Source organism: Pteronotus mesoamericanus, unplaced genomic scaffold (assembly GCF_021234165.1).
Source record: "Pteronotus mesoamericanus isolate MK-2021 breed Mesoamerican mustached bat unplaced genomic scaffold, CSHL_Meso_final contig_214, whole genome shotgun sequence".
NCBI lineage: Eukaryota > Metazoa > Chordata > Mammalia > Chiroptera > Mormoopidae > Pteronotus > Pteronotus mesoamericanus.
The window spans coordinates 4,703,233-4,823,692 of record NW_026555089.1 but is presented as its reverse complement, the minus strand read 5'-3'; the positions used below and the strand labels follow the sequence as shown (position 1 = coordinate 4,823,692).

The following is a 120,460-nucleotide window of genomic DNA, read 5'->3' as shown; positions in this document are numbered from 1 at the left end:
ATCCACTCAGCAGTGGTTTAGATCCTGAGGACACAGGGGAAGAGGACAGACACAGGTCCCTTGCTCCCTGGTGTTCACACAAGAAACATGTTAGCAAGGAAACACGACATGTTCACATTGCCGTCCGCTCCCTGAGGGAAACTCTTGGGTAATGGCAGAGCCTGCGGGAGGGGGAGCTCCCTGGGAAGCCTCCGGCACAAGTGACATGTCAGCTGGGGGGCAGAAGACACCAGTCAAGGTGGGACAGAGCTTGGCTGTGAGAGGAACAGAGGGCCTCGAGGACGAGGGTGTCCCAGGGACCCTACAGAGTGCTACTGCAGGCATCCAAGGTGGAAGGTGGCAGCTGCGTGGGAGAGGAATGTGGGGCTTGGGATGGGCCTAGCGGGGACAGGGCAGGCGAAGGAAGTTGAAGACGTGTGGAGCGCCCCAGACACTTGCCGCCCTCAGGTCTCCCTGCCAAGTCCTTCCTGATAGCCTTCTGTGCCCCGCCCTCCTCCTGAACCCTGGAGACGCAGTGAGTCTGACACCCCTGGAGCACGAAGGGGCGGCGAGCCCAGACTGCAACTCCTATAACCCGCAGAGCCCCGCGGAGGTGAGGAGAGCTGAGTGGAGCCAGGCGCCGGGTGGGTCACTCCTCCTGTGCCTACACCCTGGAACAGACACACACCCAGGGCAAACCCCCAAAAGGCTGCCCAGAGGGCTATGGATTCAAGTTCAGCAAGCTACCCAGGCTTTGCAGCTCCAGCCTAGGAAGGAGTTCCAGCATCACACCAGCCCCCAAGGATAAGCAGGGGCCTTGCGGCAGCGGACTAATCCAGGTGGTCACTCACAATGGTGGGAAAGGCCTAGCAAGGGTGGGGAGGTGGGTGAGGCCAGTTTGCGTGGGTGCCAGGGAGGCTGACCAGGGCCTTCAATGCCTGGCTACAGCCAGTGGACTTGATCCCAGGGGTGGGGTACGGTGCAAGGCACCAGCCTCGGCCCAGGCCGACTGCTGGGAGCATGAAGTCACCATGGTCGTGTGACAGGCTGGTTCCCTGGTCACTTCCAAGAAAGGCAACAGGCTATGCCTGGGGAGACAGCTTGGGGAGTTTATTTGGCTTCATTGGATCCTGAGGCCGAGGCCCCAGACCTGGCCGGGGCAGCAGGAAGGCACCCAGAGAACCCCGGCCCCAGATGACCCCCAGGGCGGGGGGGCGGGGTCCAGGCACTAAGCCCTGGAGCAGGGGCCACAGTAGCAGGACTTGGTCAAAAGTGCTGGTGACAGCTGAGGCCGGCCCCTCTCCCTTGCACCTCCCCTCCTCCCTGCACTACCCTTGGGGGCAATTCCCTGAGACAGGCTATGGTCCTCCCAACCAGCTGGATACAGTGTCAGGCCCGGTGGGGCAGGTAAGTTGGGGGACCCACAGGTTGCAGGTGTGTGGGGGGTGCAGTCCCCCCCATCCAGTGTGAAGGCTTCCTGTGCAGTGTAGTGTTCCTGACCCCCAGAGGGGGTGGGGTCCCTGGGGGAAACCGAGGCAGCCACAGGGGCTCGCCCGGCTCCTGTTCCAGTGTATGTGGCGGCTCCTCTGGGCAGCTGGCGTGTGGGGCAGCAGCCGGCCCCTCAAGGCCCCGCCTCCGGCATCCATGGGGCCTGGGCACCCATGTCTTTGGTCTGTGCCCTGCAGTCCTGAGGCCCCCCCCGGAAGGGGTTGGCAGGTGGAGAGTCCCAGAAGGGGTCTGAGTCTGGGAACAAGGTCCAGGGTGCCCGGCGGGGCGCGGGCTGTGGCGAGGGCAGGGGCGAAGGCCGTGGCCCCGCTGACACGAAGCTCCACGGGTCGATGCGGCTGCGAAGGGGCGAGGGCCGCGGTCGGCTGATGAGGCCCAGCGGCGGTGAGCGTGGGGTGCCCGGGGTGCCGGGAGCAGAGCGCGATATCCCCGGTGGGGGTGACACAGTGCTTCCTGTGAAGGGGGCCAGAGGGGCACAGGCTCAGGCAGCCACCTACTCCTGGGTGTCCCCAGGAGTCACTGCCCTGCTCTGGGCCTGTTTCCCCATCTGGACAGCGGGACACCCAGACGCTAGGGAAGTGCTAGGAACGCTGGCAGCCCCAGGTTGATGCGTCACTTCCACGGCCCCTTGGGTTCCACGGTGCGGCTGTTTATAATGCAGCGTGTAACCGGCAGGCCTCTGGGACGGACGGGCCTAGGCCTGGGCCTGGATCCCAGCTCTGCCCCTTACTAGTGGGAGCCGGGAGTCCCTCGCTCTCTCTGTGCCTTAAAGTTCCTTATTTAAGACACGAGTCTAATAACAGTAGCTAGTTTACAGGGTTCTTACGATGACTGAGACAATCTCTGTAAAGAACCAGAAACTGTACCTGACAATAAGCAACAAGTAGGAATCTGCCATCGTCACTGTTGTCATCCTTACTTCTATTATTTCACAACCAGCCGGGCTGCGCTCCACTCTGCCCCTGACCACTGTGGTGACTGCCCTTAGTATCAGTTCCTTTCACGCATGCCCCCCGGCCTGGTGTGTGGTCCAGCAGAGCACGTGGCCTGCCGCTGGGCCTGACTGCCCACCAGTCCTCCCACTCCCTTCCGTCACCAGGCACAGGGTCTTGCAAAGGGCCACTCACCGAGCCTCTCCTCCTCGCGCCGGCGGCTCTTGGCTGACGGCTGGCCGGCGGAGACACCCAGGTCCAGCAGCAGAGGTGCGGGGGTGGATGGGCCCGGGCTCAACCGGGAGGTGGGGGAGTCTGGCGTCTTGGAGGAAAAGCGGAGGAGCCGCGAGGGGAGCGGAGAGGGGGGCTGGACGGGAGGTGGTGTGGGCTGCGGCGTCGAGGGCGTTTGTTGGGGCTCCCCACGATCGCGGCTCGGGCCCCCGGGTGGCTGCAGGTCACGGCCGAGGCCCAGGGAGGCGAGCAGGGCGGTGCCGCGCAGTAGCGCGCGCTGGATCAGCTTGGGCGTCCCGGAACTGCTGCCGCGTTCCGCCGGGGCTGGGGCCGGCCGCCGTGGGTCCTCCGGCTCCGGGCTCGGCCGAGGCGGGTTACCTGGTGGTGAGGGCAGGGCACAGGTTAGGCTGTCTTCAGGAGGGGCCCCGGGACCTCTCAGTGGTCCTGGCACAAGGATTGAGTTCTGCTCACCACATCTTCACCAGCCCCGCCCACTGTGCCTCCCCGCTTTCTCGCACACACATTCTGGCCTTTCAGAAGAGGGTGAGGGGTGGCAGGGAAGGGCAGTGCAGGCCAAGGAACTGGCAGAGGCAAAGCCTGGGAAACAGCCAGGTGCCCTGGAGCCCAGAGATGGGGGATATGGGTCCGCCAGGAGGCAAGCCAAGGCCAGATCACGGCGGGCCTCAGTAGTCTCAATGGCCAGCCAGGGGCACGTGGAGGGTCCCAGGGACAGAACTAGGACCCGTGCCCTGTGCCCACCTCCTTCTTGACTGGGCAGAACCTGGTCCTTCTGCTTCCCTATCCCCCACTCCAGCGGTAGCTTATTTGAGGTGCACAGGCCAACTCCAACGTGCACATCAGTATCCCTATTTCAGAAAGGAGGAAACTGAGGCTCGGAGACGTCAGTTGTTTGCGTCTGGCCCCAGCTGAACGATTTAGGGGCATTATGTTGCCTGCTCCGCATCACCCCAGGTTCAGAGAGGTTAAAAGCTCGTCTAAGGTGGCACAGCCAGTACGGGGTGGAGCCGGCCTCACTCCAGGCAGGTGCCACGGAGCCTTTGCTCTCCACCACTCTCCAACCAGGCTCCACTCTGGATTTCCGGACATCTGGGTCCTACCTGTGGGCCTAGGGGTCTGTCATTGAGGTGTGGGGGGGCTAAGATGGTCTCCCACAAACCCCAATTTTGTCTGGTCCTCAGCTCTAGGCCCTACTGTGGCTTTCCACTACCACTAGAATAAAGGCCAAGTTCCTTGGCTGGGCCTTCGAAGCCCCAGCACTGTCCCCTCTGCCACCCCCTTCCCTTGGGGCAAGCACAGAGTGGGCCTGCCTGGAGCGGAGCACTGGGATGGGTGCTGAGAGAAAGAAATGCAAGACTGGGGAGAAATGAGTCGCAACTGCGGACCAGGACTTGGCACGGGTGGCGGTGGGGGGGGGGGAGGGTGGGGGCGGCGATGCTGCAGGGGAGCTCCCTGTTCTCAGTCACAACCCTGACCCCGTCTCTCTGACTCTTCAGACAGGTCTCTGCATAAAACTCATCATTTCCAGGCCCTTCCTGAACTGGCTCCTGCTTATTTTTCCAGCTTCGCTCACTCACTCATTCAACAAACTTCTGCTGACAGAGGCACTGTGGGGCTATACCGCTTCACAGACCCAGGGGATGCAGGCCTGGCCCCCTCCGGCCACTCCCTGGCTCTCAGCTCCCCTCTGGGTCCCAGCCAGGCTTCCTCTTGCCTCCCAGCACACCCTCTCCACCCAGCTCAGATGTCACCTCCTCTGTGAGGCTGGTGGTGTGATTTATAATAAAAACATATATATTTGGTCTTCCTCTCACCCCTGGCACAGAGCTCCTAAAACCCTGGGAATTTTCTAAGTGGTAGAATGATAAAGGTAAAAGGAGCACTTTTATTTATTTAAAGAAGCAGTGTTTAAATTCATAACAAACCCTTTGAAGTCACCCGCGCTGGGTCACTTTTGGTAAGCGGTGACTTTTGGTTACTAGGGACATGGGTCTGGTTGCCAGAAAAACCAACTTTGTCATCAGAGGGTTGAAACTTCCAGCCCCGGCCCCTCCAGGGAAGGGAGGGGCTAGACACCGAGTTCAGCCACCAATGATCCCGACAATCAATCATGCCCACTTAATGAAGCCTCTGTAAGAACCCCAGCTGGAGGGGTTGGAGGACTTTTTGGGAGGGCGCTGATGCCCCTGCCCCGTCCCACATGCCCTGCCCTGCACATCTCTTCGACCTGGTTCTTCTTGATCTGTATCCTTTGTAATTAACTGGTAATCTAGTAAGTAAACTTTTTCTGAGTTCTGTGAGATGCTCTGGCAGACCATCAAACCTGAGAGGGGCTCGGGGGACCTCTGAGTTACAGTCAGCTGGTCAGAGGCACAGACGGCACCTGAAGTGGGGGCAGTCGTGGGGGACTGAGCCCTTAACCTATGGGGTCCAAGTAATTAACTCCAGGCAGATAGTGTTGGAATTGAACTGAATAGTGGGACACCCAGCTGGTATTGGAGAACTCATCAGCGTGGGGAATGACCTCACATGTTTGGTGTCAGGAGTGGAGTGAGTTGAGTGTAGAGAAAAACCAGTGTTTTCCTCCTTTAGAAGTCTTCCCAGAATGCCCCCAACCTGTGCAGTGATTGCTCCTGTTAGCCGTTTGCAGCCCTGCCCTCGCACTCACTGCTTCCGCTGGACTCGTTTATTTGCGAGTCTGCCTCCTCCTCCACACTAGGCCCTCTCCGCGATCCGAGCAGTGTGGACCTCCAACATGATGCCTGGCTCATAAAAATGCATCAATACGTGTTTGATGGGAGAATCCGTTCTTATCAGTCTGGCAACAACCACGTAAGGTGATTGCTATGACCCCATTTTCAAGCTAAAGAAAGTGACCATTTATAGTGAGTTTAAACAGAAGAGGGGAAAAATATATTTCAAATAAGCAAGAAAAATGGGACAAAGCTAAGTTAAGATGGAGTCAGTGCACAATATTTGAGTGGATGGAAGTTCTTGCAGCAAAGGTTGCTGGTTTGATTCCTGGTCAGGGGACATGCCTGGGTTGCAGGCCAGGTTCCCCGCTGGGAGGCGTGCAAGAGGCAACCAACTGATCTCTTGCATACTGATTTTTCTTTCCCTCTCTCTAAAAATAAATAAATAAAACCTTTAAAGAGTGGAAGTTATTAGCTCCAGGGCAACAAGCATCACAGGGCAATTTCTGTCGCCAAGCAAGTGCCAAGCAGCCCTCCCGGCCTGCCAGGTGTCAGTTCAGTCCCTGCAGCACAGCCAGCTCGGGCCCAGCCGAAAATGGTGTGCCAGGCAGGGGCGCAGGGCCCTGCCTCTGCAGGCAGACCTGGCTGAAATCGCTGTTCTGCAGTGTGCGTGCCCTGTATCAAACCACTTAACTGCTCCTCTGTAAGATAGAGCTAATAATAATACCCACCGGACGGCACTGCCTGGCACATAGGAGGGACTCAGTAGCGTTAGCTGTTGTGGTTACTGTGAACAGTAGCTTAGGTGATGGTGGAGGTGCTGTGCAGGTGGGGTGAGAGAAGAGAGCCTAAGCTGTCTGCCGAAGAGGACGCTGCTCTGACAGCGCTAAGCCAGGTCCTGTGCGCTGGCTGTGGGCGGCTGACGGCTACGAAGAGACCCACGGGCAAAGGAGGCTGCACCTTTCTCGCCCCTGCTAGTGCTGGGCAGTGTGGAGCTGAGCCCTAATGCCTTTCACATGGGAGCTCTGCTCTCTGCCTGACCCCCTAGCTTCCCAAGCAGCTTGTACGTGAGAAACCCTATCTTCGTGTGAAAGCTTCCGAGGAAGCACGCCGTGAGCATGGGAACCAAAATCTCCCTGGGTTCAAATCCCTAGCTGGGGGCTTTACTAGGTTACCCCACCCGTTGGAGCCTCAGTTTTCTCACCTCTAAAATGGGGATAATAATAGTACCTCCCTCACAGGGCTACTGCTTGGATGGAATGCCTGGCACATAATAAGTGCTGTTATCATCTTGGAGAAAACAAAAGCCCAGAGCTGCCCCAGACGCAGTGAGAAGGGGCTCTGGACCCCCACCTGCTCAGCTCTGTTATCCCCCCTCCACCTACAAGCTCCCCAGAAGGGACTCTGAGAAGCACAGTGTGGCAGTCACTTGTCTGTCTCCATCCCACCTGGGGAGCTTCCTTCCGCTTTCTGAGCTTAGCTTCCTTTGGGTCCCAAGTTGGGGAGTACCATTCCATCTTCCTTTCCTCCCTAGAGCCTGCTGAGGGCAAGTGACTGTTGTGGGGCCAGCAAAGAGCCCTCTTTCAGGCCAGGCCTGAATAAGGGATCAGGTTCTGGGCTCCCTGAGGCTTGGGCTGTATCCAGCACAGCTGTGGGCCTGTAGGTCAGAACTGGGTTCTGGGGCTGCCTTTGCTGTGCCTGCTGGCTTCTGGTCGTCTCCCCACAGCACCTACAGGAAGAGCGCAGCAAGAGTCTGCCGGGGGCAACAAGGACACTCACCATTGAGTGTTGGGGGCGTGGAAGGAGATCCTAAGGGGGATGAATCATCTGAATCCAGGTACCAGGTGGCTTCGTCCATGCGGGACCTTCTCCTGGTTACAGGAGGGGAGGGGAGTAGTGCTTCGTGAACCTCAGGACTGGTGAGAGGCAGACGATACTGGAGTTGGGGCACTCAGGCACTCACCTCCCATTCTGGGCTTCCCCAGGCTTAGGGGAACTGGGACCCCAGGCCCAGCATGCTCGACGCTCTCCATTGCTCGAGTCCTCCTGACGTCGGGGGGACTGGCGGCCCCATGCCTGGCCCGGTTCTGCAGGCTCCACTGTCGGGGGAAAAACCGATGGGGTCTGAGAGCCCTCGTCCTTGTTCTCCCCCATCATGAGTCATGCTCCAGGTGTGATGCCAGAGGACGGGAGTCCCAATCCACCCCCAGGGCGGGCTCTGAGCCATGGAGAACTGAGCAGAATTGGGGCTGGCTGCGTGGGACTGGGTCCTGGGGCAGGCTGTCGGGTGGGGTATCTTATCTAGTCAGTCCTTCACCAGGCATCTGCTGCTTACTAGTCTGTATAAACACAGCAGAATACTGCCTAGGCTTTAATTCTGACTCTTATTAGCTGTGTAATGTTAAGAAGGTTTTTTGTTTTTTTTTTCACTTTTCTTACGTATGAAAATAATAAGGACAGTTACCTCACAAAGTTATTGTGAGAAATTAAGTTAATATTAACAAAACACTTAGATAAATGAGGAGTCATAAAATTAGAAAATACTGATATCACACATCGTCTGACTTTTAAAAAATTAGTAAAATACATGCCAGTTGGGGATCTCAGGGATTGCAGGTTAGACTGGTAGGGGAGGGAGACTGGGGCAGGGAGGAAAAGGAGACCGGGTGGGATCCACCACCAAAGGTAAGTTTTGACAGGATAAGGGGTGGGGACAAGGACACAGAGAAGAGAGGTTTCTTACACTGGATGGCCCGAAACCGGGGAAAGGTGGGCGAGTCGCCAGCTCCGACCTCGAAGACGTTCCTCCTCCGGTCCAGGCCAGGAGAGGCCTGCACAGTGATGCGGTGTTTGAAGTCTGGGTTTGGGAAGGAAGCAGGGTGCGGGTTTGTGGTGAAGGAGAGTCCAAATCCCAACGGGTAGGGTCTCTGGGCCGGCTCGTAGCCAGTGCAGGGACAGGGCCTGGTACGGCGGCTGTGTGACTGTGGCCAGCCTTGTTGCCTTCCTGGACCCCCAGCTGTCGGTAAGGGAAGGCAACCGCCCAGATTCCGCCACCAGAGCAGCGCCGCGGAGTCGGAGCCTCCCGGGAGCCTGCCCGCCCCGCCCCTCGGCCTTCCCAGAACTTCCTTGATCCCCGCCCCTTCCCGGCTGCAGCCACTCCCAGGCCGACATGCAAATATTCCCGCCGGAACCCGCCCACAAACACGCCGAATCCCAATCCCAACCAGCCTTCAGCTGAAGGACCCAATCCATCACGAACGCCCAGCCCCACCCCTCCATCCACGCAGCCAATGGCGGAAGCCATGCTGGGGCCTGCCCCTTACCGAGTGGCATGCTGATGCGCTCGCCGCCGTCGCGCGCGCGGAGCTTGCTGCGCTTGAAGGTGCCGCGGCGGCGGCGCACGTGCGGCCGCTCGCGGTCCACCTGCTGCAACAGTAGCGTCAGCTCTCGCTCGAACACCTCCAGCTCCCACTGAGCCAGCAGGTGCTCGCGCCGCCGCAGCTGCTCTGCCTGTGATCGCTGCTCGCGCGCCGCGCGGGTCAGCTCCTCCTCGCGGCTCAGTAGTTCCTGTGTCCCGGACAGTGAAGGCGGTGGGGTCAGTCCCAGACAGATCCTGGCTCCCGCCCCGACTCCCTGCTCAACGCGGACTGGGGAGGCACTCCTTCCGGGCGTCTCCTTACTACCCCCGGGCCCTGACTCCTCCCACCTTTTCCTTGGCCCGCAGCTCGTCGAAAAGGCCTTGGATCTCACGCTTCCAGCCTTCCTGCATGGAATGGAAGGAGTCCCGCGGCATTTCCCGCAGAACCTGCGCCTCCAGTGCCTCCAACTGCTGCAGGATGGAGGCGAAGTCGGGCCTGCGATGGGGGTCCTGCGCCCAGCAGTCTGGGGACACAGCGTGGAGGGGGGACAATAAGAAGAGGTCTGTGGGTGGATTTGCCTTGGGCCAAGGAGCTCTGTCCCTCACCCTCGCGCGCCATCCCCTTACCGGCCATGAGCTGTGCAAAGGGCTCGGGGCAGGTGGATGGGATGGGTAGTGTGAGCTTGTTAACAGCCACTCCGTAGGCCACAGCAAGGCAGTCGATGCCACGGTAGGGCACCTCCCCAGTCAACAATTCCCACAGCAGCACCCCAAAGCTGTAGGGGAGACAAAGGATCTGTGTACCCTCCTCTACTCACTGCCATTTCACCCCAAAGCAACCAGGAACTAAATGGTTTGGGTCCCCCTGCTCCCGCAACCTCCACCTGTCTGCCCAGCCCTATGCTTTGGCGGCCACCACTGCCCTCTGCAGCCCCACTGCTGGCCCTGTCCAGCCTCCAACCAGGCTGTACCTCCAGACATCGCTGCCCTTCGAGAAGGTGGAGGCCTTGATAACCTCAGGAGCCATCCAGGCATAGGTGCCCGCAGCACTCATTTGTGTGGTTTTGTGCCACTCGCGGGCCAGGCCGAAGTCAGTAATCTTCAGGGTCTTGTGCTCCATGTCGTCACCCTCAATGGGCTGCAGCAGCAGAACTAGGGAAGAGGGGCAGGACTGGTTGTTCCAGGCTCAGGTGGTGGGAAAAGGGAGGAGCTGGGAGCAAACTGTCACCTGACAGACATATGGCTAGGTACTGGGGGCACGGAGGTGACCTTGCCCTGGAGAGCTTGCTGCTGGGGTTGGGGTAGAATCCAGACAAAAATAACAATGCTGGGCAACGTTTACAAAGGGGCTACTATAAGCCAGGCATGTTACACTCCGCCCTAGAAGTCACACAGAAAAACCTGTCGGGTACACATTATTATCCCCATTTTATAGATGAAGAAACTGAGCAAGGAAATGACTTGGCTAAGGTCATAAGCAAATTAAACACATTCCAACCTAGTCTGAGTGGTTCCAGATCCAGTCCTGTAACTTTCTCCCAAGACTGCTTTGGATAGAAACCAGCAACATAGCAGCCTCCTAGCACTTACGGCTTTCACTTCAACCCATGTCTTGTCATTTTGCTAAGGCAGAAGTGTGAATCAGACCCTCCCTTGGGGTGGGGAGCAGGAGGGAGCCCTCTGGTGAGAAAGGACGCCCAACAGGCACCACAGGCCCCTGGTGCCCATATCGCAGTATGGCTAGTGCAGCCACTCCCAGGGGAGAGAGACTCCAACAGATAACTACTAATGCAGTTGGATGTGGAGAGAAAGGGAGGGGTCTGAGAAAATGATGGTTCTTGGCCAGAAAGGAGGAGCTTGGGATAAATGTAGGAGTGGATGGTTAGACTTGGCAGGGGCTCATGGCTTGGACCCAAATGGGGCCACCATACTCTGTACAGAGAGAAGCAGCAACTTGCAAACCTCTCATCAGGAAAAAACATGGCTCAGATGAGAGAAGTTTGAGAGGAATGGAAAGAGGACAAAGCCACAGAATCATCAAGGTTCTAAAAGGGCCTCTCCACTTTTCGGGTTATAGACACTACACTGTAGAGAAGTGACATCCAAGCCAACCGTGTTTCTGAACGTGCCATTTCAGGGCACATCTCTCAGCTCTCCTGCCCAGGCAACAGCCCCGTAATGGGGGCAGCACGGGGTACTTGGGGTGGAGTACCGGCATGCCACTCGGTAAGGGGCGGGCCCAGCACCTGATACAGCCCAGTGAGTCAGAGAAGACTTCTCAGAAGAGGTGGCAGAACCAGGGTATTCACTTTTCCAGGCCTAAAGCCACAACTCCCGATCTGCTTCTGGTCAAGCTCTCTGGGCCTTGTAGGGGCATCTGGCGCTTCCCAGCCCTGCCCTGATGCCTTTCGCTCCCGGGGCCTCTGGCTGCTTGTGCCGTTTCCTTCAGGGGCTCCCCTACCCTCAGCCTGTTCAGGGCCGGTGTACCTGAGAGCCTGGCCTCTCATCAACCTCTGCCTGCAGGCCCCAGATTGCCTTGGTCTCTCCCAGGTGCCAGCCACCCATGGCATCTCCCATACTTGGAGATCTAGGCCAGCAGTCAGCTCAGCTGCCCATCAGCTGTCCGACCTGATCTTCGTATGCCCTCAACAACCACCTTCATCACCGCCCCATGGCCAGTAAATCTTCCTGCCATTTCCCGACTCTCTGCAATCCACCCTCCCCTCTGAGCCAGACTGGGGCTGAGTCCTGAACAGTTAATAAGGCTGAGGATGACAACAAAAGCCACCTCAGAGGGTTGTCCCGAGATCCCCTTTCTGAAGCCTCAGCACAGGGTCTGACACCCAGCATGAGCGTGCTAAATGCCAGCTGTCCTAAAGGTTCTGTCGCTTACTACCATCTCTCTGCAGACTCTCTCCTTCGTCCTCTATCACAACTTACTCCCAGCTTCGCAACAGCCTCTGTCCGGCCTGGCTGCTGGAGGCTCAGACCCGGCCCATTCAGTAAACCCTACGCAAGCTCATTCCCAAGAACAACAACAGGCTGGGGGCAGGCAGCTGGAAAGGACACAGGCAAAGGGGTCTATGTGCCAGGGTTGGGGAGGGGCTCCTGCCACCTCTGGTGCCAGGAACCCAGCCATCCTCTGGAAGACCAACCCTTGCTGCTTCCTGGCTGGGTCTCCAGGCACATGCGGTACCTCACACCATACCTCAGGCTGGGAGGCCAGCCTCTTCTTTTTAGTCAGCTGATCTGAGGCCCAGGTAAGTCACCCAAAGTCTCAGCACTTCTTCGTACTGATAGCCTTTCTGCCACCTCCCACCCTCAGCCTGACCTTACACCTTCAGAGCCTCCTCCTCTCCTCTGCGTCTCCTATTTTTCTCCAAGTGCCTCGAATTTGTCCCAACCCAAGTTGCTCTTCTGGTGTTTGATGTATACCTTGGGGATGGGGTGGTCAGGGGCTACCAGAAGAGAGGGGGCTGGAGATCGCCCTGTCAGTGCCCCCTTAGGGCTCCCTGGCCCCCAGCCCCCTCCCACGCTGGCCTCTTGTGGGGCTTGGGAGTGGCCTAGGCAGCTCACACCTCTTCCGCTTCCCTCCCATGGTCCCTACTTCTCCTTTCTGGGGGCCTGGCCCAGGTCTACAATTGGGCGGGGGGTTCTCTGGGGGGGAATTGGGGGAGGTCAGGCCCAGGCCGGGCTGGCTGGTCAGTCCTGTGACTCGTGGGCCTGGAGAATTCCCCCTCCACTCCCCGCCAGGCTTCCTCACAAGGCCCCCATTGTCCAGGAAAATCACGCCATTGTTTCCTGCCTGCGCCCCCCCAGTCCAGGGACTCCCCCGCCCCAATCCCGCAGACAGCACCCCAGGCCTAGGACTGGGGTCTGCAAGGTGGGAGGCCAGGCTCAGGGAGGCTGCGGGCGCCCTGCCTGCCCTTCGCCACCACCCAGGCTCTGGGAGTGAAGCAAGGAAACGAGGGGAGTGGGGGTGCAATCCCTGGCTCCTTCCTCTCCCACAAACCCCCCACCCCCAGCGCTTTCCTCCCCTGCAGGCAGCTGGGTTGGGGAGGGAGCAGAGGCTGGAGCAAGGGCAGGAAGCCGGCTCAGGGGCAGCAGGAAACGCAGGAAGCGGTGGGGAGGGTGGGGAGCAGAGGACTGGGCTATTGTTCCATTTTTTCTGGAAAGAAAACTGGAGGAAAAACAGAAGACGGAGTCCCCTCCCCCTGGGGCCTTCGGGGAATCCCCCTCAGGCTGTGGCAGGGAGTGGGGGGTCCCTAGATGGCTAGGGCACAGAAGTGAGGTGGAGAGGTGGAAACTGCCCCCTACTACAGACTAGAGGAGTGGGTGGGGTGGCTCACAGACATCCCCTGGCCCCTCTGCCCTGGCAAGGACTTGGGTATCACCAAGTCCTGGCGTTTGCTCTCCCCAGGTCCCTTGTCCATGGTCAGCCCAGGCCAGGAGGCTCCAAATAGCCATGCTCACCCCTCCATGCCTCTCCAGTAACCTCACTGGCCCTTCCTATACTTCCTTTTGCTCTATAGCCTGTACCCTAGGCCCCAGCAGGCCCAGCCCTGGGTCCTCACTAGTGTGCTGGATCCTGCCCCCTGAGCTTTGCTCCCGTCGGGCCCTGCCTGGACACCCAGCTGGGTGCCTCTGTGAATGCTGCCTGCTTCTGGCCTGGTGTGAAGCCTGCCTGCTTGAGGAGGCCCTCTGAACCTGTCACTCCTTGTTCTGGTCCCCCGCCGGGCAGTGCACGGGGTCTGAAATGGCTGGGCATGGAGTGCCTAATCCCACCACGCCTACCCCAGGGCCGATTCCAGGCGAGGTGCTCCCACCCCCAAACATCCCCAGTCCCAGCTGGGAACCCACTGTGCGCCGGCATCAGACACCAGGGCTTGCCGAGCCTGTTAAGCTATTTCCCTCTCCCCGTTACTCCCTTTTTACAGAGTCTGAAATTGAGGCTCTGAGTTGAAATAACCACCTAGCGGTTGTGCAGCCAGGGGGAGGGGTATAGCCAGAACTCCAGCCCTGGCATCGGCCTTGAGCTCCAGGACCACCAGGCTGGCCCTTCGGAGCTCTCCGTTCCAGAGTACCTGCGCTTCCCACGCGGAGGGGAGCCAGAGCACCACCAGCACGAGTGTGAAAGTTAGGGGCCGGAGGACGAGGAGTGCCCGCATCCAGTGCTCTGCTTCCTTGAGGTGGTGGCCGTGGCTGGGCAGGGTCATTATGGCCCACCTGAGAGATCCCAGTTTTTTTAACTTGGCAGCTGTGAGCTGGGGTCAAGGGCTTCTGTGGTTGGGAGCAAGACCTTTGGTGCCTGGTATTCCTACTTTGGGGACAGTGGGCATCCCAGTCAACTGGGACTCCCCTAGGGCAAGAGCTCCTGCCTCTAGCACCACAGAGGCCAGGCTGAGAGAGGTCTGGGGGCCAGGCACCCTTCAAAGGAGCCACCGGCAGGTTCAGCTGAGAGTTGGCAGTACGCGTGGGCTTGGGCCATGCCACCCTCCAACCACCGCTCCCCAAAACTCACTGTTGTTGGACTTGAGGTCTCGGTGGATGACGGGCACCAGGGCCTCACAGTGCAGGTAGTGCATCCCACGGGCAATCTGCACAGCCCAGTTGACCAGCACGTGGGGGGGCACGCGCCGCCCCGCCAGGGCACGGCTGAGGGGCCCGCCGGCTGCGTACTCCATCACCAGGCACAGGTTGGGCTCCTCGAGGCACACGGCCTTGAGGGCAATGATGTTGGGGTGTGCCAGCATGGCGAAAAGCCGGGCCTCCTGGCGCACACTCTCAGCGGTCACACTGATGTCCTCATCGGGGTCCTGTCGAGCTGCCTTCACAGCCACCAGCTCGCCTCGCCAGCTTCCACGGTAAACCTTGCCGAAGCCACCAATGCCGATCACCTCCTCCAGCCGCAGCTCCTGGAAGCTGGCCACCTCGCAGGGGGGCGGGCCGCCCCGAGACACATAGTTGGACGGAAAGATGCCTACCTGGCCGCCTACCTGGCCCGCCCACCAGCCCTCATCGCCTGAGATAGCTGCATCCCGGGACAGCACCTCCACACGGTCACCCTTCCGCAGGGCCAGCTCGTCCTGCCCATTGGGCTCGTAGTCGAACAAGGCTGTCCACACAGGGTTGGCATAAGCCGCTGCTTTCGGGGACCCCTCTGGCCAGCCTCCGCTGCTGCCCCCGCTGCCCCCACTGCCACCGCCGTTCCATGACCCCAGTGGACTCTTGAGGAAGAGGTTCTTCAAGGGCTCCATGGCTGGGAGCCGGCGTTGGGGCTTGTGGGGGACCTTCCCTGGGTGCCCTTGGTCTCCACCCCTTCTGGCTGCTGAGGCCCTAGTCCCGGAACCTGGGCATCCGGGCCCTGGCCCTCAGCCCCAGACCCACGCCTCTCTGGGGAGCCAGGCGTGTCGCCTCCTGGCCCGCCGCATCTCGGGCTTTCTGAGGAGGGCCACCCAGGGCAGTGTGGTCAGGCTCGCGGGGTGGGACCCCGAGGTCTCTGGCGTCTCACCATTGCCAGCTCAGAAGGGCCCCGACGTCCCTCAGTCCCAGAGCAGTCCTGGGAGCTTGGTTCCAGCACCCGCCAAGTGTAAGGTGGAGCCAGCCAGGGGCAGCGCCTGGACTCCGGTTGGGTCTTTTTGCGCAGGGGTGGCTGGAGTGTCCCTAATTGGGCCGGGCTGCCCCTTCCTGGCCCAGCTCCCTCGGCCCAATGGCTCCAACCCCCGTTCCCTTCTTCCTCCTCCCTTTGTACTTTGGCCCCGGGGGCGGGAGGCAGAGGTGGAGGGTGGAGTTTCACTTTTTTCCGCTCTTCTCCCTCCTGCAGGAAACAGCATCAGATGACGCGAGCGGGTAGCACCGCTCCCCTCCCAGAGGCTGTGGGAGACTGAGCCTGGGCAGTTCTCGGGTCGCGGTCGAGGAGAGGCAGGAGGGGAAGGGTAGCCCCGTCCCCTGTGGGAGTTGCCTCTGCTAAGGACGGGCCACCCCCGCTCTGTGCAGCGGCATCAGTATCAGCAAAACTGGGTAAAGAGCCTGGTTTGGAAGTGGGGCAATCCTGAGTCTGGTCTTGGCTCTGAAGTTGTGACCCATTCTCTCTGCGCCTCATTCTCATTTCTGAAATGGGGACCAGAAGCTCTGCTTTGCAGAGCTAGTGGGGTGGGGGTGGGGGTGGGGGAGACTGGAGGAGGACGGAACTGGCTGCACCTCAAGCTCTTGGAACGGGTTGTCTAAGGCTCTCTCCTCTTCCCTGCACTTGGGAAAAATTCACTTCTTCATGCCCGTTCTCCAGTGGGCAGAAACCTGAAACTTGTCCCGAACTTTGCCCAGTGATTGGATTCAGAATAGCTAAGTCGCCCTCACAACCGCAAGGTTGACCCCTTGCCTTGAGCCTGTCACTTTAAGAAAAACGACGCTCTCGTATTTCGATTACTCCCGCCTGTTAGGGAGAATCGCCCTATACATGCCAACTGTGAGCTCTGACCCGGAAGTACAGGCAACTCCAGTCGACAGATCCTCGTGACGTTTGAAGTCCGGCCCTAAATGGGGCCGACCAGGAGGGGCGTGCTCTGATGGCGCTGAACTCTCGCTGCAGCCCTGGGGAGTCCACGCCTCCATTCTTTTACCCACCTCCTGTGACTCACTGGGAGAGCTTTGCGCCTATTAACTCCGCCCACTAACAGATCCTCCGCCTGGGCGTGTGGGCCTGCTCACCAGCGGTTGGTTCTTCGACCCACACCAGAGCACCTTTGGTTCCACCCAGTGGTAGTTTTCTCCTGGTTGGCAACGCCTAGGTGTTGCGCATGCGCTCAAGCACTTGTACGTTTTTTTGGATACCCTTCTCTTAGACTCGGACTCTGCGCAAGCCCAGAGGGCTCCCCGGCTTCTTGTCGCTATACCGCCTTCCTGCGCTTGCGCATATATGCCGTCAGGTTTTCCTTTTCCGGGTCCCAACTGGGTCCGTCGGGCGCATGCGCCACTGCAAGCAGGCGGCTCGCGGCTCCTTCTTCCGGCCTCCCCCTTGGGCTGGCTCCTGCAGGAGCGGGGCGATTGCTGATCCCGAAGCGAGTGACCTGTGACCCCGGAAGTGGACCTCAGGGTCCGGGGTTCTCCCCGGGCTGGAGCCGGGGAGCCGTCGCCTGCAACCCCGGAGCACCCACCCCACGCCCACCTCTGGATGCTGCCGACTGGTGCCCGGCCCTTGCCCCGTGCCTGCTTGCCGGCTCATCTCCTCCTAGCAGTTCTGGGCCGGGGGTGGGGGCCCGGACCCCACCCCTGATGCGGTTCCACCGCCGCGCCCGAGCCGCGCACCGCTGACTGCCCCGGCCGGCCCCGCCCCCTGCCCGCACCCTCGCCCCGTCAGCCCCTCTTCCCCGCTGCGGGGGAGGCCATGGCGTGAGCGCGCGGCCGAGCCCCGGGGCCTTCGGGCGCCAGGCGGGGCATGGGCCGGGGGCCGCCCCCATGAAGGTCCCAGGAGGGGGGCGCGCGCAGAAGCGGCGGGGCCATGGGGTCGCAGGTGTTACAGATTCTGCGCCAGGGGGTGTGGGCCTCGCTCACAGGCGGTTGGTTCTTCGATCCGCACCAGAGCACCTTCTCCAACTGCTTCCATCTCTACGTCTGGATCTTCCTGCTCACCTTTCCTTTTTTGCTGTACATGGTGAGACGCTGCCACCACCTACCTGTAACTCCCGCCAGCGGAAGTTCAGGCAGATGTGACAGAGGGTTGGCAGCCTGGTAGGGATTCGGGACTGCACCTTGCGTGTAGGGGTGCGGAGAGAGGAACCTTCGCAGAGTTTGGGATGTGTGGAGGAGCCACATTTTTCCTTTCCTGGGCTGAGTGACCTTGAGCAACTGATGTAATTTTTCCTGTTAGAAGACAGAACTCCTAGTTGGGTATTTGTAGTAGTGTCACTGAGAGGTGATGAAGTCTTCCTGTGAACTTGTGACTCCTAGCCTTGACTGTGGTGGTAGGTTCACCCCATGGGGGTAGGGCTGTTGAGGAGGGGCCTGACTTGCTTTTGCTGACACCTCCAGGTCCTGCCCCCCAGCTTGACGGTGGCTGGTGTGTACTGCCTTGTGGTGGCTGTCATCTTCACTACCATCAAGACTGTAAACTACCGGCTGCATGCCATGTTCGATCAGGGCGAGATTGTGGAGAAGCGCAACTCCACCATGGGGGAGCAGGAGGAAGAGCCTGCTCAGGGGGACAGCAACCTGCTCAGGTGGGTCGGGCAGGGGCTGTGTTGGGGACTGAGGATTCTTGATGTGTGGGCCTGAGCATTGGAGGATGGAGGAGGGGCTTAGGGAGCGTTGGCTCCACGCTTGGTTGATACTTACCCTGTGGGCTCTGGAACTTGAGGAAAGAAACGATGGGCATGGCAGAGGACGTGCTATGTAAAGAGAGTAGGGTCGCTCAGTGGTAATTCTGCTTTCCACTGCCAGGGATCCCGGAGTGGAGATGACAGTGTTTCGGAAAGTGAGCTCCACGCCCCCAGTACGTTGTAGCTCCCAGCATTCCGTGTTTGGCTTCAACCAGGTCTCGGTGAGTAATCCCAGCCCTCGGCCTTTCCCACTCCTCTCCTGGGAGCCTTTCTCCCCGTGGGTGTGTCGTGGACCTACTTCCTGCCCTTTTTGCTGCTTCACACCTTTCTCCGTCTGCTCAGGAGTTGCTGCCCCGGATGGAGGACTCTGGGCCTCTCAGAGGTAGGGGACTGCTGCTCAGGGCTGAAGATGGTAGGGGGGAACGGGATGGCACGCAGCTGCCCTGGGCTCCTGCTGATGCCGTTGGGGCCACGCTTGCAGACATCAAGGAGCTGGTGCGGGAGCAGGGCAGCAACAACGTGATCGTGACCTCGGCTGACCGAGAGATGCTAAAGCTAAGCTCTCAGGAGAAACTGAGTGAGTGAGCATGACGTGGTAAAGGCTTGGGGTTCCAGCTATCTTGTTTTTGAGTCACCCCAACTTTGCTCCCCTGGTACTTTCTTTGTTCTGGATGGGGCTTCCCGAGGGCCCTACCCAGCTGGTCTCTCAGGGAAAGCAGAGGCCACAGGACCCCTTAGCCACCAGTTGTATTTGCGGTTTGCCCTTCACTCACTGTCTGCCTTCCTTTCTCACAGTTGGGGACCTACCCCAGACGCCCCCGGGGGCTGCCCCAGAGCCCTCTCTCCCCAGCACAGACTCTTCGGAGCGCTCTCCCCTGGCTGGAGGGGGACCGCCCTGGAGTGGGAGCAGTGTTGCAGACACTCCCATGAGCCCCCTACTGAAGGGGAGTCTCAGCCAGGAGCTGAGCAAGAGTTTCCTGACCCTGACCCGGCCTGACCGGGCCCTGGTGAGGACCAGCAGTCGACGGGAACAACGCCGCGGAGTGGGTGGCTACCAGCCCCTGGACCGGCGGGGCTCGGGGGAGCCCATGCCCCAGAAGGCTGGCTCCTCAGATTCCTGCTTCAGTGGCACCGACAGGGAGACGTTGAGTAGCTTCAAGAGTGAGAAGACCAACTCGACCCACCTGGACAGCCCCCCAGGTGGGCAAGCCCCCGAGGGCAGTGACACAGACCCACCGTCGGAGGCCGAGCTCCCAGCCTCTCCAGATGCTGGCGTCCCCTCAGATGACACACTGCGTTCGTTTGACACAGTCGTAGGAGCAGGGACGCCGCCAGGCCCGGCTGAGCCACTCCTGGTTGTGCGGCCCAAAGACTTGGCCCTGCTTCGGCCTAGCAAACGGCGGCCACCCATGCGAAGACAGTCCCCACCCGGCCGTGCCCCTCGGCGGCCTCTGCTGGAAGGTGGGGGCTTCTTTGAAGATGAAGACACCAGCGAGGGCAGTGAACTGAGCCCAGCCTCCAGCCTCCGATCTCAGCGCCGCTACAGTACTGACAGCTCTTCCTCTTCCTGTTACTCCCCCGAGAGCTCTCGGGGCGCAGCAGGGGGCCCTCGGAAGCGACGAGCCCCCCATGGGGCTGAGGAGGGGACTGCTGTGCCCCCCAAGCGGCCCTATGGGACCCAGTGGACACCTAGTACCGCCAGCGCCAAAACACACGCCCGTGTGCTGAGCATGGATGGGGCAGGGGGCGATGTCCTAATGGCCCCGCTGGCTGGCTCCAAGGCCGAGCTGGAGGCCCAGGCTGGGGTGGAGCTGGCTGCCGGCGAGCCCACTGTGCTGACTGCCGAGTCCCGCAGGGGACCTGCTGCCAACCAGCCTGGCTGGCGCGGGGAGCTGCAGGAGGAAGGTGCCGTTGGGGGAGGTAAGTGCCAGGCGCAGGGCAGGGAGATGGCCAGCTAGGCAGGGGCTTGGCTTCGGGCAAGGAGCGTGCCGGTCAGTTGGCCCAGCCTACCTCGGGCCACAGATGGCTGGGAACTCAGCAGCTGGGTGTTGCTGTCTGCCAGACCCTCAGACAAGCAGGACGCAGCAGTGGGGAGACGGGCAGAGAGGTCTCTGGCACCTTGCTCTCGGTCCTGCACTTAGCACCTGAAGCCTCTGTCCCTCGAGGACGCAGCGTCCACGTTCATCGCCGTGGGCCACCAGTAGAGCAGGGCAGATCGTATTGTCCTTATTTCCAAGTGTGGAAACGCTGGTGTGAGTGTTTAGGTGAACTGACTGAGCGCTACACTCAGGGCGTGGTTGAACCAGGCCTGACCTTATGTCCAGACAGGAGCATGTGTCCCACCCCTTTCCCTGGCTCTGTTTTCGCCACTGTCACTTATGCTTGGGGGTCTCTGTGGGGTGCAGCTGAGGAGACTGGCAAGCGGGACCACTCAAGCAACGTGAGGCGGACCCAGGCGATCCGGAGGCGCCACAATGCCGGCAGCAACCCCACTCCTCCAGCATCCGTCATGGGCTCGCCCCCTAGGTGAGTGCCTGCTACTGGCCAGAGGGTGGTGGCGCCAGCTGGCTCTAGGTGGCACTGACCCATGGCTGACCCTCTCCAGCAGCCTACATGAGGCTCAGCGGAGCCGGGCCGCCTCCCACTCCCGGGCACTGACGCTGCCCTCCGCCCTGCACTTCGCGTCCTCGCTGCTGCTCACTCGGGCCGGCACCAACGTGCACGAGGCCTGCACCTTTGACGACACCTCTGAGGGGGCTGTGCACTACTTCTACGACGAGAGCGGTGAGCCCCTCACTGAGTCCTGTGGCCCAGCCTCCGACCCCAGCCAGCCCAGCGCTCCCTCTCTCCCCCGCTGAGGGTCTGAGCCGTCCCAGCAGCAGCGCTCCCTGTCAGGCACAGACTACCGCGCGGCCCGCTGGGGAGCGCTTCACCTTCGTCGCCTGATGTAAGAGTTGATGGCCCTCTGAATTGTGGGTGGTCTCATCATGCTTGTTCCTGCCAACAAAGACACTAAAGCGCAGCCTGAAGTTACAGGCCTAAGTGAGCGGTGGAATGGGACCCACCCACAGGGTGGCTGACTGCAGGTCCCAGGCACTTGACTGGCAGGCTGTCCCCTCTCCAGCTCTCGTCCTCAGCCTGGGCTCCCATCCAGAGGGACACAGCTCAGGGTTCTTCTCTTGACCGTCTTGGTGCCCACGTGGGTCGGGCCGTGGTGGTCCTGTCCCTGACATGTTGCCGTGTGCCCCACACCTCTGCTCCAGGCGTGCGGCGTTCCTACACCTTTGGGCTCGCTGGAGGTGGCTACGAGAACCCCGTAGGGCAGCAGGGGGAGCAGGCAGCCAACGGGGCCTGGTGAGTCTCCTAAGTGTGGGCTCTCCTGGGCCTGCAGCGGGTGCGCCAACGTTCCTGGGAACTTTGCCCCCCCAGGCCGAGCGGGAGGCCCAGGCTGGGTGGCGGCGGCTTTGCCCATCTGCCCCATTTCTCCGGAAGGTTGGGGAAGGGGCAGTTCAGGGTGTGTAGGTGGGGAGTCGTGAAGGGCAGGCTTACCAGGGGTCCCTTGGGGCCCTGGCTCCGTGACAGTTCCAAGCAGGAAGCTTCCAGGGAGCCCAGGGACGCCTGTCTCTTCAGCGTCCCTCTATTCCATACTTTTTCTGATCTAAGCAGCCCCGCCTGTGGCCCCAGTTAGCCCTTGGTGTCGGCCTCGACCCCACCCCCTGCCAGGGCTCACCAGTGGCCCTGACCCACATGGCTGCGGTTCCCACAGGGACCGCCACTCACATTCCTCCAGCTTCCACTCAGCTGATGTCCCTGAGGTGGCTGGTGGCCTGAACCTGCTGCAGCCGAGGCCCGTGGTTCTGCAGGGCATGCAGGTGCGCCGGGTGCCCCTGGAGATCCCAGAGGTGAGGAGCTGCCAGGGAAGGACCGGCAGGAGCGGGGCCGGGTAGGGGGGGATCACTGAGCCCTCCCCCAGGAGGGACAGGCCGCTGAGGTGTCTGTTCTGGCCTTGGATGGCTGGCATAGGGCTTGCTTGGAACTGAATGGCTCAAGGAGCCACCTACCTATCCTAGGAGGACCCAGAGTCAGTGGGGAAGATGGATGTTAGCAGTGCTACCCATGGAAGGGGCAGTTCAGCTCGCCAGACTGTGACTGCTGTTCCTGCCCCGGGCACCTGACACGCGGGATAGCTTGGGGACACTGGTTGTGCTTATTTTCTCAGCAGTTATTAATATGCCCCTTTTTACTCCTAAATGTGTCCTTACTTTGACAATAAGTTGCCTAGCATTGGAAGTGCTAGGAACACTCGGATTGTAGATTCAGAGCTTAAAGGGTAGTCATGATAGGAACATCCAGGCACCTAACACCCAGGGCCACAGGCAGACCGTGGGCATCACTCAGAAGTCCCCGGTGCCCCTGCAGGATGCACGAATTCTCCTTAACTTTCATGTGGGGTAGCAGTGTTGTCCTTGCCCAGCTGACAGCCGCCTCCAGAGGCAGGGGTGGTGTGTCTCTGTCTGTCCATTGTATCCCCAGGGTCCCACACAGGGGCAGGCTGTGTAGGCACCTGTGAAGGACACGAGAGCTCAGAGAGGTTAAGAAGTTCACCCGGGGCCTCACAGCACGGACGCGGGCGGCGGGCCTGTCCTCGGGGCCGGGGTTCGGTGTGTGCCAGAGTGCGCTGGTCAGAGTGATCCCCATGGCTTTGCGTGGGAGGCGGGCGGCATTTGCACTGAGTCCTGAAGCACAAGGTGGATTCCAGCGAGCCCAGGAAGAGGCAGGAGATGCTGCCTCAGTGGAAGGCAGACCCAGGAGCTAGTAACTCTGGCCGCGGCAGCCCCAGAAGCCCCTGGCAGCCATTGAGCCATGTCCGGGGAGCCTGGCGCAGTGAGGAGGCCCTTGCAGTGCAGAGTCAGGGCAGGCCACCGGGCTGCCAGAAGGTGGGGACGTTCTGTGCTGGGGGAGACGGTCAGCCAGCGAGTGTGCGCCGGGTCGGGGTTGGCGCTGGGCCCTGGAGGGGGCAAGGGGCTGACGGCCCTGGCTGTGGGGCCTGCAGTTTGACCTGCTGGACCAGGACTCCCAGCACGAATCCCAGGAGCAGACACTGATGGAGGAGGCGCCGCCCCGTGCCCAGCACAGCTACAAGTACTGGCTTTTTCCTGGCCGCTGGACCTCTGTGCGCTATGAGCGGCTCGCCCTGCTGGCCCTGCTGGACCGGTGAGTGCCTGCCCGGGCCAGCCCGCAGCCCTGGGAACGTCCCAGCCCCGGCCTTGCAGGCCTTGTGAGCATGTGGCGAGCCTGGCCACGGGGGTCACTGAGCGTGCACGGGTGTGTTGAAGGCCGGGGGCCGCGGTGGCATTTCTTTAGGTTCTTCTGGGGTACCCAGGGATGGCCAAGTGGGTGATGCTTTGGTCACCCCCTTTTTCCTAGAGCTCTACAAAAACAATTTCTTTTGAGCCTATTGTTTTATTTGATTCTATCATTTATTTGGATAAATTGGGCCCTGTAGCTGAAAAAACTGACAAACCATTTGTCCATTTCTTGGGAAACAAAGGCTCAGGAACTCAGATAGTGAATTTGGATGACTTTTGTCGTCTGTGTGGGCAGTTTGGGCCTAGAGCCTGGGTCCTGGCTTCGTGTGTTCTGGATTTCTCAAGGCACTGCGACCAGTGTAGGTTGGGCACTGCCTGTGCGCACAGCACGGCGTGCCCGAGCCAGGCACAGCTCCCAGGAGCCGTGGCATCTGGAGCGCTCAGGGCCCAAAGGGGACAAAGGTTGGGAGGAGGGTAGCCGCAGAGTGGCTTCCTGGAGCAGGTGTAGCCTGGCCATGCCCCTGAGAGCTCACAGGTCAGAGCACGAGGGGCGGGCGTGAGCACAGGTCCAGGCGGGGGCCTTTGTGGCCGGAGTCTTCCCCTGTCTTGTTGCCCTGTGAGTGGTAAAGAGGTGGGCGTGCCCTGACCCTGCTGTCTCTCCAGGACGCGGGGGCTGCTGGAGAACATCCTTGGCGTCGGCCTGAGCAGCCTGGTCGCCTTTCTGGGCTACCTGTTGCTGCTCAAGGGCTTCTTCACTGACATCTGGGTCTTCCAGTTCTGCCTGGTCATCGCCTCCTGCCAGTATTCCCTGCTGAAGGTCAGGCCTGGCTCCTTCTCCCACCCCTTCCCAGACGCACCCCTTCCCGTGACCCATGTTGAGAGGGTTAAAGTAGCTAGAGAGCAAGTTAGATGCCTCAGTTCCCCTGTAGCCAGTCTTCTGTTTTATAAACGAGAGAACTGAGGCTCCGTACTGTTCAGGGTCTTTCCCTGGTCACTCATTCCCTGGTCAGCAGCCCATTGGTGGAGCTGAGTGGCTCCTGGGGACTCTGGTCCCCTGCGGGTGCTGGCTTTTGTTGCCAGTGTAGCTCCCATCTCTTCCAGAGTGTCCAGCCTGATGCAGCATCTCCCATGCACGTGAGTACCGGAGGGGCAGTGCCTGTACCCAGGAGGCGGGGCTGTGGGCAGGGCTGAGGCCAGGTGGGAGGGGTGGGCTAGCCCCAGATCCTTGGTTTTTCTCCCCCTGCCCTGCCAGGCTTTCTGTCTCGGGGCCAGGGCCAGGGCCAGAGTCAGAGTCAGAGTGTGAGTGTGCATGTGCGTGCCTGTGTGTGCACGTGTGTGCAGAGTGGTCAGTGGGAGGAGCCCAGCTCCTCACAGGCCCACTCCCCAGGGCCACAACTGGGTGATTGCGTACAGCCGGCCTGTCTACTTCTGCATCTGCTGTCTACTCATCTGGCTGCTGGACGCCCTAGGCTCAGCTCAGCCCTTCCCGCCCGTCACCCTCTACGGCCTCACGTTCTTCTCCGCCTCCTTCTTCTTCTGTGCCCGTGATGTGGCCACTGGTGAGACTGGGCAGGGCCACAGTGGCCCCGGGGGAGCAAGGCCTCAAGGATGGGCCCAGGGGCAGCCTACAGGCTGACTGGGCCCTCGCTTCCCCTCCTGCCAGTGTTCACCCTGTGCTTCCCATTCGTCTTTCTCCTGGGCCTCCTGCCCCAAGTGAACACCTGCCTCATGTACCTGTTGGAACAGATAGATATGCACGGCTTTGGGGGCACAGGTATGGTGCCCATAGGTGGCTTGGGGGTTAGGGGAGCCAGTGTGGGGTCCATGAGGGCCCACACATTGGGTCTGCAGCTCCAGTCCTTGGGTGAGCCTGTCTCTTCTCTCCCCTCCCCTCCCCTCCCCTCCCCAGGCAAGTTTAAACCCAAGATTGCCAGAAGTTCTGGAGGCCTCTCTGGGCTGGGGGGAACGTAGAACTATGGGTTAGCGATGGGGTCCCAGCGGGGTTAGCCTCTGGGAGCTGAGGGGCGGCGGGCAAAGGTGAGGTGGGGTGCCAGCCAGTGGGAGTGGGGCTTTAGCTGCTGTTCCTCACCTTGCAGCCGCCACCAGCCCACTCACTGCAGTCTTCAGCCTCTCCCGCAGCCTGCTGGCCGCTGCCCTGCTCTACGGCTTCTGCCTCGGGGCCATCAAGGTAGGGATGACTGGAGGGGTGGGGGGCCTGCTGAGGCCCAAGGCGTTGTTGGGACAGGGCAGTGAATTGGGCTCAGCTCAGCAATGGCTTCTCCCACAGGGAGGCAGCAAACCCCCACCCCGGTGCCTATCCTAACCTCCCCTGACCAGCTTGGGTTCTCTCCCCAGACTCCTTGGCCGGAGCAGCACGTCCCGGTCCTCTTCTCGGTCTTTTGCGGCCTCCTGGTGGCGCTGTCCTACCACCTGAGCCGGCAGAGCAGTGACCCCACCGTGCTCTGGTGGGTGTTGCATGTGCCCCTTGTGTGCACACAACTGTGTGTGCGCGTGTGTGCATGTGTCTTTGCATGGCGGGGGCAGGGGGCAGCATCTGTGGGTCTGTGCATGTGCTTGTCACCAACGGACCCTGGGGTCCATGGGAGGAGAGGGGGTCTCTCCAGACCCAGGCACCTCTCTCCTCACTCACCCCAGGTCTCTGGTCCGGAGCAAGCTCTTTCCCGAACTGGAGGAGCGGAGCTTGGAGACAGCCCGGGCCGAGCCCCCCGACCCCCTGCCGGAGAAGATGCGCCAGTCAGTGGTGAGGGGCCAGAGTGGGGGCTCCAGTGTTCGGGTAGGGGGCTGAGGGGGTGTGGCCAGCCCCTGGGTGATGGGCACCCACGCTGGCTTTTCCCGGCCCTGCAGCGGGAGGTCCTGCACTCTGACCTGGTGATGTGTGTGGTGATCGCCGTGCTCACCTTCGCCGTCAGCGCCAGCACCGTCTTCATTGCCCTGAAGGTTTGTGTGGCACAGGCTGCCCCCTCTCACTTGGTCCTGGCAGGAGCCTGCTTGACTTGAGGGCCTGGGCAGCTGGGGCCTCCTGTCCCTTGGGCCCCAGCCTGGCCTGTGCCCAGCGCCTGGTGGCCCCTTGCCCCGCCGCCTTCCTGAGCCCTGGCCTCCCCCTCTTGCAGTCAGTGCTGGGGTTCGTGTTGTACGCGCTGGCCGGGGCCGTGGGCTTCTTCACGCATTACCTGCTGCCCCAGCTCCGCAAGCAGCTGCCCTGGTTCTGCCTCTCGCAGCCCGTGCTGAAGCCACTGGAGTACAGCCAGTACGAAGTGCGCGGTGAGTGCCAACCCCTGGTCTGGGACCCCTCCACCTACTGGCCCAGTCCTCGCAGCTCCGAGTACCAGCAGGGGGCAGCTTCCGCCCGAGCGCCCTGTCTGCTCTAGTGCCCCCTGCTGCATGCCCCCTGCCTGCCCTGCCCTTTGCTGCTCGCCCGGCTCTCTGAGGAGATAGGAGAACTCCAGGGCCTTAAAGAGATCTCCTGTCCAGAATTATAAGCTAGTTGCCAGGGGACTAAACCTGCCTGGCACACACTTCACTTGGGCAGTATAGGAAACGCGCCCTTAAGCCTGTATTTAAAAATCTCTGCGTTTGCTATGTAAAGGTTCACATGCCTTGTTCTTTAAAAACAGTGAGTGAGTTAGTCTGCTGGGCCAGTATCTCTGTGTGGCTACAACTAGATCAAGCCCAGGGGTAGTGGCCCCTTTAGAAGGGCCCTGGGTCTCAGAGTCACTGTGTACGTGGTCTCACCCGGCCTGCCCTGGCTGCAGTAGGCATCTGGGGTGCCCTTGCCAGCCCTTAGAGTGCCCTGCCCTCCTCGCCTTCATTTGAATGCCGAAGGTCACCTCCCCAACTCCGGGTCTCTAGGGACCGGGACGCCACATCCTGCGGTCTGCCTTGCCTTCCCTCTGGGTTTTCTCGGAGGGCACACCTGTCTCGACCCTGCAGTGAGAGGGGCAGCATGGAGGGCAGGTGCGGCCAATTGTCGTGCCTCGTGTTGCAGGCGCTGCCCAGGTGATGTGGTTCGAGAAGCTGTACGCCTGCCTGCAGTGTGTGGAGAAGTACCTCATTTACCCTGCCGTGGTGCTCAACGCCCTCACAGTGGACGCCCATGCTGTCGTCAGCCACCCAGACAAGTTTTGCCTCTAGTGAGGACCACCCCCGTCCCACCAGCTACATTCCCACGTGGCCCCGGGGGGAACTGAGGTCCAGAGAGGAAATGAGACCTGCCCCGTGGCCCAGTAGGCTAAAGGAGGACCCCATCCCCAGACACCCTTTGTGTTCAGCGTTTCCTCTTTGAAAGCAGATGTGTCCCCCCAAATGTGTCTAAAGGGGATGACCCTTGAGCGGGCAGAGACTGCGTGTCACTCGCCCAGAAGAGCAGGGCCAGCCAAGCAGAACCCAGGCAGCACAGCCGCTGTTCCCCGAGCCCTCCTGACATCTGCCCCTCCCCTGTAGCTGCCGGGCGCTGCTGATGACAGTGGCTGGGCTGAAGCTGCTGCGCTCGGCCTTCTGCTGCCCACCCCAGCAGTACCTGACCTTGGCCTTCACGGTCCTGCTCTTCCACTTCGACTACCCACGCCTCTCCCAGGGCTTTCTGCTCGACTACTTCCTCATGTCCCTGCTCTGCAGCAAGGTGAGCTGGTGGCCCCATTGTAGATGCTGGGCTGTACATCAGGAGCAGCGCCTTCTGGCCACGATGGGAGGTCAGGAGGTGACTTCCCAGGGGCCCACGCCCCTCGTGCTGCCGTTCCACGTCAGCCCCGCTGCGGGCCTTGGCAGCAGCTCCTTCAGGGGCAGAGAGGAAGCTGTGGTTTAAAGAGGTCATGTGACTTGCCCTGGGTCCCCTAGAGAATTGGTGGCTGGCCAGGATTGGAATCCGGGTCTTTCTGACTTCAGCCCTTTCTGTGGGTCACAGTACTTGACCGCTCTCCTTGTTAAGCAGCAGAGACGCCTCGGCCTTGTCCTGGGACAGAGTCTCTGGGCGCTGCCCCTTCGCCCACCATGGCCCTGCAGCTGGGTTTCTGAAACCCCTGGGGCCTGGGTGTGTATAAACTCTGCCGGGCTGCAGGGTTCCCCAGCCAGGGGTCGGGGGTCATGTGGGACAGAGGACTGACTGTCCCTGGGCGCTGTGCTGCACTTGCTGCGATACCTGCATGGGGCCGCAGCGCAGGCCTGAACCTGTTTCTCAGTCACATGGACATGTAAGTCGGGCTTTCTGGTCCAGGCCAGGACAGTGGGCATGCAAACTGTGTCCTCTCTGAGGGCAGGGCCTGGGACTCTGTCTCGACTTTTGGTACAATAGTTGAGGCCCAGCCTCCCCTCTGACTGAGAGGCATGGCCTGAGCAAGTCATTTATCTGCTCTACTTTCTCTGACACTCAGCTTTCCCGTCTGTGAAGTGGGACAGCAATGGAAAGCTCCCTGGGGGGTTGTAAAAACTAAATGACCACTGTTCCCTTAGAGTGGTTGCTTTGTCGGGGGTTGCTAATGGTAACTGGTGCTTCAAGCCAGGTCCACAGAGAAGGGCTGGGAAGGAGCTTGAGCTTGACGCCCATGCGAGCAGGTGGTGGGGCAGCCCCGCGGCTGGGAATGGGCACTTGGCAGAGCCCGCCTCTGTAAGTGACCTCATGTCTCTTACTTTCTCCCCCTCCGATCCTGCCAGCTGTGGGACCTGCTGTACAAGCTGCGCTTTGTGCTGACCTACATCGCGCCCTGGCAGATCACCTGGGGCTCGGCCTTCCATGCCTTCGCCCAGCCCTTCGCCGTGCCACGTACCCAGCCTGCCGCCCGCTGCCCGGGCCGGGGTGGGCAGAGGGCCGTGGCTCAGGGTGGGAGGGGCACCGGGTGGGGCTAAGGGGTGGGGAGAGGGTGGGCGAGGGTCCAGTGTCCTGGCGGCCTCCTTGACTCGTGCGCAGACTCGGCCATGCTGTTCGTTCAGGCCCTGCTCTCCGCGCTCTTCTCCACGCCGCTCAACCCCCTGCTAGGCAGTGCCGTCTTCCTCATGTCCTATGCGCGGCCCCTGAAGTTCTGGGAGCGCGACTACAAGTGAGTCTCCTGGGAGGCAGGCACCGAGCTCAGAGGGGCCCTGGGCAGAAGGGGCTGCCCAGTGGGCCAGGGAGGGTGGCTGCGAGGGAGGAGCTGGGAACCCGGGCCGGATGGGCCGCGGAGAGGGGCCTGTGGAGCCTGGGAGCAGCGGGCTTCAGGGGCTTGATCTGATGAGGGCAAAACCCAGGCCAGGCCAAGGCCTTGGGCTTACACCCTGGGCTCCTTGGCAGTGTGGTCTTGGGTCTCGGCCTCCTTACGCGTGGGCCCAGGGAGGACGTGACAGCGGGCTGGAGGGAAGCGCCATCTGAACCCTCAGCAGCCTCATCTGCTGGGCCCACTGTGTTGTCGCTCTTTCTCTGAACAGCACTAAACGTGTGGATCATTCCAACACCCGCCTGGTCACACAGCTGGACCGGAACCCCGGTGTGTACCCAGCCATTCAGGGAGCTTTCAGGTGGGGCCTCCTGGGGAGGGAGACTTGCTTACTTGTTGCTTTGTCCACTTGTCTGTCCTGGGTCCTAGGCGCTGATGACAACAACCTCAACTCCATCTTCTATGAGCACTTGACACGCTCGCTGCAGCACACGCTGTGTGGGGACCTGGTGCTGGGCCGCTGGGGCAACTATGGCCCTGGCGACTGCTTCGTCCTGGCCTCCGACTACCTCAATGCCCTGGTACACCTCATCGAGGTTGGCAATGGCCTTGTCACCTTCCAGCTGCGTGGCCTTGAGTTCCGGGGTGAGCCACTGGGCCTCGGCCTGACCCTGGGCGCCACGATTTATAGTGTGCCGGCTGGGTCCTGGTCCAACTCTGCTCTGGTTTGTTGGGTGACCTTATAAAGGACACTCTTCTCCCTGGGTTTGCCAGTCTGCTCAGTGAGGTGGCAGAGTCTCCTTTGGCCAGGCTCTGTCCCTGCCCTGACTTGGGGTCTGTCATGGGCGAACAGGCTTCTATGGGGAAAGCTTGGGCCTGGAGCTCTGAGCTCCCGCTCGCCTGCTGTGTTCTTGGGCACGACCAGGTTGGGTGCCACATAGAGCCCCTGGCGAGGGACCTAGCTCCTCATCCACAGCAAGATGTATGCATCGGGTGCCCACTTCAGAGAAGGCCCCTGAGGGTGCACAGGGCCCTGAGCACAGTCGCCTCTCTGAGCTTCCGTCTTTCTCTCTGTAAATGGGAGACCAGAGGCCTGTGCCCTCCACTCCCACCCTACTGCGGCCGCAGGGAGTCTGGAGGGGCACGGGGCTTGCTTGTTAGTTTACTCCGATGGCATCCCGGCAGGGCGGGTGAGCGGTGCCGGCCTCGACGCCACGCCTGGTCACTTGCTGGGGAGGAGGTAGGCGGGGGTGTCTAGTGGCCTCCTGACTGGGCAGCGCCCCCCCACCCCCACAGGCACGTACTGCCAGCAGCGCGAGGTGGAGGCCATCACGGAGGGTGTGGAGGAGGACGAGGGCTGCTGCTGCTGTGAGCCGGGCCACCTGCCACGGGTCCTGTCCTTCAATGCGGCCTTCGGGCAGCGCTGGCTGGCCTGGGAGGTGACGGCCAGCAAGTACGTGCTGGAGGGCTACAGCATCAGCGACAACAACGCAGCCTCCATGCTGCAGGTCTTCGACCTCCGCAAGATCCTCATCACCTACTACGTCAAGGTACGGCGGCGGCGGCGGCAGCGGTGGCTGGGTGGCAGAGGCCCCTCTTGGGAAAGCTCGCCGACCGGGAGCATCCCGAGTGCCACCTTCTGGGTTTTCGGGAGCCTCTTAGCCAAGGGCAGCAGAGGCCTCCGGGAGTGTAAGCACCCTCCTTCAGAAGGCTCACCAGGTGCAACGGGCACCGAGGGCAGGTGGGCCGCGTGTGCACAGGCCCGACACCGGGCTGCTGGTCTCAGGAGGTGCAGGTGCCGAGGCCAGCCTTTCAGATCAGGCCCCTGCTCCACGCCCCCCCACCCCCCACCCCAAGCACAGGGTCACGACAGTGTAGGAGCGGCTGCCCAGTGGCGGTGCTTACCTTGCCAGGGACCCCTCCCGAGCTGAGCGAAGCCCACTGTGTCCTCCAGGACAGGTCGCCCCGTCTCAGATGTGGGAGTTGGCTTGCAGAGGGGAAGGCGATTTTGTCTGAGGCCCCACAATCAGCAGAGAGCAGCAGGGCCACGCTTAGTCCCTGGGCCTCCCCGTCTCAGCCCGGGTGCTCCGAGCCTGGCCTAGGGGTCTTGAGACTTGTTGGGGGTGCGGGGGCAGTAGGGGTGGTTGTGAGGGCACAGTGTGGGGTCCCGAAGGAGCTGGATTCTGGGCAGTTTGGGATGTCACTGCCCTCTTATGCCTCAGTTTACTCGCTTAAGAAGTGGGGATCACTAATTCTGTAAGATGGCAGAACCTGTGAGGCTTTATGGGCTCTGGGATAAGGGCCCTTAGGGAGTAGGGCTGGTTGTCACAGTCCAGCCCCTCAAGCTCTCAGCATCTGCGCCGGGGCTCCCGTGTGGGGCCTGTTGGGCCCAGGCGGGCCTGCCTGCCTGAGTCCTGTGCACGCCCAGCTGTCCTCTTGCCTCCAGTGGATGCGCCATCAGTCACGCATCGGGGAGCTGTTGTTTCTTTGTTGTCTTTCCCTCACTCCTGACCAGGGGTCAGTAAGCCCTTATTTTCACCCCTCACTCCTGAGCAGGGGTCGGTAAGCCCTTATTTTCACCAAGAAAGCCGAGGTGCAGACAGGGACATGCCCAGCCCCGGTTTGCTCAGGGGGCATGGTCCTGGCTCCCTTCTCTTCCCATCCCAAGAGAGGTGCTCTTGCCCCGCTCAGTCTGCAGCCTCGCGGGGTCCAGCCCAGAGCCAGCGCAACCTTCTCGAGACTGTGCCCCAGGCACCCAGCCAGGCCCCGGGCTGGCAGGCTGGGAGAAGCTCTGCTCTGCCTGCTGTGTCGTCCCATAGGGAGGCCAGCTTGCCGCGCTGCCTCAAAGGTGCGGCAGGACCTGAGCCAGTGGGCACATTCCCAGAGGACCTGGGACGGCTCCAAGGAAGATCCAGTGCGGGGTAAAGCTCCGGAAGACTGATTTCGGCCGCTGAGGGCAGGGTCCAGGGGCAGCAGGAGTGCAGGGCAGCCTCTCAAGACTGGGGCACCTCAGAGATGTGGGCCATCCAGCCCGTGGGGTCCGCCTGTGCCACACCGTGCCCTTCCCCAGAAGTCACGGAGTGCCGCTGGGAGGCTCAGCACCAGCCCTGCACGGAGGTGTCGCTGCCACATCGGCCTCTGCTAAGCCTTGGGGTCCTGTCCACACTTCCAAGCCCAGGCCCCTTCGTCATGCCATTTCCCCGTTAGCAACCCTTGGGAGACGCGGGCTTGGTGTGATGGGCCCTGTTTATAGTTGAGGAAACGGAGGCTCACAGACCTGCCCCTGCCGTAGGCGGGGTGAGAGGAGAAAAGGCTCCACTGCCGTGAGGCGTGTAAAAGCTCAGCGGGCGGGCCCCGTGGAGCCCTGAGCAGAGCCCCACTCCCCACAGGGGCCCACAGGCAGGAGCAGTGGCAGCTGGGACCCACTCGAGGGCTGGGTCCCAGGGTCGCTGGAGTTTCACAGAACACGGTGGCGGTGGTGGAAGTGAACGGAGTGCTTACCGTGTGCTAGGCCGGCTCCTCCCCGCACTCCCGCGGGTCCTCTATTCTGGTTCTTGGAGGTTGTGGGAACCAGACTGTGGAGACGCCGTCTGGGCAAAAGGTCAATCGGGAGCTGGTCTGCCTAGAGCCCAAAGCAACCCCCACAGCCGTTCTTCCCCTCCTCACCCCACTAGGCTTCTGCTCCCCCTTCCTCTTGTTAAGGGGGGAGCTGCCCAGCCCTCTCCAAACTGTCCCGCCACCTACCCACAGCCAAGGCAGGACTGGGGCCTCTTCCCTTCCTGCTGCCATGTACTGGGAACTTACGAGGCCCCATGTGCAGCCATGGCCTCTAGGTGTCCTCAGGGAGCTGTTTGAGATGGTTGGCTTTTCCCGGCTTGTACCACAGTTGCTTTTGCCCAGGCTCCTGGCCTCTCCATGCCCCACCAGACCCCCCCTGCTGGACACCCTGCTGCCTGGTGCCCTCTGTCCACAGCCAGCTGCACAGCCTGTCCCCCCAGCACCCCCTACCCCAGACTCACCACCCAGCACCCAGGCAGAGGGCCAGCCCCGGCAGCCCCCTCCCAGGGCGACACATGGAACCCTAGTAACCTCGCTGGCTGCCGGCTGCCAGCCTCCCTGCCCCTCTGTCCTCGCCGTGCCTGCTGCCTGCCTTCCAGAGCTACCTCTCCATCTGCCCAGACCCCTCTTTACAAGCCTGCAGTCTCAAGGGGTCCGGCAGCCCCTGACCTTGGGCATAGGATGCCTTTTTTCCTGAGGGTAGGTCACACTTCAGCTGTCCAGAGAGACCCTTGGCCCAGGGCCTCCGGCCTGCAGGCCGCCTCACTACCTCAGTCTGACGTTTCAAGGCTTCTGAGATCTGGATCATGTGGTGTCATGGTAGTAAAGGTCCCGGGATTCCAATCCCAGCTCAACCTGTCAGCTCTGCGGTGTCAGTTTAGGCAGGTCTGTGATCCATCTGAGCCTCAGTCTCACAAATGAGGCATCTTCCGAGGCCAGCGTGCTGGCCCTGGTCACAGGGCAGGATGCTCTGTAAGGAGGGGCACCCCCTGTCCACTTTCGCTCCCCTCCCTGGCCTGGGGGAGAGGGGCAGATTTGCCTGCATGGTGTCAGGGAGCTGAGATGGGACATAGGCTGAGAGTCCTAGAAGGCAGGCACCAGCGCAGCGTAGAGGAAAAGCCTCTTGACCCCGACACTTGGTCCCGCAGCGGCCAGGGCCAAGGCACTGGGCCAGCCCTGATGCTGCCCTCTCCTCTCAGAGCATCATCTACTATGTGAGCCGCTCTCCGAAGCTGGATGCGTGGCTGAGCCACGAGGGCATCTCGGCGGCCCTGCGGCCTGTGCGGGCGCCGGGCTACGCCGACTCAGACCCCACCTTCTCCCTGAGCGTGGACGAGGACTATGACCTGCGCCTCTCTGGCCTCTCGCTGCCTTCCTTCTGCGCGGTGCACCTCGAGTGGATCCAGTACTGCGCCTCTCGGCGCAGCCAGGTCTGGCCACCACTACCCGGGGCTTTCCCCTCCCCTCCCTGGGTGGCTTCCTGTCACTCAGCCTCCCTCGGCCTGGCCCCTGGCCACTGCTCCAACCCCAACCCCAATATCTAAGCTGGGCCCTGGGGATGGGTTCCTTGTGCCACAGCCCGTGGATCAGGACTGGAACTCGCCGCTGGTCACTCTCTGTTTTGGCCTGTGTGTGCTGGGCCGCCGGGCCTTGGGGACAGCCTCACATAGCATGTCTGCCAGGTGAGTGTTCACAGGTCCAGCCGGGCCTACCGCTCTCCCTCCACCCTAACGAAGGGTTCGGGGCCAGAAGCCCCCAGGAATCCCCCGTTCTTCCTTTAGTGTGGTCCTCTCATGGACAAGGTACCTCGGAGCTGTGACCTTGTCTGCCCTCACTGCCCTGTGAGGGACCCAGGCAGAGACTGCCTTCCTTGTCAAGACGGGGAAACAGGCCCGGCGTGAAGGGCGCTCTTGGTGCAGACCACTGCACTGGGGCTCAAGCTCCAGCAGCGCGGCTGGCCCACCCCCGTGCTCTCCTCTTCCAGCCTGGAGCCCTTCCTCTACGGCCTGCACGCTCTATTCAAGGGGGACTTTCGCATCACCTCCCCACGAGACGAGTGGGTCTTTGCTGACATGGACCTGCTTCACCGCGTGGTGGCACCTGGGGTTCGCATGGCCCTCAAGCTCCACCAGGTGGGGAGAGGTGTGCCTAGGCAGCGAGGGCAGATGGGGGCGGTGAAGCTGCTTCCAGGGCCGGGGGCCCCTGACCCCAGCCCTCCGGCCCCGCCCCCCGCAGGACCACTTCACATCCCCAGATGAGTACGAGGAGCCAGCTGCCCTGTACGATGCCATCGCAGCCAACGAGGAGCGGCTGGTCATCTCGCACGAGGGTGACCCCGCCTGGCGCAGCGCCATCCTCAGCAACACACCCTCGCTGCTGGCGCTGCGCCATGTCCTGGATGATGCCTCAGACGAGTACAAGATCATCATGCTCAACCGGCGCCACCTCAGCTTCCGCGTCATCAAGGTGGGGATAGCCCGCCCGCCCGACCTGGCCCCTGCCCCGGCACCGGCCCTGACCCTTGCATGTGGCCATCCGCAGGTGAACCGCGAGTGCGTGCGCGGCTTGTGGGCTGGGCAGCAGCAGGAGCTGGTGTTCCTGCGCAACCGCAACCCAGAGCGCGGCAGCATCCAGAATGCCAAGCAGGCGCTCCGCAACATGATCAATTCCTCCTGCGACCAGCCGCTCGGCTACCCCATTTACGTGTCGCCCCTCACCACCTCGCTGGCCGGCAGCCACCCCCAGCTGCGGGCGCTGTGGGGTGGCCCTGTCAGCCTGGGCGCCATTGCTCGCTGGCTCCTGCACAGCTGGGAGAGGTGAGCCCTCACTGCCGCCCCGGCCCAGGAGGCTGGGTTCACGCAGCAGGAAGCTGAGGCATAGAGAGATGAAGCCACTCCCTCCAAGGTCTCAGTGAGAAAGTGCTGGAGCCAGGATGAAGCCCTGAGAGCTGACCCCTCCCAGAGCTGACCCGGCTCGGCTCCACCCCACAGCTGAAGGTGGCCTTTAGCCTTAAGAGCCGTTGATAATGCCTTCCTGAAAAGATCCTGTAAAATAGATGGTAAAACCTCTTAGAGACAGCACCCTGGGGCTCAGGGATGGTAGGTGACCGCTCCACCCACCTCCTTGCCTCCCCCACCCCAGGCTCCATAAGGGCTGCGGTGCCGGCTGCAATAGTGGCGGGAACGTGGACGACTCAGACTGCGGTGGAGGCGCTGGCTTGACCACCCTCAGCAATAACCCCCCCTTGGCACACCCCACACCTGAGAACACAGCAGGTGAGCCAGCGAGGCCCAGCTGAACCAGTAGGCAAGGGGACAGCCCTGCTGAGGCCTCTGCCCTCTTATCTGTCTCCCACAGGCACTGGCGACCAACCCCTCCCACCAGGCGCTGGCTGGGGCCCGAGGCCTTCCCTTAGCAGCTCTGGTGATGGGCGTCCCCCTCCTCTGCTACAGTGGCCACCCCCTCGGCTCCCTGGACTGCCCCCCGCATCACCTGCCCCAGCTGAGGGTCCCCGGCCCTCAAGGCCCCCTGGCCCTGGTCTCCTCTCTTCTGAGGGTCCCAGTGGGAAGTGGAGCCTGGGGGGTCGAAAGGGGTTGGGGGGATCCGAGGGGGAGCCAGCCTCAGGGAGCCCCAAAGGAGGCACCCCCAAATCTCAGGTAAGTGTCCTATGGGAGGGGAGGGTCCTGGGCAGCTCAGGCCTGCTCTCCCAACCAACCTACTTCCCTTTCCGCAGGCGCCCCTGGACCTCAGCCTCAGTCCCGATATCAGCACCGATGCCTCAGCCCCCAGAGCAGCCCAGGACATTCCTTACCTAGACAGCAGTGCTCCTGAGAGTGGCACACCCACGGGGGCCCCAGGTGACTGGCTTGGCCCTGCTGAGGAGCGAGAAAGCCCAGCCGCCCAGCCCTTACTGGACCATCAGTACTGAATGGCTCGCTCTTCTCTGGATCCCAGCCCAGGATTCAGTAACTTGGACCTCGGCCTCCGGCCCTCTCTGCTGGACCACAGAGCTGAATGGTTTTGGCTTCCACATTTGAACCCTGACCTCTGGCTGCCACAGCCAGAACACCAGAACTGAGTGGTCCAGACCTCTTACCTTTATCCCTGATCTTTCATCCCTAGTCCAGGGCCTGGACTCTCCAAACTGAGGCAGGCAGCCTCCCAGCCAGGCCCGAAGAGCCAAACCCATGGGCTGGTCCCGCTTCAAGCCCGAGGCCAGGACCGACTTGGCCTCTAGCCCTGCGCTGCCTGCAGGGGCAGCCCCTCGGCCTGGACCTGGGGCCGAGATATAGGGAGGGTGGTTTCTTTTTCTTTTCTCTTTTTTTCTGTGCTTCAGAGACACCAGAATTAATAACACTATTTTTGATTTTGGTTCATGGTTTCTACTTTTATCTGGGAATGTCTGGGTGGAGGTTAGAGGAGGTGGCCAGGCCAGAGTGGACGAGTATGGACAGGGGAGGAAGGATGAGACGGTTACGATGGCCGTCAAGGTCAGACCGAGGTGGGGTTCAGGTACACCTGGGTCCCGCTCCTCGAAAGCCTATTTCCTTTTCAAGCCTTCATCTGAAATTGGTTTTGTTCAGTTTCTCACCTCTCTAACATTTGAAGACTTCCAGTTCCAGTGGCTGGCTCCAATTATCAGCCTTGACGTTGGCCAAGACCTTTCTCTGAGCTCAATTTCTCCAGCCATAAAGAAGATGGCACCTCTCTAAGGTGTTTTAAGAATAAATGAGCGTGTGTAGGCCATGCATGGTCAGCCTGCACACACTTAGCTAGTGCTTAGCAGCAGTCTCAGTTCCTGAGCACATGCTGCGTGTCCGGGGGAGCTAGACACTAGGTATCCTGCTCCAGCTCTCGTTCTGCGTCTTAGTCCTGGCGTGGTGGGGGTGGGGGGGAGGCTGCTGGCGGGAACTGGACAGTGGACAGCTCACTGCCGGCTGTGGCCCCGCCCTCGGTGTGGCCCCGCCCCTGGTGTGGGCCCGCCCCCCAGGCGGAGCCGCGGGGAGCGGTAGCTACTGAGCCAGCGGCGGGATACCAGCGCGGGAGGCGGCTGCGGGGCGGGAGCCCCAGAGGTACTGGCGGGCTCGGGGGAGCAGGGCACCCCAATTGGGCTGGACAACGGAGAACGTGGACTGGCATAAGCTCGGGTGGTGTGTGTGTGGGAGAGGTTCCTCGCAGCGTTCGCCGCCAGTACCTTCCCAGCCTCCCTCCCGGCTCCAGCTGTAGTCCGGAGTCGGCACATCTAGTCCCTTGCCCCAGGCCCCCACCCTGTCCTCCGCATGACTGCCCGACCCGGACCGTGTGGGAGCAAGTGGATGGGGCTGCCCCTGACGCTTCTCGGTGGCACTGGCGACTGCCCCAGCTGCTGGCTGTGTACAGGGCTCCCCCTGCTTGGGGGCTCCCCTTCTCCGTGGGCGGCCTTTGCACACTGCCCCCAGTCCAGGGCCAGGCCTGGGAGGAAACATCTGTCGCGCCCCCTGGCAGCAGAGATGGGGTCATGACCTCCAGATGTGCTGGGAAGCGTCCAACGCCGCCTCCTGGGGCAGTCAGGCTTTCCGGGTCTATGGGGGCGGGGCCAGGCCCCCCCCACTAGAGTGACACAGGCCGAGAGGAATGTCCCGGCCTCAATGGACCCTGTGTAAGGCTGCTGGGTGGGGGGCAGAGCCCAAAAACAGCCCCCAAGGCAGGGCCAGAGCCCGGCACTGGGCCAGAGTAAAAGCTGTGCACGTCCGCACACCCGGAGCTCAGCTCACACAAAGCAGGGGCCTTCACAGACCCCTCCTCATGTCCCCGCTCATCCCAACCACACACCACAGCTGAGGTCCAAGAGCTTGGCACATGGAGCCAGGGTCTACATCTGCCTCTGCACACTTAACACACAGCCAGCTTCACTCCCTTCGCCATCCATTCAATCTCCCCGCAGCGTTGAGAAGGAGCGGAAATGGTTAACCCCATTTTAGAGATGAGAGGACAGAGGCTCAGTCAGGGTCAGCATCAAAGCTTGTCCTCAGAGGAACGAGAGAGAGGCACACCAAGCTTTGAGGACCTACCCTTGCTTGGTTCTGGAACTTGAGCTGAGGGCTGCATGGAGCCCCTGCCCCCACTCCCTCCCAGCCCAGCCCCACACAAAGTTACTGGATGATGTACAAAGACCCACTAGTATGTGCCTGCACCCCTCGTGGCCAGCTCCACCCTGGGTTCACTTAGGGGTGGCTCCCCCGACGTTCTCACACCACCCTTCGCACCTGCCCCTGACCTCGACCTCAACACATTTCCGCACCGAGCAGGTCTGTGGAGCCCTGGGTGTCTCAGCAGCCTTACATCCTGTGAGGTCTTCAGCCTCAGCCCAGCCCCCGTCTGCCCACACCGGTTCGCACTGGGGCAGTAGTGGGAGGGCGCAGCGCTGTTTGGGCCCAGGAGACCGACGGACCCGGGCTTGGGTCAGCTCTGGCGAGAGCATCCCCTTATCTGCACCTCAGCTTGACTGTGTCGCGCGGGGCTCAGACCGCCCTGTCAGCATCAGCGAGGTCGGACAGGCAGCGACCCCCTCAGTTCCTAGTTCCAGCCGAGGGGCCTAGTCATTGTGACTCACTCCCCTACCTCCAGGCATGGCCACAGTAGCTTGCAAGAGGGTGAGCCAGGGCCTGTCCTTTAGGCCGGGGTGACCTGGGTCCCATGACTGAGCTGGTGTGACCCCACCACCTTCCTCAGGATGTGGGGCTGGGCAGGGGGCTGAGTCCAGAGTTGGGGCCACTTCCTGTGCCAAAGGAAGTCCCCTTGTCATTTCTGGTGTCCTGCCAGTGCCCCCTGGGAACTCCTGTGTCCTTGAGGTTTTGAGGCCGTGAGGGACAGGGCATTGATCCCTGGCCTCTGGGTGCTCACCTCCTCAGGGACCCCAGAGGAAGTGGGAGGGGCAGGGAGGAAGGTCTCTGGGGACAGGACGTCCTCCTTTTGTCAAGTGGGCAGGACCCAGACACCAGTGGCCCCATGGGTTTCCCGTCCCAGCCGAGACAAATCATCTGTCCAGCGAGGCCAGGCCTTGGTGGGGACCAGGCCAAACTGAAGGTATGTGAGTGGGAACTGGGGCCACTAGCAGCCCAAGGGCTGCCCCGGCTCCAGGTCCTCCGGGCCAGGGCCCCGACAGCCTAACCCCTGGTCCTGCCCAGCGCTTAGCTGGAGGAGGGGGCTGGAAACCTTAGCCCAAGGCAGACAAGGAAGTGGCCAGGAAAGCGGAAGCGGCTTTGATAGTCTCAGAGGGGACCGGAAGCCAACCCGAGTGGTGGTGGAAGACCGGGCTGGAAACCCGGGTTCCTGTTTTCTCCCCTGCCCCCTCTGAGCAGCCCCCTCCTCCCTCAGGGCAGGAACTGGCCTGGCGGCCGGGAACCAAGCGTCCACCGCCAGCGCCCGCCAGTGCAGCTGGGCCCCCGGAAAGCCAGGCCCACTGCACGCCCATGTTGGCCGGTGGCATTGGGAGCCCTCGGCGGGGCACGGCCCCTGCACCCACCGATGACCTCTTTGCCCGGAAGCTGCGCCAGCCAGCACGGCCCCCACTGACATCGCACACCTTCGAGCCGAGGCCATCCCCCACCCGGGGCCCACTCCTGCGGAGCGGCAGTGACGCAGGCGAGGCCCGGCCCGCCACGCCAGCCAGCCCCAGGGCCCGCGCCCACAGCCATGAGGAGGCCAGCCGGCCTGCTGCGGTCCCCACCGGACTCTTCGCTGACCCGCTGGCACTGCTGGGACTGCCCGCTGAGGAGCCCGAGCCCGCCTTCCCACCAGTGCCTGAGCCCCGCTGGTTCGCACACTATGACGTGCAGAGCCTGCTTTTTGACTGGGCCCCAAGGCCTCGGGGTACAGGGGGCCACACCGAAGCCAGCTCTGGGACCCTGGCCTCAGCTGGGGACCGGACTGCCAGCTCAGACCTGCTGCTTGAGGCACCTGGCTTTGTGAGCGAGCTCGGGGGCGAGGGAGAGCTGGGCCTGGGCGGACTGGTGTCCCCACCTGTGCCCCCTGCGCTGCCCAATGCAGCTGTGTCGGTCCTGGAGGAGCCACAGAACCGAACCTCAGCCTATAGCCTGGAGCACGCAGACCTGGGCGCTGGCTACTACCGCAAGTACTTCTACAACAAAGGTGAGGGGAGGCCTTTGGAAGGGGCGGAGATCCCTGTCCCCTGCAGTGCGTCCAGTAGGACTCCTGAGCTGTCCTTTCCCTGCAAGCCCATGGCTGTATGAAGGGTAGGCTTCTGCCACTGGGCCGAGGCTCTTCTGCTGGGCCCAGATTTAACCACCACCCTAAGCCCCACCCCAGCCTCCAGCCACAGCCAGGCAAGCCCCTCTGCCTCGCCCTCACACCCCTCTGGGCTGGGGAGGGACTTCCCATCTGCATTGCTGTGAGGTGAAAACAGGCCTGAAAACACTGACCCGGAACCTTGTTCTCATCAGTGTCCAGAAGGCAGGGCCCCAGGCATCCTGGAGAACATAGGCATGGTGGACAGGGTCGCGGCAAGTTTGAGAGTGGGAGCAGGCAGCCGTTGGCCCCCTGGATCTGAGGCTAGGTGTGAAACGGCCAGGTCGCCGCAGAGGGGGCGGGGCATAGGCCTGGGGTCTAGGAACAGGCACCCGGTTTTGTTAAAATGTGGGCGGGGCTTAGGAGGGGTGGGGCTTAGTCTGGAGTCTGCACTAGGTGAGGAGATGGGATCTAAGCAGGGATGTAGTGACGGGCGTGGTCCAGTGAGGGTGGGCGGGACTAGTCAACCGCTGCTTGGGGTCCCCCCAGAACACCAGAACTTCTTCGGCATGGACGAAGGGCTGGGTCCCGTGGCAGTGAGCCTTCGGCGCGAAGAGAAGGAGGGCAGCGGAGGAGGCACTCAGCACAGCTACCGTATCATCGTGCGGACCACGCAGGTGGGCCGGGGTCATGGGATCAGATCGCGGATTTTGTCCTCAATAACCTGTATGGATTCTAAGTGCCCCTACCTTCCCTCTTCAGCTCCGGACACTCCGTGGCACCATCTCGGAGGAGGCGCTGCCGCCAGGGCTCCCACGGGGCCTGTCCCCTAGGAAGCTTCTGGAGCACGTGGCACCCAGGCTGAGCCCGACCTGCCTGCGCCTGGGCTCAGCCTCACCGAAAGTGCCACGCACGCTGCTCACGCTGGACGAGCAAGTGGTGAGTGGCCGCAGTGCCCCAACCCCTGCTGCTAGGTCTGGTCTGCCCCAGTCCGCCCAGCTCCCAGACCCCTGGCCCTGACCCTAATCCTGGAGAGGACTGTGGCCCCCGGGGGAAGCTGGCTTTCAGAGAGAGGTTATCAGAGGTTACCTTGAGCTCTTCCTCTCAAAATAAAATCTAGACTTGCGGCACCCATATCGTCTGGGAGCTTGTTAAAAATACAGGTATTTGGCCTGGTCCCAGACCTGTTGAATGGGAGCCTGCACTTTAAGATTCGAGGGGTTTTGGAGGGAGCTGGGGTTTCGGAGCTGGAGGGGCGGGAGTGGGGCGGCAAGGGTTAGGGGAGATGAAGTTGAAGTGGGGACTGTGGGTATAGATGGGGTTAATATGAAGACGGGAGGCCAGAGCTGGAGGGGGGCAGGGCTTGTTTGCGTGGGATCACAGAGCCTTGAGCTGTGCAGCAAACCCCAGAGGGAAAGGAACCAGAAGCAGAGAATGAGCGGAGATGGTGTGGGGTTCAGGGCTTCCAGAGGCTGGGGTGGGGATGCCTGGGACTTGAGGGGTCAGGGGACAGGCTAGCTCTGAGAGGAGGATGACAGCACTAACATTTGTCGGGATCAAGCGCGCCGTGGTCAGGGCCCTTCCATGAACCACCTCCTCCGTGGCCACATGCGAACCAGCTCCCTCCCCGCCCCCCAGCTGAGCTTCCAGCGCAAGGTGGGCATCCTGTACTGCCGGGCGGGCCAGGGCTCGGAAGAGGAGATGTACAACAACCAGGAGGCAGGACCCGCCTTCATGCAGTTCCTCACCCTGCTGGGCGACGTGGTGCGGCTCAAAGGCTTTGAGAGCTACCGGGCCCAGCTGGACATCAAAAGTGAGGCCCAGGAGGCTGGGGGTTGAGGGACGGGGGCAGACCTGTGCTGAGGGGCCGGATGCCTTGGTGAGAACCAACTGTCTTGTCACTTCTCTGTCCCTGATTGTCCTAAGGTTGGGGCCAAGAGTGAAGAGTCTTTGGCTAGGCTGGGGACATGGGTCAGGGGCTGGAAAGGGCAAGCCATGGGCTGGAGGGAGGGGCTGGAATTGTCCCCAAGGCCTTGGTGCCCTACTGCCTAAGCTGGGACCAAGGGGGAGTTTGGGGGCACACCCCCTGCCCCGCATGACACACACACATTCTACCAGCTCAGCTTCCTGGGGGCCCCAGGGCTCCTGGGAGGCGTTTTTACTGAGCGCCTCCTGCCTGTCTTCCACTCTCCCGCAGTTCCACATGCTGGTTGGTACCTGGGCCAACATTTGTCCTCTCTAGCTCATCTGTCCTGCCTCCCACTAGCAGGCCATTTCTTATTTCTGTCTTCATTCTATTTCAACGCTCTCAACCTGACCCCAGGCTGGAGGCTGGAATCTGTGGGAGGGAGGGAGAAGGGAGCAGCCAAGGCTGAAAACCTCGTGGCCTGGGCATTGGCTGGTGGCCTGAAGGGGTTGTCCGCCTGCTGGGTGGGGGTGCGCAGGCCCCAGACTGCGGGCAGGTGTGGTAGGTTCAAGCCACCCAGGTTGCCTTTTCTCTCTCCGTGTCCCAACTCCCGGGCCACAGCGGATTCCACAGGCACGCACTCGCTCTACACCACGTACCAGGACCATGAGATCATGTTCCACGTGTCCACAATGCTGCCTTACACCCCCAATAACCAGCAGCAGGTGGGAGGCGGCTGGAATGGAGGTGGGGGTGGGCAGGGGCTTCTGGGGAACCTTGGAGGGGGGCTGTGGGGATGGCGGTATTTGAGCTTTGGCCCGAGTTCCCCAACAACCCTCCCAGCTGGTAACCCTCCTCAGAGACAACTACCCGGCGCAGGTGGCGAAGCCACTGGTGCCCAGGCTGTGCCCGGCTTGAATGGGGAGGGACTTGGGGGCAGACATGTCCCACTCACAGCGCCCACCATCTGACTCCTAGCTCCTGCGGAAGCGCCACATCGGCAACAACATTGTGACCGTCGTGTTCCAGGAACCGGGCAGCAAGCCCTTCTGCCCCACCACCATCCGCTCCCACTTTCAGCACGTGTTCCTGGTGGTGCGGGCACAAGCGCCCTGTACTCCGCACACTTCCTACAGGTGGGCGCCCCGGTGGTCCCAATTCTGCCACCGGCAAAACTTCCTGGATCCTTCCTGTTGCCCCTGACTATCTCCCTCCCCGTAGGGTGGCGGTGAGCCGCACCCAGGACACCCCAGCTTTTGGTCCGGCTCTACCCCCGGGAGGTGGCCCTTTCGCGGCCAACGCAGACTTTCGGGCCTTCCTGCTGGCCAAGGCACTCAATGGCGAGCAGGCAGCGGGCCACGCACGCCAGTTCCATGCCATGGCCACACGCACGCGTCAGCAGTACTTGGAGGACCTGGCCACCAACGAGGTGACCACCACGTCGCTGGACTCAGCTACGCGCTTTGGCCTGCCCTCCCTAGGCGGGAGGCGGCGAGCATCCCCTCGCAGCCCGGGAGCCGAGCTGCAGGCGGCTGGCGCGCTGGTGTGGGGAGTGCGCGCTGCACCCGGGGCGCGGGGCGCGGCAGGGGCCCAAGCGGGCAGCCCCGATGGTGACGGGGTGCCCTGCCTGCTGGGCATCTCTGCCGAGGCGCTGGTGCTGGTGGCGCCGCGCGACGGCCGTGTAGTCTTTAATTGTGCCTGTCGCGATGTGCTGGCCTGGACCTTCTCAGAGCAACAGCTTGACCTGTACCATGGCCGCGGGGAGGCGATCACCCTACGGTTCGACGGGCCCCCCGGGCAAGCCGTAGGCGAAGTCGTGGCGCGCCTGCAGGTGAGACCCAGGAGCAAGGGCACGGGCTGCCCGGGTCTCTGAGCGTGTGGGGAGCACAGCCTGCTTTGGAATCCCTCACTCCCGCCCTCTCTCCTGAGAAAGGGAGAGTCGAGGGGGTCAGACCCAGCCCGGGAGCTTGGCAAAGCTGGAACTGGGGGTCCTTGGGCAGGTGGCCCTAGTCTCCGAGCTACTGGGCTCTCATCTGCCAGGTGGCTAGTTAACGCTCTCCTAGGGGGGCAGTGCCGGGGTGGGGGGAAAGTCTGTGTGGCCTGGGACGAGGTCCCCGCGGTTGGCACTGGGCAGCCCCTCCCCAGGTCAGGGGTCAGCACCACTTACCCCTCACTCTGCCCCAGCTGGTGAGCCGTGGCTGTGAGACCCGGGAGCTGGTGCTGCCCCGTGACGGCCAAGGCCGCCTGGGCTTTGAAGTGGATGCCGAGGGCTTCATCACACACGTGGAGCGCTTCACGTTCGCCGAGACCACGGGGCTGCGGGCCGGGGCGCGCCTGCTGCGGGTGTGCGGCCAGACACTGCCCACACTTGGCCCTGAGGACACGGCGCGCCTGCTGCGCACTGCTTTCAAGGCCTGCGTCACCGTCCTGCCCCCAGACGAGAGCGGCCGGCCTCGCAGGTCAGGGCGCCAGGGTGGATGCAGACAGGTGGGAGGACCAGGCAGCTGGCCGCCGCGCAGTGCCTCCTGGGTCGCTCTTAACATTCTCAGGAATCCCAGGTGACGGCCTGTGTGTCTTGAGAGAATCCGCCTCTTCAGCCCTCTGAACGGCACTTTCTTCATGGGGAGAATGAAGCCAATCAGTAAACGAGTATAGCTGAGTTATCCTAAAACTTTATTTACAGACACTGCTATTTGAATTTTATATGGTTTTCACGTGTCATGAAATGTTCTTCTGATTTCTTTCTGCTATTTAAAAATGTAAAAAACATTCTTAGCCTTGCATTCGTATAAAAACAGGCACGTTTCAAAAAGAAAAGGCAGGGGCTGGGTTTGGTGCCCATGCAGGAGTTTTTGGACCTCTCTGCGAGGTGTTATTATTTACATTCTCACAGCGAGGCACGAGATCAGCACGATTATCCCCACCTCACAGACGGGGCAAAGGACCCTCGGAGTGCCTTGCCCAGGCCACACAGGCAGCACTGTGATTTGAACCCAGCTCTAGAACAATAGCCGGTCGCCAGGCACCCAGTTTTCAGTCTTAGGGCATTGCGGAGCTCTCCTGGAAGTGAGCCTCAGGGACAGCTGGGAGTGGGGCTGCTGAGGCAGGACGCGGGGGGCGGGACGTGCCTACCTGAAGCCACCCCCTCGTCCCCGCAGGAGCTTTTCGGAGCTGTATCGGCTGTCGCTGCAGGAGCCCAGCCGGCGGGGGGCCCCAGAGCCAGTGCAGGAGGAGGCCCCTGGCAGCGCCCTGATGCCCATCACCAAGCAGCTGCTGAGCATGTGCCTGAATGATGGCAGCAGCCCTCCAGGGCCCGGGGACCTGGCTGAAGAGAGGACTGAGTTCCTGCGCAGCCAGAGCTCGCCGTCACCCTGCAGGTGCACCCTCCTCCATGCCTCTCATCCAGCCTTGGGGGGCAGCGCAGGCAGGCGGGCCTCTGAAAGCAAGGGCCGTGGGAGCAGCTTCTAGTGCTGAGCTGTCCCTGCTCTCCCCAGCTCCCTGTCAGATGAGGCCCCAGTCCTGCCCAACACCACCCCGGACCTCCTCCTGGCCACCACGTCCAAGCCGCCAGCACCTAGTGCAGGCAGGGAGACGCCCCCGACCCAGGTGAGCAGAAGTAAGGCTCTGGAGCCCCACGAGCAGGGGTGGACACGGTGGGGCTGCTGGGCATCGCTGCCTCCGTGCCCATCTCTGCCCCTCAGGACGGGCCGGCCAGGCCCAGTGGTGGTGAGGACAGGGGTGACGCGGCCCCGGAGCTGAGGGCCTCCTTCCTGCCACGAACCTTGTCTCTTCGAAACTCCATCAGCAAAAGTGAGTCTGGAGGCATTGGAGTATAGGATAGACGGTGCGGGGTGGGGTGAGGGGCTGGCCAGGGCTTTCCTGGCTGAGCCCACCTCCTTGTGCCCAGTCATGTCGGAAGCGGGCAGCGAGACTCTGGAAGACGAGTGGCAGTCCATCTCGGAGATCGCCTCCACCTGCAACACCATCCTGGAGTCGCTGTCCCGGGAGGGTGAGGCCAAGAGAGCGCAGTGGGGAGGAGCCAGGGAGGAGCTCTTCCTTCTTTCACCAGCCTGCTCAGACGGTCCCTCTTTCCCCACAGGACAGCCCATCCCAGATGGTGGAGATGCCAAGGGAACCGCAAAATCTGATGCTGAGTAAGGCTCCCCACCTTGATCCAGCCCCTTCACCAGGCCCCGTAACTGCCGCCTGTGTCCCTCCTCTGGGGCTAAGCGCTGTCCCCGGGCTCTGATTTCACGTGCACTTGTGTGTGTGAGGGGGGCGGGCCCCTCCCATTCAGGAGGGTCTGGAGCCAGCTGTGGTGCTGCCCTCCGCCTCGGTGCCCCTGAGCCCTGGCCCCCATGTCCTCAGGCCAGAACCGGGGAGCCTGTCAGAGAAGGTCTCTCACCTGGAGTCCATGCTCAAGAAGCTGCAGGAGGACCTGCAGAAGGTGACAGGGAGGGCTGGGGTTTGTCGGGGAATCACAGGGCCGCCCCCAGAAAGGGACTGGCCATTCTGACTCCTGCTTCCTCCCCCGCCCCAGGAGAAGGCAGACAGAGCCGCCCTGGAGGAGGAGGTCCGGAACCTGCGGCTGCAGGCCCGATCCGAGGCTGCTGCCCGCCTGCTCCTGGCCCCCAGGCAGCTGGGCTCGCCCGCTGCTGACTTGACCTGAGCCACGGGGTCCAGCCTTAGACCCAACCGTGGACCTGCTCCAAACCGCCCAGGTCCTTCAGGGCCCCAGGGTGACACTGGGCCTTGGGCCCCCTCAGGAACTCTCCCTGCGCAGAGGCGCATCTGAGCACTGCCCCCACACCCCAGCCCGTTAATTGGTGGCAGGGTTGTCCCTACCCCATTCCTGTGTGTAAATATCCTGTGAAGAAAAGGGGACTTCAGGGAGTAAAGAAGCCACTGCTATTTGTGTTTGCATTTGATGTTCATGATATGCCAGTGTTTTGCCCCCAGAGGCCCCAGCCAAGATCCCAGGAGCGGTCAGAAAGGCAGGCCGTGGGGACATGGGCTTGGGTCGGGCTGGCACTCACTGAGGGGTTCTCTGGTGCTGGGTTACCCTTCGGCTTCCCTCCCACAAACATTTATTTGGTCTGTTGGGGGCATAGGGGCAGGCCCCTGTCCTGGAACCAAAACCGAGGGGCTGAGATCAGGGGCAGAGTGTGGATCTACAGGACAGGGAAGAGCTCGAGCGTAGGTGTCAAGGAGAGCTTGGGCCACTCCCCTCTCTGAAGGCCATCTCACCTTGCAAGGCCCTATCCCCCGGTGCAAGCCCCGCCTCTCCTCTCTGCAATCGCTGAGCCCCGAGCCTGGCACTCCCTCGTCCACAGGGCCAGGGCTTACAGGGCCCAATTCCAGAGGTGGTGGTGCCTGTGCCTCGGTTGCCTGGGGGGTGTTTCCATGTCCTGGAGGGAGTCAGCCCATGACCCCTCGTTCTTCACCAGGCCGGGCCCATTCCTATGAGTGCCATCGGCGGGTCCGAACTTGGATTCCATCTCAACCCTTTGTTTTCTGGATCTGAGGCCCCACCAGGGCACGGACTTGCCCAGTATCACATGCCTAGCCCCGCCCCTTCTGCTGGCCGGCTGAGGCGCACCCTGCTGAGGCCCGGGCTCTGGGTCCGGCCATTAACGTAGGCTTTGTCAGGATGAACCAGGCTTTGAGAAACAGCATCAGAAGATCAGGATTCATGGAGGAGGTAATGCGAGGGCTGAGTTTTGAAGACTGAGTCAGAGGTATCCCTGATAGGACCAGTCTGGGGGCTATTGGACTGGAGTCGGGCACACGCAGGGACCCAGGATCAAAGAGGCTGCAGCTGAATCAGAAAGGGCTGTGAAAGGTGACTCGGGACCCTAGACCAGCAGTTCCCGACATCGTTTAACTATTACCTGGTGTGGGCTGTCCTGAGCAGGCCTCCCGGGGCACTATGGAAGGCTCTGGCTGCTGTCCGAGTATCTGCAGGAAACTGGGATCTGGTCATGCTGTTGATAGATGTTCAAAGGGAGAGCAATGAGGTGCACTTTGGGTGTCGGAGCCCTTTGGCTACATGGAAACAAAGCCAAGGAGGAGGCTGTAGCAGCAGCCCCTGAGGAACATGGCGGCGGCGTAAGCCAGGCAGTAGGGGTGGAGATGGGGAGGAGGGGGAAGGCTTGCCAGGGCCTGGTCAGGGAGTGGACCTGGGGAGAAAGCGCAGCATCCGCAGTGGTAGCCGAGCTCCTGGCTGGAGCCCTTGGAGGAGGACCGGGCCATGGCTGAGATGGGGAGGGCAGGCTAGGGTCGGCTCTGGTCATTTGGAACGGGACTCGTTTGACAGCCCTTAATGACATCAGTACGAGATGTTCAGTGGACTGTCACGCAGAAGAGAGAGGCCTAGGTTAGAGATAAGGAATTGGGACTGGTGAGCCATGAACAGGATGAGGTCACTCAAAGAGTGTGGGAAGGACCGTTAGAGGGCTTCCGGGGGTCAAGGGAGGACACTGCAGGACAATGGGAATACCCAGAAGAGCGGAACTAGGCATGGCTGGAATACCCCTCTGTGCCTCAGGTTGGCAACATTTCGGGACGGCTCCGCCACCCACTTCCTCGGATTAGGAGCCTTCTCACCAGGTCAGGCCCCTCCTCGAGCTCGCCCCGGAGCCCTCAGTCCCGCAGCTCCATCAAGCTCCGCTGTTCCATCAAGTCTCATCTCACGGGCTGCCTGGCAGGTTCGCCCAGGTCCTGACCTGGTCATCACGATCGGGCTCCGCCCCTCGCGGAAGTTGCAGCTGGGGCTGGCCCTAGCAGCCCAGCGTTTCAGGCTCCGCCCCGGCCCCGCCCCGACCCCGCCCCTGACCAAAGACGAGGTAGCCGGGGCGAGTTCCCCGCTACAGCCATTTGCCAGTTCCGCAGCTTCCCGCAGTCCTTTGGCCTGTTCCCCTGCAGGCACTGCCCATCGAGTGTGCACTCAGGGCCGATTGTTCTCATGGGACTCTCCAGCTGTCGAAGCACGTCCCACTGGTAACTTGCTTGCCCTTGCCCTCACCCTTCCGCCACAGTGCAAAGCCCGGAACACAGAAGTCATGCGCTTCAGGGCAGGGGTTTTCCCGGAGCACAGTACCTGGTTCCCCGATGCAGAATACTATCTGTGCACATGCGCATTCGAAAAGGCAGGGCCTAGCGGGCAAAGCCTTGCGCTGACCCTGCTTTACTGCGCATGCGTAACGCTAAAACGGAAGTACCTCTCCTCTAGTCCTTTAGGTTAGTTTGGTTTTGTTTGAGTCTCCTGGAGCTGCAGATTAGATTCCTTGTCTTTGGTTTTACCAGAACAGGATATCAAACCATACTTTACCCGGTATTTCCCCAACAGATACACTCTCTCCCTTGATAACCCAAAAGATTATGTCCAAACCTCTTAGGCCCAGCGACCTTGATTTTTCACAGCCTGGCCCCACTGAACCTTTCCAACATCATTTTCTTACCCTGCTCGCCTACAAATGCTGGCTATCCCCTTTGATAACCACCTTCTTACGTTGATCTACGGGCTGAAGCTCCCCACTGCTAATGGGTCCTACTGGGCTTCCACTGCACTGGGAACTCCACCCACCTGAGCCTACTATCACCCACTGGATGGTGACTGGGGGTTTTCAAGGGCACCCTCTGAATGCAAGCTCCCAGGCGACAGTGTAAACACTCACCCAAGTCTGTATCACCAATGCCCAACCTGATAGGACCAACAAGGAGTGTGATGAAAGAAGGTAGATCTCTGGTAGGCTTGGCAACAAATTTATTAGTTTGGAATAGAAAGAGCAAGAGTCCAACTGCTTTGATTCATCACTAAAAACAGCTGCTTGACTGGAGAGCTGCCAGCCTGCCCTCCCCTGACTCTCCAAACAACTCACCCTATTAAGGCACTTGTAAAAAGGGGGAGCAGCGTCCCTGGATCACGGAGAGGGCCAGAGCTGTCCCACCAGTCTTTTCAGCCACAGCTGGGCAAGGAAAGAGCTGGCAGAGATCTCAGCAGAGCAGGAAGTCCAGCCCTTCAAATGCTGGTGTTAGGCACAAGAACAATGCCAGCACCATGGAAGAGCTGGTAACAGGGGCATTATTCTGGCTCAAGTGTAAGTGAATCCATGATTTGAGGAAGACACTTGATAGTAAGGCTTCGCGGCCTCCAAGGCCACAGTTCCAGGCTGACCGTCTCTCTCTAAGAGAGTACGAGGAGCTGGAGGGTGGGGGCGGGGGACCCCAGAATTCCCTATAGAAAGAAGGGAGCTGAACATCAGGATAGGGAAAGGAAGAGTTTGACTCCTCCCAGCTTTCCCATTTCCAGAAAAGTTAATGCTTATACTTAAGCACCTCCATGATGAGAGAGCGAGAGAGAGACTGCCAATAAAAGAATAAAAGGCACCCCCCCCCCCACCACTAAGACATCACCCAGAGAAGTTGAGGACAGCTGGAGCACACATCCCCCAATTCCGTGCTTGCTTGCTTTGGGAGGGCTTCAATCAATCTCCTGCAACCCAGTGCTCTGGGAAGGGCAGGTGTCACCTCCTTAGGAGCTGATCTGACTCAGAAGGGCTGACAAGTCCATGTCTGCGATGGAGGTGAAGTCTTCATCCCCTGAGAGGAGGCCGTTGGGGAGCCCAGAGGCCCCCAGGGGAACGGGAGCTGGGTCAGGGGGCCTCTGGGACCCTGTCACCAGGCGTGTTATAGCCTCAGGGTACTCCATCAGCATGGGCTCTGCTGTGTGTGGGGCCACAGATACACCCTGGTTCAGCAGCTGCTGAAACTCCGAGTTGTCTACGGATGCCAGGTCCGTGAACACGGCTGGGTCAGTGCTGCTGCCCAGCAGGGACCCCAGGTCTTCATCGGCATCGAACTGTAGCTGTAGCAGTGCCTCTGTCAGTGTCCCTTCCCCTGCCTGGGTGGGCTCGGGGGCAGGCGGGGCCACAGCCTGAGCGAGGCTGGAGGCCAGGACTGGGGCAGGGGCCGGGGCCTGAGCCAGGCTTGATGCCAGGGCTGCGGCAGAGGCTGGGGCCTGAGCCAGGACTGGGGCGGGGGCCGGGGCCATGGCAGAGGTCTGGTTTGGGATCTGCCCAGAAGAAAAGACCATAGGGGGAAACTCCTCAAAGTTGATGGTGCTGAGGGAGTGCTGAAAGGGATAGGGCTGGGGAGCTGGAAGAGAAACAGGGAGACGGGTCAGAGGAAGCCTGAGACCCACCCCGCCCTCTGCACCCCAGCCTGCCAACAACGCACGGGGTCGGCGCCTCCCAGCACCCTTTACCCAGTCCGACCCAGCCTGCAGGCTCCCGTTCAGGCCTCCCCGCCTTGGAGCCCTCCCTGTCTACTCGAGCCCAGAAAGCTCTCCCAGCCTTCCCCTCCCAGAGGAAGGGATGCTTTCAGAGATCAGCTAGTAAAATGTCATCTTACAGCTACAAAACTAAGCCCTGAGGGCCCAAGGATTAGGTATCCAGTGAGTGTAGCCTAAAGCAGGGCACTTTGTCTCACGTCTGAGCCACACACCAGCATATACATTTTGCTACTTAAGACGTGATTTGTTTTGTTTCCCTAATGTGACCAAGCTGAGGGCAGAGACTCCACTTTCTAACTCTGTATCCCTAGGTGTCCAATATGGGGTGTTTACTGGCACAGTGGCTCTATGACGTCAGTGTGCGTTAGTGTCCCCAGGAAGTAGCTGGTTCCTGGGCCGCACTCCCGAAGCTTCTGATTCCATAGATCTACAATGGGGCCCCGCAATCCGCAGTCACCCCTTTCCAGATGGCTGGGGCAACAGGTAATTAGGCCTCATGCCCTGAGAAACGTGAGGCTGACACAGAACAAGCTGCAGACACCTGCTGATGAGGCCGACCACTCGCTCCCCTCGAGAGGGCGTAGAAGCCACAAGCGGAGAGGACATGGGCCTGCAGCCCCATTACCTGGCTTGGGGATGGAAGCTGAGCTGCGGGAAGGCACGGCAATGCGCCGGGGCGGAGGTCGGGGGTCGGTGGGGCCTGTGGAACAAGGCTAGGTCAGTTCCTCGCCCTGAGGGTCTCCCTTCTCTGTCTTCTAATTCTCCCCACTGCCCTTCTCACCATTGAAAGGACTCTTCTTCATGATGCTCTTGAAGGTCTCATAGGTCCTTTTGCGCTTCTCCTCAATCCGGTGACGATCATCTGGGAAAGCATCAGGGAGAAGTGAGTCTTGCTTTTCTCAACTGGACCCCCAAGCTCTCAAAGGGCCCTCAGCAGGAAGGTGATGAGCCAAATTTTTCTAAGGCCCTTTCTCCAAACCTTCCCCGTCAATGAGAATAGCGGCGTGACACTGAGCAGCTCTAAGAGTCCCTCAGCTTTCTGAGAAGGCCTCCGTTGCCTGGGTCTGCCTCTCTGAAGGCCTCCAAGCAAAGGGACCACGCTCTGTGGGAACTGGAGCCCCCCGGGGGCCCTGGCCTCAGCTTATTCCCTCACTCGCACTGCTCACGTCCTGGCTCATCTTTGGCGTCGAGCCAAGCTCGGCGGTGGCCTCTCTGTGCTCTGGGGCAGTTGAGGCAGGATGGGCTTGTGTAAGGCTCCCACAGAGACTTATTCTTATCTCTGATGGTTCGATAGTTCAGCCTGGAGCTTCAGAACTAACTACCGCAGCACCGGGGAAACTCTGAAGTCCTCAATGCCATCAGTCCAAAGCCAGCCGCAGCCTCTTTCCTCAAAAACATGGTTCTGTTTCCTCCTGTTTTCTTCACCACCTGTCCGCCCTGTCACCAAAGCTAGAAACCCTGGAGTCATCCTCAGCATCTTCCTCTCCCTCCCACCATCCGCTAACGCATCATACTGACCAACCACCTACTATGTACCAGGCTCCGTCCTGGCCACTGGGGGACATAGCCCTGAGTAAGCAGACAAGGTTCCTGTTCCCAAGAGCTGACATCCTAGTGACAGGGACACAACCATATACAAATGATAAAAGCGCTAAGGAAGAGACCCGTGGTGACGTTAACAGTGCTGAAGTGACACCAGGAAGTCTAGCTGAGAGGCCAAGAAAGCACCGGTGTGAGCCCACCACATGAAGACCTGGGGGTCAAGTATTTCAAGGAGAGGTAAGAGCTGGAACATGGGTCCTGAGCTTGGTGTGCGAGACACGAAAAGGCCTGCAGGGCTGAAAGGTAACCGAGGAGGACAGCAGCGTATGACACGGTCCCTCTTTGCCATTCCTTCTGCGAGGTTCAGGCCCCACCTTCTCTTCCTGGGCCACTGGGACATATTCCAGCATGGCCTTCCCCCTCCAGTCTCTGCCTCTCAGACCCTCTACTCACTGTCACCAGAGTGGACCTCCAGATCTGTTCGTGTCACTTCTCTGCTCCTAAAGCTTCGTGGCTGCCCGCTGCCCACTGCCTTCTGGATGAAACCCTGGACGCACGCCTTAAGCCCGATGCCCAAGGCTCTCCTGCCCGGGCCTGCTCCCTGCCCACGCCACCTCCCACCACAAAGCTGGCGCAACACACCTGCGCGCTCCCACACCCCGGCCCTTCCAGAGCCGGTCCACCTGCCTGGAAATGTGCTTTTGTCCAATTTAAATGCCACTTCCTCCCTGTGGCTGCCTCCAGCTCCCACAGCGCTTTGCACACACCTCCCTCCGTTTCACGTCACTCTGACTTAATGATTTGTTTTTGCATGTGTCTTCCTCATGTGACTGAACTTCTGAAGGGCAGGGAACACGTCTTATTCGTGCTGGTATTCGCAATACCCGGCACGGGCCTTGGCGCCAAGTGGGCACTCAGTAATTACTGGTGGAATGAACGGACGGCTGGTTTGGGGCTGCTTTCCAAACCGTGTCAGACTGCCCCGGGGCAGAGGGCGCTCTCCGGCAAGATGACACGCACCGGACAGAGGGTCATGCTGGCTGTTCCTTCTGCGGTCAGATGCCCAAAAGCCTTGGCCAAACCATGGCTGTGCGACAGTGACAAGAGACACACAGTGTGGCAACAGTACCCTGGAGCCAGACAGCCTCAATTAAAATGTTGGCTCTGACTCTCCACCTATGCGATCTCAGGTGACTTAGATGCTATCTGCTACTTCAAAAGGTTTGTAAAAGAGTAAAATCAGGTAATTCAGGGACATGCTTGAAATACAGGCACGCATGTGATAAAAGCTCAGTAAGTCTTGGGTATGGTTCTTATTCCGTGAGGCAGAAGAGCCTCCACACTGTGGAGAGTCCGCCCAGCTTCAGCTTCTGACCCTCAGCTACGGCCCCGGACGACCAGGCCAGCCTCATGCTAGGGCGGCACGTGCTCTCCCCCGCCGAGTACCTGTGTCTGGCAAGTACTGGAACTCCATGGGCTCGCTGAGCTCCCTGTCTGAAGGCCGCCGCAGGTGCATGGAGACACGCACGGGGGCCTGCAGGCTGGGGTCAGCATAGGGAGGCGTCCGGAACACAATGGCCACTTGTCGGTGTACATCGGCTTGCGAAAAGGAGCCTCGGGCCTCCCAGCCTGGTCCCGTGAAATACACTTCAATGTCCTCTGCAGGAGACGGAATGGCGGTGTGGGCCGGTGCACGAGCTCGCCCACAGCCAGCCACCCGCCCCTGTCCATACTCGTCTCCCAAGATACGTCACAGTGCTGCCCCCAAGGTGCTGGGAGGCGTGTTTAAAGCCAGTTGCCTGACACTTGCCATCTCTGCTCCGCCTTGTCCCTTCCCTCCCGCTCCAGAGCCCAGCCCTGCTTCCTGATACATACCTTTCTGCACTTTGTCACACAGCAGGAAGATCTCATCCCCACCGAGGCAGCTCCCGGAGTTTCGGTTCACCCGGCAGATCTTGAGCTCTGCAGTGTTGGGGGCGCCTGCAGGTGTGGGGATAAGGAAGGCAGCCCTGAACCACCAGAGGTCCCCAGGCCTGGCCTGTAGGCGATATGACATCCTGGTCGCTCCAGTCAAGATCTTCCGGAGCCTGCCCAGACAGGTGTGGCTCAGGTGGTTGGGCATCATTGTGCAAAGAGAAAAGGTCACCAGTTCAATCCCCGGTGGGGGCACAAGCCTGGGTTGTGGCCTGGTCGCCGGTCAGGGTGCGCATGGGAAGCAACTGATTGATGTTTCTCCTGTACATTCATGTTTCTCTCCCTCTCCCTCTCTCTAAAAACAAATAAAATCTTTAAAAAAAATTATTTTTCTTCTTTCTTCTTTAAAGAAAACAATGTTTTGTTTTGTTTTTAAAGATTTTTTTTTTAAAGAGAGAAGGGAGAAAGGGCGGGAGAGAAACATCAGTTGGTCCTCTCTTGCACGCCCCCAACCGGGAACCAGGCCAACAACCCAGGCCTGTGCCCTAACTGGGAATTAAACTGGCAACCCTGCCGTTTACAGGCTCAGTCCACTGAGCCACACCAGCCAGGGCAAGACAGGAATTCTTACTTTAAAAAAATCAATAAATAAAGCAATATCCATAGCTTGCGAACTATACCTTCACAGCCAAGGCTCAATCCCTCACCCCAATCAACTCAGCAATTATTTATCTACCAGCCCCTACTACATTCCCAGCCCTGTTCCAGGCACGGAGAATGCAACAACCCACAAACCCTAAACACTCCTGCCCGCATGGAGCTCACAGTCCAGTGGGAACCAGTCTGGCCATACCTCTTTTCTCCAGACCCAAGCAGTCTTCAAGGCCCAGTTTATTACGCCCACCTTGGCAATGAACCCTTCCCTCCTGACCTGTTCATTCTAGTTTCCTGTCCTTTGAGCTTAGGGCCCTTTTTAATTCATTCATTCTGCTGGTTACTTAATTTAAGACTGCAGTTGGTCAGTGTTGGCCCAATTCATCTGTGAACTTCCTGGGAGCTTTCATCACTGAATTATTACTTTCTAACATCGTCTTGTTCCTGAGAGTTCATTTCCTGGAGTTATTAATAAAGTTCTGGGCACACCAGCTCCCATCACACACTGGAAACGCCTGTCTTCCGTCTGACGCCCCGCTGGCCTGGAAGCTTTGCGAGGGCAACTGAGTCTTCTTTGCCTCGTCTCCCAGGCCAGCGGAGCTGGACACCGAAGGGATGGCAAAGATGCCAGGTAACTAAACAAAGCCAAAGGCCTCTCATAGGCCATGCCCACCCAGTTCCCTTCTCCTTACGGGCCTATCCCTCCCTGGCCACTCACGGTTGTCAAAGATGGGATGAGAGAGGACAGGTGACAGGCGGAGGGGCCTGCCTGACGGGTCCCGCACTGTCACCTGGAAGCAGAGCCGCACCGCATTCAAGTCATAGTCTCCGCGCTGCTCTTCTATGGGAACTGCCAGAAAGACAGACAGTCAGGAGAGCCAGGGCAGGGAGCTCGGGGCTGGAAGGGCTGTCTGAGGGTGTGTGAAACAGGAGGAGTCCTAGAGGAAGAAGAGAAGGTTCTAGACCCATCACTGACCTGTGTGACCCTGGATGCCATGTCCCCTCTCTGGGTCTCAGTGTCCCCAGTGGTAAAAAGGGAGTGTACTGAATGGCCAGCAAGATTCCATCTGTATTGTGAGTCTTGGCCAGTGAGGGAGAGATGCAGGGGAGGTGGCCTCGGAAGGGCGACAGAGGTCATCGCCCCTAGGCCCTCACCTTGGAAGGGGTTGTTGTTGGTCTGTATGCGCTGACTGATGGCCTGCTCCAGGTCCCGCTTCTTCACGCACTGGATCCCCAGGTTCTGGAAGCTGAGTTCCCCCGGCATTGGTCACACTGTCTCCAGTAGAGCCCGGGCCCTCCTGCCTTGCCCAGCCCACCCCTTCCTCCCCTCCCCTTGCCAGACCACCGCTCCCTGCTTAACCCTCCCGCATGGCCTCCCAGTGTGCTGCAATGGAACCCACTCCTTGCTCTGGCCAGCCAGACCCTTTGCCCTGTGACCCGCCCTAGCCACCATCCCTGCCAGCTCCCACCCTCAGTCCCAGGGGCTTCTCTTCTGGTCTCCACACATGCCACACTCACTCCCACTTCTAGGCCTTTGCACGTGTTCATTCTGCTTGCAGTGTTTTCTCCGTGCCTTCCTGCGCTTCCTCGCCATTCATCTTACCTGGGAAAAGCCCTCCTGGGCCTCCCGGCTCAAAGGAACGAGAACGGCTCCCTGGCCTCCCCAACTGTGGGATGTTCCTCTTACTATTGTTTTTATTTTCATCATTAAGTTACTCTTGAACAGTATTTTATTTCTTTAGCTATACATTTATTTACAGCCTGTCTCTGTCAGCTGGCATTAGCTCCAGGGGAGGCTGCTGGTTCTGTGGTTTTCTTCCTCACTACAAGAGACGTTACACTGAGGGACTCGCTGTTCCAGCTACACTACGGGGCTGGGGGCTCAGAGGTCATTAGGGACCCATCCCCCTCCCATGGAGCTGGTAACTGCTTGAGAGAGTAGATGCGTAAACAGATCATGTCAAGACAAAGGAAATCTGCTTGCAGAGCTGGGGGGAGAGCAAGCAGTGGATTCTGCCCTCTGTCCAGAAAGTAACACTGTAACGGTGACACGGCAGGCCCAAAGCCCTGCCAGCCCACGGGCAGCTGACCTGTGGATGCAGCGGTCTGGGCAGAGCTCAGCCTCGTAGTAGCCATCCCGGCAGTCTTTCCCTACGAGCTCGTGGGGGTGAGGCCGGTGTGGGGGGTCCTTGGTGACCAGGGAGATGCGCACCGTCCCTGGCCCCGTGTAGCCATTGATCTGTCCAAAGTACAGAAAGCACCTTGGAGGCTCAGGAATTCCAGAACCCACTCCCAGACACAGATTTCAAGGGGGTCTAGAGGCAAGCTCGCTGGGGATCCACGGTTCCCCGCCCCTGCTGACCTTAATGGTAGGGTGGGTCTTGGTGGTATCTGTGCTCCTCTCGCCTGGAATGCTGCCCGCTGAGCGGCCCTCGCACTTGTAGCGGAAGCGCATGCCCCGCTGTTTGGGCTGCTCGATGATCTCCACATAGGGGCCCGAGGCCTGGGCTGGCTCTGCGGAGACACCAGCCAGCCAGCCTCCGTCAGGCGGCCGCCCCCACTGCACCTACCCGGGGGGCCCTTCCAGAAGGGCTGAGCAAGGATCGTCCACTTACCGGAGGGGAAGATGAGGGGGAACAGATCTGAAAGAGGAGGGAGAAAGGGTCAGCACAAGCCCACTTCCTGTCTTCAGCAGGAAGGGCCTCCCAGGGAAACTGAGTCAGGGCCTGCTTCCCTAGAAGCTGTGGTGAAACTAAGGGGTGGAAGTAAAAAGAGCCAGAAACGCCTGTTTCCTGAGCGGACACTGAGTACGGCGTTCTCCTTTACTGGGGGAAACTGAGTCAGGGCCTTTTCAACTTTCATAAGGAGAACTATGGGACGGCACTCCCCACTTGGGATCCTCAAAGGAAACTGAGGCAGATGCATTCTCCCCTAACAAGGACACTAAGTCGGAACTGGCCCCATAAGCCCCAGGAGGAAACTGAGTCAAAGCTCATTTCCCCCACCCCCACCTACTCGGTCAAGGCCCCATCCTCCCAGAGGGGAAAGTGAGTCAGACCCCACAACACCGGCCCCGCCCCGCGCCACCATCCGGCCGGCCGCTCCCTGCACAGCGCCCATCGGCGGAGGAAGGGGCGGAAGGCGCGGAGGCTCCCGCCGCGGTCCCCGCGGCCTCGGCCCTGCCACCCCCCGGGGACAGAGAGCGCCCTCACCGTCCATGGCCGGGGTCCCGGGGTCCCGGGGGCGGGGCCGGGGTCGCAGCTGGGCCCGCCGCGAAGGCTACAGCCGAGCCATTCGCCAGAGGCGGAAATGTGCCGCGCGCGCCCACTGCAGCGTCACTGCCGGGAATCGGCCGCGCCTGCGCGCTGCGCCGCCGCCGCCGCCGCCACCTCCCCTCGCGGGACTGGTAACCAGTGCGCGCCGAGCACTGGGAGGCCGCTAGTACGCCGTCGCCGGAGCCCGGGTGCAAGTGCGCGCCGTACCGGGGATCGAGAGGCTTCTCGTCCGGAGGCCGCTGGCGGGGCGGCCGGGTTCCGTTCGCCCCTCGATCTGGGCCCCGCCTGGAGGGCGGGCCCGGCGATTACTCACAATGTTTTTAGGGGATTTCGGGGGCCCCTCCTGCGGATCGGAGGAGTTTGATGATGTCACCCGGGCCAGGTCTGGAGCAAAGCCAGGGCTGCAGGGAAAGGCCCAGTGGCTGAACTCCACAGGGTTACACAATCGCTAAATGGTGTCTCTTTGTGGTTGTCGCCGCAGGAACACTTTTTGATTCCCCATCCTTTCCAATCTGGATGCAGCAGGGCGTGGGGGAGCGCCCGGACCTCTCCACCTGGCCGTGCTTAAATAGTGGGCTACGCGGAGCTTCCTGCACGTGAGAGGCCACCGAAGCTCAGCGCCGCGTCCGCTGCCGAGGGCTCGTCGCCTCTGCGGCTCAAGCACAGACTTTAGGTGCACCACACTGCCAGTCCTCGGGGGGCAGTGGGTGCGCAGAGGCACCCAGGGGATATCACCGTAGCCTCGTCTCTGCAGCCAGACGCCTGAGTCTTAGAAAGTACGGGATCCCCAGTGGCCGCTTGACACGCAGTGTCACGCCACCGCTGCTTGTTCCCCCTAGGGGTCTCCTGGTAGGGTCCAACTCTCGGCCAAAGCGTTTTCACTACTTGTCATGTGTCCCCGCAGCGGGGGTACGCTAAGCCCAAGGCGGCGTCGGAGCGGGGTCGGGTGGAGGCTGTGGCTGGAACATCTCCCCACCCCAGGCCATTTCCTTGTCGGGGAGCGAGGATGCTCCACGGCAGGCGGCCGTCTTCCCCAGATGGAAAAGAGACTTTATTTTGTATGAATTCGTTCTAAATTAGGGAGTCGTGTGGGAATTGGAAAAGACTGGAAATTCTGACTTGCTCTCAGGCTTTTCAGAGCTTCTCAGGCTCTAAAAAAAACAGGAAGAGAAAAGTGAAAACAGTTGCCACCCTCCCCCCGCCCCCCATTCTAGTTTCTCACGTGGCTGGCGCGGATTAGTAAAGTCGGTTTACTTTTTTTGAGTAAAGACGACAGATTTAAGGTGACAGAATAGATTAATTACAAATTTTGGTTAATGACATGCAGTCATCACCGAACCTTGCATAATCCTCTTTTTAAAAATTAAAAAATGTGTTTATAATTTAAATCAATAAATTGGATTCCATGGTATCCACTGCAAAAGTGAAGGGGCTGGATAGAGTACCACCGGGGTTTACATTTACCTGTGTGCTCTGCACCTGTCCGTCCCCCTTATCCCTTGTCCAGGGCGCCGCCATTCAGAATTCTGTATCTGTTATTCCCCTGACTTTCTTTTTGAAAGAAAAAAAATGTACTCACATATACATGCCTACACAATATATTGTTTGAGTGTTGCTTAGTTTTGAACTTCTATGAAGAGACTACATTGTTTTTGGCCTTTGTTATTTGCTTTTTTCATTCAACAGACTACTAAGGGTCATGGGTTTCATAATTCATTGACTTCACAGCTGTATACTATTTTGTTGTGTAAATACACCACATGTTACTCATCTTAAGAATGGCTGTTTGAATTTCTAGTTTTTTCTATTATAAAGTGTCATTAAGAGCATTCCTGTGAATGTCTCCTGTGAATTGTGTAGTTGTGTAACTACACAAGAGTTTCCTTGGGTATATGACTAAAAGTGATTTATTAGGGAATAGGATTTCCCTTTATCAGTTTTCAAAATAAGCCCTGGCTGGTACAGGTTGGTGGATTGAGCACAGGCCTGCGGACTGAAAGGTCAAAATACTGCCTTAGTTCTCTAGCATCATCCAAAACTGATCTATAAGCATTTTTTAAAAAATAATGAATGCATGAATTTCCACATATTTGATATGCTATAACCTATTTTTTTAAATATTTCATTTATATATTTTTAGGGGGGGGAGAGGGAGAAAGAGAGGGAGAGAAACATCAGTGTGTGGTTGCCTGTCACATGCTCCCACAGCTGGGGACCTGGCCCGAGAGTTGAGCCGGCAATGGTGACACTTTGGTTCGCAGGCCGGCGGTACTCAACCCACTGAGCTGCTCCAGCGAGGGTGCTATAACCTGTTATAATTATTATTTTTATTGAAGTTCAAATTGTTTCATCTTTGGCCAGTGGGAGCCTTTTCAGGTTGGTTCTTTGGTCATTTTGACACAATCCCTGTAGTGTCCGACATCTCAAATCAGACAGCTTTTTGAAAGAGTCCTGGTTCCTGTCAGTGGAAAATTGTATTTAGAGACCCGAGTCTTGAGTGCTAAGAATACTTACTGTAATTGGGTTAGTCATTGTAGACATTTTCAGTGAACTGTTAGGTAATATATACATATTTTTTATATAAAATGCACCAGGAATTCATGCTGACATCTCCTTTTCAAATTTAGGGCAACATGGTTTTAACTTAACCTCAATTATCTTGTACATCACGCCAATGTTTTTAAAAAAACCTCAATTCTCTTTTTACAGAAATAGAAAAAAACTCCGTCCTTAAATTCACATAGAATCCTGAGGGGCCCTGAGTAGCCAAAACAATTTTGAAAAAGAAGAACAAAGTTAGAGGAGTCACTTACTGATTTCAAACCTTACTGCGAAGCTATAGTAGTCAAAACAATGTGCCCTGGCCGGTTATTGTCTCACAAAAGGAAAGGCTGCCAGTTTGAGTCTGGTCAGGGCACAGGCCTGGGTTGCAGGCCAGGTTCCTGGTTGGGGGTGTGCGAGAGGCAATCCATTCATGTTTCTCTCAAAAATCGATGCTTCTCTCCCTTTCTCCCTCCCTCCCCCTCTCTTTAAAAATAAATAAAACGTTAAAAAAAAACAAACCTATGTGGAACCCCACCCAAAAAGAATTAAAAAAAGAAAGAAAAACTAAATAAACAAAACAATGTAGTACAGGCATAAAGATACACATGTAGACCAATAAAATAGAATAGAGAGCCCAGAAAAATAAACTCACGGACTTAGTGGATTGATTTTCAGCAAGAGTGCAAGGACCATTCAATGAAGAAAACACCACCTTTTCAACAAATGGTACCAGGAAAGCTGGATTTACATTACAAAAGAATGAGGGTAGTCCCTCACTGGACACCATATTAAAAAAAAAAAGTGGATTGAAGAGGTAAAATCACAAAAGTTTTCGAGGAAGACACAGGGAGAAAACTTCATGACACTGGATTTGGCAATTATTTCTTGGATATGACACAAAGTCACAGGCAACAAAAGAAAAATAAATTGGACTTCATCAAAATTTAAAACTTTTTTGCATCAAAGGAAACTATAAACAGTAAAAAATGCAACCCACAGAATGGTGGGAAATGTTTGCAAATCATGTATTTGATAAGTATTAATATTCAAAATATATAAATAATTCATAAAATTCAACAAACAACTTAATTCAAAAAATAGACAATGAACTTGAATAGGCATTTCTCCATAGATGATATAAAATAGCCAGTAAACACATGAAAAGATGTTCAACATAATAGCTATCAAGGAAATGCAAATAATATCCATGAGATACCACTTCACACCCTTTAGGTAGCTATTGTCAAACAAAATAACAAGTGTTGGGCAAAGATGTGGAGAAATTAGACCCCTTGGGCATCACTGATGAGAATAGAAAATGATGTAGCTGTAGGAATACAGTATTGCAGTTCTGCAAAAAAGTAAATAGGATTACCATACAATCCAGCAATTCTACTTCTGGATACATGCAAAACAACTGAAAGCAGGAATTCAAACAGATGCTTGTACACCAATGTTTATAGCAACATTATTCACAATAGCCAAAAGGTAAGAACAACTCAAATGTCCATGGACAAATGAGTGGATAAACAAAACATGGCATACAATGGCATAGTCTTCAACCTTAAAATGGAATGAAATTCTAATGCATGCTACAACATGGATGAACTTTGAAAACATTATTCTAAGTGAATTAAGCCTGATGCAAAAGGACAGACATTGTATGAATCTATTTATATGAGGTACGTAGAACAGTCCAATTCACAGAGACAGAAAGTAGAATAATGGTTACCAAATGGCTGGGGTAGCAAGAATGGGAAGTTAGAGTGTCCTGGGTACTGAGTTTATGTTGGGGATGACGAAAAGATTCTGGAGATGGTGACGGTGGTTGTACAACGATGTGAATGTACTTAATGACACTGAACTGTACACTTAGAATAGATAAAATGGCCTTGGGTGGTGTGGCTCAGTGGATTGAGCACCGTCCTGGCAACCAGAGAATCGCAGGTTTAATTCCCAGTCAGGGCGCATAACGGGGCTGTGGGCCAGGTCCCCAACTGGGGGCATGCGAGAGGTAACTGACTGATGCTTCTCTCCCTCTCCCTCCCTTCCTCTCACTCTAAAAATAAATAAAATCTTTTTAAAAATAGTTAAAATGGTAAATTTTATATATTTTACAAAAAAAAAAACCCCTAAATTCTCAATGACAACATTCATTTAATCTACCTCACACTATACACAAAACACTCTCAGAATAACAATGCCAGCTCTACCATCAATAATGTGACTACTGAAACAGAATGTGTATTTGCAATTCTTGTTCTTAGTGATCTGCTTTCTGACACAATTAATTTCATTCATCTTACCTAGAATTTTATAAAAATGAAATCATACAATACATACTCTTGTGTCTGGCTTCCTATGCCATCTGCTGTGGTGTTTCCATTCAAAAGTTTTGCTGTTTTGTTACTGAGTTTTTAGAGTTCTTCATACATGTGGATACAAGTCATTTTTTTTTCCCAGTTTAAATGGCCTCACATTTATTAATGAACCAACCTAGTACTGCAGGAAAAAAATCAAGAGAAAAATAATTTTTCCAACAATTTCCCAATTAAAATGCCAGACTGTCCAGACAGTAGTGGTCTCTTCTGTGATTTCAAGAGGCAGACAACATGAATAGAGAGCATAAATATGTGAGCCATCTCTGATGTGCCTGCCCTTCCTTACAGACCTTCCTTACAGTTTTGGTTCTTCTCCAATGTCTCCCCTTGGAGCTGTACCTGATTTTATTACCAGTTTTCATCCGAATCCATCGGGGAATGGGCCGATTCTGCTTTTGTTTCTTGGCCAGGAACCTCTTGATCCTGAAAGTCTTGGGAGAAGACATGGCGAAGAAGAATGAAGCTCACGGACCACGATGGGGGAGAAAAAGCAGCTGGATATGAGTCTTAAACTTGCTACACACGTATTGCAAATGGAGTCTTCCAGGTTGCGGTTCACCTCTTCATCTAGTTAATGATCTTTCTAAGAGTAGATTTTTTATTTATTTCGTAAAATTTGTTTTTTTTTATGGCTCATGCTTATATCCTATCAAAGAAACTTTTCTCTAAGGTCACAAAATTTTTCTCCTGCATTTTCTTCTAGATATTTTATAGTTTTATTGTTATAGTTTAACAATTTTAGTTTTACATGTAAGGCTATGATCACGTTTTAATTAGTTTTTGTATAGGGTATAAAGTAAGAATCAGAGTTACTTTTTTCCAAGTGGATGTCCAGCTCTCTTAGCTTTGTTTGTTAAAAAGCCTATTATTTCACAGAATTCTCTTCACTTTGTCACAAATCAATTGACTATATCTGTACCAATCTATTTCTGGACTCCGTTCCATAGGTCTGTGTTTTGATGTTTCTATACGTATGATAATATTACAGTGTCTTGTGAGTCTCTTGATCTCATTCTTCTTTTTTAAAACTGCATTGGCTATTCTAGGCCCTTTGACTTTCTATGTGCATTTTAGAATCAGCTTGTCAATTTCTAACAATAAAGCCTGCTGAGATTTTGATTGACATTCTTTTTTGAATTTATAAAACTGCATCTCACTCTTAAATATATTTTTTAAAGATTTTATTTATTTTTAGAGAGGAAAAGGGAGGGGGAGAGAAACATAAATGTATGAGAGAAGCATCAATCAGTTGCCTCTCGCACGCCCACAGCCAGGGACCTGGCCCACAACCCAGGCATATGCCCTGACAGGGAATCAAACCAGCCACCTTTTGGTCCACAGGCTGATGCTCAATCCACTAAGCCACACCAGCCAGGGCAGTACCTAGTTTTTTAAGTTTTAAAATGTATTGATTTCGAGAGAGAGAAACAGCGATTCGTTGTTCCACTTATTTCTGCATTCATCGGTTGCTTCTTGTGCATGCCCTGCTGGGGATTGAACACGCAACCTTGGCATATCGGGACTACACTGTAACCAAGTTATCTCCGACCCCCAGGGCTGAAACAGAACATAGTTTAAGAAAAAGTAAAAATGCCCCACTTGGTGTGGCTCAGTGGGTTGAATTCTGGCCTGCAAGCCAAAGGGTCACTGGTTCAATTCCCAGTCAGGGCACATGCCTGGATTAGGGGCCAAGTCCCCAGTAGGGGTGCATGAGAGACAACCACACATTGATGTTTCTCTCCCTCTCTTTCTCCCTCCCTTCTCCTCTCTCTAAAAATAAATAAAATTTAAAAATTTTTAAGTAAAGAAAAAGAAAAAAATCATAAACAGAAAAAGAAGGAAAAGAAAAGAAAAAAATCTGAACTAAAAAGAAGAAAACAAACTTGGATATGGAGAAACTGGAACCTTTGTGCACTTCTGGTGGAATATAAAATGGCATGGCCATTGTGGAAACAGTTTGGTGACCACGCTATTCCACTCACAGGTTTATGTCCAAAAGAATTGAAAGCAGGGACTCAAACAGATGTGTATGCCAATGTTCATAGCACTATTATTCACAAAACCCAAAAGGTGGAAACAAATCAAATGTCCACCAACAGATGAGTGGATAAACAAGGTCTATACATACAATGGAATTTTATTCAATAAAAATGAGTGAATTTTTTGACACGTTACAACATGGATGAACCTTGAAGACATTGTGAAAATAAAGGGAAACCTCACTAGAAAGGAGTCAAAAGACCAGTAGGAGGAGCTCTCACACAGTACCACTGATGTCAACTACAGGAATTGTCAATTTCAAACCCCAACAGAATTGTCAACAGGAAATAATGACCAGGCCCTGACAAGAAAAGATTTACATGGCGCCTCCTGCAGGAAATCCACCACCCCAGCAACTCAGCTGATGAGCAACCTTCATCTCCCTGAACTCTTACCTTTCTCCAATGGATTTTTGTTCAAAACAACTCCTCCCAACTTTCTTTTTTCCTCCATAAAATAACGTTCCTCTCTTTTGACTGTCAATTTGCCTACGGCTTTTGCTATAGCTTGGCTTGTCCTGAATTACAATTCTTTGCAGTCCTGAGTCAACCATTTTTGCTGATAAAGTAATTGACTGTTTAAGGTCAACATTATGCTAAGTGACATAAGCCAGACACAAAGGATAAATATTGTATGATTCCACTTATATGAGGCATCTAGATAGGGAAATTCATAGAGACAGAAAGCAGAGTACAGATTACCAGGAATTAGGGACAGGGAATGGGAAGTTGGTGCTTAACAGGTTCAGAGTTTATGTTTGGGGCTGACGAAAAAGATTCCGCAGATGGAGTGTGGTTATGATTACATAACACTGTGAATATCCTTAATGCCACTGAATTGTACACTTGTGAGTGGTTAAAAGAATAATTATGGATATTTTAACAAAATAGAAATTAAAGCTTTATTAATAAGTTAATGGTGTATCATCTACCTGCATTCAAAACAGAAAAGTAGGAAGGTGAGTCAGGACTGGAATCTTCAGTTTGTTGTTTTTAAAATGTGTCCCATTAACCTTTGTATGTACTTGGGCTCACAAGGGCAACAATGCGTCTTCTGAAACCAACTGGAGGTCCACCTTTCACTTAGTCATTCAGTCATTTTCTGAGCATCTAATGTTGGCCAAGCACTATTCTAGATGCTGGATGGTGGCGGGAAGTGAGGAGGACAGCCCTGAGCAAATCAAAGTCCTTGCCCTCAGGCAACTTCTGTTCTACTTAGAAAATACAGGTGATAAACAAACATTAATATGTAATATATCAAGTAGATAAGTGCAATGATAAAGAATTATTCGATAATCTCTTCCTAAAGAATTCTATGTCTGCTTTCACATGGTGTATTAGTCCGGAAGTCCTCCCTTCAGGTAGCTCTGATCTTGGTTTCAGGGCGATGCTGGCTTTACGGAGTGAGTTGGGAGGTGCCCCCTCTTCTGTTTTCTGAAAGAATTTTTGTCAGATTGGTATTATTTCTTCCCTAACTTTGATAGAGTTCACCAGTGAACCATCTGACCTGGCAGTTCCTTTGTGGTTAAGTTTTAATTTATGAGTTTATTTTAATAAACATTGGACTATTTCTGTTTCTCCTCGAATCATTTTTGCAACAGCACGCATAAGTCAAATACTGAAAACACTTAACCACCCTGCTTGTGGTAAAGACCTACTGACCTTTGGGTGCTCACCATGCACTGAACACCATGCCCGACCTGCACACACATCATCTGTAGGTGTTACCGTTATTGTTCCTGTGATACAACAACAATACTTCTCCTTTGCTTCAGCACAGTTCTTCTGAAAGTGGTAGAATGGAGCTGGTATCCTCTGTGCTGGTGACATGTACAATGGAAGGCAGGGGACACCTTGAGGGAGATCGCTGAGCCTAACCAGAGGCCTGAGGAAATGAAACTGGAAAAGCTGGAGTTCATGCTGCCTGTCACTACTAGAACCAATAGGTAGAGACAAGGACTGAATCTTTATGGGCGCTTTATTCGGATGGCTGGTGATCTGAGAAGACGGTGGGTTATGCACCCTCTAAAAGCACCTTAATATCTTATTTCAAGCCGGCCTTTTTATAAGGAGAAGGGTAGATGAGGAGTTTGGAAAAAGGTTAATTGGGTAAGAGTTGCATTCCTGCAGCAATTTTCCTAGTTTGCCTTTATTTGTTGATGGACAATTCCTTATCTCATCACCAGCCTTCCCTCCCTGGAACACAGTGGGTCAGATACCATCTCGTTGGCTTGCAGACCCCCTAGAGCACAAAGGCTGAATCGCCTGTCAGCCTCCTGGAGTCCTGTGGTCCTGCATTCCAGTTCCCGGACTGTAACAGCTCTCTAAACTTGCCCGAATCACTTAAGCCTATCAACTAAGGCTAAAATCTGTAACTCTTGAGTTGCCCCATCACAAACACCCTTCGAACTTCAAACCCAAATCCGTGGAGCTAATGTAGAAGGGTAGGCCCTGGCTTATTTCTCTGTGAGCTGCTTTTCTCTGAGGCTCTTTCTGACCACAGGAGCACATCCAGCCCTTGCACCGAGAATGCTGGAAATGTGAGGAATGAAGACCTTCACAAGCAACTCGCAGCCAATGCCTGATGGGAGCGGGAAGATGAACACCAGCTCCTTGCCCCGGGTGGACAATGGAAAGCAGACTTAAAATGTTTGTATTTTTATTATTTTTTAAACCTAATTTCAAATAATTTCTGTTTATCTGAAATTATTTATTTCAGGTAACTACTGTTTATCAAGAAAATAAACTACAAAACAGTAAGATAATTAAGTAATGTGGCTGGGAACAAAATTTATATTCAGATACCAAAAGCCTTCCCAGATACTAAAAAATTCAATTAGAAGGCATAATGGAAGAAAAGGATTTTTTTACAGGAGCGATGACAAAGAAATAAGACATTACTAGGAATAAACTTAAGAAGTAAAGCTCAAGCTTTACATAAAAAAACTTCCAAGTGCTCCTGAGAAACGCACATTCACACACACACAAATACATGAACAAATAGAAAGACGAACTCAAGAATATAAAGATACCAGTTCCTCCCTGTTTGTTTTTATTTATTTCTGAACAGGTTTTATTACACACAGAGGAGATGGGGCTCAGTCCTTCTTGGCTGCTCCCTTCCTTATAGCTGCAAGAACATTGCTCAGCTCCTCTGCCTTCCTCTTGGCAGGGATATGTGTCCCCACCGTTTTCTTGGTCAACTTCAGGGCGCTCCTGTCCTTAGAGACCTTGAGCAGCTCCACAGCAAGACAGGGAACAAAGCCACGCACCTCTCGGATCAGGTCCTGCACAAACTTATGCTTTGTAAGACACCCGTGGCAGTGCTGGGCCTTGGTTTTCTCATGTTCTTGGTCACCTTGTGGCCCTTGGCCATGGGGTAAGGGAGAGCCATGGCTGAGATCTTTAAAGAAAATCTTAAAGGAAAAAAAAAAGGCTTAGGGGAGAGATTGAGAGAGTCCCCTCTCAATCTCTCCCCTAAGCCTCCTCTCAATCTCTCCCCTAAGCCTTTATTTTTCCTTTAAAGACTTTATTTATTTACCTCTAGAGAGAGGGCAAGGGAGAAAGAGAGGGAAAGAAACATTAATTTGCGAGAGATACATCAATTGCCTCTCGCACACCCCCAACTCAAGACCTGGCCGGCAATTCAGGCATGTGCGCTGACTGGGAATTGAACTGGTGACCAATGTTTCAGTTCACAGGCTGGCTCTCAATCCACTGAGTCTCACCAGTCAGGGCTATTCATTTATTTTGTTCTTTAGATTCCACATATACACGAAATCACATGGTATTTTTCTTTCTGACTTATTTCCCTTAGCACGATACCCTCTAGGTCCATCCATGTTGCTGCAGATGGCAAAATTTCACTTTTTCAGGACTAATATTTCACTGTATATATGTACCTCTTCTTCATCCATCAATGGCTTAACATTTAGGTTGCCTCTGTATGTTGGCCATTGTGAATAATGTTTCAGTGAACATAGAGGGGTGCATGTCTTTACAAATTAGTGTTTGTGGTTTCTTCAGATAAATACTCGTAAGTGGAATCACTGGGTCCTTCTCTGTCTCTTGTTATAGTCTTTGTTTAAAGGCTATTTTGTCTGATATAAGTACTGCTACCCTGTTGTTTTTTTAAATTTCCATTTGCAAGAAATATCTTTTTTCATCCCTTTACTTTCAGTCTATGCGTGTCTTCCAGTCTGAAGTACATTTTTGCAGGCAGCATATGTATGGGTCATGTTTTCTTATCCATTCAGCCACCCTATGTCTTGCAGCATTTAAGCCATTTACATATAAAGTAATTTTGATAGGTATGTATTTATTGACATTTTATTGTTCATATTTTTGATCTTTTCTTTTTCTTCTTCTTCTTAGAGAAATTCTGTTAACATTTCTCATAATACTGGTTTGGTGGTGAGGAACTCCTTTAGCTTTTTATTATCTGGGATAAAATGTCTTTAGACATATAGCTCATATATAATTTTACACAAATGCGTCTATGGTCTGTGGTGGTTAATTTTATGTGTCACCTTGACTGGGTCACAGGATGCCAAGGTATTTGATTATACATTATTATTTCTGGGGATAGATCTGTGAAGGTGTTTCTTATATTAGCACTTGAATTGGTAGACCAAGTAAAGAAGATAGCCCTCCCCACTGCGGGTGGGCATCACTGCATCTGTTGGAACTGCTGGGGGCTAGAAAAGAACAAAAAGGCAGAGGAGGAGAATTTATTCTCTGCCTGACTATATGAGCCTGAACATCAGTCTTCTTCCGCCCTTGGTCTGGAGCTTATACCACTAGCTTCCTAGTTCGCAAGCCTCCAGTCTTGGAATAGAACTTAAACTACTGGTGCCCCTGGTTCTCAGGTCTTCATACTTGGAGTTAAACCACACCACTGGCTGTCCTGGGTCTCCAGCTTGCAGATCACAAGGAGGCAGGGATGGAAACTGTGCTAACTGCAATACATAGCAGGCTCTGGATGAACATTTATTGACTGTTATCTGAATGGCTGATTGCAGCAGCCTTCTGTTTGGTCTTATTCCAGTCTTATGTCCTTTAATCCAAGAACACTGTTACTAGGTGATCTTTCAAAGATGCAGATATAATCATTCTCCACTTGTATCTTCAGTGGAAATCATGCTGGATTGAATATGTGAAAGGTTGTGTATATAAGGATGTTCTTTGTGTCACTGTTTGTAATAGAGGAAAATTGGAAATAACCTAAATATTCAACAGGGCAATTGGCTGTGGCAGCTAAGGTGCATCTAAACAAAACACTACATAGCCATTAAAATAGTGCTATAGAATATTTAGTGACAAGTGTTCACTTTGAGTTGCTCAGTGAACAAACTGATCACAGAACTGTATATACAGTAAGAACCTATTTTGTATTTAACATAGCACAATAGTTGACAAAGTAGGAGGTAGCAACATTTTCTGTAAATGGCCAGATAGTAAATATTTTAGGCATTATGGGCTAGAGATTTATATTTCAGACATAATTATAAAGTTTTACTGTGAAAGGAGTTGTAGTCAAAATGTAAGTGAATCAGTGTGGTTACATTCCAATAAAACTACTTGTGAACACTGAAATTGGAATTTAATAATTCTAATTTGTCATTATTCTTTTGTTTTCATAACCACTAAAATATATAAACACCAGAAATGGCAAAAAAAAAAAAAAAAAAAGAAAGAAAGAAAGAAAAGAAAAGAAGAGAAAGAAAAGAAATATACGCCATTCTTAGCTCACTGGCTGTAGTAAAACCAGCAGAGGGTTGGATTTGACCAGCTGACCATAGATCGCTCCCTCCTAGTGTACAGGATACTCAATCAAAATGGTCACTGTGGACGTGTCCCCCCAAATGATCTGAAGTTAGATTTTTCTTCTTGCTACTGTGGTCTGTATTTCTAAAAGTTTCTCCTCCAAGTATCTGCATGTCTCTTCCCTCCCCTGCCTAAACCTTTGCTCAGGCCTTCCCTGAGCACCCTACTGAAAACTGCAACCTATCTACCCATCTCCTTTACCTTGTTCATTCTTTTCGGTTTCCCCAAACATATATCAGCCTTTAATAAACTAAATAATTTACTTTTAAATATTTACTGTTTTGTTACATAAACCTTTCTTTTCCCCCTAGCCCCCAAGAATGTAAGCTCTATGAGGGCAAGGTTCTTTATTCACAGATGTATTCCAGGTTCCTAGAATAGTGCCTGGCACAGAGATTAATAAACATTTTTTTGGATGCCTGAAATGAATAATATATTACTTTTTTTTAACTACAAACAGCATACAACCACCCACCTAGAAATAATCCATTAAGTCCCCTTACGTAAGGAATGAAATCCACAAACTCGGCCAGGCATTGCGCTTCCTTCACAATCCCACCCACTTCTCCAGTCTCCCAAACCCGCCCTCGGAGCGCGCGCAGTTAACTCCCGGCGACATTTCCCACCGCCACTAGAGGACGCCAGAGTCCCGCCATACTCAAAACCCAAACACTAGTACCAACTGAGCCGCGCTGCACCCACGTGACCGGCGTCGCACTCGGTGAGCGTCACGTGACGGACTAAGCTTTCCTCCAATCATTGTGCGCGTTGTGGGGCTTCTACCCAGGACCCAGCCCGAGACAGAAAACACCCCCGTTCACCTCCCAGCCAAACGGGCTGGCCTTCCGCTTCCAGTTGGTCGGTGGTGTCTTTCGAGTGTCGTCGTCTACAGTGGTATCGGGAGGCCCAGGCCTACAGCGTGCTCAGTCACGGAAGTGACGTTTCCCAGAGGGGCCGGAAGTGGCAGTGGAGGGAGGGAAGATGGCGGAGGTGGTGAGTCCGGTGCCCGGGGCGGGGCGGAGGGAGCCAGGGGAGGTGGGTAGAGCCCGAGGACCCCCAGTAGCCGACCCTGGCGCCGCGCTGTCTCCCCAGGGGGAGATAATCGAAGGCTGCCGCCTGCCGGTGCTGCGGCGAAACCAGGACAACGAAGATGAGTGGCGTGAGTGACGTCGGGGGGCGGGGCTAACGATCCAGAGGGCGAGGGGCGGGAGGGAGTCCACCGAACCCTCAGGAGGGGGAGGGGCCTCAAGAATTCCGGGTCGGGCGGGGCACAGATACGCTGGAGGGGCGGGGCGTGTAGCTGCCTCGAGATGGACAGGGCGGGGCTTGGAGAGGGGGCGACACTTGGTGACTCGAGGGGGGTTGTGGGGGAGCTTCCAAGTGCTGGGGCGTAGGAATCTGGCCTGGGAGTGTAGTTCATGTCGTAGGAGGGTGGAGCCTTATGGTCGTACCCTTCTAATGCTTCTATGCTGTCCCCACAGCCTTGGCCGAGATCCTGAGCGTGAAGGACATCAGTGGCCGGAAGCTTTTCTACGTTCATTACATTGATTGTGAGTGCTGGGCTACGGTGAGGAAGGGCTGCCGGGTAGGGTTGGCGGGCGGCCCCTGGCATTCCTTCCTGAGCCGTCCTCACTGCTGCAGTCAACAAACGCTTGGATGAATGGGTGACTCACGAACGGCTGGACCTGAAGAAGATCCAATTCCCGAAGAAAGAGGCCAAGACCCCCACCAAGAACGGACTTCCTGGGTCCCGCCCCGGCTCTCCAGAGAGAGAGGTGGTGAGTAGGTCCCCTCCTTCACCTTTTTTGCCTCCTATTTCTCTCATCTTTTGGCCTCAGTGGCACCTGGATGGGCTTGAGGCAGCACTTTTGTACCCTGGCTTCAGCTTGCAAAGGATGGAGACCAGATTGCAGATGTAGCTTCCAGAGTCCAGCAGCTATTCCCCTGTCCTTGAGAGGGTGGGGTTTGATCACACTACGCTAAGGGGCCCCTACTCCCCTTTCCCATCCCACCACCATCCCCACCCCAGAGGAAGACCCTGGACCTATCTCTACAGCCGGCCTCCGCCCAGGCCAGCGGGAAGACCTTGCCAATCCCGGTCCAGATCACACTCCGCTTCAACCTGCCTAAGGAGCGGGAGGCCATTCCCGGTGGTGAGCCTGACCAGCCGCTCTCCTCCAGCTCCTGCCTGCAGCCCAACCACCGCTCAACGGTACCCTCAGCAATTCCAGGGACCTTGCTTTCCTCTCAGGTCCCACCTTCTCTACCTTCTGACCCACCTTTCTTGGTTTCTCTCTGCAGAAACGGAAGGTGGAGGTGGTTTCACCAGCAACTCCAGTGCCCAGCGAGACGGCCCCCGCCTCAGTTTTTCCTCAGGTGAGTCCTCCAAACCATCATTCTCCCCTTCCTTTCTTCTACTTTCTGGAAGCCCCTTTTAGACTCACCTGACAGCCAACCAACTCTTCTATCCTGCCATCTCATCTACAGAATGGATCCGCGCGTAGAGCAGTGGCAGCTCAGCCAGGACGGAAGCGAAAATCAAATTGCTTGGGCACCGATGAGGTAGGTCTGGGATAACGGGAAGCTGAGTAAAAAGCAGAGGATGTAGATGGGCTGGAGCTTTTAGTGGCTAGTTTACAAATAAATTAACAGGTAGAGGGCAGCCACGGTGGTGGTGGGATTAGGAGCTAAGCAGAGCTGGTTCAGGCCAGTCATTGGGTGACCTTTCCCAAGTTTTGAATGAAAACTTTCTAAGTCTTGGTCTCTTTTATGTGGAGAGTGGGGATTATAGTATCTCCCCCACAGGGTTGCTGTTGGACTTGAACAAGGGAACCTGTGGCGGGGGAGGCTGCGTGAGCTGTAGGCTCCTGTAACCTGGTATCTCCCACTGGCCCTGGGCAGGACTCCCAGGACAGCTCGGATGGAATACCATCAGCTCCGCGCATGACTGGGAGCCTGGTGTCTGACCGGAGCCACGACGACATCGTCACCCGGATGAAGAACATCGAGTGCATTGAGCTGGGCCGGCACCGCCTCAAGCCGTGGTACTTCTCTCCGTACCCGCAGGAGCTCACCGCATTGCCAGTCCTCTATCTCTGCGAGTTCTGCCTCAAGTACGGCCGTAGCCTCAAGTGTCTGCAGCGTCACTTGGTATGAGGGGCCCCAGGTGCTGCCCTACTCGCACCCCAACCCTGCTCCCACCCCTGACCCTCCTCTCTTCCTCAGACCAAGTGTGACCTGCGACATCCACCGGGCAACGAGATTTACCGCAAGGGCACCATCTCTTTCTTTGAGATTGATGGACGTAAGAATAAGGTCAGTGGCTGAGAGATAGTGGGGACACCACAGAAGTTGGAGTTTGGGGGAAGTCACATGAACAGCCTCTTCCTCTCAGGAAAACGCTCACTTATCTGGCCAACAAGTTGGTTCACTCCCTTTTCATTGAGGTCCTGCTGAAGGGCAGGTTCTGGGAGACGTGACCAGGATTAGACAAAATCTCTGCTCTCAGAGAGCTCACAACCTGTGGGGACACACCAGTGGACACTTAGATCCCAGTGCGATTAAGTGTCGTGAAGCATGACTCTTATTATTAAGGGGGTTATTAGGACCCAGAGGAGGTAGTCAGGAAAGCTTCACAGCAGAGGTGACTTTTGAGCCTTGATATGGAAGACGAGGTGGGAAGGGACTCCCAAGCAGTAGGCTTCGGAAGCACAGGCATGGGCGTACAGAGATGGTGTATGTGAAAGGCAAAGGCCCTTCTGGCTGAAGGGCAGAGAGGAAGAAAGACTGTTACAAAGCACAGGGCTCAGGTGGTGGGAATGAGGTCAGCTGGGGAGTTAGGGACACCATAAATTCTGGGCTTCAAAACCTCTTTAGTCTGTGGCTAGGAAGGAGTAAACGGGAAGGACCGTTGAGAAAGAGACTCCACCATTCCTGGGGCCTAGAGGGTGGTGAGGGAGAGGCAGGCACCTTGAATGGCAAGGGAGCACTCATGCTTGGCTGCTGGGGGAGCTGAGAGCAAGGTGGTGCTTTAACCACTGTTCTGTATTCAGTGTGGACTCGGGCATCCAGATGGCAGTGCCTGGCACGTAGTTAAAAGTCATGTCTGAGCCCTGGCTGGTGTACCTCAGTGGATTGAGCGCCAGCCTGCAAACCAGAGTCACTGGTTTGATTCCCAGTCGGGGCACACGCCTAGGTTGCAGGCCAGGTTCCCAGGTGGGGGCATGTGAGAGGCAGCCAGTTGATGTGTCTGTGTCTCACATTTCGATAGTTTTGTCCCTTTTCCTTTAAAAGGTAAAAAGAAATAAAAAATTTTTTTAAAGATTTTGTTTATTTTTAGAGGGAGAGGAAGGGAGAAAGAAAGAGAGGTAGAGGAACGTTGATGAGTTGCTTTTCCCCCAGCTGGGACTTGACCCGCAACCCAGGCATGTGCCCTGACTGGGAATCGAACCAGCAGCCTTTTGGTTCACAGGCTGACACCCAGTTCAGAGTCACACCAGCCAGTGCAAATAAATAAAATCTTTTAAAAACAATTTAAAATAAATCATGTCTGAAATGCAGGATAACTTGTGTGCAGAGGTAAAAATAACAAGATCAATAAGGTTTCTTTTGCGGGGGGGGCGCGCTCCGAGGGCTGTTACTTTGTTAAATTCCAGAATTCATCCCGAGTTGTAGACCTCCAGGCCAGTCCCAAGAGGTGTGACTGTAGGCAGGAAAGCTGTATTTTTTGACAGCCATGCTCCTCAGACTGTCACGTGGGCAGGGCTTCTCTCATAAGCCTTGGTCAGTCTTCTTAGGGACATGTTAGTTCGTTGACAGCTGTTAGCTATAGCAGAGAGCAGTGGAGGACCCCCCAGGGCAGGCCCATGGGCTCCTGGCACTGACGTGGCCCTGCCTGGGCAGCAGGGACAGCCTGATTGATGAGCTAGGTCAGGCCTCGGGAGAACGCCCGTCACCTATCAGCCCGGGGTACAAAGACGCTCCTGGTTGACCCTGGCCCAATGGCCATGCTCGAGGCAGGGTACCCAGAGTGGTGACAGGCCTTTTCCTTTGCAGAGTTATTCCCAGAATCTATGTCTTCTGGCCAAATGTTTCCTCGACCACAAGACACTGTACTACGACACAGACCCTTTCCTCTTCTACGTCATGACAGAGTATGACTGCAAAGGCTTCCACATCGTGGGCTACTTCTCCAAGGTGAGTGCTCGTCTGGCCAGCGCCTCAGCCCTGCCCTGGGCCAGGTCCTTCCCTTGCACTCACCTGCTCCCCTTTTCCAGGAAAAGGAATCCACGGAAGACTACAATGTGGCCTGCATCCTGACCCTGCCTCCCTACCAGCGCCGGGGCTACGGCAAGCTGCTGATTGAATTCAGTGAGTACTTGGGCTCGCGGCCAGGGGCGGGGGGGCGGGGGGGGGCGGTACCAGCAGGCCCAGCGCCAGGGCGTCCATCTATGCCGCGCACAGACGTGCCAGGCTGCTGATTCTCAGCTCTGGCTGTGCAGCCCAGTCACTGTGGCCAGAAATCAAGATGGGGCCTCTTCCAGCTCTTTCATTCTCAGGGTAACTGCCCCGCTTATCTGGATCAGGCTCTCTGCCCCCCACGAATCCTTGGCCGAGGTGCTAAGCGTCACCCAACTTCTCCGACTTGACTCATCTGCCCTGCCCAGACCCATGGGCAGAAGCCAAGCTCACTGCTGTTGCTCATCCCTCTGCCGCCGCGCTGTCACACCAGTCCCTGGGCGAGGACGTTCCCTGAGCCTGGCAGACAGCAGGTGTTCAGATGCCGTTAACTTGGCGGCGGTCCCCCTCCCGCAAGCACGCCCACAGCTTTCCTCCCTCTCAGGCGTACCACTCCTAATTCTTAGGGTCCCCATGAGATTTGCGACCAGGGAGCAGTGGGCAGCGGCACTGTCTCAGGCTGACCCGAGCCTGTCCCCAGGGCTTCCTTTTCGCTGACTTTCCAGTGAGCCAAGGCAGCCCCTCGTAGGCTCGTATCTTTCCCAGGGCATTTTAGGGAGCCAAGGGAGCCCCACCTAGGCGCTCTCTTGTCCCTTCTATCCTAAACTCTTCATCGTTTCACTGTCCCCAGCTTTAATAAGTGTACTCTCAAAAGGAAAAAACAAAGATGTTAACTGAGCAAAGAGATGCAAGCATTGACTGCTTGGGTATGGCCCGTATTCCTTGCATTGTTACGTCCGCCGCCTCATCCTTTGTGTACCTGTGACAGTCCCAAGGCTCCCCCCAGCCTCCCACTTCCATTCTATCCAACTCACTGTTCGCTGAGATTACCAAGCTCTGTGCTGGAAGACAGGGAGCCGTAGCTGTTTGGTGAAGAGACAGAGATGTGACTTGATCAAGGCCATGGCCTATTCAAGAAATTTAATTGGTAAAAGAATGTGAAAGCGGGGTCACATCTTTTCGGAAGTCCTCAGCCTGGCAAAGCAGGCAGGCGCATCATGCGGTCTCGGAGCTCAGGCCGCAGCAGGGAGGGGGTGCAGGCAGGGCCGCCAGGTGCGCTCACCTCGGCAGGCGGGGCGGGCAGATGGGTGTCAGGAGAGGCACTGAGGAGGGACTGGGAGTTCCTGCAGCTGAGGAGGCCCGTGTGGGGCCCAGTTGATCTGTCAGGAGTCTACGTGCACCATGGGCCCAGCGTGTGCCCGTCCTCTTCCATGCTCCCGCCCTCCAAAGCACCAGCCTCTGTCCTTCTCGCCACTGGGTTGCTTGGTGGAAGTCAGGAGACTGGGCAAGAGGGCAAGACTGGCTGCCAAAGAGGCACCAAAGGGAGGAAGGTGGAACAGGCTGTGGTGCAACAGGAAGCAGTCGTGACTAAGGGTGAGGAAGGGCTTCCACTGGTGGGACATCCCAGGACCCTGACGGAGTGAACGAAGGCTCTGCCCAAGAGACAGAAAACCACAGAGGGTTTCGTGGCACCTGAGGTCTCACCAGGAACTGCCTGCCAGTGGTCACCAGGCCAGAGGGCAGAGCAGCCAGAGCGGGAAGGCAAGAGCTCTGAGAGGCGGCCACCCGCTGAGGAATGGCCTCCCTCTGACCTGAGCGCTGTGGCGCCCCCCTTTGCAGGCTCAGCCACCTGGTCAAGCCTGTCTAGTCTTAGAGCTGCTGACGCTCCTCGGGTCACGGGTAGGGAGCCTTAACTATGAGAACCTGAGCATCTCAGGCCTGAAGCAGAGGTGGGGTCTGCCCTCCTTGCTGCCTCATACCCAAGTACAGAGAGTGGGATGACACAGGGAAATTGGAGACACTTCTATGAGCCATTTTCTCTGCCTCCCCCGGCAACCCTCACTGGCTCCTGAGCACCCCCAGCTGGTTGTAGCTGCTCCTCACAGTGCCTGCAGTACTGTCCACTGTGCTTGGCGCACAGGTGAAGAGTGGATACTCTGGTCCTTTATGAGAAAAACTGAGGCATAGAGCAGACAAACTGCACACCCCAGGTCGCAACTGCCGCACATCAGGGCCAAGATGGGAAGCAGGCAGCTTGCCTCTGCAACTGTTGCTCTTTAACACCGGCTGCGTGAAGTTGTGACCCCTTCCCCCTTCCCTCCCTCTCCATTGCTTTAGGCTATGAACTCTCCAAAGTGGAAGGGAAAACGGGGACCCCTGAGAAGCCCCTCTCGGATCTTGGCCTCCTTTCCTACCGAAGCTACTGGTCCCAAACCATCCTGGAGATCCTCATGGGGCTGAAGTCCGAGAGCGGGGAGAGGCCACAGATCACCATCAAGTAAGCCTGGCCCCGCCTACCGGAGGGTGCATGGACTTCTCCCATGCTTTCTCACCCTGGGGTTCCTGGGGGCCTTGGGCAAAGACAGAGGCCCACAGGAGACCTGATCTTTACCCTCCTGCAGTGAGATCAGTGAAATCACCAGCATCAAGAAGGAGGATGTCATCTCCACTCTACAGTACCTCAACCTCATCAACTACTACAAGGTAGGGAGGCAGGCAGGGGAGGCAGGTGTGTGGAGGGGCACAGAGTGCGGCCCTGCTCGGGCTGACCTGCTTCGTCCCACCTCCTGTCCAGGGCCAGTATATCCTCACGTTGTCAGAGGACATTGTGGATGGACACGAAAGGGCTATGCTCAAGCGACTTCTCCGCATCGACTCCAAGTGTCTGCACTTCACTCCCAAGGACTGGAGCAAGAGGGGGAAGTGGTGACCAGGCACAGCCTATGGTAGCACCAACAAAGCCGGCAGAACTGGAGCTGACAGCCCATCCTGTCCCCAAGGGGGACACTAAGGGAGATGGATCAGGCTGAGGGCAGTTCCGCAGGGAGAGCACGGGCCTGGTAGGGGCCGGTTGGTGCCCAGCACTAAAGTGAGCTCAGGGCTCAGGTCATCTCTAAGGTCAGCTGGCTGCAGGCCCAGGCCTGCTGTGGACCAGGGACCAGAGGGAGCCGGGCAGATGTGTACAGTGCGACGGGGGTGTGGGCACTCTGTACAGAGGGCTAGTGGCTGTAAAAAATTTCTTTTGTAAAGTAGAAGCTGGGAGTGGGGTGGGTGCTGGCTGCAAAATTCTGGCCTCTCTTGCCCCCACTGCCCCCTGGCAATAAATTGTTCTATAGGCCAGAGCCATGAAGGGTTCTTGTGGGGGAAAGGGCAGTGCTCCCTGGGGGCTCCAAGGTGTGGGAGACTCACGGGTGCTGTGAAGAGCTGGTTTATTGGGGTGACAATCAGTGGGTCAGAGGTGAAGAGCTGGTTTTTTGGGTGAAGGGAACAGTGCCTTCAAGCTCTTGTTCTCAGTCCTCTGGCACCTGCGCGTGGATCTGCGGGAGGAGTCACCTTTACCACTGGATTTCTGAGATGGGGTGTTGGGGGACCCACATACTCTGGGAGGAACCCAGCTGCTCAGAATCCCAGCCCCTTGTAGACAGGCCAGAGGGGCCACGCTGCCCTTAGCAGCATAACCTTCCAGTCAGAGCCAGGCTCCAACAGCCCTACTGGGCTCCGGAACCCTGAAGCCCCAGATCCACTTAGGGGCAAGATTCTGGACAACCCAGGAAACAACTGAAGGCGGTGGGGGGTCCAGACGGGCCTGGGAGGAAGACGGCCCATCAGTTACTCACCGCTGAGGCGAGGCTGGGCCAAGTTAGGGCCGCCCGCACTTTCGCATCCGGGCCAGGGACGGTCTCCAGGCCCCACACGGTGAAGCGGCTGAAACTGCCGGAGGCTCTGATAACGCGGTCCTGGGGAAGGGGCCCGGCTCAGCATCGGGGCCGCTGCTCCCGCCCGTCCCCCCCTGCCAACCCCGTCCCCCTGTGCTCACGAAGTCCCGCTCCAGGGCCGCCTCCGGGGGCTCCAGCAGCTCCTGCTCTGGTTCCTCACTGTCTGACCCCTGCGGGGAGTTCTGCTTCCCCAGCACCTCTCCCTTCTCTTCCATCACCATCACATATCCCACGAGACCGGGCGGCACCTCCACCTCCTCTCCCCGCAGACCGCGGCCCCGAAACGACACTTCGAGTCCTAAAGGAAGCAGATGCGGGGCATCGGTGAGGGCCTGATGCAGGCCCGCGGGGCCAGCCCGGTGGCGGCCTTCCCGCCGTCTCCGGTGGACCACGATTCCCAGGAGCCATCGCGCCCGCCCTCGCCGACAATAGCGCGGGGGCCAGCGGGAGCCGTGGTCTGGATGAGCGCTCACCATCGGGACCCTGACGGATGGCCGGGGTGAAGAAGCGCTCCACAGGGGCGGGCCGGTTAACGGGGATCTCACAAGGCAGAAGGTGCAGTGTGGCAGGGGGGGCGCTGCGCAGAGTGACGGGGCGTACGTGGACTCGGCGCTTCTCGACGTCTTCCTCGTCGCTGCTCTCCATCCTGTGCCGCTACTCCGTGCTGGCTCGCGGGCTGAGGCCGAATATGGTGCGTGAAGCACGAAAAGCCTGTCGGAACGCCCCGGACAGTCAGCGCAGGGCCGCCTGGGAAGCGTAGTCTTTCCTTGAGGTTCCTTGGCAAACCCCGCCTCCCTGTGGTGAAGTCCCAGCTTTTTTTCCCCCCTTGAAATAGTTTTCAATTGTACATTTTTTATTTTAACTTAAAAAATTGTAAATTACAGTTGACATAAATAGTATACTAGTTTCAGGTGTAGAATGTTTCCAGAAAGTATAGTTTTTATATTGTTAGGGAATTTTGTTTTAATTTTACCAGGACATAGACTCTCAAATGAGTTGGAGATATTTTATCCGAACTTGTGGTTTGTCTTCTAAACCTGTGTATGTATATTTGATTTTTATTACTCGTACGAATTTTATTTAGTGTAGTCAAATTTACCAACCTTTTATTTTTATGTCTTAATTTTCACAATACTTCTTTGGTTTCTTAACTCTTCTCTAATCTTTATATTTGTATAGCTACCCAAGTTAGGTATGTTTTGTCAAGTTCTCTCATAGAACGCTACAAACTGATGATTAAGCTTAAAACTGTGCCCGGACCGGTGTGGCTCAGTTGGGCGTTGTCCCACAAAGGGAAAGGTGGCCAGTTCGATTCCTGATCAGGGCACATGCCTGGGTGTCGGGTTCGTGCCTGGTCAGGGCATGGACAAGAGGCAACCAATAAATGTTACTCTCTCTCTCTTTCTCCCTGCTTGCTCTCTCTAAAAAGTAAATAAACTTTTTGGGTTTTTTTTTTTTAGATTAAAATTGCATTAAATTCATAGATTTGGCAAAGAGAAAAACACCCCCAGACATCTAGAGCTGGCCTTGGTGTTCTGTTGAACATCAACAATTTCACAGACATGCGGGATCAAGAGAAAAACAAGATCCCTCTGTAATCATGTGAACATGGCCCAAGACATGAACATTGTCCAAACAACAAAAATGATGAAACATCCTTCTATCTTGGATTAGATGTGACTTGCCTCAGTCTAGTTAAGATTCGTTAACATCATTCCATCATAGAAATGCTTACACTTTCTGACAGCATCCAATTCAGAGAAAAGTCCTGCTTCCTTAAACCCTCCCCTAAATCACCTATAAATCCTGCCCAACACCCACTTACTGAAATGCCCCACAGTGCAAAAGTAATAAACCCATCTGTTCAGCTACAGATGTGTTGGTGGTCTTTGGCTGGAGGGTATTGACAAATTAACTTAGAGAATCTTGCTTTAGTTTTCTATGAAGAATAAGATACATAATGCCACTTATGTTTTCTTTTATGTCTATCTGTATAGTTTTAAGGCTTTCTTCATACACAATAATTATTATATTTTAAAGTTTATTCCTAGATAGATTATATTTGTATTCCAAATCAGATCTTTCTTTTCCATTTTATTTTCTGATTATTATATAGCAGAGTATGGCAAGCCTCACATATAGTCTCTGTCACAATTGCTCAAATTTCTCATTGTAGCGTAAAAACAGCCATAGGCAATATGTAAATTAATGCACATGGTTATTTTCCAATAAAACCTTACCTGCAAAAACCATCAGTGGGAAGCCAAAACATCTGTGTGACTCGCTTTATTGCCATATTCGCTTTATTGCATTGGTAGGGAACCAAACCCGCCTTTTCTTCAAGGTATGTCTTACTTTCTGTCATTCAAAGAATTGGTCCATTTCCTATGAGTCATCAGATTGTGGGCACAGAGTTATTTATATTTCATCATCCTTTCAATGTCCATGGGATCAGTAGTGATGATCCTTCTTTCATTTCTGGTATTAGTAGGCTTCCTGGAATGGGTCCAGAGTGTAGTATTAACTGACTTGTGAATGCTCACCAAAGAGCACCTTGAGCAAGTAGCAGGCAGCATCGTCCTTTCTGATTCATGCCTGTCATTGCCCAACAGGCTCATGAAAAAAGTCGTGTGCGAGGGATAGAAATGATGCGTGGTGAGCTCAACATGAATTTTTCCTCGGCAAGGCTGACCTGACTACAGCCACAGATAGATGCATAACGTCTGAAAGGAGAGACCAGCACCGAGCTCCCCATATAGCAGAATATAACCCAGGAGATCAGCCAGCCGCTCAGTTTCAGGGCAATGACATCGGATCCCTTCTATTATGAAAGCGGCAGGATCTGCTGCTTCTGGAGATGGCTGTCTTCCCTGACCACAGTGCCTCAGCCGGTATTTTCATGGCCCCACAGTACTGCTTCCTAGTGTGAAACAGTATGGGCATCACTGGCGCTACCAGGAGCCTGGCTCCTGGAATGGCAGGCTTGAATGAACAGCAGAGTGCTTGCTGAAGGCTCAGTTATGCCACTCACTGGAAGACAAAACCTTGCTAATTAGTTTCAGGCAGCTGTCCTTGCCCTAATTGTACCCATGAATTTTTTAAAAAGATTCAATTAATTTGTTTTTTAAAGAGAGTGGAAGGGAGAGAGAAAGAGAGGGAGAGAAACATTGATCAGTTGCCTCTCATAGGCGCCCTGATGGGAGATGAACCCATAACCCAGGCACATGCCCTGACTGGGAATTGAACTGGGGACTTTTCGCTTTGCCAGATGATGCCCAACCAGTGGGGCCACACCAGTCAGAGCTGTACCCATGGATTTTAATGTATAGAGGTGACTGAATGATGATAGGGAGAGGTCAATGCCATTGAAAGAAAAGTTCAATGCTCCATACAGTTCCCCCAGGAGCAAGAGCCACAGCCTGCCACACAGGGCCGCCAGTAAGCGCTGGACTTGGTCAGGAGGCAGAAAGAAGGGAGGGGACAGCATAGGCCATAGCATATACTGGGTCTTCTGAGGGAAAGGTAAGGTGGGTTGGGGGAACGGTTTAGGATTGGCTGGCTTAAGTACTTCCAGCAGAGCTTGGGGCTCAGGCCCTGGGCAGTCTGCTGTGCTGCCGCTCCCCATGCACAGCAGGAGCCTGTGCGGGAGAAGGTGTGAGCACTGACTGCAGTTGCTTTCTGCTGGAGGACGCCTGGGTAGCAGAGAAGCCTCAGGAGATTTGTCTAATTGGACCGCATAGGCAGTCCCTTCTGCAATGGCTCCTCTGCGCCCTCTGCCGACAGAGCTTAACAATGAGCCGGGGCAAAGATATTTAAAGGGTCCAGATCTATTTTCACAGAGCAGACAGCGAAGAGTGAATTTGGAGCTGAGAGGCACCTACACAGCCACCAGTCAGCTCATCTTCTCTTTCTCTTTCCCTCTCCCTTCTTCTCCCATGCTTTTAGTGATATTATTTTCAATTTATGACAATATATAACATCTTTAGTTAGTTATTTACCCTCAGGCCCCCCTTTGTTTTAGTCTTGGAACATGATATATTTGTATTTATATATCTATAATTTTATATATATAATTGTCATCTCTTAGTTGGATGAAGTGCATTCTCTATCAGATTGGCTTATAGATGCACGAATACTTGTTGAAAAGGAGAACACCATTTCCTATAGCCTTGACATCTGAAGGACAATTTGTGTGAATATAAAAACCTAGGTTTACACTTTTACAAATGTTTAAAAGATGCTGTTCCAGAGTTGTCTTGCTTTGTATGTTACCATTCTAATTCTTTTGTAAATTATTTGATCTTTCTGCCTAGAGATCTTGGGAGACTTTTTTTTTTTTTTTTAACATCTTCAAATCTAATGATTTTACGGGGATATATCTCAAAGTTGATTGTCCTGGGTTAATTTTCCAAGGTTCTCAGTGGGCCCTTTGAATGTGCAGATTTTTCTTTCCTGTAAAGTTTCCTTGGAATGCAGTATTAAATATCTGTGCTGGTTCATTGTTTAGTTTTTCTTCAGGGACCCAATAATACGAATGTGGCTCTTTGATGATCTTGTTTCCATTATTTTCTTGTGACCCATGAAGACTCCTTTGTCTCATTTTCATTCTCTTGATTGTTTTTGTGTCTTTCTTCAATGCCCCTTATTATACTGATCTCTCTTGGGCATCTTGTGTAATCTTTATTTCTAGATACTTTTTAATTTTTAAAAAAAATTTAAAAAGGTTTTATTTATTTTTAGAGAGAGGGAAAAAGGGAGGGAGAGAAACATCCATGTGTAGTTGCCTCTCACATGCTCCCTACTGGGGACCTGGCCCACAACCCAAGTAGGTACCCTGACTGGGAATAGAACCAGTGACCATTTGGTTCACAGGCTGGCACTCAGTCCACCAAGCTACACCTGCCAGGGGTCTAGATACTTTTTGTGTTTCTTTCCTCTTGTTCCTTTCTTCCTGGATTTTGTCTCTCTCTGTTCTTGTAAAACTTCTCATCCAAGGTGGTTTTGCATCTCACGTGCTTTCGAACCTATTTCGTTCTGTGTAGAGCGCCTGTCACAGCTCTGCTTCCAGGCTGCTTTTCCGGGCAGATGTGTGGGACTCTTCTGTGGTTGATATGTAATGAAATCCACTTTCTGGTATTTTGCAATAACTCTGTACGAACCTGTCAATCTTTTTTTTTTTTTTTTGAGAATTTTTTGAGTTTATTTGAACCAAACTGACCACAATGCCCCAAGAGCTCACATGCTCCCCCTGAAACTGTTCACCTTTTATCTTGTTCATTTCTGTGCTGTTGGGTGGTTTATAAGATCCCTGCTTAATGCGCCCTCTTCTGTTAACACTGCAAAGCCCAGATCCTTGAATGGATTTGTTTGTAGAGTGGGTGAGAACTTGTAGGTCCTGATTTTGTTGTCTTGCAGAACCATGAAATTTCTCCATTTACTTCCCCTTTCACGCCCAAATGACTCCTTCCTTCCTTTTTGAGTGTTTTGCTCCCCTAGAAATTACGCGTTTCAGACGCGTACCCTTCAGACCCTTCAGGTCGTACACACACTGAAAACCTCCTTCCCTTGTAGTCCAAGCCCTAATCCCTCAGGCACTTTTTAACATTTGCAGCTACACGGTGCACTCAGTCTTTCTGGTGCTGTGTTAGACCAAGAGGCCCCCTCGCCTTGTTCGCATAGGTTGTTTTCACGTTACCTGGAGTTTGTCCAGCAGCTGCCCTGGGGCTTGGGCATTCTCCCCCTCGTCTGGTTTTGGGTGTTAGACACCGCCCCCTGGGTCTGGGAATCTGAGGCCAAAAGGGTCCTTGGTTTATGGTCCTGGCTCCTCTAGTAAGAGCCGCTGGCTGGGGACGGGGCCAGTTTTTGCAGTTGAGCCTGAAGGAGCAAAGGTGGTGTGGTGTCTTACGTGTCCTGGGTCTTTGAAAAGTTACATCTGTGATTCTTGGGGTTTCTGTGGCTTTGTTCGATGCCTCCACTCTGAGGCTGGCAGAACTGCCTGCGCTCCACTGAGGTTCCGTGACCTCCTGATAAGAGTCGGAGATGTGTGAATATTGTGTGGGATACTCTTTGATACGCAAACATTTTCACCTCAGCAATTTCCCAGGTACTATGGCTGTAAACTGAATTACTCTTGAAGACAGAGGACAGCTGTGACTGCTGGGGTCATGGGTACAAAGCTGGTGGCAGGCTCCCTTTCTCCCCACCCAGACTTTATCCCTTCCTGTCATCTCTTGTGGACTTTGGAGCGGAGAGGGAAGAACAAGTTAGAAGTGTAGCCAGTGAACCCAGAATTAGGCGGTGCGGGGCTCATGGTGTGCCTTAAGTCGCACCCATGAAATTCTCCGCCTCCAAGCCGCAGCACCAACCGTTCTAAAAGGGTGACCGATCCTGATTATCAAGGCAGAAGTCGTTGTTACTGCACAACGGAGACAAGGAGTGGTGTTGTATCCAGGAGGTTCCCTGGGGCACCTCCGAGGGCGGCCAGGCCTGGTGATAATGTTCGTGAGGGTCTAAAAATACTCGACAGCTAGGGTGACCACGAACTCAGACCTTCGGGAATGAAAGTCACCTCACTAGGTAAAGATCCTTGAGAGCAAAAGCAACATGGAACGGGTAATGGAAAAAAATGTTATAAATACCACTCTGGGCTGACAGATTAAAAAAAGAAAAAAAGATGCCTAGGTATATCTGAATTTCAGAGAAACAACTAATTTTTTACATGTTCTAGGCAATGTTTGTTTGGGACATACTTATACTAAAAGATTACATCTCCGAAGTTCCAATTTAACTGGGCATCCTGTATATTTTTATCTGCTAAAACTAGAAGCCCTCATTATGGCCTTGTAACTTGTTACAAGATGCTTTCTTCCTTGTAAGTAAAATACAGGTTAACAAATGTCCCTCCCATGGCTTTCCGCGTTTCATACCGTGTGTGCTACTACTGATGACTAACATCATAAGGCAACGCATTTGTTATTGTTTATCAGGGTGAGATTATGACTATTCAGCACCTCCGTGCCCACGTACGCAGACTCCCGCAACGGCCACGGCAGGGGGAGGGCTGGAAGGTGCGCGCCGGCAGGGGAGGATTTGCCCAAAACCAACACTCTTCCCACCTCAGGAGCCAAAGCTGGCGCCGTGGCCGGGCCTAACTTCTGACGGGGGAGGCTGGGGGCACGCCTGAGGTGCGGAGCCAGCCGTTGGTGAACACTGCTACCGCCACCCAGGCAGCCACTGGCTGAGGTGGCTTTGGGCACCCCTTTTGGGAAGTTTGGTTGTAGGGGCGTAGTTATGCGGGAGCATGCTGTTGTTGTGATCTTTGGCAAGTTTAAGTGCGAGCAGAAGCATGTGGATACTGAGTGTGCAAAGGGAGCTGTGGTGGACATGGCAGGCTGGCTCACCCAGTGTCCGTCCCTACTTCCTCTCAGGGCTTCCCATTTGAAGGTGCAAATCTAAGAACTAGTTACTCGGACACGTCTTAGTCAAACTAAGCATGCGCGTGACCTATGATTCAGCAATTCTGCTTCCAATATGTATCCTAGGGAAATTGTCACATAGGTGTGTAAAAATGTCCACTGTGGGCACACTTGTGGTTGGGGCGCCAAGGGGAGAGCATTAGAGGTCGCCTGGTGCCCGGCACCGGAAGAATGGGCGGACAGAATGGGATGGAGGCAGGGATGGGGAGAGATGGACGACAGGAGGGCTAGTGAGTTCTTACAGGGGCCAGTTAGCTTAACCTTGGACAAAGGATTTTTTTTTTTAAACAGTATGTATAAGACTAAGCATTCCTGGCTGCTAGAGGGGTAGAGCAGACAGGTATAGCTAAGAAACAACTTTATTCTGAGCAGGGGGAACGGCAACACAGCACTTAACAGCTCTATTGTAGTTTGAATCCTGCTTTGGACAAAGGATTAATACCACTTTCTGCATCGTAAGTCCAGAAGAAAACAAGCCCTAACTGGCATTGCTCAGTGGGTTGGTCGTTGTTCCGCAAAGCCAAAGGTCACCGGCTTGATTCCTGGTCAGGGCACATGACAGGGCTGCGGGGCAGGTCCCTGATCGGGGCACATACAGGGGGCAGGAGGTGACTACCTGCTGCTTCTCTCTCACTTTGATGTTTCTCTCCCTCTTTCTCCCTCCCTTCTCCTCTCTCTAGAAATAAATAAAACAAAAAACGAGAAAGCAAGTACGTTTTCTGGACTCCTTTGCCACTAGAGGTCTGTGCAGGACATAGGTTGTTAGATGCCCCAGAATGATGAGGACGAAGGAACCGAGGCTGCAGCTGTTCACCCACGGTGGAAGCTTCCGTCTTTCTGCAGCAGCCTCAGTCCTGTGGCTTTGTGGGGGGGTGGGGTCCCCACCCCATGTTCCAGGCTCTGGGACCAGCTCCCTGGGTGCTGAGCACTGGACTGCAGGAAGGGCACTGCCTTCTGGAACTCAGCAGTCCCAGCGGCGGCCTTCTGCAGGATCACTGGCCAGCCTTTCCAGAGATTTTCTGCGCACCTGATTCTGCCCAAACTCCCTTTCTGCTGGAAGCAGCTGGTGAAGTGTCTCCTGGAACCGAACCCTCCGGGACTTGCGACGGCTTGCTCAGATCACACAGCAAGTTATTGCTGGAGCTCCAGCTTGGGGAAGGCTACCTGACCTGGCCTGTAACAGCCTCACTTGTCCCAGGCCCTTCTTCCCTCTCCTACCCCGCCCCCCACCCCCATCAGGAGGAGTGAAGCTGGTCCGTAGGAACCTGTGTGCCTGGAGCCCAGGAAGCAGAAGGGGCCCTTCCCCCAGGACAGCAAGGCCCAAGCCGCTGGGCCCTCTCCAGCCAGCACTGCTGACTGCTGCTCCTGTGGCCTCCGGGGAGGGGGGGCTGGCCCGGGGCTGAGGGTGGAGACTCTGTGTCCCATGCAGAGCTTTGCTCCGACAGTGTGGTAACAGAAACCTGCTCCAAAGAGACAAGACGTGATTACCAACCAGATGGGCAACTATTGGAAAATCACTCAGCCCCTCCGGCCTGTGGTTTCCTCACCTGTGGGGCCCTGCCAAGCTGTTGCAAGGACAAAGTGAGGCAACGTGTGGAAAACACCAGCTGGGGTCTGGCAGCGGCGCTGGGATCCAGAGCACCTTATGTACTTGGAATAAGAACTAGATGGGCCTATTCTTACCTGGGAAGATCCCTAGGCACAGATAGGGTTTCCTAGATGGGGCGAGGAAAAGCCAGCTTAGCTTCAGACCCCGTTCCCCGCCCCCCGGCGCTGAAACCACACTAGCAGGCCCCTCTTAGAGATGGTCCCATCCTGGCCTGGGGCTGCCGCCCTCCCCAGGGAAGAGGCCGCTGCAGCCTCCTCGCTGTTTCTAGCCCAGGCACTCTGGGCCAGGGGCCTGCAAACTTTAGGAGCAGCAAAGCACTGGCCCAGAGAAGGGAGGGAGAAAGGAGGCCCAAACCTGGCTCTGGGTTCATGCCTAAATTACTGGGTGGCTTTGGGCAAAGCCAGACCCTCTGAGAAGCAGAGGTGAGGACTTGTTCCCTCCTGCTTCCTGGGCCGGAAGGAACTCCGGAGCCCGGCAGCCTGGGGGTTCCTGCTCTAATGGCTGTCTCGGAGCCTCTGACCCCACCCACTGCCTCTGCTCCTGATCAGGGCCCAGAAAAAAACAAACCACGAGGGTCAGTGGTGAACGTAGGTTTTAAAGAGCCACAGGACTGTGTCCTGGTCTTCAGCTGACCCTCTTAGACAAGGCCCTACAAGGGCCACAGTCCTGTTCCCACCTGGCCCAGCCCGGCCCTAGGGTCAGACGGCAGCTGACAGCCCCCGGAGGTAGTCCCCAACCAGGGGCAGCACTGTCCAGTCATCAGTCCGGAGGACCACGGGCACTCCGTCCTCCTGGGCTCCCTCCAGCCGCAGCAGCAGCCTCGAGTCTGGGGGCAGGTGGATGGCCACGTGGTAGCTGGTGGGGGGCTGGGACACCACCACGAAGGGCTCCAGGTGGCAGGACACCAAGGCTGCCAGCCCCTGTGGCCCAAGAGGGCACCACAGGCGACTCTCAGTGCCCTTTGGCAGGCAGGCGTCCCAGAGTTCCTCAAAGAAGCCCAGCCTGGCCCCCTCAGGGGGCTGGGGGAAAGGCAGGAAGAGATCAGCGAATTTCACAGGCAGGGGCGGCAGGTGGGCATAGCACGTGAGGCCAGTGGATTTGGTGTAAAGAGCGCGGATGTCCAGCTGCGTGGGGGCTGGGCGCCGGGGCTGCAGGGGCAGGAGCAGAGGACGGGGGAGGCGGCCAGGGCACAGGCAGGGCACGTGGACAGCCTCCAGGGGGGCATAGAGTTGTCCTTCCACTCGGAAGCGCAGCTCCAGAGAGTACACTGGCTCTAGCACCTCCACCTGGAGCTGCAGCACTGGGCCCGGGCCCTCGGCCCTGCGGGGCCCCATGTGCAGCCGAATCGGGGCCGGGGCCTCTTGCACCATCAGCGCTGTCGCAAAGCCCTGGTTCTCCGCCACCAGTGAAGAGGCCAGTGCAGGTGTAGCCAGTGAGGGGCCCAAGGCCACCGCCAGCTTGGGCCCTGACAGGTGTCCCAGGAGAACGTAATAGAGGCGGGCGTGGTCCCGCCCATCGGGGTCCTCCAGCTCCCTGGCCAGTGCCTGCAGTAAGTCGGCCAGGCCCTCCCGAACACCCGCCCGCAGCAGGGCCCGGCAGGCCCTCAGCAAGGCCTGCTGGAGGCCCCAGTCCGTGCAGTGGGCAGCGGCAGCCTGCAGGAAGCTGAGGGTGGCACTCTGGGCATCCCTGTCTGCCACCGCTGCCAGCATCTGCAGGTGCCAACGAAGGGCCTCATCCCCCGCTGGCCTGGACACGACCTCTTGCTGCAACACTACCCTCAGGGGCTCCCCCAGCTCAGGGCCCACCCGATGCAAGAAGTCAACAAAATGGGGAGCCAGCGCAGGCCGGGCTCGGTACAGTTGGGCGAGTCCGTGGGTCAAGGGTGTCAGTACTGAAGGTTGTCCAGCCAGGCAGTGAGCGACCAGGAATGACGCCTGGAAGCAGAGTGTAGCCAAGGACCGGGGGCCCCCAGCGAGGGCTGCCCTCTGCTGCAGGCCGACCAGCAGCTCCTCCAAGTAGTGCCGGGGGCTCTGGCCCTGGCCTCCTTCCTCCTTCTCTTCGTCTTCAGCACAGAGCAGGCACAGGAGGTGCAGGCGGGCCAGGAGGGCCATAGGGTCATGAAGGAGACTGGGTAGGAGGCCACGGCACAGCTGGGGCTCTAGCAGCAGTGGGGCAGCCTCCTCGCCTGCGGGGCCCAGTGGGCAGTTCTCTGGGAAGCTCAGGAGGCAGTGCAGGTAGAAGAGATGGGTGGGCAGGGGCAAGGCCGGGTGCTGGGCGGCCAAGGTCAGCCGGCGGAGCAGCAAGGCCTCATCCTGGGCTGTGAACAGGGCCTCGCCAAACGCGGCCTTCAGTGCCAGAACGGCATGCAGCAGTGTCAGCTGAGCTGTGCCTAGCAGCCGTACCAACTGTGGTTTGAAGAGCACTGGTGGCTGTCCCCGCAGACCCCGCAGAGCCCAGCCCAGCAGCCACAGAAGCTGGGCCTGGGCCACAGGGGTGAGCAGGTACGAGGTGTCCAGAAGCTGGGCCACCGCAGCCCGCAGCTCCTGGGCCTCCTCTGGACTGGGCTCTAGCACTGAAACGCTACACTCCTCCTTCTCAACTGCTGGCCAGCTGGGCGCCTGGGGCTGAAGGTGGTCATCGCCCTCTTCCGCTAGCGTCCAGTTCCAGGGGCCGCCCGCAGTGGGGGAAGCCCTGGCTGTGAGCAGGCCCTGCAGGCTGGCCCTGGCCCTGGCCTGTATCACCAAGGTGTTGCGTAGGGCAAGTGCCAGCAGCAGACTGAGTGGCTGGACCGGGCCCACCGGGCCCTCCTGCCCCAGCAGGCCACGCAGCAGTCCCAGGCAGCCCCCCAGCAGCCCAGGCTTGCAGCTCTCCAGCTCCCGCAGGCACTCGTATGCGGTGGCCTGCAGGGGTCGCTGCTCTGAGGAGGGGCCAAAGCCTCGCCCCAGATCTCTGCCCGATGCCAAGCCTAGCAGTAGAGGCAGGAGTCGGAGGGAGGCTTCCGAGGTGGGACCCAGCGCACCCCCTGCCACCAGGGCTGTGGTTGCTGCCAGCAAGAGGGGCCGCCGCAGAGCTGATGGCCGTGGGGGTAGAAGGACCAGGGTATCCAACAGGGAGGCGGCAGCTGCCTCGGCTGCAGGGACATCTGGCCACAGCTGGGCTGGGTACTCCAAGCTCAAGGCCAGCAAGGAAACCTGGGGATGGGGGATTTGGAGGTGAAGTTCAGGGCAAAGTGGCTTGAAGTGACCACAGGGGCCAGGGCGGGTGTGGTAGGCGTGCAGGACCTACCTTGGTCTGTTCGCTGAGCTTCTCACTCCTCAGGTCGCTCAGCAGGTCACGACCCAGATCCTCACCCTCCGGACCTGCCATGAAGGCAGAGGGGCTGGCCCGGAAGGCGCCCAGGCGCTGGGCCCAGGTTTCCCGGCTCGGGAGCCCCATGATCAGGCACGCAGATCTTTGCTGAGGGGAGAGAGGAGGGATCAGGCCGGCGGCCTTGCAGAGACTCAGGACCCCGCGCCTGGGCCCCAAGATGAAACCGAAAGGTTTCGGGGGTGACGCCAGGGCGGGCCGCCAGGATCCCCGCGGGGCAGAAACGCGGGAGGGCAGGGGCACCGGGCGGGCCGCCCGCGCGGGGTGCGTGCCGAGAGCTCATTAGACCGCCCGCCCGAGGCCGGCACCGAAACCACAGCGCCGCCCTGGTCCTCAGTGCCCGCGGTAACGGGCCGGCCGCGCTTACCTTGCCTGACTCAGCCGCCGCCGGCGCTCGGGCCAGCTGGCTCCTTCCGGGCGGGAGGCACAGGGCGGGGCGCGGGGCGCGTGGGAGGCTGGGCTGGGGCGGGGCCGGGTGGTAACGGGGCCGCCGCCTTCCTCTCAACCCGCCGGCAGGTGCCGACTCGCCGGTTTCGCTGGGGCTGAGTAACTGTCCCGCTGCGCGCAGGCCCCCGTTCCCCGAAACCGCCGCGGGCGCGGGCAGGGGCGGTGGAATTGGATGGTCCCCGCTCCCGGATGCTGGGGTCCCCCCACGCGCGAGCTGCGATCCCAGGGCCCTTGGGGGACAGCGACTGCAGGGCTGGCGACGATGGCAACCAGTGCGCCTCACGCCGGCGCCCGGGCGCACTGCACCCTGCTGCAGCCGCGCGCAGCCAGCGAAGGTGGCCTAGGGTGCGGGTCCTGGTGCTCCCAGTGTGGCCACTGGGGGGTGTGCAAGGTGAGGTCTCAGGGAGCCCGCAGGAAGCGCGCGCCACGGCCCTGGCAGAACCGGTCGGGCGGGCGCCTCAGGGCTTGGCTTCGCTTCTCCGACGCCGGCCTGGGCCCCCCAACCCGCTCGGCTTTGGGGCGCGGAGCCCGCGCCCGGGTCAAAGAGGGAGGAAGCTGATGACCTTTACCACAGGCGGTACCGACGGTCGGTTATGGTCGCGACAGCCAGGCCAGGGCAAAGCTGGAGGGACAAGACCATAAACCGTGATGAAGCCAGAAAACAATGGGATGTGGACGTGCGGACTGGCAGGGCCTGGCGTAACACGGGGTCATAGCGCGGAATGCCTAGCACCGATGGGAACCCGAAGGCCTTGAGGTGGAAGACCTAAGGCCAGGGAGTGGGGGAACCCAGCACCCCTAACTTACAGAGGGCTAACGCAAGGCTTTGGGGGGCACCAAGGGAGATGGGCCAGGGGCTTCCCTAGCAGCCTCTCCTGAGCCAGGGACCCAGGCTACCGATGCCCCAGTGACCGCAGGTTTCCAGGGTAGAGAACGGCAGGCGTCCAGACCCCACAGCCCGCTGGCCTAACGCCTCTGGCTCTAATTAGCCGGCTTTGAAGATGAAACAGACCTGAGCCCCCATGCTAGCAGCTGCCAACTAGTTTCTCTCTTTCCTCTAGTCTTCACGGGTCCCTCCCTCCCTCCCCCACCACCCCATCCTGCCGCCCTTCAGAGGGGAGGTGGTAGGAGGTGGAGGGGTGGCTGGAAAAGAGGCTATCTGGGTGCCAGAGCGATGGAGACAAGGATCCACCCTGATGGACAGGTCCAGCTGGAAAGCCCAGTCCCAGCTCCCGTGGACCCTGGCTCCACAGTTGACTCACAGACGGCAGCCCCAGACCACTTCCCTCTAGGTGCCTCAGTTTCTCCATCTATAAAATGGGAGTGATGACTCCCGCCCAAAAGGCTGCGGGCTGGGGCGGCCTGGCTAATTAAGCCTAAGATGAAAGAGGCCAGGATGAGAGCAGCCCTGGGATGGAGCCTGTCTGGTTTCCCCGTCTGAGGCCCAGAGGGTGCCGATAACTGCACATCCCCAGCCCTCACCACTCACGGGGAGGGAGGACTGATTATTAAACCCCTTTTACAATTGAGGAGACAGGCTTCAAAGGGTCAGGAAATTTGACGCTGGCTCTGGCCCCCACTCAGCCTCTGACAGCCACCAGCCTTTCTGAGTCTTGGCTCCTTGGGGCCCAGGGTCTGAAGGGAGGGCACCCACATGTGGTGCCCGATGCTATGGTGGGCGCATCCACGTGGACTCAGGCTCACAGCAGCTCCGAGGCACCCAAGGATGGGCGCCATTCACAGATACAGGGAAATGAAGGCCCAGAGAGGCAGTCCCTTGCCCAGATTCACAGAGCTCCTGGGGGGTGGAGCCTGGACTTCAGCAGACAGCCCGTCACTGACCCTGACATAGGCCTCCTCCCACACCAGCTGCCCTCGCCCCTCTGGGGTGTCCAGACCCTGGGATGGGCCCTGCCCTGTCCTCTGGGGGGAGGGTGGCGCCCTGACACAGGCCGGGCATAGATCTGAACTGGGCCCACCAGCTCTGAGGGCATGAATGTTCCCGCAACCTGTGGTCAGCAGGTCTGCCCCTGAAAGTGACCTCCCAGAGGTGCCCAGGGTGGGCCGCAGCCAGGTGGCTGGGCAGGGGACTCCCCACGTGATGCTCACCCCTCCCTGCTGGGTTTCCATCCTCTCCAGTGCAGCCTAGTTTGGGGAGATGCTAAACGCAAGGCTTAGAAAAGGGGAAGTCCGTTTCCCCAGGGGTCCGCAGCCTCAGTGTTCTCATCCAGAAAATGGGGGCTGTGGCCCTGGCCGGACAGAGCATCAGTTGGTGAGAGGGTCATCCTGACAGCCAAGGTTGCAGGTTCTGTATGGTGTCAGGGGACACGCAAGAATCAACCAATGAATGCGTAAGTAAGTGGGACCACAAATCAATGGGGTTTTTTTTCCTCTCCCCCTTCCTTTCTCTAAAATCAATAAATAAAAATTTTAATTGGGGATGTAACCCACACTCATAGCACTGGGCACTGGGGCTACAGGGATGTTTTACACAGAACATGCCACCAGGCAAATCCACGGAGAGAAAGCAGAGTGGCAGGGGCCAGGGGTTCGGGCAGTGGGAGTGACTAACAGGCGCGAGGTTTCATCTGGGGTGATGGTTGCACAACTTTGTGAGGATACAAAAATCCACTGATTCTTTACTTGAAGGTGGGTTTTATGGTATGTGAATTCCAACTAAAGCTACTAAACTGTTGTTAAAAGAGGTCTCTCTTTTACAGAACTTACACGCAGGGCAGGAGAACAGACCACAAAGATGCTGCAAAGAAAACAGGACAGAGGTGACTAAGGGACAAGGATTTGGCTGAGGTGGTCAGTGAGGCCTCTCGGAAAAGGGGACATTTGGCTGAAACCTGAGTGACGAGAGGCAGTCAGCCATCAAGGAGAGAAATGCGTTCTCGGCACAAGGCGTAGCAGAGGACAGGCCTGAACTGGGAGCAGGCTTTGGCCTGTTTGCGGGGACAGAGGGCGCGCGGTGCGGCTGGGACCCACAGAACCAGCAGGGAGGGGGAGGCGCAGGGTCGGCGGCCAGCAGGGCCCGCATGCACCAAGCCTCCAGGACTTTATTCCACCGGCTGCGTCAGGAGGCCGCTCCTGGCCCAGGTGAGATGTGACAGGGGCCCGAGCAGGGCGGTGACGTGGCGCTGGAGGTGTGGGTGGGTGCCAGTGAGGCTGGAGCTGACGGGGTTTGCTGGTGGGTGCATGTGTGGGCTGAGGGCAGAGGGAAGCAGGGTGGCTCCAGGCTCTGGCCCGAGTATCCAAGATGGCTCCCGTATCTGAGATGGAAAAGGCTGTGAGAACTGCGAGGAAGAAATAAAGTGCAGCAGGTCAGCCCTGGCTGGTGTGGCTCAGCAGACTGAGTGCCGGCCTGCAAACCAAACGGGGATGGGTTCAATTCCCAGTCGGGGCACGTGCCCGGGTTGCCAGCCAGGTCCCCGGTTGGGGGCGCATGAGAAGCAACCAGACACTGATGTTTCTCCCCCTCTCTTTCTCCCTTCTTTCCCCTCTCTCTAAAAACAAATAAAGAAAATCTTTAGAAAAAAACAAAAAGTGTGGCTGTGGCAGGTCAGACACAAGGCCACAGCGGTGAGTCTAACCAGGCTCTCGGTCTCCTCCAGCTGGAGCCCAGGGCACCCCCTGCACTGTCCCCGAGGCCCCCGCTGGCCCAGGGCGCCTGCTCCTCTGCCCACGCCCCCAACTCCGCCTCAGGGGCTTTCTGCCCACATGCAGCCCCGCACCCCATCCCCTACTGGGCCCTCCCTGGCAGCGGACTGAGGCCCATGGGCAGAGCGCAGCAAGAGGCGAAGGGACCGAGCCACCCGCAGCACTTCAGTGTGTGCGGGGCTTTGTGGCCTCCACAGCACTGCCGTCAAACAGCTGGAAAGGCACTGTCTGAGCCAGGCAGAGGCCTCAGCACCGGGGCGCCGCTGGCCTGCTCTCAGGCTGAGTCCATCTCCGCAGGCTTCCAGCCTTCTGGGCGAAAACAAACTGACAGCATCGCTCGCAGCTCGGAGGGTCAGAGCCAGGACCGGGAGCCCCACCACTTCAGAGATATGTAAACTGAGGCCTTAACAGGCTAGGTGGCTTGGCCACGTCCCCAGAGACAGAGCCTGGGACCCCTGACTGGCCCAGCGCTCTTTCCTGCTTGTCCTCTCAGCATATCTCGGCTTCCAAAAGCCATCCTGCCTTCAGCTGCAACACCACCCCGGCCCTCCCGGAAGCCTTTTCTGAGAACAGGAAGGGCTGGTTCCAAACCTTCTCGTCCCTCCATCCAACTCCTGCCCTAGCTCTCCCTGGGCTGCCTGGGGTGGCAGTGCAGCACCAAAGGCAGGTACCGGCCACCGCTCTTTGGGGATCAGGGTCCTCACTCGCCTGCTGGGGTTCTGCCTGCCTTCACACCCCTGCCCATCATGCCAACGGGAGGTGCCCTCTCAGAACACCCAGAGTCAGCGCTCATGGCTCCGTTGGCAACTGGCCAGGCCACCAAGGCCTCCTGCTCGGATCTTAAAGCGGCGTCCTTTACTGGTCTCCCTACTGGCCGCCACCCTCACGCCCCACCTGCGACACACTCCATCCTCCCACTTCCAGAGTCCAAGCCTTCCCACCGCGATGAGCCTCATGAGGTGCCTGTCCTGCCCTGATTCTGCTTCCTCAGTTCCCACAGCCTCCCGTGCCCTCGAGATCCGGCAGCCACACAGTTCGCTTTGTCGCCACACAGGTGGCTAACCCCGCCCCAGCGCCTTTGCCCCAGCCGTTCCTTCCGCAGGCCAGCGCTTCCCCGCTCTGCACAGCGGGCTCCCACGTCTCACTCAGACCTCAGCACCCCCCGCCCCCGCCCCGTTACTATCCCGTCACTAGTCAAAGTCCTGGGTCACACTAATAGTTTCCTTAGTTTTTTGTTTACTTTGCATCACAGAATTCCCAGTGTCTAGTATCTGGTTGGGGTTCAATAAATATTTATTGGCCTTGGCCAGGTAGCTCAGTTGGTTAGAGTGTCATCCCAATACGCCAGGGTTACGGGTTGATTCCTGATCAGAGCACACACAAAAATCAACCAATGAGTGCATCAGTAAGTGAAACAAACCCACCCCTCTCTCTAAAATCAATAAATACAAATTTTAAAAAATACTTGTTGACTAAATTAAAGAACAAACGAATGATCTTGAAGAGGCACTGCACACCAAACAGAGCAGACGGCTGGAGCTCACAGTTTAGCTCCGTGTTTACCCAAGTTCACACACGTTGGTTCCAGAGCTGCCCGTGGACCACAGATGACCGGCAGATGAGTCCAATATGACCCACGCAGATATTTTGTTTGACTCATTCTACGTTTTTTTAAAAAATTGAGTCAACTTTTAAAAACTGATAGCATTCACATACAAACCTGGATTTTCTGCTTCTCTTGGAAAATGGATGGATGCGGCCACAGTGGGTTTCTGTGCTTAAGTGACATAATTGTCATGCCCCCCCCCTTTTTTTAAGACTTTACTTATTTACTTTTAGGGAGAGGGGAAAGGAACGAGAAAGGAAGAGAAACATCAACAGGTGGTTGCCTCCTGTACGCCCGCAAGTGGGGACCTGGCCTGCAACCCAGGCATGTGCCCTGACTGGGAATCAAACCAGTGACCCTGCGGTTCACAAGCCAGCGCTCAATCCACTGAGCCACACCAGCCAGGGCTGCCACTGCCCCTTTAGATAGGCACATTCTCCAAAGCCCCCACCACTGTCTAGTCTCTCCTTGACAGCCAATGCCAGTCGTCTGTTACCACTGACCTTGCACTATTGTTCTCCTTATAATAAAGAACTTTGCGCCCTGGCCAATGTTGCTCTGTTGGCTGGACCACTGTCCCGTGCACTGAAAGGTCACGGCTTTGATTCCCGGTCAGGGCACACGCCTAGGCCGCAGTTTCAGTCCCCCAGTCAGGGTGCATATGGGAGGCAGCCAGTTGATGTTTCTCTCTCACAATGATGTCTCTCTCTCTTCCTCTCTAAAAATTAATGAATGTATCCTCAGGCGAGGATTAAAAAAAGAACTTTGCTCTGTACTCATGCCTATCCCAAAACTTGGAACATGAAGTCTGAGTGGGTCACAAGAGTCAATAAAAATAGGATATTCATTCATTCAAAAAATGCTATTGCTAGCCCACCACGTGCCAGGCACAGTGAGAGGCGTGGAGGCTGAGCAGTATGGGTGGACATCCCTCCTTCTCGCGGGCTTCATTCCAAACACTGTGCAACTTTCTTCCCACAAGTGGAGACATTTCAGTTGCTCTCCCCGCCCTGGACTGCCTCTTGTGTCCAGGGTCATCCCTGAAGACTGCAATGGAGTATTCATTAAGTACCTACTGTGTACTAGCCCCTTGCCAGGGTCGAGCACAACCAAAGTGCTCAGTAAGTATTGATAGAATGAACTCAATTCGCCTCTCCCCTAAACTCTGTTAGCCCATCTAGTTTCTCCAGGACTTATTCAAAAGATAAGCACAGAGTAGATGCTCACTTAATGTCAGTTGAATGAAACAGTCCTGGCTAAGGGCAAAAGGTTCACAGGCAGGCATCGCTGCCCAGAGGCAGACCCCTGGGGAAGGAAACGGGGGGGAGGTGAGCACTGCGCCCCCCCCACCCCAGCCTGAGCCCACACCCCCCTCACAGGGACCCTAGGAGGTTGGTGACAGGATTCTCTGGTGACAGATGAGGAAACAGGATGGAAAAATAAGCCCCCTGGCTACATGTACAGCATCCAGGAAGGAGTGGAGGGGGTTCCCTTGCTCCCCAGGTCACACTCCCCACCCAGCTGGATGCTCCATAAAAGTCCTGCGGGGGGGGGGGGTACAAAGGGCCTCTAGAAGCTTCCTCACCCCAAACCCCTAAAAAACACTATCCTCCTTGACCAGATGTCTCGAAGTCCACCTTCAGTAGGCTACCCCTCTTTTCACCCATGACTTTTGGACTGCGTGAATTCCTTTTTAGACTCATTTCCTCCTAATTTGTTCCAGCAAACATTTACTATGTGAGGAAGGGGTATGTGTGTGGTAGGGACGCTGAGATGGGGTAGGAAGAGAGCTACAAAGAGCAAGGGGTCCCTTCCCTGCCCTTACTGTGTCATTTGGTAAGAGGAGCTCTACTGAGACCGAAGTGTCACAGTGACAAGCCTCATGGAGGCCACCAGAGCGCCGCAGGTTCTTAGAAGGGCAGGTCTTTCCAGCTGGACCTCGGGGGGGGGGGGGGGGGGGCTGGACAGAGCACGGCGAGAGGTTGCAGGGTGGGGATGGGGGGCTCCCAGGCAGGAACTCAGTCAAGGGCAATGGGGAAGGGGGAGTCCGCAGCCCTCCAGCCTTTATGTACCTGAAATCTGTCCATTTGGGACAACGATGAGGGTTCCTGTGCGTGTGTAAGCCCTGGGGTCTTTCGGGATCTCAGTGGATTCAGAGCAGTTTTAAAAGCCCCCTTCCTCCACAAAGCCTTCCACACTTTGCGGCCAGCGTTGACCGCTCTCCGCTTTCTATTGCGGCCCTGTGCGTAGCCGGCTGTCCGCCCACCGGCTGACGCACTCCTGCGGCCCGGCGTGCCCTCCCGCGTGGAGCCCAACAAATAGTACCTCTGGGCTGAAACACGAATCGCTCAGCCAGGCCTTTGGGATCCTGGGCCACCGGGACCCAGGCAGGGTTCAACAAGTGTGGGCCGGGCCGCCCGTTCCCGCCCGACGGTTTCGTGCCTCCCCAGGCACCCGGGGCGCGCCGTGCCGGGCCGGACCCAGTTAGGCGAGTTTCATTTCATCACCCGCAGAGCGTGCGAGCGCCGGTGCAAATAACGTTGCCTCCTCCCCTCCCCTGCTCCCTTCGAAACTCCCAAACTCCCGTTGGCGAGCGCTGCTCCCCAGCGGGGAGGTCCGCGCAGGCGGCGGCCGGGCCGGTTGGGCAGCCGGGTGCTGGGTGCCCTGCACCCGCCCTCCGCCCCCGCCCAACCACCCCGCCCAGGCCGCGAGGCCACCTCACCAGCAGCGGAATGAAAACCGGTTCGACAGGTAACAAATAGGTGGGTTGTCACCGTTATTTCCCAACGCATGCGCCGTCGCTCCCTGGGCCACTCCAAGCTAATTAGCTCAGATCACCCCTGCTCCCCGCCCCAGCCACCAACACACACCGCCGCGAGCCAATAAAGCGTGAACCCGTCCGTCCGGCTCGCACTTTAAGACTTCCCGAGCGGCCGCGGGGGACGCTAGTCGAGCCGGGAGACGCTTACCTGCCGCTTCCCCCTCGTCCGGTGCACCTGGCTGCAGGGGACCTCGTTCGGAGGAGTTGAAAACGGGCGCGCGGCGTCCAGGGCACGGTCTCTCGGTGGAACGCGGGGGAGCTTTGGCGACTTCTTCCCTGACGGGCTCCTTCCCCCTGGCCGCCTCCAGCTCGGCTCGGGAAAGGTGGGACGGCGCCGGCTCTGGTTACGGAAGCGGACAGTGCCGGGCAAGCAGCGTTCGAAAATGCCTCGCGCTTTTCTGGTGAAGAAGCCGTGCGTCTCCACGTGCAAGAGGAACTGGAGCGAGCTTCCAGACGAGGAGCGCGGCGAGATCTACGTGCCAGGTGAGTCGCCGGCCCGCGGGCCCCCAGCCCCTCGTTGCCCTCCAGCCTGGGGCCCCGTCGAGGCAGCGGACCTGCGAGCGCAGTGGCGCGAGCCCGGCGGCCGCCGTAGTGGGGGCGCCGGATTTAATGTTTAAGCGGCCGCAGCCCCGTTAGCCCGCGGCGCGGGGGGAGGGGAGGGTAGCGCAGGGGCGGCGGAAGGAGATGCCGGGTGGGGGCTGGGGCCCGGGGCCTCCTGGTGCGCGCGAGAGCGGTTCCCAGGCCTCGCGGCGGGGCCCGGAGCGGGCCCGTACGGGACGTGCGGGTCGGGGCGATGCCGCCCTCCCTCCACCGGCCCTAGCCGCGGCGCAGGGGAGGCAACGGGGTGTGTCACCGCTCAGGCGACCCTCCACTCTCGCGTCGTAAATCCAGAGAGTCGGGACTTTTATGAGGCGGGAAGAGGGCACTGGAGCGATGCCACCTGGGGCGGGGGCGCGCGCAGAGAGCGAGCTGGAGTTGAGATTTGTGCAAAATGTTAAGACTCAGAGTGTAAGCCGCCTTCATTGATCTCCCCCTCTCCCCCAGCACGCTGGTGGCCAGAAGGTCGCAGTGAGGGTCGGGCCGGTGGGGTGCGCGGAGACCGTGGGGAAGACGCTGGGCTGCACCCCATTTGCCCTGAAGACAAAGGTGGGATCAGTTCTCACCTCTGTTAGAAACGCGTCTCCTCCAACCTTGCAGAGGACACAGTTGAGCTAAAAGTTGGTTAAGGAGGCCGCCCCGCAGCCAGGGGACGAGGTCGGGGGGGAAGCTGGTGCACCCAGTTTATTTTTGGAAGTCGCCTTGACCGCGGCGTCGGAGTTACTTTGAATGAGTAACTTGAGTTGTTTCCTCCTCCCGTGGCATCTTCCTCAGTTCCCTGAGAACGCTTCTGCTCCTAGTGGCCTCCCCCACCCCCACCAAAACCTTCCGTCTGGAGAAAGCCAGTTTCCTTCGGAACGCCCCCTTCCCCAGGCCGTGGGGGTGGAGCGGGGGTGTGCCGAACACCCAGTCCAGCGCCTCCAAGGGGGGAGAGGTTGTAATTAACCAACCGACTTTGACCCTTGATCCGCTGGCTCCCTGGCACCGCCCCAGGCCTTGTAGGAAAGCGGTGAAATGAGGGCCGCGGGGCCCCTGGGAGCGCTCGTACCTCAGTTTCTCTCCTGAACACATTTTTGGAGAGGGTGGGTGTCGCGGTGTGATCCTTACGGCCTGACCCACCAGTATCCAAAGGCCTGAGGCGCTGGCGGGATGTTTTGTAGCCCAACCTTCGTGTCAAGCCGTGAGACGCCTTTTCTGTAGCCTCCTGAATACAAAGGAATGTGTGCCTTGGCTGGTGTGGCTCAGTTGGTTGGAGTGTCCCCCCATAAACCAAAGAGTTTCAGGTTCAGTCCCCAGTTAGGGCACAAACATAGGTTTCTGGTCCATTTTCCCATGGGGGGGTCATGGATCAGATGTTTTTCTTTCTCTCAAAAAGCAATGAAAAAATGTCCTTGGGTGTGGATTAAAGTTTTAAAAAACAAACCAAAAAACAAAAAACAAGGGAATGTGCCACAAGTATCTGATGACCCTGGGGGGAAACTGAGACAAAAGGGATGAATTGCCTTGCCCCTTGAGAGGGACTGGAGTGCGGGCCCAGGCTTCTGTCTGTAGTTGCTGGCTTCCCCAAGCTCCCAGCCAGCTGGCTGATGCTCGTCTCCCGGAGGGCCTGGTGAGGACGTCCGCCGCTTCCTCCCTCCTGCCTCCTCCCTCACCTGTGTTTGACTTGCTGCTTAGCTGCTCCTTGGGATCTGATAAACTGAACTTGGACTGTGGTAAAGGTGAGCTGAGAGCCTCGCGTGAGACTCCGTGTGCTGTTATTTTTAGTTTTATTTCACATCCCAATCAGGAACAGATCATGTGTTGACTTTTACAAAGGACAAAGAAATTCCGTTTGTTGAAATCGTTGACTTCTTTTACCCTGGTGATTTTCCCCACCGCTTTCTGGTGGCCGTAGTGGGAGTGGCCTAGGTGACCTACATCCTAGGGGTTGTCCCATCAGGTGCAGAGGAGGGCTTCTGGGTGTGTGTCAGCTGCTGGTGCTGTCCAGGTGAGAAGACCTGCAGGCCACTCCCTCTGCAGGACGGCCCCCAGACACGGGATGGGGGTCTGACTTGGAAGGTACACACACGAATCATGGTGCGTGTCCTCGTGGCTTGGCGAAGGGGAGTCCTGCGGGGTCAAGGAAAGGGCAGAAGTTAACTTAATTCTGCCTCAAAAGCCATGTGGCTCACTGGAGAGTTTTCTCCCAGTTTTTGGAAATGAGAAATGGAATGTTCTCGGGCCACGCTCGGGTACCTTAGATGGCTCGGGGCGGGGGGTGTTTTGTGGTGGCCTCTCCCCAGGCTGGGCCATCTATCACCAGTCAACTGTGACCCCAGGGGCCAGCTGGGCACGTTTCCTTCACCCTGCCCCATAGACTGGGTGCACCGTGACCAGCTGAGCGCTGACCGCCTCAGCTCCCCATGAGAGGCCTGGAGGGCAGGACAGTGGGGGAGGGTCTGAGGTCTGACCTCCCTGCCAGGGCCCTCTGAGACCCTCGGGGCAGCAGAGAGCACCTGCAGGGAGTTTCTTTTACTGACTCAAGGCCCCGGGCCCTGCCTGGCTGCTCAGACTCCAGGGCCCCAGCCTGACCAGCATTCTGGCCTCTCTCCCTGGGGCACATTTCAAGAGGTTCCCCCACCCCCAGGCCAGAACCTTTCCCCTGGCCTCACTCCCCTCCCAAAGCCAGGGAAGAGCCCCAAGTGGATGGAGGGCCACAGGGGGCAGGGGATGGCTCCACTCATGCTGGGAGTGAAGAAAGGGCTCACAGTTAAGGTTAAAATGCTACCTGTTTGGGCCCTTCACTTCTCTCTCCCCACCCCCTGGTCTCCCCTAGAGTCGCTCCTTTGTTATGTCAATATTGACTGTGGAGCGCTGGGAGTGATGCTGGTTTCTTAAGGATGAACTCGGCCACCTGTACCCAGGGGCTAAATTCCATTCCTTGGACGGAAGGGGGCTCCATGCAGGCCCTCCAAGCCCCTTGCGTGCACTGTTGCAAGGCCAGAAAGGCTCCTGAAGGCAGACGGAGCCTGGAAGCTGGAGTGACGCTGTCCTGGCCACGGCCTCCCAGGGCCTCTACCAGACCCCCAGCCGCCTGCTGCTCTGCCTCGGAGCCTCTGCTGGCTGTTCTGCCAGTTCATCAGCACAAGCCCGCACTGGGGAGGCAGCCAGGCCCCGCACATGAAGGAGGCTGGCGCTTTCTCAGCCTGGCCCTGGTGGGGCAGTGTGGGGACCGTGGGCCGCACTCTCCCCAGGCCAGGTTAGAAAGGCTGAGGAATCAGCTCAGGGCCCCAGAACGCACACGTGGGGGCGGGGAGAGATGGGCCCTCGGGTGGCGATTGTTCCTGCAATTCCTGGGGCAGCGAAGGGCACGTGGGCCGTGCTCTGCAAGCAGCGAGGCCGGGAGGGCGGAAAGCCAGACAGTGGACAGGGACAGAAGAGCAACTTGGGCCTGGGCGGTGGGCTAGCTGGGACTCCTTACCTGTCCCCTGGGGTGCTGTCACCCAAGCTGCCAAGCTGTTTGTCCTAACTTGGGTGACCCAAGGCAGAGCCCTGCCAGGCCGTTTGTCCCAGGAAGAGAGCAGGTGAGGGCAAGTCCTCTGGGCGCAGGGAGGATGGGAGTAAGCGCGGGCCCTGTTGGTGTCAGGACTGCGCTTCAACACTGTTGGCCTCCAGCAGGTCTCGGGTGGAGTCCCGCAGGGGCGCCAGCCCTGTGCTGGGCAGGGGGGTGGGAAGGACGCCAACGGAGCAGAGCTCCTGGCTGGTCAGGGCTCTCCACGCAGAGTGAGGGCTGAAGTGCACGCTTTCAATTTCACTATGGACATGGCATGGAAAGTGGTTGGGGGACGGGGCAAAGATAATGCCTGAGAGAAAAGCTCAGCATTCATAGAATGGAGACGCTGGGCCGAGAGGCAGACTGTTGCGTGTGCAGGGCTGCAGCCTCGGCCTGTCGGCTGGCACCTGCCTCCTTTTGGGCATTGCTGGCCGGCCCGATGGGGCCGCAGGAGACAGGCACAGGCCCCCTGCCCTTGCTGATAAGGGTGTCAGGCCACCTACCGTCCGCTTGCGCTGTCCTGACGCAGGGCTACCCCATCCCGCCACCTCACCCCCCAGCTCAGCGCAGCACCAGCCCTGTGGTCAGAGACTGTGCTTCCTCAAATCTCCTTCACTTGCTGTCTCTCCTCGGAGAGCAGGGACCAGCCCTTGTGCCCGGCGCTGGACAGAAGCCTTTGATGGAGCAGGACCTGGGATTCTGTCCGGTGTTTGACCCAGCAGCTCTCAATCCAAGAGAGACGGGACTAGCTGAGGGTGAGGGATGGGGAGGCCCTTGGGTGGGAAGCAGCTCATGGCCACAAGTTGGGCCCAGAGGAGGGGAACCCGCAAACCCCCGAGGGAGTGAGCCGAGGGCCAGGCTGCTTTGGCCTTGCCACACTTCACAGCTGTGGGCGGGCAATGAGTAGCCACAGCGGCCACCGCCTTGCCGGAAACATCTAATTAGGGGACAGAGCCGCACAAGCAGGGCCCAACCAGTTCTGCTTCCTGCCTCCTGCCATTCAGTGATGCCCAGTGACAGGGGCGGCACGCGGATGAGCGCGCCCTGGGCGCGCAGCCGCTTGGGGACACGCTCGTGGGGGCGGTGGGAGGACAGGTTGGGCAAGGTGGCTGGGAGGAGGCAAATGCCCCCACCCGGCAGCCGTGGGGCTGCCCCTCTCTCGGGGCAGAGGAGGCACAGAGGCCAGGCTCACACTGTCCCCAGCTCCGCAGCACCATCGTTTCAAGGTTTTGGTGATAGGAGAGAGGCAGGCACACGGTCTCCTCCCAGACTGGCCTGGGTCCTCAGAACCCTGACGCTCACCCCCAACCTGGGCCTGGGTCCTTAGAACCCTGCTGCGCACGCCCCACCCACCGGAGCAAGGGGCCTGCTGTCCGTCCGCTGGATGTGCGGCCAGCTCCCGCCTTCCTCCTTGCTCATGTTCTCTGGCACTAAAAGTCAGAAGACGGTAGAGGTTCCTGTTTGTCTCTTCCTGGATTGAGACAAACTGCCCCCATCTCTTGCACCCAGACAGCCGGCACTGCAGCAAGAGGGACCCCCAAGAGCTTGGGCCTGACTCAGCTTTCAGGGGCTGGGGGAGGCGCCACGCCAGCTCAGAGGCCAGGCCAGGGCCAGGCACTGGTGAATCAACGCTCAGAATGAGGTGGCTCATTAAAGTCCCCCGGACAGACGGACGCCAGTGCCAGCAGAACGGGTTTTGGGCGGCGGGCTGGCGCATTCTTCCCCTGTCAGACCTTTGTTGTGTTTGAGGGGGCGAGAGCCAGGGCCTCTCCCGAAACTTCGTAACTTCGGTGCTCTCATATTCACTCACCATTAGTATGCTCCTCTGCCTTCCCCCACGTCCCTGTCTGTCCCTGCCGCAACGTCCTGGGAGAGGGGGTGAGGGCAGCAGCCCTCCGGCCCCCGGGGCCTGGTCCACGCTGTCTCGCCAGCTATGTGCTGCCAGGAACAGAGGGCCTTGTCATGGGTCTGATGCCCTAATTCAACTTTCTCGGTCCCTCTCCCTGAAGCTCACTCGTTCTTTCTCTTGGCCTGTCTTCGTGGAAGAAAAATCTTGACTGAACTGAAACACTAGATCATTCGCCCCAGCTGTCAGTTTGAGACTTGTTTCCTCTGTGTCACTCAGAGCTCTTCCTCCTTCTCCCTAGCCAGGACGAGGGCCAAGCCTCCCTGGCCCCGTTGAGCGTGAGGTGTCTGTCGTGGGGAGTGGTGTGTCAAAGGCTGCCAGGTATCGGTGCTGCGGAGGGCGGGAGCCCAGCCCTCACTGTGCCAGTGAGCGGTCCCTGCTGCGGGGGAGGGTTGCGTAACAGCTGGGCAGGCCGCCCAGGAGACTGTTACGCAGCATCCACCTGCTGCTCCCTGACCTCCTCCCTGCTCCACCCGCCTGGCCTGTTTGCCTGATGAGCTGGGCCCGCGGCAGTGGGGCGCCGGGAGCCCTAATGGGCTGCAGTAGCAGGGACGGGCCCATCCACGGGAGGAAGGGGCTAGGAGCACCCCTCTCCCTGACCCCCGCCATGCCGGCAGCTAAATCTGCCTGGGGGAGAGGCCCGGGGAGGCTCAGAGTGGCCTAGGCCACCAGGAACCCTTCTTGGGTGGGGACGAGTCCCTGGACACAGGGCCTCCGTGGCGCCCTTTGCCCCGGCAGGAGCATGGATGAGGCCTGGAATCCAGAGGGACTGGCCCAGGCGGGGCAGGCAGACAGCTCTGGAGGGATAATTGGTGGGGCAGGTTTGGTCCTCCCAGTTCCGCTAAGACACAAATTACTCAGCGGGCAGGCCTGTGGGTCGTGGCGCTTGGCTGGCGTCACCTGTAATTACCTTAATGGGGCAGGAGGGAGGTGCAGCGTGTAGTGGGCTGGGGGGAGCCCTGCTCTGCCACATGCCTGTGAGGGGTGGGATGGAGGCTCCAGGTTCCAGCCAGCTCATTGCCAGGGAGCCTTCTTGAAATCCCACTGAGTCCCCCTTCCTCCACCAAGCCCCTCACCCGGCTCTCCTTCTCTCTGCAGTCAGCCTGGGCTTCTGCTCAGCACAGCCCTACCCGGAACCGGAGCCGTCGGTGGCCGAACCCCCTTCTTGCCCCCTGGCTTTGGACATGAGCCTTCGAGACTCCACCTATAGTGTGGCTTCTGGACCCTGCGTGGTGGCCCAGCTGCCCTCTGAAGACATGGGCCGCTTGGCCGATGCCCAGAGCAGAGACCATGGCTTCTCGCGCACCAAGATGAAGGTACGGGCCCTCGCACTGTCTCCAGGGAGCAGAGCCATGCTGGCAGCCGGTGTGCAGCCTGGAGAGGTGGCACAAATGGAACCTAGGTAGACACTGGCCTTGGGTCTGGGTCCTGGTTTTTGCAGAGAAAGCGAACCTCGCTGGGGCCGGGCCAGGGGCTGGAAAAGAAGAAAGATGGGTGCAGAGTGAGAACGCATGCCTCGGGAAGAAGCAGTGGGGTTCCAAAGGCATTTAACACTGTGGAGTGTATTCTGGGGATTTTGTTTCATTTCTGGGCTTAAGGGGAGCCACCTCTTTACACCGAAGTCCTAGCAAAATTGGGAGACAGGAGACCAGCTTAGTAGCTTCTCCTGGACCCCCACCTGGGCTGCAATGCCAGTGAGATCTGGAGCTCGCTTGGTGGCTGACTGTCCCCCGTGCCCGAGTATGCCGCTTGTGGCAGCACTCGGGGCCTTGCCTGTAGGGCAGGCCTGGTGGGCACCCCATGGTGCTCAGCAGCAGAACCAGGAAGTTGTGCGCCAGGCAGCAGAAGTGCCCCTGCTTTCGAGGAGTGAGGAGCGCACACAAACGGCAGGTCTGCCCCTGGCTGGATGTGCCTTCCGGAAAGGCACAGGACGGGGAGGCACCTGCCAGCGCTGATCTGGTGGAAGGGCCCTTGAAGCACTGTCCTGTGTGCCAAAAGGCTGGAAAGGACCGGCAGTGGAAGGCTGTTCCTTCCTCTGTCACCTGCAGAGGCCAAATGAGTGTTGTAACTCAAGGAGAACCACCGAGACAGGTGCCGGGTTGGCTGGAGTGCCGGCACAGTACCCAGGGCCCCCTGCACAGCCTTCCCCCGCCCCCCGGCCTTGGGTCCCAGTGGGTGAGGAGGGCGAGCAGACAGACCCGAGGTCCCAGGAGAGCCGGTGTGCTGGAGTGAGTCCTGGTCTTGACTAGCTGGCAACCACAGGCATTCAGCTGGGCCAGCGCACTGCAGGGGGAAGGGGTGCGGTGTGACCGGGCACACTCGGTGCACAGGGAGCTGAGGAGGCGTTGCCGACGACAGGGCATCCCACAAAATACCAGCAACCTCAGAACATTAACAGAGGTGGAGCATTGAGACCACATCTCCACTTCTGAATAGATTTGAGATTTTCCACAGTTACAAAAAAAGGAAGAGAAAATAAAAATGTTTATAAGCAAGAGAGCCATCAAGAAGCAAAGGGGCTCAAACCCCGTCAGGCCTGGCTCAGGTAACACGAGGGGCTCCCTGGAGGGGCCTCCAGGCGCACAGCAGTGGCCTTGGCCCAGGGCGGCCCAGGAGACCGTGTCGTCGACATTTTCCCTGTCCTAAGGCACAGACTGAGAAACTACAGGGAAAGATTTGGGCTCAGTGAAAGGATAACTTTCTAGCAGGTAGAGTTGCTGAGGATGAATTGCGCTGTTTATATAGGGAGTTGGCCACTCATCTCCAGAAAAGAAGGGGCTGGGAAGCAACCTTGGGAGGGACTCGGGAGCCGCACAGGACGTTGACCACTGACCCAAAGGTTCTTTCTGGCCCAGTCACCGCTCATCTCTGTGAGCCAGTGGCACGGAGATGTGGCCTCCGGGGTGGGCAGTGCTTTGTTCAGGGGGCCAGTGTGCAATGCCAACTGCTGAGTAGCTCACGGAGACTGTCCTCGCCCACAGGTGACTCTGGGGGACAACCCCAGTGGGGACATCTTCACCTGCCATATCTGCCAGAAGACCTTCTCCTACCAGCGGATGCTCAATCGCCACATGAAGTGTCACAACGACGTCAAGAGGCACCTCTGCACCTACTGTGGGAAGGGTTTCAATGACACCTTCGACCTGAAGAGACATGTCCGCACCCACACTGGTGAGCGGAGCCCCGTGGTTGGGCGCCCGCCTGAGTCCACGTGGGAACCTGCAGCAGGGCCTGTGGTCTGGGTGATGGGTGGCCGGGGAGGGCACCTCGGCGCTCGGGGCAGAAGTCCTCCTCAGCTCGGCAGTTGGGTCACTCGGGGAGCTGGAGACAGACAGGCCTCCGTCCCGTCCTTGTCCCCAGAGACAGGCGGCTTGGCCTCTCCGGGTCTGGGGAGCTGCTGTCAGGTCCCTGATGCCCAGCCCTGTCCCCCTCGCAGGCGTCCGGCCCTACAAGTGCAGCCTGTGCGACAAGGCCTTCACGCAGCGCTGCTCCCTGGAGTCTCACCTCAAGAAGATCCACGGCGTGCAGCAGAAGTACGCGTACAAGGAGCGGCGGGCCAAGCTGTACGTGTGCGAGGAGTGCGGCTGCACGTCCGAGAGCCAGGAGGGCCACATCCTGCACCTGAAGGAGCACCACCCGGACAGCCCGCTGCTGCGCAAGACCTCCAAGAAGGTGGCCGTGGCGCTGCAGAACACCGTCACCTCCCTGCTGCAGAGCAACCACCACCTCTGAGCGGCCCCGGCCCCGCCACCCCGCTGCCTGGCCAGCCCACCCTCCTGTGGCCTCTGGCTGGAACTCTGGTGACCGGGACTGGCACCCCCAGCGCACGTGCTCCCTCGCCGCGCACTGACCTCTGCTCGCGTTTGTGTTTTTACGCTGTAGGCGGGCGTGCTCTGAGCCTGGGCAGATGCGTGTGAATCTGGGGCGGGAGGCAAGCCCTGGCTTCCTTCCCAGAGGAGGCATGGCAGGGTGGTCCTGTGACTGTCCCCCTCTGGAGCACAGGGGTGGGGGCTGCTGGTCCCTCGTGGATGGCGGAGTCAGGAGCTCTGGCAAAAAGCACTCTGAACTACGGTGGTGGCAGAGGAGCGGGTGACGATGTGCTTCGTGGTGCTTCTAATGCTCAGGGCTGCCGGGGCTCGGCCCTGCGATGGGACACACACGTGTGCACGGCTGTGGATGTGCGTGTGCGCACAGAGGCGATCTTTCCACGTATCACCTCATTTTGAAAATCAGTGACAAGGTGCCAAGGAAACTTTATGTCCTTTTTTTTTTTTTTTTAATGGCAAGTGTATAGATATTAATATATTTTTGGTGCCGATGATGACTATTTTTAAGTGAGGACGGAGCTGGTTTATCTCCCTCCCCATGAGGTTCTATTTATCCAGGACATTTTATACAACCCTGGGCCGTGGCTCTGGGGTAGCTGCCTAACACCCACCTCCCCCGTGGTACTGCCTGAGATGTTTGGCCTGAGTCCTTCCCCGGGCCCTGCCAGGGGGGCGCACCACCCTTTCTGTCCATCCCCTGCTGCAAGGACAGCCTGTCACATCAGCTCTTCCCTCCCACATCCTTCCTAGGCCAGCCTGGGTGACTGAGGGCCTCCTTATCTCCTGATGACAGACCTTTTGTGGAACAGCCACCGTTTTCGGGGGGGCGAGGCCTTGCCCAGCTATAGCTTGAGGGGCGAGCCAGGTGGGATGACTCTTCGAGAGGCCGAGTCCACAGCCTGAAGCACTGAGAAGAGTCAGGGACCGGGCTGCGAGGCCCGCTCTTTGCCTGGTTGAGTCAAAACCCCTAGGACAACAGCAAAAAAATTGGACAGAATAATAACTGGGCACATCAGAAACCTGGAGAGGGAGGACAGTATTAGATGGCTAATAAGTTATATTGGTAACTTTTTTCCTGATGGTTAATAAATTATATTTGTAGCTTCTTTTTGACTGTTTCTGAAATAGCAAGGCTGGGTCTCCAGTGCCTAAGGGGAACGCCGCCATCTCTGGGCCTGTTGGCTCCACCTGAGGGACTCGGCCAGGCTCCCCTGGCTTGGCTGGGTTTCCTGCTAATAGCGGGAAAGGCGGTGGGTCCCGGATAGAGCTGGGTGGGCGCGGGAGCCAGCCTGCGGGGCAGCCCGTGCCCAGGGGGAGTGGCGGCGGCACAGCCCCTGATGAGGGCCAAGCCCTGCCGATTCCCTCCACGTGGAAGACTCTTGTTTTATTTTACTTTAGAACGTGTGGGAGCTGCTGTATTCTGGAAGTTCTATAGGATAAAATAACATTATCTGGAAGCTCTGTTTGTTTACATTTCTGTATCCCTGTTTGTTGCCAACCTGAGGGAGTCACAAGGCTCTGTGTTACCTATTTTATTTTGTAACTTTCTCCCCAACTATTAAAATCAAACAAACTGTTTTTGTTTTTGCTTTTTTTTTTTTCTTATAGGCCGCTTTTTCCACTTGCAGGAAAATTAATCAAAACAACTGATGCATTCTATTCACAGCTTTACCCTTTTATGCTTGGTTATCAGTGGCCTCAGACAAAAACCTGACCCAAACACTAAGTGGCTGCCTCTGGTTCCAACAGCCAGTGCCGGCTGACAGCGGGCTGCGGCGGGACCGCCTCCGCGGGCTCTATTTGCTTGCCTCTTGCTCCCGCACCCTGACACATGGCTGTCCGCTCGGGTGGTGCTGTCACTGGGGGTCCATCCTGGCTTCCCTCCCCAGCAGCCTGCTAGGACCGCAGGAGGAAGAACAGCATTCTCAAATAATAGGACACAGAGTTCCTGTCACTCCTGGGTCAGACACCCGGCTGTAGGGAGGGCCCCACGTGTGTGGCACTTTGTTCTGTGCTGGGCTCACTCGGGTTTAATCGCATCAGCTCACTTGATCTCCTGGCCACCCTCCGAGGCAGGGGCTGTCACCACCAGCAGAGCGAACTTAGGTAGCTGGCCCCAGGTGGCCCCACGTCTACCCGCTGACTCTCAGGGGAGCTGGGCACAAAGCAGACAGGCTCAGGGTCCACGCTCGGAAGCACTGCACACTGCCACGCAGATGCCAGGAGGCTGCGTGCCGCCTCGCGACAATGCAAAGGAGAAGGGAATTTAGAGCTGGCCTGGCCTTCCCCATCACCCACCTGGAATCTCTCAGGGAGAACCTGATTGCTCTGGGGACACTGTCCCCAAGGCCCAGTTCAGTGTTCTCCCGTCCTGTTCCTGCAGGACGGGCGGAAGCCGAGCAGGTGGAGGAGGAGGGAGCCGCCGGCCTGGGCCCTGGTGGATGTCCTGGGAGCGGGAGGAGGGCTGGTGCTTCGGTGCTGTGAGGAGAAAGAGAAATGTCAGTCTGGCCTCTCAGGCTCCCAAGGAGAAGCCCAGAGGACTGGAAAGGGCCACTAACCATCCTTATGTCTCTTTAAATAGCCAGGCACAGAGGGTTCCTCTTTATCTCTAAAAGCACCAATGTGAAAGACCAACCAAATCTCATTTTTACTTGTCCCAAGAGGAGCAGAGCCCATTGTTGGGAACCAAGATGATTAACTGCTGTGTCAACTTTTGGAGGAGCTGGGGACAAGCTGTCAGGAAGCTGGGGATGGAGGAGGGGTCCTGGGGCTCCTGCTGAGCTCTGCCCTCTCCCACTCCTCATGGATCACACCTGTGTGACCTCATGCGTGGGACACCGCTCAGAGGAGCCCCTCCCTAACAGGCTCAGGCCAGTCCCATGCTAAGGGCCCATGACGGCTGCCAGACTTGGTGGGAGGGGTGCCACAAGGGGACCAGGGAAGTGCGGGGGTTCCTCCACTGAGCAAAATGGGCCCTGGCCAGGGGAGGGGACGAGTTAGTGCAAGTCCGCATATAGCTAAGGACAAGTGGTGTGGCCAGGCTACAGGCGCTACGGAGCCCAAAAAAAGAGTCTTGTATCTGAGAGAACAGGCTTCTCAGAAGAGACGGGACCTAGCAGGGCTGGGAAAGGGAAGGATCTGAATAGAACAAACGAAGACGCTATTTGGGAGCTAAAAAGGAGAGAGGGGCCGGGCAGAGGGTCTCAGTATAGGCCCGCCTCAGAGATGCCGTGCCTTCAGCCCAGACCGCCTCAGTTAAGTATCGCGGTAAAGTAAGCTGTAATCTTTTTGCTTGTGGAGGGCCCTGCCTTCAATTTGTAAAAATGCAACATGTCTGAAGCCCAATAAAGCAGAGAGCGATAAAACGAGGCGTGTCTGTATCTGCAGCTACAATCTGAGTGGCCATGCCATTGAGTCAGTCACTCCACGGGTATGTTTTGAGCCCTGCCCACGTGACAGTAAGGACTGGGAACAAAACAAGATTATAAGAGACAGGAGAGTTGGCTGGGACCTGGCAAGAGGGTCTTATTGAGGATGAAAGTGGAGTTCTATTTTTAAACCACAAAAGAAAGCAACCAAGTGCAGGGTGGGGAAACTGTACAACAGGAAGTGCTATAAAAGTTTATACTTGATATTTTTATGTATTTCCTATTTTTTCTACAACAAACATATTATTTTTACAACCAAGGGAAAATAAAGTTATAAACAATTTAGGGATTTTAGGTGACTTGAAATTCAACACATCAATAGGGAGATGGAATCTCAATAGGGAGCTGCCCCCCGAGAAAAGCTGACGTGATCTTGGACACTAACAGAAGCGTTAGTGTCCAAACGCCAACCAAAGCCGCCTCCCTCCGCCTTGGGCTGGTCGCTGGTCGCTGTGTGGCAGGGGTCTGAGGCCCAGCGCTGCCTTGCGCTGTCTGTGTGACCTTGGGCAAGGGACCTGACCCCTCAGTTTCCTCATCTATAAAATAAGGTGGGTTCCTCAGTTCAAAAGTCCCTCTTTATCATAAAGACTTTATGTCTCTAGCTCCCACTCCAAAAAACCCTCTACGAAGCTCACTGACAAACCACAGCGGTGATGAGGAGGCTCTAAAGGCCGGGAAGCTGTTCTTGAGTGGAGACATGGCTGCTGGCTTGGAGCAGAGGGAAAGGCCATCCCGATGGCCCCAGTGGGCAAAACCTGGGCCAAGAAGGGAGGATCAGAGGGGAGCAGACTCCTCTGCAGGGAGCACCCCCACCCCCACCCCGCCCAGCTTAACCAGGCATGGCTGCTGGGGAGGGAGGAAGCCCGGCCGCTGTCACCGGGGGGCCGCTGGCCAGGCCGGGAAGCCGTGTGTTAGGAACCCCTGCAGGGACTCCATCACCGGGCTGAAGGCTGGACAACGCCATCTCCAAGGCTCTTCCTACCCCCGAAATCCTGAAAGGTCGGGCCAAAGTGCGGAGGCCACAACTTCCAGGCTTAATCAGCGTCCTGCCCTCCCAGAGAGCGAAACGGAAAGGAACACGCCAGCAGGAGAGAGTCCCGGCGGCGGGCTCTCCCTGTGCTCTGGGCTTGGGTGATGAAGGTGTGGACTGGCCCTGGGCAGGGGCTCCCCTCTCAAGGCCACTGGCTTGGGGCCACCCGCTGGGGCCACCCAGGACCAGTCCACTTTCTCAGGTTACGACAGCCACTGGCAGACTCAGGATGTCCCGGACTCTTCATGTCTCAGCCACTCTGCCCTTCTTTGCTCATGCCAGTTCCCCGCTCCGGGTTCTGGAGTCTGCTTTGAAACTCCAGTCCCGAGCCCCTGAGCCGCGGCCCCCCAGCCCTTTAAGTTCCTGTAGCCGCGCAGCGCGCCGCTCTCATTCCCCACCGAGGCTGCCCTCCTTGCCCGGCAGCTCTCCTGCCGCACCGTGGGCTCCGGCTCTGCACCGCTGCAGGGCCCGAGCTTGTGGGGAGGCGGAGGCCGGTGTGGAGATTCTGGCCCAGGCAAGGGCGGTACACAGAGATCAGCTTGGCCGGGTCCGTGCCCTGCATGTGAGAGCTGGGCTCACATGAGCCATTTCCTCTGTTCCTCGCCTCTTCCCTCTACACAAAATGAATGAGAGTACTACTTCTACCCAGACCAAACTTTCAAAGTAGAATAAAACACAGATCGGGTACCTGACAATGTGCTCGGAGATGGGCAGGGTGGGGAGCCCGGGGTGCTACATAACCCGCCTAAATTCCACACAGGAGCACCCCGCCTGTCTTTGGACCCCACCTCTGACTTCAGACCTCAGGAGCCGCTAACAGGCCCCCACCCCTACCACCACCACGAGAAAACCTGGGCAGAGCCGCCCAAGGCCGAGGGCCGGTGAGTGCCACAGGCCCAGCTACTCTGTGTCCACGCTGCCGCGCCACGCTGCCCGCAAGCTGCCCCACAGCAGAGGGACTCCCCACAGCACTCGGGGCAGGAGGCCACACCAGGGGAGGCCCCTGGGGCGCCGAGAGATGCCGAGGTGCTGGTGACACACAAAATGACCCTGGAGTTCTTGGGGCGAGCACTTGCTTTAGGCACACAACACACAGTCCTGTAACATCAGCTAATCGCCACTTCCATTTATTGAGCTCCTACTAGGTGCACGTGCTGCGTTTCTCTCTGACATCATCGCTAAGCCCCACAACCCTGGGAGGTAGTTATTATTGTTTCTATTTTGAGACAGAAGTGGAGGCTGGGGAGAGTCAATGTCTTGCTCAAGTTCAGGCAGATAGTGAGGGGCGAGGCCAGAGGTGGTGGAACAGGAGACCCTTTCAGGCCTGCACTTACTGACACTGCGCCCCTCCTGTGCCAAGCGCCCAGGGATACAAAGGTGAAGGAGGACCAGGCAGAGTCCCCGAGTGCACCCTTGGGGGCGGGGCTGCATTCGTGGCCAGTCGGCGGGTACAAGGGACAGGCGCAGTAGGGGGTGAGAACTGGGGACAGCAGGAAGGGAGCCAGGATGTCCCTAGGCTCCACCCTCCAGCAGAAATCTCTGAAGCCCCCTAATGTCACTCGTGTCAACAGCGTTAAGAAAAGGGACAGCAGGGAGAAACACGGCCACAGCTGAGCCCCACGCACCATCTGCCTGGCTTGGCGGCACAGCCCCTACCACTGTCTCTCCAGACCAGGAACGTGAGGTCTGAAGAGGCGAACAAGCCGCCCAAGCTGCCACGGCCACCTGGCATCTGGGGCTGGCTCTGTGCAGAGCGACACACTGTCTTCCCAGGAAATACAAGAAAGAGAGTTCTGGAAACACCTAAACCCAACTGAGGGAAAAAGCCAAAGTCCTCGGAGGGGGAGCAAGGGGCCCAGGAGTGTCGGGGTCCAGCGTCTGCCACCGAAATGCCAGCTGCACTTGTGCCTGTTAGAGTGGCAGCCACCGCCATCTCAAACATTCCTGTTAAACCTGGAGAACGGGCGAGAGGGGACTGGGTGTGGGCCGGGACGTTCCAAACCCATAGGAGCGCTGACATGAATTTCCAGCATCCACCCCGAGCATACCCTGACCTCCCTGGAGCCCCAGGTTTACGGAACAGTGATCTCGGTCAGAAACGCACGCTGCCCTCGCCGCCTAGGCTCATCCAGTCCAGCCAGCTCCTGACCAGCCCCCTCCCTCCCTCCCCAGCCTCTGGGGGGGACTCTAGGTAACAGGCCTGGGCGCCTCCCCCCCAGCTGCTGAAGGAACCCAGGAGAACTGGTAGAACTCGTGTCCTTTTTGCCCGAGGCACAACTGAACCTGCCAGCGGTAATAACAGGGCAAAGGAGCGGACCCACCTGAGACTCGGGAAGAGGAGGACTGGCTGGCCGCCAACAGCCAGGCTGGAGCCCCTGCCGCCATGAGGGCCTGGCTCAGAAGCGAAAGGGCCCCCGGAGAGCAGAGTTCTCTACATTGCTGCCACATTGGACCTGACTAGTACCTGCCCAACAAGGCGACCCCTCTCTCACACTGATACTGCTGACACCCTCTTCCCCCACTCTCCCAGGAGTTCCGAGGCGGTCACGGCTGCGGCAGTAAGCAGGAACCTCGGGGGCCCGCCATGCCCCTCACCCCAGGCAGCAGCGGGTAAGGGGAGGAGGAGATGAGGTTCTGAAGGGCAGGGCAGAGGGGATGGGAGTCGCCCTCACAGGCTTTGTGCCCAGGGCGGGGACAGGGGGAGGTCTGGGGACCCAGGCTTCCCTAAGGAGGCCAGGGTACTCTGGGGGTAAGCACTGGAGGAAGAGCCCTCTACAAAGTCTGCTTTGTTTGGGGGAATTTGTTTAAAGAGAAAGTAGAGGGAAAGAGCAAAGCACGCATGGTCTGGCCGGGAGAGTCAGGGAAAATCAGTATGTATCCAAAGTCAACATGGTACACTAAGAGGTGATGTCAATTTTAGACAATATAAAAAGTTTTTACATATCAATGAGGAAAAAATGCACCATTAAAAACTGGCATCCTGGCCGGTGTGGCTCAGTTTGTTGGGCATTATCTTTCTGAGAGAAAGGTCCCCGGTTCAACCCCGGGTGAAGTCACAGGCCAAGGCTGCAGGGTGGTCCCAGGCGGGGAGCTTAGGAGAGGCAACTTTGATGTAAGAAACAACGATGTTTCCTTCCCTCTCTTTTTCCCTCCCATCCTCTCTCTCTAAAAATAAATAAGTAAAATCATTAAGACAACAGGCAAATAGTATAGAGAAGCTATTCGTGAAAGAGCTTCAAATGATCAAAACCATATGAAAAAATTCACCTTCATTCATAACCAAAGAAATGAAAATTAAAGTCAGATATAGAAGTGTATCATAAAACACTATAATAATGAA

General features: G+C 57.2%; 8 protein-coding genes and 1 non-coding gene across 17 annotated transcripts; 4 read left to right on the top strand and 5 right to left on the bottom strand.

Annotated features, from left to right (window-relative positions):
- Positions 1–1,084: 1,084 nt before the first annotated feature.
- MAP3K11 (mitogen-activated protein kinase kinase kinase 11) lies at positions 1,085–15,710 on the bottom strand. Its single transcript, XM_054570874.1, has 10 exons — positions 14,239–15,710; positions 9,689–9,869; positions 9,345–9,493; positions 9,066–9,241; positions 8,683–8,926; positions 8,103–8,216; positions 7,323–7,458; positions 7,139–7,230; positions 2,613–3,026; positions 1,085–1,938 (listed from the first exon to the last, which is right to left on the bottom strand). The coding sequence occupies exons 1-10, from the start codon at positions 14,972–14,974 to the stop codon at positions 1,601–1,603; spliced, it is 2,580 nt and encodes an 859-aa protein (XP_054426849.1). The 5' UTR covers positions 14,975–15,710; the 3' UTR covers positions 1,085–1,600.
- Positions 15,711–17,197: 1,487 nt separating this feature from the next.
- Positions 17,198–37,392, top strand: PCNX3 (pecanex 3). 4 transcript variants are annotated; one of them, XM_054570872.1, is made up of 35 exons: positions 17,198–17,367; positions 17,745–17,932; positions 18,153–18,252; positions 18,374–18,413; positions 18,513–18,608; positions 18,827–19,951; positions 20,437–20,557; positions 20,640–20,815; positions 21,295–21,385; positions 21,798–21,933; positions 23,085–23,245; positions 24,004–24,157; positions 24,442–24,474; positions 24,728–24,899; positions 25,004–25,114; positions 25,437–25,528; positions 25,696–25,805; positions 25,996–26,101; positions 26,206–26,298; positions 26,472–26,622; positions 27,347–27,491; positions 27,802–27,979; positions 29,008–29,116; positions 29,261–29,390; positions 29,755–29,813; positions 29,913–30,128; positions 30,780–31,033; positions 34,241–34,471; positions 34,620–34,723; positions 35,026–35,173; positions 35,277–35,507; positions 35,583–35,857; positions 36,183–36,316; positions 36,399–36,697; positions 36,775–37,392. In XM_054570872.1, exons 1-35 carry the CDS (start codon positions 17,215–17,217, stop codon positions 36,967–36,969), a joined length of 6,117 nt encoding a protein of 2,038 aa, XP_054426847.1. In that variant the 5' UTR covers positions 17,198–17,214; the 3' UTR covers positions 36,970–37,392. The 4 variants fall into 4 exon arrangements, with proteins under 4 accessions (XP_054426847.1, XP_054426848.1, XP_054426846.1 ...); XM_054570873.1 differs by having other exon boundaries at positions 20,637–20,815; positions 26,580–26,622; XM_054570871.1 differs by having other exon boundaries at positions 20,637–20,815.
- A 669-nt stretch (positions 37,393–38,061) lies between these two features.
- SIPA1 (signal-induced proliferation-associated 1) lies at positions 38,062–48,068 on the top strand. Its single transcript, XM_054570868.1, has 16 exons — positions 38,062–38,113; positions 40,398–41,171; positions 41,817–41,944; positions 42,030–42,206; positions 42,906–43,080; positions 43,795–43,898; positions 44,152–44,309; positions 44,395–45,004; positions 45,358–45,632; positions 46,332–46,550; positions 46,668–46,779; positions 46,875–46,983; positions 47,081–47,182; positions 47,273–47,327; positions 47,542–47,620; positions 47,714–48,068. The coding sequence occupies exons 2-16, from the start codon at positions 40,493–40,495 to the stop codon at positions 47,840–47,842; spliced, it is 3,111 nt and encodes a 1,036-aa protein (XP_054426843.1). The 5' UTR covers positions 38,062–38,113; positions 40,398–40,492; the 3' UTR covers positions 47,843–48,068.
- Positions 48,069–50,921: 2,853 nt separating this feature from the next.
- On the bottom strand, positions 50,922–60,085 carry RELA (RELA proto-oncogene, NF-kB subunit). Its single transcript, XM_054570867.1, has 11 exons — positions 59,788–60,085; positions 59,191–59,217; positions 58,938–59,089; positions 58,666–58,814; positions 57,731–57,822; positions 57,294–57,425; positions 55,883–55,987; positions 55,454–55,666; positions 53,247–53,327; positions 53,091–53,165; positions 50,922–52,329 (listed from the first exon to the last, which is right to left on the bottom strand). The coding sequence occupies exons 1-11, from the start codon at positions 59,792–59,794 to the stop codon at positions 51,707–51,709; spliced, it is 1,656 nt and encodes a 551-aa protein (XP_054426842.1). The 5' UTR covers positions 59,795–60,085; the 3' UTR covers positions 50,922–51,706.
- A 13,418-nt stretch (positions 60,086–73,503) lies between these two features.
- On the top strand, positions 73,504–81,103 carry KAT5 (lysine acetyltransferase 5). Of its 4 annotated transcripts, XM_054570861.1 has the most exons (14): positions 73,504–73,633; positions 73,733–73,799; positions 74,122–74,190; positions 74,282–74,418; positions 74,697–74,852; positions 74,942–75,016; positions 75,128–75,202; positions 75,542–75,790; positions 75,866–75,955; positions 77,696–77,836; positions 77,917–78,010; positions 80,216–80,375; positions 80,500–80,581; positions 80,673–81,103. In XM_054570861.1, exons 1-14 carry the CDS (start codon positions 73,622–73,624, stop codon positions 80,805–80,807), a joined length of 1,542 nt encoding a protein of 513 aa, XP_054426836.1. In that variant the 5' UTR covers positions 73,504–73,621; the 3' UTR covers positions 80,808–81,103. The 4 variants fall into 4 exon arrangements, with proteins under 4 accessions (XP_054426836.1, XP_054426838.1, XP_054426835.1 ...); XM_054570863.1 differs by lacking the exon at positions 74,697–74,852; XM_054570860.1 differs by having other exon boundaries at positions 73,622–73,799.
- Positions 78,368–82,576, bottom strand: RNASEH2C (ribonuclease H2 subunit C). 3 transcript variants are annotated; one of them, XM_054570866.1, is made up of 6 exons: positions 82,287–82,576; positions 81,915–82,111; positions 81,715–81,834; positions 81,287–81,414; positions 78,913–79,005; positions 78,368–78,391 (listed from the first exon to the last, which is right to left on the bottom strand). In XM_054570866.1, exons 1-4 carry the CDS (start codon positions 82,456–82,458, stop codon positions 81,388–81,390), a joined length of 516 nt encoding a protein of 171 aa, XP_054426841.1. In that variant the 5' UTR covers positions 82,459–82,576; the 3' UTR covers positions 78,368–78,391; positions 78,913–79,005; positions 81,287–81,387. The 3 variants fall into 3 exon arrangements, with proteins under 3 accessions (XP_054426841.1, XP_054426839.1, XP_054426840.1); XM_054570864.1 differs by lacking the exons at positions 78,368–78,391; positions 78,913–79,005 and adding an exon at positions 79,023–79,530; XM_054570865.1 differs by lacking the exons at positions 78,368–78,391; positions 78,913–79,005 and adding an exon at positions 79,024–79,400.
- Positions 82,577–89,580: 7,004 nt separating this feature from the next.
- LOC129068661 (small nucleolar RNA SNORA63) lies at positions 89,581–89,712 on the bottom strand. Its single transcript, XR_008528937.1, has one exon. It is a non-coding gene; the product is annotated as a small nucleolar RNA SNORA63 (small nucleolar RNA).
- A 1,721-nt stretch (positions 89,713–91,433) lies between these two features.
- On the bottom strand, positions 91,434–94,425 carry AP5B1 (adaptor related protein complex 5 subunit beta 1). Its single transcript, XM_054570604.1, has 2 exons — positions 94,183–94,425; positions 91,434–94,088 (listed from the first exon to the last, which is right to left on the bottom strand). The coding sequence occupies exons 1-2, from the start codon at positions 94,330–94,332 to the stop codon at positions 91,596–91,598; spliced, it is 2,643 nt and encodes an 880-aa protein (XP_054426579.1). The 5' UTR covers positions 94,333–94,425; the 3' UTR covers positions 91,434–91,595.
- Positions 94,426–103,183: 8,758 nt separating this feature from the next.
- On the top strand, positions 103,184–112,567 carry OVOL1 (ovo like transcriptional repressor 1). The gene is made up of 4 exons (XM_054570603.1): positions 103,184–103,283; positions 109,934–110,151; positions 111,817–112,006; positions 112,272–112,567. The coding sequence occupies exons 1-4, from the start codon at positions 103,184–103,186 to the stop codon at positions 112,565–112,567; spliced, it is 804 nt and encodes a 267-aa protein (XP_054426578.1).
- The last annotated feature ends 7,893 nt before the right edge of the window (positions 112,568–120,460 follow it).

Bases quoted from the DNA above. Each gene is read 5' to 3' on its own strand.
- MAP3K11 (XM_054570874.1), bottom strand. From the start codon at position 14,974: ATGGAGCCCTTGAAGAACCTCTTCCTCAAGAGTCCACTGGGGTCATGG. The intron at 8,927-9,065 runs GTGGGAGGAGTC...TCCGGGACACAG, and splicing joins AGCTGCGGGCCAAGGAAAAG to GAACTACTGAGCCGCGAGGA. The intron at 3,027-7,138 runs GTGAGTGTCCTT...CCTCACCACCAG, and splicing joins CACGCCCCCAACACTCAATG to GTAACCCGCCTCGGCCGAGC.
- PCNX3 (XM_054570870.1), top strand. From the start codon at position 17,215: ATGGGGTCGCAGGTGTTACAGATTCTGCGCCAGGGGGTGTGGGCCTCG. The intron at 18,253-18,373 runs GTGAGTAATCCC...CCGTCTGCTCAG, and splicing joins TTGGCTTCAACCAGGTCTCG to GAGTTGCTGCCCCGGATGGA. The intron at 21,934-23,084 runs GTGAGGAGCTGC...TGGGGCCTGCAG, and splicing joins TGCCCCTGGAGATCCCAGAG to TTTGACCTGCTGGACCAGGA.
- SIPA1 (XM_054570868.1), top strand. From the start codon at position 40,493: ATGTTGGCCGGTGGCATTGGGAGCCCTCGGCGGGGCACGGCCCCTGCA. The intron at 43,081-43,794 runs GTGAGGCCCAGG...CCCGGGCCACAG, and splicing joins GGCCCAGCTGGACATCAAAA to CGGATTCCACAGGCACGCAC. The intron at 46,984-47,080 runs GTGAGTCTGGAG...CCTTGTGCCCAG, and splicing joins TCGAAACTCCATCAGCAAAA to TCATGTCGGAAGCGGGCAGC.
- RELA (XM_054570867.1), bottom strand. The intron at 59,090-59,190 runs GTAAGTGGACGA...GTGTCTCCGCAG, and splicing joins CCCCCTCATCTTCCCCTCCG to AGCCAGCCCAGGCCTCGGGC. The intron at 58,815-58,937 runs GTCAGCAGGGGC...TACTTTGGACAG, and splicing joins AGACCCACCCTACCATTAAG to ATCAATGGCTACACGGGGCC.
- KAT5 (XM_054570860.1), top strand. From the start codon at position 73,622: ATGGCGGAGGTGGTGAGTCCGGTGCCCGGGGCGGGGCGGAGGGAGCCA. The intron at 74,191-74,281 runs GTGAGTGCTGGG...TCACTGCTGCAG, and splicing joins CTACGTTCATTACATTGATT to TCAACAAACGCTTGGATGAA. The intron at 80,376-80,499 runs GTAAGCCTGGCC...ACCCTCCTGCAG, and splicing joins AGGCCACAGATCACCATCAA to TGAGATCAGTGAAATCACCA.
- RNASEH2C (XM_054570866.1), bottom strand. From the start codon at position 82,458: ATGGAGAGCAGCGACGAGGAAGACGTCGAGAAGCGCCGAGTCCACGTA. The intron at 81,835-81,914 runs GTGAGCACAGGG...CCCCTTCCCCAG, and splicing joins CGGCCCTGGAGCGGGACTTC to GACCGCGTTATCAGAGCCTC. The intron at 81,415-81,714 runs GTGAGTAACTGA...CTCCTCCCGCAG, and splicing joins GGCCCAGCCTCGCCTCAGCG to ATCCACGCGCAGGTGCCAGA.
- AP5B1 (XM_054570604.1), bottom strand. From the start codon at position 94,332: ATGGGGCTCCCGAGCCGGGAAACCTGGGCCCAGCGCCTGGGCGCCTTC. The intron at 94,089-94,182 runs GTAGGTCCTGCA...CCCCATCCCCAG, and splicing joins AGCTCAGCGAACAGACCAAG to GTTTCCTTGCTGGCCTTGAG.
- OVOL1 (XM_054570603.1), top strand. From the start codon at position 103,184: ATGCCTCGCGCTTTTCTGGTGAAGAAGCCGTGCGTCTCCACGTGCAAG. The intron at 103,284-109,933 runs GTGAGTCGCCGG...TTCTCTCTGCAG, and splicing joins CGGCGAGATCTACGTGCCAG to TCAGCCTGGGCTTCTGCTCA. The intron at 110,152-111,816 runs GTACGGGCCCTC...CCTCGCCCACAG, and splicing joins TCTCGCGCACCAAGATGAAG to GTGACTCTGGGGGACAACCC.